The 121,896-nt window shown below is 40.5% G+C and overlaps 4 protein-coding genes across 17 annotated transcripts; 2 read left to right on the top strand and 2 right to left on the bottom strand.

Annotated features, from left to right (window-relative positions):
• Nucleotides 1-451: 451 nt before the first annotated feature.
• On the top strand, nucleotides 452-22,679 carry LOC122865700 (ceramide transfer protein-like). Of its 12 annotated transcripts, none has more exons than XM_044174498.1 (19): nucleotides 452-1,135; nucleotides 2,730-2,864; nucleotides 11,184-11,405; nucleotides 11,555-11,620; nucleotides 14,534-14,641; nucleotides 14,820-14,958; nucleotides 16,075-16,158; nucleotides 16,785-16,942; nucleotides 17,188-17,280; nucleotides 17,375-17,461; nucleotides 17,626-17,718; nucleotides 17,920-17,991; nucleotides 19,121-19,216; nucleotides 19,498-19,630; nucleotides 19,728-19,798; nucleotides 19,932-20,060; nucleotides 20,157-20,286; nucleotides 20,646-20,782; nucleotides 20,893-22,679. In XM_044174498.1, exons 1-18 carry the CDS (start codon nucleotides 1,025-1,027, stop codon nucleotides 20,771-20,773), a joined length of 2,055 nt encoding a protein of 684 aa, XP_044030433.1. In that variant the 5' UTR covers nucleotides 452-1,024; the 3' UTR covers nucleotides 20,774-20,782; nucleotides 20,893-22,679. The 12 variants fall into 12 exon arrangements, with proteins under 12 accessions (XP_044030433.1, XP_044030434.1, XP_044030441.1 ...); XM_044174499.1 differs by having other exon boundaries at nucleotides 20,876-22,679; XM_044174506.1 differs by lacking the exon at nucleotides 11,555-11,620 and having other exon boundaries at nucleotides 11,184-11,300.
• A 56-nt stretch (nucleotides 22,680-22,735) lies between these two features.
• Nucleotides 22,736-32,852, bottom strand: LOC122865699 (3-hydroxy-3-methylglutaryl-coenzyme A reductase-like). Its single transcript, XM_044174496.1, has 20 exons — nucleotides 32,705-32,852; nucleotides 32,042-32,245; nucleotides 31,816-31,927; nucleotides 31,196-31,283; nucleotides 30,586-30,670; nucleotides 30,354-30,459; nucleotides 30,139-30,245; nucleotides 29,901-30,020; nucleotides 29,574-29,707; nucleotides 29,182-29,468; nucleotides 28,900-29,054; nucleotides 28,592-28,786; nucleotides 26,728-26,886; nucleotides 26,483-26,640; nucleotides 26,269-26,374; nucleotides 25,944-26,114; nucleotides 25,590-25,730; nucleotides 24,738-24,896; nucleotides 23,987-24,141; nucleotides 22,736-23,898 (listed from the first exon to the last, which is right to left on the bottom strand). The coding sequence occupies exons 2-20, from the start codon at nucleotides 32,201-32,203 to the stop codon at nucleotides 23,844-23,846; spliced, it is 2,655 nt and encodes an 884-aa protein (XP_044030431.1). The 5' UTR covers nucleotides 32,204-32,245; nucleotides 32,705-32,852; the 3' UTR covers nucleotides 22,736-23,843.
• A 3,314-nt stretch (nucleotides 32,853-36,166) lies between these two features.
• On the top strand, nucleotides 36,167-42,453 carry LOC122865696 (beta-1,3-galactosyl-O-glycosyl-glycoprotein beta-1,6-N-acetylglucosaminyltransferase 4-like). 2 transcript variants are annotated; one of them, XM_044174493.1, is made up of 3 exons: nucleotides 36,211-36,373; nucleotides 36,496-36,558; nucleotides 37,864-42,453. In XM_044174493.1, the coding sequence occupies exon 3, from the start codon at nucleotides 37,865-37,867 to the stop codon at nucleotides 39,149-39,151; it is 1,287 nt and encodes a 428-aa protein (XP_044030428.1). In that variant the 5' UTR covers nucleotides 36,211-36,373; nucleotides 36,496-36,558; nucleotide 37,864; the 3' UTR covers nucleotides 39,152-42,453. The 2 variants fall into 2 exon arrangements, with proteins under 2 accessions (XP_044030427.1, XP_044030428.1); XM_044174492.1 differs by lacking the exon at nucleotides 36,496-36,558 and having other exon boundaries at nucleotides 36,167-36,373.
• A 5,965-nt stretch (nucleotides 42,454-48,418) lies between these two features.
• Nucleotides 48,419-70,053, bottom strand: lhx5 (LIM homeobox 5). Of its 2 annotated transcripts, XM_044174494.1 has the most exons (8): nucleotides 69,957-70,053; nucleotides 67,359-67,388; nucleotides 64,135-64,235; nucleotides 63,556-63,999; nucleotides 61,214-61,437; nucleotides 59,948-60,225; nucleotides 56,485-56,650; nucleotides 48,419-50,555 (listed from the first exon to the last, which is right to left on the bottom strand). In XM_044174494.1, the coding sequence occupies exons 4-8, from the start codon at nucleotides 63,726-63,728 to the stop codon at nucleotides 50,206-50,208; spliced, it is 1,191 nt and encodes a 396-aa protein (XP_044030429.1). In that variant the 5' UTR covers nucleotides 63,729-63,999; nucleotides 64,135-64,235; nucleotides 67,359-67,388; nucleotides 69,957-70,053; the 3' UTR covers nucleotides 48,419-50,205. The 2 variants fall into 2 exon arrangements, with proteins under 2 accessions (XP_044030429.1, XP_044030430.1); XM_044174495.1 differs by lacking the exons at nucleotides 67,359-67,388; nucleotides 69,957-70,053 and having other exon boundaries at nucleotides 64,135-64,319.
• Between the last annotated feature and the right edge of the window lie 51,843 nt (nucleotides 70,054-121,896).

The raw sequence follows: 121,896 nt of genomic DNA, 5'->3' as shown, positions 1-121,896 counted from the left end.
TATAACTGAGAGCTAAACCATGAAGTGCTTTAAAGGTAATCAGTAAAATCTTTAAATCAGTTCTAAAACTTACCGGTAACCAATGAAGATGGTAGGCCCGAAGCTAATTTTTGCCCTTGGGCCCACAGACTGGTTAAATAGGAATAAATACTTACCTGAATGTATAAATGATTGTTTGTTTTGGTAGGAAAAGCATTGTAAAGATAATTAATTCAGTCCAGAGTTCAGGGATTCCCTTCCAGTGTGTAAAAGCTAAATTAGGCTAATAGTTGCACCTTCAATAATCTGGAGCATCACACTTGATCCACTTTGGTCCTCCTGTTCTATTTCCTTGCACTCCTCGGTGTGTTTTCAGTGGAGGAGGAGCCTGGTTTAGGAGTGTGTTTGGTGACGTCACCCGAGCCAGCGCCCCTGCGCACCACACAAGTTGGAACACGCGCTCACCCAGCGAGAAGAAGCTCTAGACGTCAGTTGAACATGGCGTTGAGCTGGAGAGCTGTCATCAGTCTACAGAGGAAAACAACGGCTGCCACGGACACGGCGTTTATCTGAAAGTCAGCGACGGATTACTTGTGACTGCCGAAGCTTACCTGAGCACAACTGTCTGCGTTTCATCCTTTCCTGCCACTTCTGGGACTCAACGTACACCGAAGAAAAGGGGGCTGCAGTGCAGAGTTGACAGCTAACGTTACAGGCTTAGCTAGCTAACGTTTACCTGGACAATTTGACCACAAAATGTGTCCACCTCTTTAGCTATCTAAGGTCAACGTAAGCGGTGGACGCTAGCTATCGATCCTGTCAAGAGCGCAGCTATTTGGGTTAACTCCTCGTGCACTTAGAGCTATTAGCTAGTCGATAATAACGCAACATGAACTGTTGATCCTTATTTGCTTGTTACCACTAAGGTCCAGACAGCTCAGCTAATACTGTCAGCATAACCTTAACTAACCTGAGTACCATATGCTAAGTTTATTTTGTTTTTATACTCAGCTTGTAAAGCGTTAGCCAAAAAAGCGTAAAGAAAATGTCAGATAACCAGAGCTGGAACTCCTCCGGTTCCGAGGAAGATATAGAGCCTAAAGAGGAGTCTGGACATCTTGTTGGTATCGTCGACTTGAGCGGAGTCCTCAGCAAGGTAATTTAAGTCACGTTTTAGCTAAACTGAACAAGTTTACCAAGCTCGGTCAATGTCACTGCCAAGTGCCGAGGGCATAACTGCCAGGGAGGCGCCTGTTTACATATCGGGGTGAAATGAGGCAAACTGATAATGTGTGACAAATCAGGGCATGTCTATGTTGGGAGGGTTATCCAGAATCCTTTACCGTCCGTCAACATTTCCACATTGCTCCAAGACACTGGTAATCCCCATTGTAATATTGCAATGGGTGAAGGTAAAAGTGTATATTTCATTCCAGGTTTATATATGTGAAATTGTAAAACCTGTGTATTAATGTTATACCTGTACTGTGCACCAGTTGTACACAAGTATCTGGTGATCACAGTTAGCCATGGCAGCGTTTGCACAATGCTGTTACCAGTATAAATAATTAGGGCAACTATTATTTTTGCCTAGTGTACATTGTGCAAACATTAGCGGTTCCCTATCAAAAAGGGTAAAATGTCTTTGTGTTGATCTTATTATTAAATGACTACTGAAGGGCTAATTTCAAAGGTTAAAGCAGGCCTGCTGCACATTCCTATGCCATATCTACTGTGATAACAATGTGGAAAAAGCAAATGGTGTTAGTATTATGGGCAAATGTCCAGTGTTACTGTGAATATTGCTTTAACAACAGTATCCAAGAAGCAGGAAAACATTTTCTGGGATAGTGGTATAAGTAAACTTTGCTTGTTAACTGGGCGCACTGTGTAAATACCAACACTGCAAGCTGTTGTTGATCTGTTCTGTTTTTCTTGGGTAAACAGTTGTTTTACTGCTGCTAGTTGTTTAGTTGTCTAGCAGCAGTTAAGTCTGCTGCTAGACAACGTCTTGGTAACCTATTTGGCCATATGCTTCTGCTCACTTGTGCAACACTTTGTTTTGGGCAAGTTGACCACAGTTTTAATGACTTAAGCTGCTGACAAGCCAGTGCGGTATTAATCACACTGTACGCTGGTTGTCTCTGAACAGATTGCATGCTGACCCGCTAACCAAGCATATTTTGAGATTAAGCAGATCTGCATTCAGAAAAGCTCACCTGTTCAATCATACTAAGCCCTATACACGTCATAGGTCTTGTGAGGATTAATGAGTCTACACCTCACACCCACTTGTCCTAACTCAGGTTGTGCAAGCATCTCAGATTAGGTACATATGTTTTATGTTTGTAATATACACTGAGTTACTAGAAAAATGGAAACTACTCTCCAGTTTAACAATCCAATCCAATAGTCCTTTAATGAAGACTTAGTGTAATTTTGTTGATGTTGTGGTTTTCTTGTATTAGACTAAATTATATTGTAAGGTGTTTAATGTTTTTTCTATATACAATATCTTTTCTATAGACAGTTTCAATATAGCACCACCACAAAGTGCAGCCTCTAAACATACCATTTGAATCAACTTAAAAGAACCAAAGTAGTAGTCTCAATGACAACTGAACATTTTAAGTAAGGTGGTGTTTATTGCAAAGATATAATATTAAATTACATTGTAGATGATGATTTTTTTTTTTTTTTTTTTGTCCCTCTGCATACAAAGATATTGATAAAAGTGCTTTATTTTTCAGTGGACAAATTACATCCATGGATGGCAGGACCGTTGGGTGGTCCTGAAAAACAACACACTGAGCTACTACAAGTCTCAGGATGAGACGGAGTATGGCTGTCGGGGTTCCCTCTGCCTTAGCAAAGCTGTTATTACTGTGAGTACTATTGAGATACTTGACTCTAAAGCAGCACTCTTTCTGTCAACTGTGCTTCAGTGTGTCGCAATCGCTTAACTGTAAGCACGAGAATGTATTCAGCGTGAGTTCTGTGTTCTTGAATGCAGACTTTCGTTTGTGCAATATCGGCCCTTTCAAAATGTCTTACAAGAATGGACGCGTTTGTGTAAGAGGGCTACATCTGCTAAAAAAAAAAAGGAGGAACCATCACTCTCGCTATTTAAGCCACCAAACAGCAAAACTTACTATGTCACACATCCACTGCTATTCAAGACCTAGTTTGACCTTCCCAAACAGCCAGGAGGTGTGGTGTTCAGGCAATTTGGCTGCATGCCCATTATAACCACAACAAATGATGCACAACGTTGCTTATGATTGAACAGAAGTGACTGACAGATGAGCCATACTAAAAGGGATGCATTTTTATGGAGGCTTGACCTTCTCCTTATATTGATTGACTAGCTGTAAGAAGTAGGGGCTAATCGGTGTAGTCTGACTCAATTATTTTGGAGCTGACATAGCTTTGTAAACCTTTTAATAATCAGGTCAGCAGTTTGGGGAAATAAGATTAAATCAACAAAACAAATAAACTAAGGAATAACTGTTGCCATCAGCTGATGAACTCACTGGTAAATCTGTCTTGATAGTCTGTGTAGCCACTAACAATTTTATCTGCCTGAATGATGCTTAGGCAGTTTTTGTTGTTAATTGTGATCAAAAAGTAGGTGAAGGCTAGTACAAGAATTGTGCCATCAACTTTGTCTGTTTTGGCCAGAAAGACTAACTCTTGCATTGCAAATACACCACTGTATAAAATTTGCGGAATTTCACCTTTTGGCCATGCTTTTTCCCACATTACATGCTTTGTTCCAATTTCAAGCAATAACACAACATTTTTTCCTTCTCAAAGAAAATAAGTTTAAATTGCGTGTTGCACAGTGCACTTGGTTGGGCTTGCTTGTGGAAACAACTACGCTTGTGTGGTTGACATTTCTTCACACTGTGAAATCGCACAGGAACTCAGAAGAGATTTCAGCAAGAGTAGAAACGCTGTTTCAATGTTTCTTATCTTCTGTGTCCAGTTGTTGCAGTGCTGTCTTAACCTTGTAATATAAAATGCAGCTTCAATTTTACCTGACCAAAGCTTTTCAGTTTACATTTTATTAACACAAAGCCATGATTTTCTAATGCTGTAATTTACCGTTCAAATCAACATGAATGGGATAAGCGGATCACACGAGGAGCACATACAGTAAGGAGAAATCTAAAGAGCAAAGATAGATTTTTCAGTTTCTGCTTCCATGGACATTCTATCCACCTCCCTCTCTTTCTCATTTAGCCTCTCACATAGTTTTGAGAAGTTGGGCATATGATATACTAGATGTGATACAGATGTCAGGCATCCACCATATGTTTCTCTTAAATTCATGAAGGAACGACTGCTCTTTCCTGGATCCATGTGTAGGCCTAAGGCTTGACTCACTGTTGTCGATTATTATCAGATGAGGAACTTTACCCTGGAGTTTCTCAAACTTGTTCTTCAACTGCAGGTGATAACCTATTTTTACAAAAAACTCCTGATTATGTCCCAAGTTATGCTTTAGGGTAACTGGCCTGTCAGGTGACTGTTCTAGTTACAAAACAACATGCTATGTGGTAACACTTTACTGGAAACTTCATCATGAGACTAGTAATACTGTGTCACAGTATAGGATAAACCAAGAAATGCAGCTCTAAACAGTTTGTAGCTGTGATAGCATTAGCATACAGTAATTTGAAGCAGAGACTCCCATGCTTATCAGACTTTTAATAATATCCTCTCTCAAAGATACAAAGAGCTGCCACACTCTGTTAAGTACAGAGAAAATAAATCCAAATGTGTCAACAGTGTTTAATGTTTGATGTTCACACTGTTTCACCTTTCATCGCGTTTCAGTGGGAACCCAGGTCAGTCATTGACTGAAGCTCAGTCTGTGTCTCTCTCCAAACAGTAACAAGGGAAATGAATATGTTACTGTTCCCAGGCAGCATAAAGCAGGCTTTGCTATTAGCTGTATTTGTTCAGCTTCATCCTTTCCCAGCCTATGTAAATATTAATCTCCATGTGGTGCTCTACTGTAGTCATTTTTCATTCCAATGGAAATATGCCTCAGAAGTCTGGGGCATAAATAGTAAAGAGTTATAGCTAGTAATGGTCATACACAGACAGCTATTGCCTTTTTTGAACAGAATTTCTTTTTTCTTTTTCAACAGTATTTCTCTCTTTGATTTCTCCATCTTGTCATTTCCCCTCATGGCTCTCACATTAAGTCTCAGACACAAATGCACCATGATACAGTATGTTCTCAGACGTAAGACTTGTGTGTCCAGATGTATTTTTCTTTTTTAATTAGTTAAGAGTAAGAGGGAATAGCAACTTTCACATCTATTGTGACTTTTGCTTCTGCTTCCATGCATTGTTTCAGCTTGGTATAGACCATCTTTGCATTTACACCATACTAGCCTAAATGTTAACAGTTTTGAGGCTTCCTACTTTGCTGTTTCAATTTGGCCCAAAGTTAGGAACTTGGGTCAGAGGCTGTTGATACCGTAGGAATAGAAAAGATTAGAATTCTGAATAATAAATAATAAGAATAAAAGAGCTCCCAGATAATACTCAGCTCTCATCATACTTTATGCAACTAATGATTATTTTCATCATTGATTCATCTTCCAAGTATTTTCTCGATGAATTGTTAGTTAATAGTGAAAAATGCCTAGAGTTTCCTAGAGCCCAAGGTGCCGTCTTCAGATGTCTTGTTTTGGCCTATCAACAGTCCAAATCCCAAAGGTATTCAATTTACTATAATATGACAGATGAGCATTAAATTCTCACATTTGCGAAGCTGCAACCAGCAAATGTTTGGCATTTTCATCAAAATAGTTGCCGATAAATTTTCTGTTGATCGATTAATCGACTAATAGCTCTAGTGTGCATACAGTGTTCATATATGTATTAAGTTCAGAGGGAAGTCAGTGGTTGTAGGTTGCACTATAAATCATTCACAGATTTCAGTTGGGACACTAAAGTTGACAAACTTGGATAGGCCCGTAAGATAACGTGAGATTTCTTCATTGCAGAACAACCACAGCAAGTGCTCGGAAGCATTTCTCAATAGAGGAAATATCCACGCAGTCTAATAACCCAAGATTGGGATGAACTGAATCTGACTCCTGCAGCTTGTTGCTGGTGGCCCACTCTTCTCTCCTGTGTTATGTTTCTTATGGTTGGCCTTGTGTCCTGAAATTCCGTAGCTGGTTTCAATCAAACCCGGCGTACCCAACAAGAGCACTGTTAGAAGGTGGGACATTTTGGGACAGACAATATATTAGCCACAAGAACAGCTTACAATATAATACAATCAAATAGACCCCTCTAAACTACTGCCTCAAATTTCAACAGACAAACATCTGAAACTAAATCTGTTTGACAGTCTCAACTAAAAGGAAGTAGGCTATTCATTTCAGAGCTGCTGGATTGGATTGCATTGTACACTGTTCATTTCATTGTGTCCACCACCTGTCTACACAAAGGTATAGGTAATTCATAAGTACCCTCTTTATGTGTTCACAGCCACCTTCATTACTAGGTAACTTGATGACACTGTGCACAGAGAACTAATGTTACAGACACATAGCATTAGTACTAGTCATGTTTGAATAGTAAATTACCAATTAAGTAAACAGGTTATCCAGTAAGTCAACATTATCCTTGACTGGATTAAATAGAAACTTTAACTAGCTCACTTTGAAATACAGTTGTAGCATCGGCTAATGTTAACCAATTATATCCCTATGTTCTGTACATCAATGGCTTACCATGAGGTACAGGGTCATGCATGATGTACAGAACAGTTTCACATCTAACAATTGTATAACAGAACTACCCATAGTTTTCTCCTTGACAGTTGTTGGTTGTCTACAATTCTCAATTGTCATTAATGAAGCTTCTGCCTGTTTTGCATTTTGAAGAAAGAGAGGTCGGGAAAGGTTGTCTGTTGGTGCAAATGTGCCTCCACAACACTGCTTTTGCAACAGTACCTAAAAAAGGCTGCTAATCACCATTGCCATTTTTAGATTCATGGTCAGTTAATAAGAGCACACTGGCCTACTTGTAATTCATTCCCTCACTGGAAGTGGCATTCTGTCACAATGAACCACTCGAGGTGGATAAAGAGATAAGGAAAGAGAGAGGAAAAAAGGGTCAAGTGGAGGTTGAATAGACAGTTGCGGGTGACGTCAGGCTTTGTGGAAATTGTAAAGTGTCTTCAGCCAGGATCTGAGACTCTTCCTCATGTGACTTCCTCTACATTGGGGGTCATAAGAAGGTTCAAGAACAACATTCCCGTGTGTGTGTGTGTGCGCGCGCGTGTGTGTGTGTGTGTGTGTGTGTGTGTGTCAATGACAGAAAGTTGTTCTTACTGCCTTCCCTTTCCCTGTCTTTCACTCTGACCACTTGATGAGTCAGTGTTTCCTCCAAAGGGGCCATAGGGATCTCATTTTGGTGTCCAGAGTCTACAGAAAGATGTTCCTGGCACCAGGGCTTAGTACAAATATACTATATTTGTCTGAATCTCTTCTGCAGAGAGCATAATTATGTTTAAATTTGCACAAATGACTAATGAAATTCAGTTAGGTCTGGTACAGCTTTGTGGGGTTTCTCAGTGTTTGCATTGGTTCCAGTCCCTCTATTTATTTTTTTTTAGGTATTGAAAAGCACAAGCTTTTTTAAGGGGAGCTCCTATCCATTCAGTTCTGGAAACTGTGACTGCAAACACGTACACCAGCTCAAAACGTGTTGGAAGGGAGAGGACAGAAGGGGAGTCTTTTTGAAGCCGAGTAGGAAGTTTATGTTTGAAGAGAATAGAGACAGAATAAAGCTGTTTTTGTCTCATCATTTTGATTTCAGCATTAATTTTACTTGCTACACTGCGATACAAGAAAAAACAACAGTTGAAATCTTTAGCGGTATATGATTTCATAAACTTTTGTTTCTCCCCTCCCTTTCCCGTTCTTCCCCAACATGCTCCCTTACAAGACCATACAGAACAAACGAGACACACAGATATGAGTCCCTAGAATCAAAGACTGATGATCTGAATGTGGGATATAGTTATTGCTGGGCCCCACAGAAGGGGAGGACAGACTGCGCTGTTGTGTCTGCTCTGGTATCTCAGTGGGCAAGACTTACATTTGTGTTATCCGCACTTGATTGTGTAGTGGTCGTTTTGGTACACACACAATGGGCCCCTTAAGCATCACGTGGACACCACAGTGTACCTTAACGTTGTTGCCAACAAAGTGCATCTCCTCTTGATCACAGTCTACTTGCCTTTTATGTTTTATGTAAAGGACTTTGAATTGCCTTGTTGTTGAAATGTGCTATACAAATAAACTTGCCTTGCCTTGCCTTGCCTTGCCTTGCTTTTTGTCCCGGATAGTTCTAAAAATGTATTGTGAAGTTACATTGTGGGAACACAGCTTTCCAGGCACAATAAAGACTAACTGCCTCTTTGATTTGATTTTGTCCTTTTCACCCACCAAGATAATCGAAATTTGTTCAGGGATCTAAAGTGGTTTGCTGCAATCATTTTTAAAATATCCATCCATCCATCAAATTCTTTATACCTGCCTGTGCATGGTCACCGGAGGCTGGAAGGTATTCCAGCATGCACTGGGTAACAGGAATTCTCTAGCTCTTCACATTGACTTTGTACTATATTACCCTGAGTTTCTCTAGTTGTTTGTTCATTCATCAACCTACACACACATGCACACATAGACATAGACAGAGACACAAACTAAACACTCATTAGAGTTTGTGTTTTGTCTGCTTGCCTTTCACATATGGCCCAGGCTCAGATCATCGTCAGCATGTCATGTCATCTTCATCAAAGTGCAAGGCTGCTATGATGACCTTCCCGTGATGGATTATTGTTTATTGTAGCCTTGGATCCCAGTAACCTTCTTAGACCCAGTGCAGGCTTTCATTCCTCAACCCTGCTTACCAGTCAGTAATAACCATGACCCCATAGTCCAGAGGATCAAGAAGAACCCATTTTCTCAATGACACTAAAATCCCATCTACCAACCAAACACTTGCAAGTTGTGTGCAGGAACACTCCAGCATTCTCTGTAATTTCACATGGTTTTAGTGTAGAATAGTAATAGGTACGTGGGGGAATATATTAATTATGTTCTCAAATGTTGTGGTCAGTTCTTTCTGCTTGTATAGATTTAGATTCTTACCCATTTTTAATAGTTGTATTGAAAAAAATCAGCAGAAGAAATCTTTTAAGTTTTCTTTTTTGGATTTTAATTCACATGGCTTTTGCAGATTTGAGCTGGTAGTTGTAGTCCAGTCAGTGGGTTGTTGAGGCTGTATTTTTAAAATATTCAGTGTGATCCTGGGTTTAAGAGAAGAGGAGGCTGTTGAGGTTGTGCGCTGATCTTTTTTTCCTTCCTTTATAACACATGGAGGGTTAAAGATGCATCACCCTTGTTTCCTTCCTTGCTTGTGCTTCCTCTTCTCGTCCATCTCTGCCACTGGTGTTAATCTTGTGCTCATACTGAGTCATACTAACTTTTGAATGAGCATCTCATTTGGAAAGCTTTCAGTATTCAGCCTCATGTTGTGCATATTGACACTGAGCATCTGGTCTTGGCCTCATTGCCATCCAGGTGTCAGGCAACACAGCCAAGTCAGAGTCACAGCCAATGAAACCTCTTTAAAGACACCATAGTGGGCCATTTATTACTCTGCCAAAACACTGAAGTAATGCAGTCTTCAGTAATGGTTTGGGCTCAGGCTGTCTCTGGGCACTTGCATTCACTGGGTGATATTAGATTGCGAGCTTGCATTTGTTAATGATCATACTGTATGTGCCTGTTTTATTATACCTTGTCTCAGTGAATGTAAACTTTTGTGTGTTGTGTTAATCTTGTATAGATTAAATAGAGTAGGTAGACAGGAATAATCAATAAAGTATAATTATAATACTGTAACTCACAATACTTTATTTATTCACTAGCCCCAACGAATCAATAAATAGATTTATTAATCAAAGCACTACAGTTGTTAATTCTTTGACTAAAAGTGCTGATAAATGAAATCAGTGGCTGTGATGGTTTTTGCAACATTGCAGACTTTTGGCCCTCCATAGTAAATGATTGCACTTATTGTCCATTGCAAATATACTAAGACAGGGATCCCAGATGTGTTTATAGTATTGTGGCCAACATAGGAATGTAAAGGCCCCGTCTCCTCATGTGGTTCCTCTCTTGCTTACAGCTTAGCTGCAGTCTCTGGCATTTCTGCTCATTCTGTCATTTCCAGTTCTTAGTCCTTCTCAAGCTGTGTCCTCAGCTGCGCTTGAACAAGCCAGACACACATATATCAGCCTGTTCGTTCACTGTGATTAGACCTTGAGAGTGATTTAGCATTGGGACTCACTGTCCTTTCAGAACGCCTGATGCATTTGGTAAATACTACACAGGTAAATACCATTGCTGTACACACCAACCAACACACACATACAGTCCCAAGTTGCTGACCATGCAAGCGCAGCAGTTTTACGGCGCTGACAGTACACTGGTGAGCTATTAGGAATATGCTTCATCCTGCAAGTTGCCTTAAAAGGCCAGTTATCTGCCACTTCTCCTCCTATGGGACGGTGTCTGAAAATGGAGGCTGTTGTACCTCTGGTACACTCTTCTTTGTTTTCTTTGTTTTCTGTCTCTGTTAGATATATAGATAGGCCTACATTGAAGAAATTCAAGTCACATGACTGTGACTGTGGAGGATTGCCATGTTTCCAGTTGTTAAAGCCATCTCAGGAACAGATTGTCACCCACCCTGTAACGCACAGGAGAGAGATTAGCAGTTTGCTATTTCAGTGCCATTTTAATAGCTATTTACATGGATGGCCACCTCACATATGCCTCCCTCCGCTCTTCCTGAGCGGGAAAGGGATTTGCATTTCCTCTTGCTATGAAACATGTCATGAACATGACAGCAAGCTAAGAAATGTGTGACAACATTATCACAGAGCTCAAGCCAGCTGGGTTCCCATAACTGGCTTCGTTCCATAGAATCCTCCAGTATCTGATGCTCTCTCGGCGGCTATCTGATGTCCAGAGAGGTTTTGATAATAATGACAGATATTTAAGGGATCAACAGCGGTATATTTTCAATGCCCACTGACTAACCTAACTTTTTGTCCTGTGTCCTTTCCCTTTTTCTGTGTGTATATCTTTTAGCCTCATGAGTTTGATGAGTGCCGGCTGGACATCAGTGTAAACGACAGTGTGTGGTACCTAAGAGCACAAGACCCAGAGCACAGACACCAGTGGATCGACTCCATTGAGCTGCACAGGGTATGTCATTCGCACTCTAACACAGGTGACAATAAACTGCTGGTATCAAGAGCACAAGACCCAGAGCACAGACACCAGTGGACTGACTCCATTGAGCTGCACAGGGTATGTCATGCACACTCTAACACAGCTGACAATAAACTGCTTGTATCAAAAGAAACCAAGTCCTTGTCACATTTACAACAAATAAGTCTCATCAAATACAAGGTTGGATTTGTGAATGTGTGTGTTTATTGTGTGTGTGTTTCTATCAGAGTGTCAGAGAGGGAAGGAGAGAGAAGGGAGGATTCCAGGGAACAATAATCATCCCTCCACCACTGGTGCGTTTGTTGGCAAGTCTGTAGGACTCTAGGACTTACTGATTGCTTCACTTGTCTTTAGCACAGTACACTGTAGTAGCAAGTGTGTGTGTTTGTGTTAACCTGTGCGCCTGTGTTTTAGTCCATAAAAGATTTTTGTACAAGCATGTATGCTGCATGGATAGTTTTATCCTAGATGGTTTACTGTTGGTACATGATGCTTTTAACGGAGGGCCCACTTAGCTGAAAGTTATAATAACCTTGGACTAACAGTTGGCTCAGGGTTAGGATCATCTCTTTTCATACACAGACATTTAACACACGGGTAACTCTGAAAAGGGTTACAAGACTCGCTGAGAAAGCTCTGTGAAACACACAGCCAACAGATAACCTTGTTTTAATGATTTTACTGGGGACAACCTTGAAAAGTTGAGGTTAACCTGTCCTGGGGCAGAGTCAGTTAGCCCTGGACTATATCAGGGCATTCTTGCTTTGCTGTTTGCCTGATTATCAGTATTTTGTGAATTTACACAGGGCTGAAATACAAGTTCAGCCTTTAAGTGCTTTGTGAAAAAGCATTGTAGTGCAAGGAGAGCAAAAGTAGCACCCATTGTATTCAGTCAATGTGAAAGACAAAGGAAGCAGGTTGCATGCAATCCCTACTATTGACATTGTCTTTTACTCTGTTGAGAAGAAGACAATGGAGGCAGGGAAGACCTACAAAATGTTTATGGTTAAATACACACAGTAACCATCAAATATGTAAATTATATTCTGCATTGTTGATGAAACAAAGAATCCCATGTGACATGTGGTAATCAAGTGTTTATGGCTTTATTATTCAATCTAGCCACAGAGGAAAGAGAAACATGATTTCTGAGTGGACAACATCAACAAAAAGTTTTGGGGTTTTTGTACTGATTTGTATGTTTGAAAGTCTTAATGTGAGGCAGACATAAAGTAATCCAGAGGAGAGCCATAGTTGTGAGTCTGTCTGCCAAAACACATGCATGCTCACTCGTGGTCTTTACTTTGGGAAATCCCCCCTCTTCCCCCTCCTTTTCCCTCCTCACTCACTCAACCCAGCACCAGGGAGCCACCATGACGCAGACAGAGCAGGAGGGAGTCAGTCTTGTGCACATACATGCACATGCATTCACACCAGGCCACAATCCCACCCACAATGAGTCACCACTGAAAACTCCTCTTGCTAGAAGGCCCTGCTTCCTTTCCTAATCCACATTACTCACAGCACTCTGCAGCCCAGCGTCTCCATGGAGACACAACACACTACACCTAACACTGAAGTCTTGTTGTCTGACAATGAAACATCTAAATATGAAAACAACACTAGTTTCTAGGATACTTTCTCTATTAAAGTAAGCTGTGTTTGTTGTATATTTTAAATGTGCAGTGAGAGCCATATGATCTCAATTCTGGTAATGTATGATCATCTTTCAAAGGCAATTTGATTATTTTTTTTATCACTAAAAACAGCTTTGTGACTTGGAGAGGTCTGTTTCTGCCTTGGGCAGTTTTTATTTTTTTTATTTTTATCAGGACCAAGCTTTATATCTCCTATTGTCCAAAGTCAGTAGTGTGTGTGCACTGGGGCTTTAATCATCCGACACATAAACACACACTAACACTCACACAATTACTCAGTATTTGCCGATCTGCACACACCTTAAGAACATGTGCATGTGCATGTGCATGTGCGTAGGTATTACTGTACAGTTGAGATTGTTGACAGGAGGTCCAGCAGCTGAATAATTTTACTTTTACTCCTGTTTTATTTTGTTTTTTCAGAGTTTATCAAATGTTATAGTTGCAACAAAATCTTTTTTATTTTTTTCTGTCATCAAAAAGATTAAGCAGCCCTCATGCAAACAGTTAAATAGTGTTATCTGTGCTAATGAAGTCAGTGTGGTAGCAGTATGCTGGCTAAAGGGCAAGCGGCAGTGACTAAAATCCATGTGAACGCAGGCGGAGTTTCTTCTGGTCGTTGACCGACAGTTACCCCAGGCTCTGACAAATGCCAGTCACGTGCATTAACATTTCATGCCCCCTTGTGGTTGAAACAGAAAGTTTCTCTTAAAGGGAAACACATCTCTTCTCCCTGCCACAATCTGTCAGTGTCGTTAAACCGTTCCTCTCTCCTGTCACAGGCCATCTGTTTTGAGGGTCAGTCTGTTATGTAAGAGGAAAGGGGAACCAGTCAGGTTTACAGGAAGTCAGTTGATGTTTCAGTTGTGTTGCCATGTTTACTAAATCTGTGTCATGTTGCGCTGCTGTTGAGGTCACTGTATCCTGTCAAAATATTATGAAGCCTTTCTTGAAAGCTGTTTTTATAGTTTCTAATTGTGTACATATTTGGATGTAACACAAAAATCATTAAAAAAAAAAAAAAAAGGTAATTCATAATTTACATCTGCATACTGTATGTAGTACTTCAAGGAAAGAGAACAGATTGATGTGATGTTTAAAACACCAGAATAGATGGGATTCGACTGAAAGCTGCATCAAAGTAGCATATTGGAAACATGTTTGATACATACTTGCATGATGTGGAGTGATGGTTTGATTCTGCTAAAGATGTCAGATGAGGACACTTCAGATCAGAAGGACAGCTAGAACAGAGATTACTTTGATCAGTTCAAGTGAAGGATAAGTAGTTGTTGAGCTTTTTTTGTGTTACTGGGTTTGTTTAATAAGTCACTGCTGAATTGTGGCTGGGTTTTTTTTTTAGTTTAGTTAGTTTTTGAGTCTAGCTCTTTTTCTCATGCATGGTCTTTTGTTTTGATCAAATCTTTGGTTCAAATGACTACTTATTAATGTATTTTATTAAGTTAAGGCTCCTTTGTGACAACATCACTAACTTGTTTCCTCATTGCCCTGTCTGTTTTTCCCCCACACCTGTGCATTTCTTCATAGGCCGATTCTGGATATGGCTCAGAGTCCAGTCTGCGGAGACATGGCTCCATGCTGTCTCTCGCATCAGCCACCAGCGGCTACTCTGCCACTTCCACATCCTCCTTCAAGGTGAGTCTTCTGGTAAATTGTTTACTGTGGTTGAAGAAGTCATTTGCTTCAGTTTTGTATCTGCACACATGAGGGGTTTTTACTGCACATGTGTTAGCACATGCGTACTGGAAAGGTTGCATTGTGGTCCATGTAAATATATACAAAGGCCTAACCCCTCTGTTGCTTGTTTCTGTAGAAGGGTCACAGCCTGAGAGAGAAGCTGGCAGAGATGGAGACCTTCAGAGATATCTTGTGCAGGCAGGTGGACACGCTCCAGAAATACTTTGATGGCTGTGCAGACGCCGTGTCTAAGGATGAGCTGCAGAGGGATAAAAGTGAGACCCACAGACACCTACACTCCTATTAAACAGTTCTTTTGTTACTCTGTAGGAATCAGATTTTTGGATGGACGGGTGGATTTGGGGCAAAAAGTGAAGATTATTTAATTGTAAAAATACCACTTTCCAAAAGCATTCCAGGTTTATTTTAGAGCTCAAACGATTAGTTAATTAATCGATTAGTCCATCAATAAATGCCCAATATTTAATAGTTCCAGCTTCTCAAACATGAAAATTTGGTGCTTTTCTTCGTCATATATAGTAAACTGAATATCTTTTCGTTTTGGACTGTTGGTCTAATAAAACAATTTGAAGACGGCACATGCAAGAAATTATATTGTGCATTTTTCACTACTTTTAGGCATTTTATAGACAAAACAATTAATTGATAAATCAAAAAACTAACCAATAGATAGATAGTTGGATAATGAAAATAATTTTTAAAGGAATCCTGGTTTATTTTGTCAGATAGCTGTTGCATTAGGTCAAGCAATGTGTGGACATAATAGAAAGAAGTTGAATTAAACTTAAGTAAAATAGGTCAATTCTGGGAACCGAAAATGAGAATTGATTACAAAAATATATTTGTTTTTTTACAAGACACTGGTATGTCTAAGAGAATCTTTAGCTTCCATATTCCATATATAGATAGTGAAAATATTTGGAGTTTAGAAGAAACATTTACTGAATCTTATATGGAATGTGTTTGTGTGTGCGTTGTAACTCAGAAAGCAGTTATTCTACAAGCCCCCTCACCCTCACTCCATCTTGGCTGGCTGAACATTTGCTCATGGCAGCCTGCACTGGGCGCCTGTGGATGACCACAGTGAATGAAGCCCTGCTTTTGTTCTCCTCACCTCTCTCGCTCTCCGCTCCTCACTCTCTCTCTCTTTCTCTCTCTGTCCATTCTAAAGATGAAACCAGACCATTGTCATGTTGTCCAGCACAGCAGAGTTCTGTCAGTCTTATGGTTTGCTGTAGCTTAAGTTGCAAATGGGCCACAAGGCGCTACCCTGCCCTGGAGTCCTACAAGAAAAGGCTTGTGTGTAGCAACTACCTATTCTGTGTTTTTGTGTTTGCCTTTCCTCTGAAATTTCATTTCTCTTTTTTCAGTCGTGGAGGATGATGAAGATGACTTCCCCAACACCCGGACAGATGGAGAGTTTCTGCACAACAACAATGGCAGCAAAGAAAAACGTGAGTAATGCAGAATTCTTAAAGTCCCTGAAAACTTGCTTTCAGAGTATTTTTCTATAACCTTAAATATTCATTGCTAAAAGGGCAACAATCAAGCCTAAAGTCTGGGATGAACATGATGGGGTATTATTTATTAAGAGTTTAGCACTCAAAAGCTCTTCTAAACTGCATCATCAGAACTGGGTGGATGTGGTTTAATCAGATTTAATTTACAGCGGCCTGGCAACATAAGAAACAACCAGCATCACATTTTGATTAAAATATTGATAAATCCTGATTGGTGCCCACCCACTTTAAACCAGTGAGACGAGCAAACACAAAAACACAAAAGGCAAAAATCTCGCTATTGAAATAACCATAACTGTTGTTTTTTGTTTGGCAAAGAATTGTGTTCATGTAGGAACTCATTGTCATAGTAAGCACCTTAAAACTGTTGTGTTCCTCATAGTTAATATTATACTCTTAACTTTGTAAGGAGTAATCTTAGCTGGGATGCCCACTGACATGAAAATAATTGAGAACATTTGTTTAGGAATTGACCCAACACTTAAGTCATTGGTCTGTACAGATTTGATGTGTGTTACAAGTAGCATTTGTTTTAATCCACATGCTCCTCTTTTGTGCAGTGTTCCTGTCCTTGAGTCCCAAGGGAATCAATGGCATAGACTTTAAGGGTGAGGCCATCACATTCAAGGCCACCACAGCTGGGATCTTGGCCACTCTGTCCCACTGTATCGACCTCATGGTGAAGAGAGAAGACAGCTGGCAAAAGAGAGTGGATAAGGTATGTAACATTTGGATCTAATTAGCCATGTTTCATCTACTTGCTCGAAAGAAAGCCTGTATTACATACATTTTTATTGATCAGGCAATAGTGATAGTTTTTCTTCGTTTATCTACAGTAGAGAAGGGAAAAAAGAGAGATGCAGGAGAGAAAGTTATTGTGGGATATGATGCTAGGTCAGCATCTTTCCAACTTCCTCTCCACAATTGTGATTGTTTAATGATTCTGGATTCTTGTGTGTGTAGGAGATGGAGAAGAGGCGAAGAATAGAAGAAGGCTATAAATCAGCGCTCAATGAGTTGAAGAAAAAGTCTCACTTTGGGGGTCCAGATTATGAGGTAAAGTACTCGTGAAATTCACCATTAGTGCGACATGAATTTTGGGTCGTGTAAGAACTTTTGAAGTAACGTTCCCTCTCCACTTTATTGGCAGGAGGGTCCAAACAGCCTCATTAATGAGGATGAATTTTTCGATGCAGTTGAGGCTGCTCTCGACAGACAGGACAAAATAGAAGAACAGGTAAGCAAAAGATCAGATACAGCATTTACTTAAAGAATGTTAAAGTGCTAAGGTGATGTTAAATAAAAGCAATAAGATGCCTTGAAGGTAGTTATGTTAAAAAATAGTGAAATAAAATTATTTTTGCTTAACTTCTTGATTTAAATTCTGTGTTGTGTGTCCAGTCTCAAACTGAGAAGACAAGAATACAGAGATCCAGCCCAGTCCCCCCTGGAGACGTCTATTCCAGCGCTGGCACACACAGATTCTCTGACAAGGTTGTCCAACCCACTCCCTAAAACTGTACTTTCATCATTCCACCTGTTCCACCTCCATTTCTTCCTGTTCCTTATTTTTCTCATTTCACACTTCTTTCATTTTTACATCTCACATCCTTTTGTGTAACTTTGTATCTTCCTCTCCTCCATTTTTTTTTTTTTTTTTGTCCATCGTCCCCTCGGGTCTCATCTTCACTGTAGCCTCATAGTCAGTCCTCCCCTGCGCTGATAGTCATGGCCCCTCCTCACGATGTCCACAGATTCAGCGCAGAGGTAACTCACTGCCAAGGCTTAGCCAGTCACCCTCCCCTCTGTGTTTCACCTATTTAGACTAAACACCATGTTTGCATGGCTGTTGAATCCCCAGTAACTGCCTAAGCTTTATCATGAATACACAGGAGGACTCTTTAACTCACCGTAGCAGCTTGACGCATGAGCTCTCATTATATCTGTGTGTGAAATAATGATTGTTAATGTTTTAAAAAACAATGTTCCACTAGGTCTGTTGTGTAGCATAAAAGTTCAAATATAGAGTCTCACTTTGTTAATGTTTCAACCACACAGGGTCCAGAGTCACTCCCAAATTCTGGCTGTTTGAACAGAGCAGCTCACTCGCTGAAATTAAAGTTACCATGTTACATCCACGGCCCTTGATAACTTTATGTTAAAGTTAGCTTACCTTTTTTCTAAATGTCTTTGTGGTGGTCTGCATGTTTTAGTGGTTTGTCCCAGCTGCTTTGTTGACGCTTCTTGTCTAAATCCAGTGGAATTGTAGCTGCATGTACTGTTAATGTTACTTTTGCCGTCCAAGATATGGGGATGTTGTCATACGTTACTGGCAGAAACATGACATTACTGAAATACAAGATGCTGCTTATGAGTGCAGCAGGTCAAGCAGCTAATCAACTTCTGAAGAACAGATGTTTTTGGGCGACGGAGGAAACTCTTTTAACCAGTCGGGAGCATAATGTATGATTCCATACATGCATGCAAGACTGCTTTACATCAGTAATCAATTTATATGTCCATTCATCCATCTTTCACATTATCATTTAGTTTTTAGCATTGATAAAAATTGTAACACCCTTTGTCAGTTGTTTTCAAAGGTTACTTTTTATTCAGTTAGTCTCGTTTTCAGCGTGAAAAAGGTCGTCAGCAATATTTGTTGTCATAGTTTTTGTTGTTAAAATTAACACTGGTGTCCTCAGAGGACATGCACAGTATTGACTGTATAGAAAATTCATTAGGTGCAGCGTCTGAGACAGTGTTTCAGTTGTTGTCTCTGTCTGGTTCTCTGCACACATTGACTCCATTATGCCACGCTGATATCCGAGGACCTTTTTAAGTTGTCATCACATAATCTAATTCACGTCCTCTTTCTGTCCCTGGCCTTGTGTTATAGGTGGAGGAGATGGTGCATAGTCACATGACCTACTCCCTGCAGGATGTTGGTGGAGACGCCAACTGGCAGCTGGTTATAGAAGAGGGAGAAATGAAGGTATGAGGAGGATTTTTAAAAATGTCATTCAGATTTCTGTTACTGTAAATCACATAGTAGTGCAGATTTATATGTAATCCTTTGGCGGAGTCGCACAGTAAAGTATTAAAAAAAATGTTTTAAGTCAATTTTATTTGTTCTTAAAATAACATTTGTCTGGAATTTACCAGATAAATGGACCACTGTGTTTTCTTAAACATCAGTCAAAGACTAATACATGTATACACATTCTAAAATGTGATTATAAAATGATCTCATTTAAATTTGGCATGTGTGTGCAGGTGTACAGGAGAGAGGTGGAAGAAAATGGGATTGTTTTGGACCCGCTGAAGGCCACCCATTCGGTAAAGGGGGTGACTGGTCACGAGGTCTGCCACTACTTTTGGGACACTGCGTACCGCAACGACTGGGAGAGTAGGTCTTTTAACTCTCAATCAGTGCCAGCTTAAAACAAATTCTTATGATTAAGACAACTTCATTGTAATACTCCCATGTTCTCTGCTCCTTTTAGCCACCATTGAAAACTTCAGCGTTGTGGAGACATTGTCAGACAATGCAACGATTGTTTATCAAACGCATAAGGTAAGAGCTACAAGATCATAAACAAAATCGCCACACTTGATCGACAGTGGAATGGAACTGCTCGTTTTCATCACCTTTGCTACTGTATATGATCTGTTGAATCTGAAATGATAAAATATAATCTGTGTTGCAGCGGGTGTGGCCTGCCTCTCAGAGGGACGTGTTGTACCTGTCTGCCATGAGAAAGATCTTGACCAACAATGAGAATGACCCAGACACCTGGCTGGTCTGCAATTTCTCTGTGGATCATGACGATGCACAGGTGAGTGATCCAGTCCATTCAGATGCATTCATTGAGATTCTGAATGATAAACATGCTGCTGTTTTTCTTAATTCTCCGTCCTGTCGTCCCACACAGCCAACCAGCAAGTGTGTCCGTGCCAAAATCAACATTGGCATGATCTGTCAGACCCTGGTCAGCCCACCAGAGGGAGATAAAGAGATCAGCAGAGACAACATCCTGTGTAAAATCACCTACGTCGCCAATGGTGTGTGTCCGTCTATTCTTTTGGCTTCAGTTGACACTAATGATCAGGCTATCTGCAGGTCTTGGAAAGTCTTACCAAGCACTGAATTTAGTTTCTTCAAAAAAAAGTCTTAAATTTAATTTACGAAAGTCTTTTTTTCTCTCGCCTGAGGGCTTTTTGTTTTTAACTATCCACTTGAGTTCCTGGAATTCAACGTTTTTAATGTCAACACACTAACCATGGATGGGGGCATAATTTTTCCTCTTTAAAATTGATAGTATATATTGATTGTATATAAAAACTCATTTGACATATTACGATGTGCTCGTTAACTCAAACCTTCTTGCTCAGTAAAGTTGGTATCCTGTGTCTGTGTGCAGTGAATCCAGGAGGCTGGGCTCCCGCCTCCGTGCTCAGGGCCGTGGCTAAGAGGGAGTACCCCAAGTTCCTCAAGCGCTTCACCTCCTACGTCCAGGAAAAAACTGCTGGCAAACCCATTTTATTCTGAGGCTCACAGGTAACACAGATGAAAACGTAAAACCAGATTAGTAAGCTCCTTTCACCTCTGAATCTTTATTCAGTACATACACTGCAAAATGACAATGTGAAGCTTCTCCATCTTTCCAGTGTTGAGACATGAGGACAGAACTGCATGTGAGGTTTCGAGGATCTACCATCTGCTGGTCTGCTGCCGTGACGAGATTCAAAATGATCTTCTCCCTCCCAGTTTTAAGTTACATGTTAGTTCCAGTAAGGGAGGAAGGGTCATAATGCTACCTTCCCTCCCCATGAAAGCTCTTGCAGCAGCTCCTAATGCCACAGTTGATGCCATCATTCATGCTCGTGTAGAAGACTGACTTGTAAGAGTAGCCAACTTGTCAGGTCGCGTCTCTTTTCTTACAGATATATTAATATATAAATGTATGTATGTTCTATAAGAGGTTTGTAAAGAGAAACAAACAGATCTTTGCTAATAGACTGAAATATTTTATTCTTGCCATTTATAGTTCCTTTTGCTAGTAAAACATCATTGATTGACTTGAGATGAATATCATCTTATTTTTATTAAGTCCAGAGGGCTGTCATCAACTCATGACCCCTATGATATAAGACTTGACCTTTCTGACTCTGTCCCTCTCGTGAAAACACCCCTCGTTGGTGCTGATGGGGGGACAAGTCGAGAGGAGTGTGTCATATTTAGTGTACAAAATAGAGTTCATGTACATTATTTGCTTGGCTTTATATTTGTGTCATTGTACAATGTTGTAGTGGCATAGCACATATTTTGAATGTTTGGATTGTAAATAGTGTCACTAAAATTTCTCTGACAGTCTGAAAATAGTTTTTGTGACTACATTCGAGCCCAAATGCCTTAGTGTTACAGGAAAATATAGTTTCAGATGGGATAACGGGTGCTCTTAGTGCACCTATGAAATCACTAGTGAAGTGCCTCATGGCTAAAGTCCCCTTATTATTGTCTTTTCTCCTTTAGGAGTCAATTTAAAATTTGTCCTGCAATATATTTGCTGAATGAATGAACCAGGCCTCCCACAGAGGGCTAGCAGGACATTTTTTTCACAGGTTCTAGTATAATGAAGACTTAAGATTCATTTCAGTTTAATTTCAGTATAAGCATTGACACTTCAACCTTTCTGTCAGTGTACCTGGTATTTGTTACATGTGCTGAGTGCTGCCAGTTAGTGCTGAAACCATCCTGTTAATATAGTCAAGTTAGTCTCTGTATCATGTATTTTCTGTCTAAAAATGTGGCTAATACAAGTGCAGGGCTGCAAAGTCCAGCGTTTAGTAAGGATCTACTCTGTACTAAGTACTTGAGTTGATTTTTATAAGAATGATGTACTTGCAATTCCACATTAGATGTTTCATTTGCTCACCCTTATACATTTCCTAAAACCATAACCCTGGACTTTGCAGTTTAACAGTTGACGCAGGCTAAAATAGAACCATCGCAAATTCCTTTTAAAGAGTAAAGAAGCATACACAATTTAGTTTAAGAACTGATTACATTTTTAGTACTATTTCCTCCTGTGGACTACACAAAATGTTGGGGGGCTCATAGCAATGATAGATTTGTAGCTATTTTATCAGTCTCCACTCTTAAGCTTTTGATTTTAGAGCTTATAGCAGAATGATGTGGGTAAGAGTGAAGACAGATGATACTCAGCCTCTCAGCTAAGTGGAAAGAAGCTGGGCTGAAGCTCTCACCTAAAGCAGACATTTCTAAAACAAGTTTAGTTATTAGCAAGTTGTTAAAACTGAATGTAATTAGAAATACATTTTTTGTAAATAATTTGTTCATACTAATGCTGTGGGATCAACTTACAAATGTACTGTGACAGCGTCGCACTTCTTTTGCCCTGTTTTAAAAGTGAAATAAATAAGTTTATCCTCCAGTTTTTGACGTTTGGAGCAATTTGTTCATGTTACAGAAAGACAAATGAGACATCACTAAGAGGGAACGTAGTGTTATTTATTTTTTAAATAAAACAAACAATCTTGAAATTAATTATTCTATCTAGAGCATGCTATATCTCAACCTCTCCATGACATACTGTATGTAAGGCCACTTCTGAGCTTCACAGCTTTCCAAGGACTACAAGAACCTGCAGTATCTGTGGTCAGTGATACCTTAAACCCATTCTTTTTCCTCCCCTCATGCCAATAAATCCTCCAACCGTTCCGCACATACCATAGCATACCGTAAAAGTTTATTAAACGAGTTAATATGGCTTTGATTTTCCGGTTTTCCTATTAGCCTTAATACAAAGAAGCAACCTGCCTGTGACAAAAACCTCTGCTGGCAGGTGCTTTTTCCTTCCTGGAACCAGCAGCCAGTCATTCTACAGTATACAGTAGCACCTTCATTCAGGAAGGTTTGCCCAAGTGATATCCTACAACATTGATTTAGTACAACATACATTCAAAGTTGGCATTTTAAACTTGAGCAAATGTCACCTACAGCAGTAACAGCGCTGTCCCAAGCAAGCTTTTGGCAAGTGCAAAGATGAGCTTCTCAGAGAAAGACAGATGTTACACCTGTCTGAAGATCTCACGTCATGCAGTTTAGATGGAACCATACAAGCATTAATGTGGAAGTTGTCTTTCCATTGTATGACAGGGAAAGCTATTTGCTTTTGGCCTTACGACTCTTAAGAGGTACAGGATACTTGTTCAACACTGTGCAGCATGGTGGATTTTACCAATCCAAACCTCATCAATAAGTCAGTCTTAAAGATGATTGCCAACAACAACGACATCTTTCCAAAACACTACTGCAATGTTCAGTTGCAGACAAATGGCACAAATAAGTAACTGCAACATAACATTTCAACCCAAAATGTCATAATGCAATCAGTCAGGCGACACAAAACAAGCACACGTTGGCTGTGGTCTTCAGCCTGTGTTGGCTCTGGTTATTAGCCTATTAGTCTGGATGTCCACAACCCACAGATCTCCCTTCAGAACCACATCATCAGGAGACAATTCAGTCCTCTCAGTTTTCTTCTTTTAGCTGGAGAGCTCACCCAGTCTGGCTGACTGACCATCAACATTTGATGTCACGCGGCTGTCTCCGACTTTGACGAAGGTGTTTCTGACAGGTTTGTTTTAGATCTAAGAGCGAGAAACAGAACAAAGTCAGCAATCACGGGGAAAACTACAACGCTTACAAACCACAAACAACATGAGTAAAATATCTAACCTGTTGTGGGCCATGTGGCTCTTGACGAGGTGTCCAGCAGCTAGAGCAGCCATCAGGGAGAGCTCTCCTGCCAGCACGGTGGCACAAACCACACGGGCCAGCTGACGAGCATTCTCGCCCGGCTGGTTGGAACTGGCACCTTGGACACCAAGCATCTAAAGGCATAGATGGAAACAGCTATTTTGTAATACTTTTACATAAGCAAAACATCAGAGGACAGGGTTACCAACCAGACGAGACAGATCCTTTGCCTGTATAATATATTTGTTTGCCTTTCACATTATAATGGTTTGATTTAAGTTTAATTATTAAGTTCAATCAGCCCACTGGAATGATGCCTTACGTTCTCATGGAAAGCACATCTCATTACTCTATTCAAGTCCAGCAAGTTTATGTTTCTTTATCAGCCGTCAAAAAAAGCTCTTCTGGGTCATGCCCCTCCTCTGCCTCTCTACTTGCAGTGTCTCACTGCCACGCGACTGCAAATCACAGTGGTTGAAACTTCAGTCAAGGATTATTATTTACGTATGCATACTTTTTTTTCTTTGCCTTTGACTTTTTTGTCAGTTAAATTAATCCTTTATTTTTAGGCATTCCTCTGATGTACTTGCAATTAATTTATAAAATGAAGGACTTTAACACAAGAACGCAAAAACAGCTTGCTTACTCAGTTTCGCTATTTTTTGTGAACTAAAACTACCATGCAATGAACTTTTTTAGAGTTTAGAGACTTAAAACTGAAAAATATTACCTGCAGACAGGCCTGCTGTGGCGGCAGGTTAGTGCCTCCTCCCACAGTGCCCACCTCGATGGAGGGCATAGTGCAGCTGATGTACAGGTCCTCCCCTTCTGGACCAGCAGGCTCCATCTGAGTGATACAGTTGGAGCTCCCCACTGTCTGAGCTGGGTCCTGAAACAATACAGCAATGTCAGTCAGTAAGTGTGGTGATGCACCAATAAATGTTTTGGGCTACGCTGATGACCAACAAAGTGTCATAATGATGCAAATGTTTCTGGGATGTCATTTACAGATTCTGTCCAGGTTTAATGTTCTGTTAACCTGTTTTTTTTTTTACACCATATTATCTATTGCTGTTATCAACTGTGTCACATTTGCATTGACTTACCATACTACCTAAACACAATGAATCAGTCTGACTGGTGAGTTGCAGGATCATTGATTCCTATTCAGCCCTTAATACATATGGGCTGATATACAGACTTGTTAGGTTACTTGTGTTAAAATGTATTCCATAATATGTTTATTTTAATATTCAGAAATTCCATTTCAGGCTCTCATACTGACGCATTTCTGCTTCTCACACTTTGAAAAATACAACGTTTTTCCTTCCTTGAATCTTTCTAATGTCTCTTGACAAAATACAGTGTTTTGTGTAACAGCACGCAATCATCATATAGTCATTATATATCCCAAGTATTGTGTTAGTACCCAAAGTTACTAATGCGTTACACCAGGAATATGTGTTGTTTCACCATTTAAACATAGTTATTTTTATCCTCATTCTGAATCATCTGGAATTTATGCAAAATTGTATGTAAAATGCAGTAATTGAAGGCTTAAACATGTTGATCGATTCATTACCTGTCCACAGGCGATGTAGATGGCTGCTACAATGTTGGCAGCATGAGCATTAAAGCCCCCGATACTGCCAGCCATGGCCGAGCCCACCAAGTTCTTGTTGATGTTCAGCTCCACCAGAGCAGCTGTACTGCTTTTCAACACCTACAGATACATTAATGGATTGTTTTAGTAAGAAATGTCTGATTATACAAACGGAAATAACCAGCAGCAATTAAGAAAAACTGTAAAAAATTAAATAAGTAAATAAACTCAGATTTGATCCCTGACTGATACATTACTGCCTTACTGAGTAGGCTAATTCAACTGTTACAACTTAAAATACAAACAGAAGAGTTTGGTGTTAGTTGTCTTTACCTCCCTGACCACATCAGCAGGGATGGTGGCCTCACACACAGCAGACTTTCCCCTGCCCATGATCCAGTTTATGGCAGCAGACTTCTTGTCAGTGCAATAGTTGCCACTGACCGACAGCACCTCCATATCTGGATACTGCTGCTGGAGTCTGTAAAGAGCCTTCTCGGTCCCCTGGGAAAACGCAGCACACACAGACACTTTTCAATATTTACATTACTGGAGGTACAAGAAGACGTTGTACAGATAACAGAGTAAGACAGGAGTAGAGACAGGAACAAAAGTTGCATTCAAATTGCATTGACTGCTACACAAGATTTGGTCGTACCTTGGAAAGCATGTTCATGCCCATGGCGTCTCCTGTCTGAGACTGGAAACGAATGTACAAGTTCCTCCCAGCTAAGCCCACCAACAGCTTCTCCAGGCGCGCAAACCTACCAAGAGCAAATATTCATTTTTGATCTGTAGGTCCATTTTACACATGTGACCAACGTAAATACCATCAATCATTCTATTAGTGTTTTCTGTCACAGTGTACTGACCTGCTGGTCTGGTCGAAAGCCTCTTTGATCATGCTGAATCCGGCCGAGGTCTCGAGCCAGCCTTTGACCTCTGCTGCCCGGCACGCTGAGGGCAGCCTCACCACAGGACCCCTGGTCATACTGTCAGCTAGGATACTGCTGCGGCAACCCCTGCTCAGCTGGACAGGAAAGACAACAGAGTCAGCACACCACATTCACACACACACACAGTCAACAACAGCTAGAGCCAGATACCCCTCACTTACAGAAAGTGCCCTGCATCCTCTGTTAGTGCTGGCTACCAGACAGCCCTCTGTGGTTGCCATGGGAATGTAAAACTGCTTCTCATCCAACAGAAGAGGACCAGCCACTCCTACTGGCACTGGTATGTAGCCAATGACATTTTCACAGCATGTGTCCATCACCTACAGGGCAAGAACACAAAGTAATACAGACTATACTAGAATTAAGAGGTTGTATGCCTCCACCAGCCAGTCAAGTTGCAGTTTACATCCATGTCTGTCCAGACTCATAATATACGTAGTGAATACTTAGAAGGAATTGAATAAAAAGTGTATTTTTTTGGCTAAATGGAGGTTATCACTATATTAATGATACATATGTATGTTTCCAGTGAATATACATTGTTGAACTGATTAATGAAGGATTATCATAGATGTATTGGCTAAACACGTACACATGTACTTGATTACTATGTAAAGATGGATTCTTATATAGTATAGCAACACAGGATGTGGTGCTTTTGTTTTCTCCTGGCATTTTTAGATGCAAGGCCTCTCTATGAGCTGTAGGTGAAACTCACTCACTCACTCACAAGATGGCACTAGTGATGCGTCAGGGGGGTCAGGGTTTTTTTTTTTTTTTTAATACCTGCACCCACCCCACCCGTTATGAGAGCCAATGCGCACCGCCCAACCCACAAAAATATGCATTAATCGACCACCCAAACCCAACTCGCAAAGCGCCAACTTTATGCGTTATAGTAGCACCATTGTCAGGACTGAGCACCGTAGCGCTCAAAGTTGCTGATCCTGCTGCTGGTAGCAGCTAGGGAGCTGTCCAGAGCGCTCTCTTTCTCCCCCAGCCAACAGTAGTGGGAAGATCTAGGCTAAACAGACAAATTGTTCCAAACTATGTTCTTTATTGTTGAACTGCAGCAAAACAAGTAACCCTTCATTAAAGACATGAACTCTGTCTATTTCTCTCTCTCTCACACACACACACACACACACACACACGATGCATCCTTCACATCTTAAGAGTGAATGTAAAATAAATTAGTAGCCTATATGTGTAGATCTATACTGTCTTTTTTAACCTAGTGTTTGGCTGCACTGTGTAGAAAAAGAATGGAGTCCACAGTTCCAGTTCTATTTCGACGCACTTCAAGCACACGACCAGCTGAGCTGAAAGCGGGCGGACTGGATGTGCTTGTTGCTGGAATGTACAGCACCACTCTAACCAGCATGGAGACTGTATGTGTAACAGTGATCCCTCCAAAAGGGAGGTGTGTGTGTGTGTGTGTGTGTGTGTGTGTGTGTGTGTGTGTGTGTGTGTGTGTGTGTGTGTGTTTTAGAGAGAGAGAGAGTGACAGAGAGAGGGGAAGAGAAGGTGGAAGGTGGTTATTAATAACTTACTCAGAGCGCTGCTTTGTCACTTTTTGACCCACCCGCCCGAGCCCGTGATATTTTCTAGTAAGCTTACCCGAATCCACCTGAACCATGGGTCAACCCTTAAATTATGGCTAAAAATCTATTTTGAGGTCACAGTGACCTTGACCTTTGACCACCAAATTCTAATCAGTTCATCCTTGAGTCCAAGTGGATGTTTGTACCAAATTATAAGAAATTCCCTCAAGGTATTCCCGAGATATCGCGTTCACGAGAATGGGACAGACGGACAACCCGAAAACATAATGCCTCTGGCCACGGCTATCGCCGGCGCGGAGGCATTATAAAGCTTGAACACAGAAACATTTTATTTGTTAAAAAATGTAAGACAATTAATGTGCTTGTAGATTAGACAACATAGACACCATCAAAGGTGAAAGGTATAATATTTAACAATAAATAGGACTGCACATTTAATAGATACGCATGTTGCCAATACCTTAGAATAGTCGTAGTCCTTATAAGGCAGACAAGCCAAGGCAGAGTGAACAGGCAGTTTGGGTGATAGCATTTCCCTCCTGATGGCCACGCCCCTCTCTGGAGTCTCGAGGACAGCTTCCAGTTTATAGTTCAGGATGTTACGCGAGGTTACCAGGTTCATCACCTCTTTATCGCTAAGAAAACGGGCACCCCTCTGGAAAGCAATAAGACAAACCAGTGATTTCCTAAACCTTCAGACAAATACAGAACTAAAGATATCTTCTGCTTTGTACCCACAGAAGATTTCCATCTGCTTTGGCAGCTTACCTGAGGATCTGAGAGGATGGCCACACATTCCTCCAGGGTCCGGGGCTCTGAATCACAGCTACTTTGAGGAAGACAAGGTGTCTGAGCAAGAGACTCCCCAAAACATGAAACACAGGGGCTGTTATCCACTGAGACTGCTGGAGGCTGAGTCGCCTCTGTTGTAGAGGAATCAGGAGAGAGACAAACACACGTTAGGCAACAAAGCAGTTACATCAGAGTTTTAGTTTTTTTATCAGTGAGTACAGACATTATAATGCTAGCAGGACCAATTATAAGTCTCACCCTTCTCTCTGAACGCCGTGTCAGCCCCAGGGGAAAGTTTAGAGTCTGAGACAACAAGCGTGGTAGGGTTGGTTGCTAAGGTACCGTTCATGGTTTTCTGGGGTTTCGGGGCTGGTAAGTCCCTCCTGCAGCAGTCCCCTACCACCCTGGGCTTCTGAGTTGGAGCAGAGCTGATAATGGGACTCTTAATAGACAGGGAAGACTCTGTCTCGGTTTGCTCAAAGAAGACGTACTTCACAGCCAGGAGCAGGGCAAGACCGAGAGTTATCACCTGTTCCAGGTCCATACTGGTAGGAGGTGAAGAGAGACAAAGTCATGCATCAGTGGGCTACTGCAGAAGTCAATAACAGGCAAATGTATTTATGGAAAGAGCAGTCTTCCATGTTTAATACCTGGTGAGCTTCAGAGGCAACATAGTATCATCAGATTCCAGTCTCTTAGCTATGGGACCCTCCGCCGTGCGATTCGGACCTGGATGCTCAGCTGCTAGTCGAGTGTGAGCATGAACCAAGGCCAGGCCCAGAGACTGAGGAGGGTATCATGAAATAGATATCCCAGTTAGAGTGTTTACATGCTTACATGTATAATTCTTATTTTTAAAAGGTCACCTTTAGACTGATGTTTTAAAACAGTGTACACAGTTGACTTATAAACTTAGTACCATGTTTTCAAATGTATTGTTGACATCTGTGGTAACCTAGCTGAATACGGTTTCTCACCATGATGATTTTAACCCTCTGGGTCACAGGATTGGGCTTGTTGTCCTCTTCTTCAGCCAGCACACGGGCAAAGTGGCTCAGTTGCCAGATTGGACGGCCCTCACGACTTTCCCTGGACAGCTATACACACACACAAACATTAATGAGCACACACAGAAATTCATCGTGAGATGCAAGGAACTCATTTCCACATCCTGTCAAGACTATAATTCTCCCAAATGTTCCATATCATCCTTACCTCCAGGACCAAGGAGACACACGCAGGGAAGAAGGTCATGAAGACAAAGTAATTGGCCAGGACAGACATACAGCCAAAACAACACATGATCTCTAATTGAGGCACCCCTGGAAAACAATAGAAAATAGTACTGATTTAATTTTCCACTCCACAATTCAATATACAAAACACTGCTGTCACCATTTTGGAGGAAAAGAAATATTAGTATTCCTTACCTGACATGGTACCAACCCCAATGACAAGACACTCAACCAGAGCATCCAGGGTAAAGGTGGGGCCCAGGATGGCCATGCCCTGGGAGATGTTCTCCCTCACTTCCTCCTATACACAAGACACAGGGCCATAACACTAGTCAGTTGACACTTCAACTGCATTCTTCATCAGAATCAACAGATCTTATTTCAGTTACAGTTCACACATACACAAAAACAAGGTGTGCAATATTACCTGAGAGTTTGAGCTGAGGGCAAATTTGGCCAATGCGCATGCTTTGGACAGGTCAATGAGCAGGAGAAAGAACGGCAGGGCTTCACTGCAGGAAAAAGAGACAAATGTCAATCAGGGAACTGCAGCCCTCGTCTACATTGCTGTTCCACAAGTGACACCGAAAATGTTATCAGTGTTGAATCATATTACTCGTGATTAAACTGAAAGGGCTACACAGCTCTGATTTTGGCATAATGTGCCTCATAATGTCTCTTTGATATTCATATTGATGGATATGCAGTAAGTTTTAAACCGGAATCTGTCATTCTTATCCGCAGCTGTAAACCATTACAATGGCCAGAGTGCACACAACTGTATATCACGTGACTGACCACCGACTCGAATGCAAGTCATTTTAACATTTTCTCACCGCCATACTACTTGTCTTTTTTTCATCTATTTTATACACACTATGGTAACTGAGGTAAGGTGACAGAACGGTCTAGCACTAGCAACCTCAACCATAAGCTGAAAGACCCCAACAGCTATTATAAACTGGGGAATCATTTGTATTTGCCAGTGATCTGTCTGCTGAACAATAAGTATGTGTTAGTGCATGTGGAACACTTACTTAAGACCTGTCAGCTCTTTCCCAAAGAAGTGGATGACCACTGTACTGAAAACAAAGCTGGAAAATACTGTGAATAACCCTGCAATACCTGTAGGAAGAGAAAACAACCAGAATGTTGACATGTTGTCATAGTAAAGCTGGGAGATATTCAGACAGAGTACAAATTAAAGGATGAACGTGAATAAGAGAGTCGAAAAACATATCAAATGCAGATGCTTCTGTGCACCAGGGCTCCCTGAATGGTTTGGTGATTATGAAAATGATGTGAATAAAATGCTGCAGCCTTTACCGTCACCAGATCTCAACCCAGATGCTATATGTCCCTTTAGTTGTGTCTGGCTATGTTTGTTTGCTGCTGTCTCTCTTGCAAAAGACACCTTGATCTCAATGAGATTACCTGATTAAATATAAATGAGGGAATATCTTGTGGAGATAGAGTTCCACAGACTTGACAAGGAGCACTGAAGCGGTTCTGGAGGCACGTGGTGGCCTGACTCCATACTAAGACACTTCATGTCGGTTTTGTCTTTAATTTGTCACCCATCTGTGTGAAGCAGTGACATTACAGTTCAATGCTGAACAAGCCACAACTTTGTTCTATAACATCCTATCATACTAACCCAGTATATATTTGGATCCCAGTTGTCGTAGATTCTTGAACTGGAAATAGATGTAAACGATGGCCATGCAGCGTGTGACTGTTAGGATGATTATGTCACTGCTGTGAATTTTCTGTAAGAAAACAGGCACAGATATGTCTTCCTGTTAACACTACTTGAGCAATTCCTTTTCCTTGCGTATATCTGGGATTAACTCCCACACCAGCCTCCTCGCAGGTAGACTCACCTCCTCGACTTTGGGGCATTCATTCCAGCTGCACATCTGGCTGCTGGCTGCCAGACTGTTCATAGACATGAGGCAGATGTTGAGAGCGAGGGTGCCCACTATTACCTCCCACGGGTGGGAGGCCACCAGCAGGCCATGGAGCCTGAACAGACGAGCCAACATGGTCTCAGGATGCCTTCCTGCTACCGAAGGTAACACCCTCACCTGTATTAAAAAAGGATGAGAACATCATTCCATCATTCCCACTCAACGAAACAAGGTGTGATCCAGTTAATTTGGAAGATTATGAGATAGAAGATGCTGCTACAAATTGTTTATCTGACAGCTGCTAAGACCACAATATAGCTTCTTCGCGATGGCTAACTACAATGAAAGATAAGCTTTTAGTTCAAACTCTCCACACTCACTCAGATGTTCTCTTTAACATTTAAAAAGGTGATATTTGCGTTTAAGACGATGGGTGGGAGTCATAGCTCATGGATGTATGTTGACAGTTTCCGTTGGTTAGCAGTAGTTACATCTTTAGAGGATGCCGTTAGCTTTAGCTACATTAGCTGTCACACCCGGACTAACTTACACAGCCTGCCACCAAGGTCATTTCGTCCCTCCCCGTTACAAGACTTTTATAGTTACTGTCTAATAAAACATATTAAATCCACATACTTCCAAATGTAAGCTTCACCGTGGTCAGAGAGGCATTTCCATAATGATATTACGCCTTCCACAAATCGCTTAGCTAGCTACTTCATCCTGATTCCACGAAATTAACATGGCGATGCGGAAATCCCGACGTCATGGAACGTCACTTAAAAATACGTCACGGGGCGTGGTGAAAGTTGAAGCAGAGGTGAAGGCTGTGAAAGTCACAGAGGATACTATATTTTTTAAAAACATTACATTATTTTTTAAGCTTTTATTTACTTTGATATATTTTTATTATATGTTTGTTCTTATAGATTAGATTAGATTAGCTTCAATTTTATTGTCATTACACATGTACAAGTACAAGGCAACGAAATGCAGTTTAGGTCTAACCACAAGTGCAATAAGCAAGTGCAAGACATCAGGTATGTGCATAAATGCAGGATAGAGCAGTATTATGAAAATATTTTACAAGTGGTACTATGGGCATTATATACAGATGGCATTACTATAAACAGAAGTATACTGATGGTTATGTACAATAATGAATTGGACTGGGCAGAACAGCAGTGCAATGAATATAAAGTAGTGAAGTTTATGGAAATAGTTAACAGTGCAGTAGATGAGTTATTGCAGTATTCAGTACAGAGTACTGGAGTGCAAATGATGCAGTATATGTATAAATAAATAGTCCGGTAGTGCAAATGAACATGTGGTACACATAGCAAAAACAATATCAATATATCAGCATTTAAGTTAAGGTATATGAGGGGACAGTGGAATCAACGGGGGGCAGAGTTCAGTAGGAAGACAGTTCTGGGAAAAAAGCTGTTTCTCAGTCTGCTGGGCCTTGTCCGGAGGCACCTGAGGCGCCTGCTGGAAGGCAGGGGAGAAACCAGTCTCTGGGTGGGGTGAGAGGAGTCCTTAAGAATGACACAGACAGCGTTTTCTCTGGATGTCCTCAATGGCTGGAAGTGGAGTCCCTGTGATATATCCAAGTGATGCACTGTATATATGCATTATTACACATTAAAGTTGGACATTAAAATGAAATTCAAATTAAAAAACTTACAGTTCAAGTTTTCTGTCATCCATCCATCCATTTTCTACCGCTTGGTCCCCGTTAGGGGGTCGCGGGTGACTGGAGCCTATCCCAGTGACTTCGGGCCTTAGGCAGGGCACACCCTGGACAGTGGCCAACTCGTCGCAGGGCGAACACAGACACAGACAAGGACAGACAACCATTCACTCACACATTCATTCAATAAGGGTCATACAGGTCAATTAACCTACACATGCATGTCTTTGGACGGTGGGAGGAAGCCGGAGAACCCGGAGAGAACCCACGGTAACACGGGGAGGACATGCAGACTCCACCCAGAGAGATTGTGTGATGTTGGTCCGGTCCGGGAATCGAACCCACGAACCCACGATCTCCTTATTGGGAGGCAGTGCACCCCAGTTTTCTGTCATATGCAAGTCATATCAAGTGATAATGAATCATAATAACCTGGAATCAAATAAAGAGCATTTGATTCTCTAGGTGTCATTCTGATGTTGGTAATTCACTTACTGTAACTGCAAATTTGTTGCAAAAATAAAAAATTTTCACCACTAAAGTATTACTATGATGGGTCCTGCATTGTTACGTGATCTTGTGGTCCTGTGTTGTAGAGTCTTGTCTGGTAAAAATCTAGTTTCAAGACCTTAATTATTGTGGTTTATATTGTGCTCACGTGGTCCATATTCCTACATTAATCAAATTACCACCATGTGGCCCCAGAAAAACTGGCTGTAATTGTTAGGAATTTGGAGATTCCTATCAAGTACTGGCTGTACTTGATAGGAATCCCCAAATTCACAACACACAGAGGGTGGGACATGGTGGGTGGTTGATTAATAGTCCAACTGCAAAGTATGTCTGGCCGTTACAGTCACGCGCTAAGTCAACTTACGAGTAAGTAAAAAGTGGACTGAGTAGGCAAAACATACAGTAAATGAAAGAGAACCCCATACCATCAGAGGCATTTAAGAGTGATTCGATGCTAGGCTACTGTAAATTGCTACCATGTTATTTATGGGTTAATACAGTATTCACAAGTAAATTCTCCATCCAGAGGTTTCACTTTCAACAACAGTCTTCCCACCTTTTCACTCTTTAAAAATAATTTCTGAGCAACAAAGTTTGTAACACAGTTATTCAAATGTTATTCTATTAATCCTGTCTGTGCAGTTCCATCCATATGAAAGTCCACTGTGTGGTTAATTTCCCCAAACACTTGGTTTTATTGGACGAGTTATTCAGCGAGATTAAATAGGCGCTCTTTTATCTCAGTGAATAGCCTTCCTGCAGGTATCACGTTGTTCTTGTTCATCTCAGCAAAACACACAAAACTGCATATTTGGATTTCTGCATAAAACACACTTGACACATGAATTGTTCATGATTTCATTCACCCTCAGTGGTTCGAAATACATTATTTGAGGTTAAATCTCATTCTTAAATGCTCTTACAGTAAAAACATGTGTAGCCTCATATGGTGTATTGCTGGAAGTGCTTATCAAACATGACCTTGGGAGTTTGAGGCAGCTTAAAATGTTTGGCGAGGACATAACACAGGACATGACTCAGTAACAGGAATATTTGTTTTCCTGTAAGACATGCTCAGTGGTAGCAGCTACTGTCAAGTTAATTTATTTTGTTGAAAACAGGAACTTGGGACAAGAAAAAACAACCTGAACCTGAACAACCTGAACAACCTGAACAACCTGGCTTAGGGTGCCACAAAATGCACATGATTCTTCTGATTTTAACAGGGTGTTTCAGTCACATGGACTGCCATTTTACATAGGAGAAATAAAGTTAGATAATGTTATTCCTTTTCTGTCTTGGACAAATGATTGCCTCTACTAAGAAGTTGTTTTTTAACTGCATTTCAAAGCAACATTATCCGTTTGAGCATTAATGTAACCCATCTTGTACATGTTTCTAGTGCAGGTTCCAATGGTTTGGAGTAGATTTTGTTAATGTCAGGAAACACAGCATATGGCTTGTCCTTATTTTGTGTTATTAAGTGTTTAGCTACTAGATAGGAACAAAATGTAAAGCTATACATCTCAATTTCTTTTCTGTGCCCAACTCCAAAAGGAATTTGCCAAATTAAGACCAAACATTGTGTTCCACCCTTCAGAGGTTTGTCTGAGGAGACACTGCAGTATTTGCAATGTCTGTTTCTTTTAAAACACACCTGAAAGCTAATTTTCTAAACTCATAATTGGAGGATAAGCTTTTGTTGACTGGATGCAGTGGTAACAATCCACTGTGACTTTGAGTTGACCTACAAACAGAACATGACTGAAGCATTGAAGGCATTGTGATTACTAGAAAACCTTGAGTTTGTCCTGAGTGCCAATGTTTTCTGTAACATTTCCAATTGTCTCTCTCTCTTGTATTGGTGAGTTCAGATGCCCTCAGCCACGAAGTTTTCCCTGAGCCCCTCCCTCCTTCCGGGTTGTCCTCCGAGCGCAGGGCTGACTGCTGCAGTCTACTTATTGACCCTCTTTATGCTTTGGATATCCATATGTGGCAAATTAATGGAGAACCGGTTCAAGTTGATATCAATTGATGTCACACCAGTCGTGCGTAAAAAGTGGAGATACATGTCCACTCTTCTTATTTCTCCTAAGTCGGTAAGTTGTTTTTCCAAGTTTTTGCTCTGCGACACGATTCTTTATTATATGGCTTTAATGTCTGAGCATCAAAGAATCAGTTTTATGTAATATGAATTTATCCTCGTTTTCACAACTTTAAGGGTGTGACTTGGTGAGACTGGTTGCAAGGCGTTCGGCAGAACGGTACCCGCGTATGGACCAAGGTGAATGTTAATAATTGTACAGTAGCCTGTGTATTATCCTCAGTAAGGCTTTAGATTACGGACCGCAATTACAGCGTAATTCTTCCCAGTTAATTTACAGCGTAGGCCTGATTATTTGCACGAACGGTGGGCCAGTACAGTACCGACACATACATGTAGGTACAAGAGAACAAAATGAGAATTTAGCGCAGACGGGGCAAAGTTTGAACTACTGAGCAATAAAGCGGGAAGTTTGGGGGAGGGATAATGACTTCTGTGGCATTTTAGAAATCTACTGTGATTAATTTCAAAATTACCATATTCTAGTTCTACTTACTGGAGGGAAACAGGCGGCAACAAAATTAGGATAGGCAAATAACACAGTTCCTAAATAACTAAGGGGTACATTTGTGTTTTTACACCGGAACAAACAGAAGTCCAAAGAAAAGAGTATTGTCAGGAACATACTGTAGACATATATCCTGTATGTGTGGTAAAATAGGCCTACTTCACGGGGTATAAAATACTTACAGGGGACTTCAGAAGTCTACAGTATGGTTTAAGTCTATATTTTATGTCCTGTCACTGTGTAACTGTCATGAACAGACTGCAGTCACTGAAAAACTTTACTGAGTCACTGCCCATTATCACCTTCAAAAAATGATACCAGGAGCTATGAGTCATTTCATAACTTTCAAACTGAGCACATCTTTTCTGAACTGAGCAGACCTGATGCCTAAACCGCAGACAAACCTCAGAAAAATCTCTATACAAAACATCCCTATAGCAACCCTTAACAAATGCTGCCATTCACTTCACCAGCATGCATCGATGGTGGACGCTGTCCACGGATGGTCATGCTCGTATTAGAATGTGGAGCTGGTAGTAAAAAATACTGGTCGCACTTTTTTTTCGCTTACACTAATGAGATGTAATAAGCCGTACTTTGTATCAAATTAGACCGAAACTAGAAATAAAATGTTCTTTATTAGAGAGTGAACAAACACAGTTATACCCTAATTAGACACCATACACCAAAATTATTGCTCAGTAGGTAAAACTTTACCCTGTAATGACAGAATAGGTACCGTTAGTTAAAAAATACCTACAGTATAAATAATTTTTAAGTTCCCACATTGTAACCCCTTATTACCTAACATTACATATTGGTCTCTCAAATAATTCACTGTAAACTGGTTAGAAATACGTTGCGGGCTGTAAGTCACACATCTGGTTTTCAGTTCTCGTGTCATTTTCAGTTATGTTCATGAAACCCCACAGTTAGTTTTGGTCTCTGTTTCCTCTCATCATGTTTTCTCACCACAGAATGAATATGAGATGTTCATTACTGAGACGAAGAAAGAAGTTCATTCCTCTGCTGAGTCTATGTGTCCTGCTATTGGTCAGTGTGGAATACAGCTACATCGGTGAATCACCTCCCCCAGCTGCTTTAGATGACATCCAGACATTTCACAAATACAATATTAACTGTTTGGCTATATATGACATGGAACCAGTGGAGGTGGGTAAATCTCTGATCATCAGAAGGAACCAAGTTGTGGAGGACAAGGATGAAAGTCTGGTTAACCTCACCTCAAACTGTCCATTATTCATCAAGTCCAGAGGTTATGATGACGTCAAAGTCTCAGAGGAGGAGAAAGACTTTCCTCTTGCTTATTCACTGGTTGTGCATAAATATGCATGGATGGTAGAGAGAATCATCAAGGTGCTGTACACACCCAGTAATATCTACTGTATCCACTATGATCAAAAGTCTTCAGCTGAGTTCATCTCAGCCATGGAGGGTTTAGCCCGCTGTTTGCCCAACGTCTTCATCGTTTCCAAGCGAGAGTCTGTCTTCTATGCAAGCATCAGTCGACTGAAAGCTGATCTCAACTGTCTGTCCGAACTTTTGAGGTCAGAAGTCAAGTGGAAGTATGTCATCAACCTCTGTGGCCAAGATTTTCCCCTCAGGTCCAACATCGAGCTGGTGTCAGAACTGAAGAAGTTGAATGGAAGTAATATGCTGGAGTCAAGCCGGCCCTCTGAGCATAAAAAGCAGAGGTTCACCTTTCACCACGAGCTGAAAGATGCCAACTTTGAATATCAAAAACTGCCCGTGAAAACGGAGCAGAAAAAGGCCCCACCACCACATGGTATCGAGATGTTCTCTGGCAGTGCCTACTTTGTCTTGTCACGGGACTTTGTTGAGCACATGAACTCCTCAGCTGTGGTGAAAGATTTTCTGGCCTGGTCAGAGGACACCTACTCCCCAGATGAACACTTCTGGGCCACACTTGTGCGACTGCCAGATGTACCAGGGGCGGTGTCCAGATCCCAGCATGACATCACTGACCTGATGAGTAAGACTAGGCTGGTGAAGTGGCAATACCTGGAGGAGAAGCTCTACCCACCTTGCACAGGGGAACATGTTCGCAGCGTTTGTATTTTTGGTGCAGCGGAAATGCATTGGTTACTGAACTCTAGTCACTGGTTTGCCAATAAGTTTGACCCCAAAGTGGACCCCATTCTCATTCAGTGCCTTGAGGAGAAGCTGGAGGAAAAACAAAAGTTATTCCCATCAATGGTTTCTCATACTCAGCATAAGGGTTAACCAAAAGCTGCAGTGTACTGTAGGGCAGCAATGATTAGTCAATTAATCAATTAGTCAATCAACAAAAAGTTAATCGATAATCTATTAATTGTTTAAGTAATTTTTAAAGCAAAAATGGCACACTTTTGATGGTTCCAGCTTCTCAAACCTGAGAATTTGTTGCTTTCGTTGTCTTAGTTTATAGGAAATTGATTCTCTTTGAATTTTGGACAAAACAAGACATTTGATGTCATCATCTTGGGCTTTAAACAATCGTGAAGGACAGTTTTCAGACAGTTTTCTGTTGTTTACTTGTTGTTGTTTTCTTTATAAACCAAAAGATTAATGGATAATTCTTTGCAGCCCTACTACAATATTTCCAGAAACACTTTTGATCAGAACTACTTTCTACAAAAGAAATAGCGATAAGAAAAACATATTTTATATTTGACAGGTAATTGAAGGTAATGACAACGGTTATATTTAAGATCTAACATGCCCCAACCTGCTTATCTATTTGAACTACTGGACGCAAAATGTCGCCTTCACTGAAAATTGATTCTAAGTATATGTGTGCTGGAGGTTTCCACATCAGACTTATGTAAGGCTCCAAACTAGCTGTGATGTCACACAAGACACGCTCATACACACATGTCAACGCAGAGTTAAGGTGAGCACAGAGAAACATTCCTCCTTCAGCAGATGAATGTGAAAACAACCTTCTAGTGTCAAACCCTGCACATACCTCATTCTGCACAGTGAAGCTCAAACATCCAAGTGAAGCAACGATAAGCAAAAACACATTTCTGAGGGGAGGGGGGCTTTAAAATTCACAACATCAGATCATAAAACAATGTAGGTAACATCCACTGAACACAGCAAAATATACAGCAGAAAACAGCCTCTCAATACATCTTTATAATTTCTGAATGTGAAGTATTTCTTTCGGATAGAAGGTTTGTCAGTATTGTAATCTTTATCATTTTCATTGATAACATAACTGCAGTATGAAACATTTAATTGTCCCCACGGATCTCCTATTTTCTCATCTGTTAGTCTGATGTCTTGGCGTGCACTGTAGGTTGACAAAAAGCGTACTGCATACATTTTCTGTATGAGCGAGTGCATTAGCATGCATGTCTGCAAGTGTGTCCGTGCACAAGATGTACATAGAAGGAAATGAAGGGTCTGAGATATAACATTAATCATTTATTTGTAGTTTCACTATATATGTGTAAGCATCTTTTTTTCCTTCCTGGGATTTCAGCGTATCATCGTGGTGACATGAGCACCATGTGAACTTTTTTTGCAAATGTCAACAATGGAGAAGTAATGTATATTAAATTACAAAGCTATTACAACGCCTAATAGAAAAACAGATACTTGACATTACAGATTAGCAGTTGAACAGGAAGTACCCTGGAAATACTCAACAATGGTGAGGGAGAAAGGAACAATACACTGAGAGTAGTTTTGTCATTATGAATTGTAAAGTACAATTCAAATTCTCTCTCTGCATTGTGAAATTGTTGGCATTGAGAACAGAATAATTGCTGTGCTTGTATATAGAAATGTGGTTGAATTTTCTTGTAAATTAAGGTCACAGTTTGACAGGAAAATGGCTGGTGGTAAGTGCTGTACAGTACATTCACTGCACGACATTTACATGGTTTATCATTCAGTGGTAGTCAACACTGTAGGTTAGAAAAAAAGTGCAAACATTTTTTGAGACATTGAGAGGTGCAAGAGAAGAACGCATGATTAAGAGGTTGAGAAACTGAGGATGTTGATGATTTAAGTACTAAACAAAACAGACGTCAAATGTAGCTGTTGAGTATATATGCAGTACATTCTCCTCAGGAATGATAGATAGTGCCAGTGTATCTCCCCTGATTACCATACATTAGGAGAAAATCTATCCAACCTGCAACTATTAGCTTACACACAGGGGTGTTTGTTAACACTTCCGTATCACAGAATGTCATTAACTCCAGTTTGTGTATGTGTGTGTGAGTGAGCTAGATGACCTGGCTTGAGAACACTACACCTGTGTACCAGTAGGAATGTCAGGTGTTTGTCTGTCTCTTGTTTTTCTGCGGCCGTTTTGCGCTACAGCCGAGCTGGAGAGCAACTCAGTTGACAGTCTGTGAATTGACATCATTCGGCAAACCCTCATACTTTAGTAAATCCAAAATTTAAAGCCACTATGTGTGGGAATTGAAAAGACTTTTAGACTTCTGTGCTACCCACTGGTCTTTTGAATGTGTCCAACCCCAGGGACACTGAGAACAAGGGGATAAAAGCAACACATGCTGCACCAATTTTCACAGGGATTGAGTCATTTTTTCTACAAACAAAAACTTGTGCTGTCAGAATGCTTTCTAAAATAAAAAAAAACTAAAATCACATATTTTGCAAAGACACACAGATTCTGCTGTGCTACTTTCTGGTGTAACCACGCCTTTAAAAAAATAACACCAAAATATGTTTTTTTTACTTTGATTTTTGCTTATTTAGTCATTAATATTTAGTGCTATAGAGAAACACTAAAGATTTGGAGCCAAGTTTTCACGGGCTTTCCGGTATATTCACGATAATCAGTTAAAAATTATTATTTGCAAATTTGACCCAGGTTGGTTTCAGAGTGATGTGAACAAATATCAAGTTGCAAAAATAATTTAAACAAGTGAAGAATCACCTCTTAATTATGTTGCCAGTGAGATGCATCACAGAGTAATCTGATTTGTAAACCAACAGCAGTGTCTGATGCTTGAAGAAAGCCAATATGTTCAGAGTGGCAGTTAGATGCAGGTCAAGGGGAGAGCTGTTTCAAAATTGTTAAGACTGCTGTCAGACTGACAGACAAAGTGACAGTATAACAGATATATAGTGTGTGCAGGGGACCTGACTATAACCTGACTTTCCAAAGCAAAACCTGGCTCAGCTGAAGGGATTCGGGCTTTGTGGAAAAAGCGGCATCCTTAGAGCAGAAGATTTGGGTAAACTCTACAGCTTAAACACTCTTGGTCCTTGTTCTGTTTGAAATGAAACTTTACTGTAGGTGGCTTGCCAGCATTTTGTGCAAAGCTTCCAAAATCATCAGCTTTCCTTTTCTTAAAACCCAGGTCTGTTTTTTTACAACACAGACTGAGCAACATATCAGTCAGACTTCTGTGTAAAAGACACATTTTCCAACTCACATAATACAACATTTCCACTGTTCAAAAGAGAAAAAAAACAAATAAATGTATACATTTAATTTAATTCATGTCAGGATAATACACAATTGACCTCTGGGTTATTAAACCTGCACTTCCTCTCTACTTTGTGTTGCTCTTTACTTCAACATCAGTTGTTTTTAGAAAGCAATCAAATTTCTATTCTACCCAAGTGTTCATATTCATTTCTGCACGGTTATTAGGATTTTTTTTTCTCATTCTTCTCTGCTTATGGTGAGTAATGAGGCCTTGACACAGTTGCAATAAAAGCAATTTAAACATATACTATATGTCTGCTAAAAAGTATGACGTCTGGTAAGCTGTTTGTCAGTCAAGAGATGAACTCTGAAGACTCAAGCTACTGTGGTTCTTGCACAAACGATTGGTGGAGTAGAGAAAGACGAGTCATGCCAAAACCCATAAATAGGTCTTGGTGGCCCCTCACTAACCACATGTCTCAGTGTCAAGTTTCTATCTGAGTTGCATCGCTCTGCTCTGAGCACAAGAGTAATGCTAACATTCATTGAGAAGAACACACAGACACAGACAGCACATATAATACGACTGATAAAAGCTGTTGAGTTTGACTTCTGTGTCTCGAGCTACTGTACAGTGTCCTCTGATTGTCTTTCCAGAGTAATATAAATATAAATAATAATAATCATATTTGATATTCATGACTAAGATCAGGGGGGAAAAAAACACACTTAGCTATTATATGTTAAGAGTTTAACACTCAAAAACTCAGCTTCATCAGGACTGTGTGGCGGTGGTTTTAACACATTTGATTGAAAGCAGCCCGTCAACTGTCATCGCATTTTGATTCCAACACTACTAAATCCTGATTGGTGCTTGGAAGTACATGCCATCACCTGTTTCTTAACTTCAAATCGGTGAGAAAAGCTCAGACAAAACAAAATATACAGAAATCTCTCATGTGACCGAACCATAGCTGTTGTAAATTTGGCAGAGAATTTTCTGATCATGTAGGACCCCATCGCTCATAATAAGAAGCTGATTGAGAAAATGTGTGTTTGGGGGGCCTTTGAGAACTATTGCAGGAAGTACAGTGGTAGGAAAGCAGATTTTGCTTCACTATATTATTTTGATGTGATTCGAAAATGTATTATGAGACTAGTTTAAGCCTTTGTCAAATGTTTTGCAGAACTTGTTGAGGTTTTGAACCTGACTGTCTAAGTCTGCTGTTTGCTATAAAGACAGACCACATCAGAGGTGCCACAGTCTTTAAAATCCTGTGTAGAAATGAACAAACATAATAGTCCAAAATAAGGTGAGAAATGTTTGATCATGCAATCTCCAGCTACAGTTGCACAGTCAAGGCCACCACCTCAGAGTCATATAATGTGGGATCTCTGCAGCTGAGTAACACAATGAAAAGGCACAGGTGTTGAACAATATTGCACTCAGTGCTTCACGTTTAGCCTGAAGTTTACACAGTCCTACTCCAAAGGCACAGCAGCGCATATTTTCCCAGATTTGTGACAAAGAGAGCGATATGAAAGTGTCACTGGTTCTAGCAGAGAAGGATTTGAACATGATTTTAAAACTGTCATTTTAGTTGAACAATGTGTGTCTTCATGAGGTCCGGATTTCACTTCAACACGTTCATTAAGAGGTTAATGTATTGATATTAAGGGGATATGTGGTCAAGTCTTCCCCATATGCCTTACCTCATCACTGAAGGCAAGGTAGCTTTATTTACATAGCACATTTCAAACACAGGCAAATTCATAGTGCTTTATACATTAGAATGACATTTAACAACGATAAACAATAAAAATAAGGAAAAAATCTATTAAGATAGACTTAAATGAGATTTAAAAAAATAGATTAAAATGAAATTAAATACATGAATGACATAAAATACAAATAGAATAGGTTGGAAATGCAGTTAGAGATTGGAAAGCTGCTAGAGGCAGGCCGGAAACAAGAAAAGGGGAAGAGAGATAAAGGCCCACAATCACAAAAAGCAGATGTTGCTGTTTTAGCTTGTTTAGCTGTACTGTGTTATGTTGTGTTTTGGGCTATTGGGCATTGTGACTTCCTGGAGTTTCTGCTCCCCTTCAAAACCGTTGGTTTTTTTTTTTTTTTTTTGGCATCATGACTCTTTTGACTGAATGAAAAAAAACTTGTTTTTCTTTAGTACAGATCTTGGCCCTCATGATTGCCTGTTCAAATCAGGAGCTCCTTCTTGTTGCCACATTGGACTGACACAGACAGTACGTGAGGTGAGACCTGCTCAGTGTCTGTACAGTGGCAGTCCACTTGATGGCGCTGTGGCAGTGTGTTAGTGGGAGGCTTAGCGCATTCTTTTGAAACACTGCTTTCTCTTTTGTCTTATTTCAGACAAAAAGTGTCACATTCCCTGGTTACAGGTTCCCAGGATGTACAAGCTTGACTATGTTGACTCGTTATGAAGGAAAGTGGTGAAAGATGAAAAGAAAGTGATGTTATAGCAGAATAGTTTGATTTAGAACATAGAAAGACTTTTAAAAATGAAACTGGAATAGATTCTACCACTGACATGGATCATATCTATACATATAGCATTAACACTTGTTTTTTTTTAAAATCATGTTATGCTCATTTACAAATAGTCTATAATATTGTTTTATGTGTAATCTGAAATATAAGATATATTTCGTCTATTATCTGCATTTCCTATGGAACTATGAATCTACAATTCATAAATTCAAAAGATAGTTTTCAAAATAATGTAACAAACAAATATAAGCCAATTGTTTGATATCCCATCACACTCTGTGTACATGACAAATCACTTTTTATTTGGTTGATATGATGTTTTGATGCCACGTACTAGTATCCGTATGTAAGTCAACGTGTGTACGTGTGTGTATGTGTGTAGGCATGTGTGTATGTGCACGTGTATGCACATGTGTAGGCATGTGTATATAAACTGGATATGAATGGATGCATGTGAATTACTATTTAAATGCTTACCTACTTTTTTTGATTTCATGGACAGTGTAGCTTAAACAAATTAAAACAAGAAATGAGATAAGGGTAGGTATAATAAGATTAGGTATAGTACAGTCATTGCTCTGATCTGTTTTTGACATTTACCCATTATTTTGTAGATGTTTAAGCTAATTTAAAAACCGAAATAAAGATCAATTCAAATTTCCATATGCAATAAATGATGCAACTCATTGTTCAGGATCATCAAAGCCTGTATTGTAGAACATTTATGTCCCATCACTGAAGTGAAGCCAGTTATTCTATTTTTGCTTGCACAGCGATGACTTAATGTGTCCAAAAGGTGCCCACCTGGGTGCATAAACAGTCACTCTGACAGCCTGGCTATGCATGGCTTACTTCTCCTCCATTCATTTTATAGTGTGCATGTATCACTTTACGGCATCCATCTATCTAGTAAACCTTGAAAAGGCTGTTGAGGCTCCGGATAAATCTGAGGGTGACACTCTGACAGTCCCTGATCTGCCTGCCCATGTTGCCTGAAATCTCTCTCGGTGATCGTAACTTTGCTCTCTCGTGCATTCTGACATATTCCTTGCTGAAGCAGAGGTCTGTGTTTGTTTGTGTGTGTGTGTGTGTGTGTGTGTGCCATCAGATAAACCACCTCAGCTCTAATGTCACCTGTCAAGGAACCGCTGACAGAGAAATATACAAAAATATTGCAGCATGATACAGCTCAAAATAAGTGTTGTGTGAGAATGAGTTGTGATCTACTCTAAGTGAGTGCGTGCGTGTTGCAATTGAGCCTGGCATATAGACATGTTTGTGTGTGTAAAGGAGTATGTGAGTGTAATTAATGATGTGTTCCTCCTCTTCATAGGGTAATAGGATTTCCCCACCCCAGGCGGTAAAGAGAGTGGGAGGGGGAGAAAACAGCTCTGCACGCATGTATGTGTGTTTGAGTTAGTGAATGGGAGCCCCATGTAGTGATGCCAATAGAGGGCCTGTGTGTGTACTTGTGTGTGTGTGTGTATGTGTGTGTGTGTTAGGGGGGAGGGGGAACAAGCGAGTGATTTATAACAGCTACTCCAGGTCTCTCCTCTCTCCCACAGCAGCACCACAAACACATCCATTACAAAAGTACTGATGTTAATGGGGTTGTTGTGTGTGTGTGTGTGTGTGTGTGTGTGTGTGTGTGTGTGTGTGTGCATGATACAGAGGCTGCACAAGTGTGAATGTGCACCTTTATGTGTGTGTGAGAGTGATAACCAGATGCTACTGGGTGAAAGGAAGGTGAAGGTTACTGAGGGTGTTTCATGGAGGTTTACTGGTGCTCAAGTCCAAGCGCAAGTTTCCGTGCATGTGTGTGTGTGTGTGTGTGTGTGTGTGTGTGTGTCGCTCTGCTGGAGAAACCCAGTTGAGGAGATGGAGTAATAAAAACTAGAGATGAGGAAAATACTCTAGAGAGTAAACAGAGGGAGCAAAGAAGAAATAAATAAAGAGGATGTAGAGCTCCTTGGTAATGGACTGGTTGGTGCTGAGAACCACATCCGCCTCAGTGTGTGTGCGTGTGTGTGTGTGAATATATATATATATACACACACACACACACATAATGTCTGCCTGTCTTCTCTCACATTACCCTTTACATTAAACCCAGTCAGGGGGAAAATTACTGCAGACCTGGGCCACCGTCTGCCCACCTGGCCCCACAGCGAGAGGAGGGGATGTAGAGCCAGAGGAGGGGATAAAGAGGAGGATAAGGGGATGAGGAGGTGGAGGGGCAGAGGGACCCGGTGAGGATCAGGGCTGCCCAAAGGCACTGGTCTGAAATCAGTTTCATGCAAGGAAGGAATTTCTGGTCTGAGGTCTATGCCTGCAGGCCTCAGAAAAAGCCCTGACAAAGAAAGAAGAGTTTGTTTGTTTTTTGCTGATGCTACATTTTAGATGGGTACAGTAGCACATACAGATTTAGAATTTAACTTAAAGCTGCTATAATCAATACTTTTATATTAACATTGTATGAAATGAAATGTGTGTAATGTGAAAGTGGTGACTCCTAGTGACAAACCCAGAGGGAATTATCACCCCACTCTGCATTTCCCCTCATCTCTAGTGTTTTAGCTCTTTTAGCTCATTGTTTTGGTTTCTGGACCGCAACGTTACTGTTTTGGATCATTCGCATTGTTCTCATCAATCTCTTCAAGCAGCAGGCAGCTGGGGTTCTCATTTTTTTTGGCAAAAAAGCTATGATAAACCCTCTGTGCTAGTGCCCAGCATCAAACGGCAGACAGACAAAGTTAGCGGCTAGCTGGTGAACATAGTGGAGAATTTAACAGCTAAAGAGCCAGATATTTACCTGAGGGTTGGTGGGGAGCAAACCAGAACTAAAAGCGGAGTGAATATTGGACTTGCATTCGCCAACACTCCAAATGAATGTTGCTCTGTGTCTGCTGGAAGTGTAAATTGACAGCTGTTTGCTAGCATGAAGCCAAACCAACTTTATAAGCTGATAATATGTTGTTGACGTGGTGTTTTCAGCTTGTTGCGCTGCCAAAGTAGAATGGTAGTATGGCAACCCAAAAGTTGTCCCTAAATATATAAATGATTGGTCAACAATTAATCTATAAAGCCATAATAAGTGATTTAATAAATATTAATAAAGCCAGAACTTGGTTACAACTCATAAACTCTTTGATAAGGCACATAAAATATGCCTTATTATAGAGTGGAACTCAGCATTTAAATGTTGTAGCTGGTTGAGATGGAACTAATTAAATTCATATGTACTCTTGGGTTGTTTATTTTATAACAATGCATCATATTTGAACATTTTATGTTTTTTTAAAATAATAATCTGTAAAGTAAGCTATATAGTAAGTACATAACTATAGCTGTCAAATAAATGTAGTGGTGTAGAAAGTGCAATATTTTCCTCTAAAGTGTCGAGTGTAAGTATAAAGTAGCATAGAATGGAAATTTGAAGTACAACTTCCTCAAAATTGCACCTTAGCGCAGTACTTGTACTAGTAAATGTACTTAGTTATTTCCACCACTACAAACAGAAACAAATAGAAGATTGTGTGATGATGTTTAAGAAGAAAGCCAGTTCTTCAAGTTGTAAGAGAAGGTTTTATTACCAGTGCTATTTACATAGAAATAATACAGCCTTGCCCCTTTTCCCCCCTTAAATGCACATGCACGCACACACACACACACACCCCAAGCATTCAGGCACACACACACACACACACACACATACAAGCACACATACATACACATTCACTTTTGTATCCAAGAATATCCCAATACATCAGAAATAAGACACATTCTCTCTAGAGCTTATACAATGTTCAAAGAAAACACAAATTATCTCAAAACAATATTTCAAGTTAACTCATTGAGGACAAACAGCATTACAAGTGTTCAATGTGTTTTGTGTAAGACATGTTGTGTATGATGAAACAGAGCTGAAAGAGTAAAGACCGAACGGATTTGAAATGAAGAATTACGGGGAGGTTTGGTATGGAATAATATCAGCTAACTTGGGTTGTCTCCTTTCAGAAGCAGTATTATAAGGAGAGATGAAAATATTGTTTCCCTTAATGTAGTTCTACAAAGGCTGACTTTTCAAATAGAAGCCATGATGACACTTGGCCCTCAAACTGCATAATTATCTACTGGAATTATTTAGGGGGAAAAAAGAAAATAATTTGTCCTCTGCAGTACAAAGATGTTCATATACACACAGCCGGACTCTGCTGCTTTGAGTTGATTTTTAATTCTGTGTGTTTTAAGGCCACTAGATGGCAATGAGTGCTTCAGAGCAGACAGTGGTAATGTCACAGATGTTGTCCGCCCCATCTTTTGTTTTCTCTCTTTAGAGGAAGGAGACCTCAGCTGTTGAAGGAGATTCTCCATTATGGGTTCAATGTTCTTTTGAAAATCATTTCCATTAAAACATGTTTTTTAAAAGGGACAGTAACAAAAGGAAGGTCAGGTGAAGCAGTCTGCAGAGCAGAACTATCAGGGCCGGCTGGATGGGTGTGTGTGTGTGCTTGAGTGAGTACAAGTGTCTGTATAATTGTGTACGTGTTTTGAATAATGGTATAGACATCCTTCTTTTGAGCTATGATCAAGACGACTTTTCTTATTAGGGACTTATAGCTGAGATGTGTGCTAGAGAGTCAATGCCAGAGGTGTGTGTGTGTGTGTGTGTGTGTGCAGTTTCTATCAAGGAGCAGCTTTTGATTTGACATACTGTCTTATGGAGGAGAGTGTTTAAAGCAGCGTTTTTGACTAAACATATCGTGTCTTGATTGCCACATACGTGTTTGTATATGAACATTAAAGCATGTACTAAAACCTGGTCCTTTGTCTTTTTAATATTGAGGGTAGAGTGGCAACTTAGCAATGAAGACGTGTAGAGCAACAGAATGAAAAAACAAATATTGCTTTTAAGCAACATTTTTTTTTTAAATGTGGTGAGAAATTAAGAGAACTGAAGATGTCCCCTTTGGCATTTCTCCCTATTGTGTACCTAGAGCATTAGAAGATACCTTCGTTAACATCAAGGGGAAGGCGAGAAGCATTTTTGCTGGGTGGAATCGCAATTTTTTTTTAAAAATAATTCAAGTCCAGTAATCCAGGAAGGGATATGCTTTGGAGTGTCTACTGGGCAGCAAATAGTACTTTTTCCAGCAAGCTGTCCCATTCTTGATTCCTTTTCCATGTCCATCAGTTCGTCACTTGTGAAAATCAGTCAGTGATTTTAAAAAGTCCACCATAGAAATTTCAGCTGTACTTTACACTCCACAATGTGGGTTTTTTTATTTCAATTCATCTCCTGAATTAACTAGGCTGACATTCAGCCCTGGAATGATCCCTGTGGTTCATCCTTTACCAGGCTGTGGTTTCTCCCATCTCCTGGCCTTGGTGGGACATAGGAGCGCTGTAGCTGGAGTTACTAGCCAAGGAAAAAGGAGGACTGGGTCCACCCCCGTAAGCCTCCCCCGGGACAGGCTGCAGGGAGCTCGGTAAGCCCGGCTCCGGACTGGGGGTTTCTGCATGGGAGATCATGTCCGTGAACCTTTGGTCGTCTGAAGGGTGGTGGCCTGATCCCTCCATGGCTCCGGGTCCAGAGGCCAGGATGTAGGGGGACTCGGCTGGAGACTGAGCCTGCGAGGATGGAGGGCCATGGGGGAAGAAGTCGTAGTTACTTCCTGGTCCATAATAGTCACCTTGGTATTCTGTGGACAGGAGAATACATGAGGTTAGACTTTCTATCAAAGACTTTGAATATACATGAAAAACATTCACAGTTCCCCACAGCACTGTGCAATTTTACACACCTCCACCCCTACCTAAGTGGTGAAATTGATCATGTCCAATTTCCAACCAACCGGTCTCCAACAGCCTCATTTGAGTGTATAAACAACTCCACGCCTCTCCACCTCAGTTCTCTCGCCTTTTACACACTGCATTCATCTCCCTCACTCATTCAGCTCGCAGCCATGCGTGCGCCTCGATGGATTCCCCTGCTGAAACTTCTGGATTTGGATGAGAAACTCCAAAATGAGATTCCAGCCTCCCTGCAGCCCTGCCAGGTCCTGTCAGCTGCATCTCTCTCCGTCATGTCTGATGCAGCTTTCAGCAATATCCCTCTCTCCTCTACTTCACTGGGCTGTGGCTATTTTCTGAGCTACACAGCTCACGCTCCATTATTCCCAGCATGCAATCCAGCTAGGGCTGCAACTAACAATTATTTTCATTATCAATTAATCTGCCAATTGTTTTCCTGGTTAATCTATTAATCGGTTTGTCTATAAAATGTCAGAAAATAGTGCAAGATGCCCATCACAATTTCCTAAAGCCCAATGTGACATCTTTACATTACTTGTTTTGTCCGACCAACAGTTCAAAACCCAAAGATACTCAATTGACAGTAATACCAACCAGAGAAAAGCAGCAAATCCTCACATCTGCTGGAACCAGACAATGTAAAGCATTTTTGCTTGAGAAATGACTAAAAAGATTCGTCAGTTATCAAAACATTTGCCAATGGACCAATCAATTAATTGACTAATCATTTTAGGTCTAAATCCAGCATTGTTGCTTCTCTAGCCAGCTGAATTTTCCATCCCACTCATTTTCCCCCCTTTATCATTACATCTCACTCCTCAGTTTTATCCACTTCAGGCTGCATCCAGCATTGCACTAACTGCATCTCTTAGCTCATGGTTTCAGCTTGAGATTGTGTTGCTGCTGTGGTTTTTATCCACAATTGCAGTGTTGGATCATCAATAGCTTTCCACATAAGTCAAATTAGTCTTGGTAGTGACAGGTTTACCCCACTCTGTTTTCATCTTTACAGAGATATCAATTGTGCAGCAAGACAAAATAGTTCAGACATTATGCCTGGTTATATGTCGGCAAATCATTAAGAAAATCCCTGTTAAGGCCTTCATTCAATGATTTCATGCAAATATCAACAAACAAATATGCACCAAGCAGCCTCAGCGGCTTCTTCGGTCTGTTAATTATTCCGAACCTATATGGCACTTTGTACCTTCACTAAAAACCACAAATGTCAACCTCATGGTAGCGCTACAGGAAGATTCATAGCATCACCAGTCTGTAGCCTGTAGGATTCATGCCCTGGGTAACATGAATGTCTGTACAAAATGTAACTAATCTTACAGTTGTTGAGTTATTTCAATCAGTCTGACCGACCAACCAAAAGATTCTATTATTTATCTTGTGGGTAAAAATATATCTATTGTAACTCCAACTTCAGGTTTAAAACTCCCTTTCTCAGGAATATTTGAGCAAAGCTTGTTTCGTGACTGATGAGACTTTCTTGTCTAAAATGTTTCGACTTTCTCATGTCACTCACTTCAAAGCGCTGCAGCAAAAACTGGCATATTAATGGCAGAATACAGCTCAAATTCCTTGCTTTCACAAAAAATCTCCAGCACACACTCGGATTTACAAATATTCTCTGCCTAACCTCTAACATTGACTGACATGTTTATGCCTCTGAGAGGTTTGGGCCCCCAACTAATGTTTGATGTCTCTCATGTATATTCACATTTATACCTCTAATATGGGGACATTTTCATTCGTTATTTATGACTCAGTTCCAAAATGTATCTTGAATGTTGTCTTTTATAACCAGGATTCATGACAAAGGGTTAAAGTGTTGGTTAATAAAAATTATTTTAAAAAAAACCTGATTTTGTCACTTACGTATGGTAGTAGCCGTGCAGATAATTTTGTATTTATGTGGCCAGGTTTTAAGATATTTGTCTCTATGATTTCTGCCTCCACCGCAGTACAACAGAAGTAAATGGAATTTTGCTAACAGCATTGAAAAATTGGATTTTAAATATCGACAGTAAAATGTATCTCCACGAACAATGTCCCTGTTCTCTGGATAATTAATAAACCTCACTGCAAACAGTTTTCATGGGGTCTATTTCTTCAGTAGTTCCAATGACAGCTGCTCACAGAGGAGTCAGAGTAACAAGCAGTTGGATTTTTTTAAATAGAACATTCCAATGCTATGACCACCAAAAATGAAATTCCATTTATCTCCTTTATATTGGAGTGTAGGCAGAAATTGCAGAGACAAATATTTCAAAATCTGGACAAATAAAACCAAAACTACCTCTAGATAACGAGACAGGTAAGACACTTTTGTTTGTTTTTTTGTAATTTGGGTGAACCAACCCTTTATAGTTTCCAAGCAGTGCACACATGAATCCAATCATGAGATCTGTCCTGTACAAATTTGGACATAACCAACCAACCAGTAACCGAGCCTCTCCCTGTATGTATGTAGTACATATTTGACATTTTGGAGTGCCACATGGCTGGTCACCCAAACTTGTAAGAGCATTACTGAAAGGAGTAGTTCTGGAAATTCACTTATTCGTGTTCTTGCCCAGAGTCAGATGAGAAGATCACTCTCATATCTGTGTTAAAATGAAGCTAGTATGAAGCTAACCAGTAGCCGGTTATCTAAGCCTAGCGCAAAGATGCATTCTTATTTGTTTAGTCGGTACAAAACCAGAAGTGTAAAAATGGCAAGTTGTAGTTTTACCGGGAGGGTTATGCTGTGCCTGGCCAAGATATATTTGATATGTACAGAGGCAGGCTAGCTGTTTCCCCCTGTTTTCAGTCTTTGTGCTAAGCTAAGCTAACTGGCTTCTAGCTGTAGCTTCATATTCAACAGACTGATATAAAAGTGGTATAGAGCTTCTCATCAAACTCTGCAAGAAAGTGAATAAGTGTATTTACCAAAAATGTCGAAACGTTCCTTTAATCCTAAACATGGGACTAATATCTCCAAACAAGGCACTGCTATGCATTCAGTCTGACTGCACAGTGTTCCTTTCAACACAGCCACAGTCTCAAAGCAAGGGTCAATGACTCGGATGAGAATCAAACTTATGATGTAGTGCTGATATGGCAAAAGTTTGGGAGGACAGATTTTTGCATATTCATTTGACGTGCTATTCCCTAAAACTGTATTTCATGAGTTATCAGAAAAAATACTTCCATAAATAGTTTATAAAGGATTCATCCACTCCACATGTAGCCAGGTACTTCACACACTGTTTGCATCCATTAACAATTACAAACCTCCCCCTGCCTTCTGCTTCTCACCTCTTCCATATTCTCCTTTCACATTTACATCCCCCTCTGCTCCAAATTCCCTCAGTTACATTAAATCCATTCTGTTTCAACACCACCTTGAACTGAGATCGATGGCAGACTTTATTCGCTTGCCCCAGATGTTGCACTAGCATTTCCCTACTCCCACCATATGCTCTTCTCACTCCTATATCAGTCTGAACAGGCAGAATAAGGAACTAACAGGTTAGATATCAAGAAATATGTTGCCTAATTATAACAACTGCATTCATTCGCTGTCGCACACAGCTTTCGGAAATTACTAAGAGAAACAATAAGAGATGACATGACTTTCACAAACAAGCTAATTATTTGATATCACAAACAGGCCCCTGCTAGATCAGCCGACCTTGAGAATAAGCAACAAGCTTGTGTTGTGGACTGGGCTGTGTGTGTGTGTGTGTGTGTGTGTGTGTGTGTGTGTGTGTGTGTGTGTGTGTGTGTGAGATGGGGGTGGAGGTTGAAGGAGGGAGGCGTTGGCTCTGCAAACTATAATTACACTCACACATGCAGACGCACCATACCACACACATGCATTCCTCCCTCTAAGGAGCAGCAGAGGAACATAGGGGAGCAGTGAGCGCAGATAAAGGCGAGCAGACTGGCCTGTGCTGCTGCGGTGCAAAAGGGTGTGAAAAGCAGCGTGCGAAGAAAGTAAGAGAGATGAGAGCGAGGGATGATGGTTTTGTCCTCTGTTTTCCCCTCCCACTCCCTGCGTTGCAGCCTTGACGGCATCAGTTTATTGTATGATCAAAGCCCAGGACCTTCGGGTAGATGTGCAGGAGATGTACAGACACCATGACTCTCAGACTGTACATGAAAAACAAGCTGCCGATATACGTAACGGGTGCATCTGGTTTATTCCTTCAGTTCGATGTGGGGCTGTTGTTGCGTTAGCGCAATGTTGTTATTTGCTGCCCACCTGCTGTTGTCTCAAAATTATTTTTTCTTGATCCAGGCGACCAATAGAGGCTTAAATAGAGGCTACCCTACAATCCAGATTTTTTTTTCAAGTGGTCTTGATAAGTGTTTTTTCTGAAAGAATATTGATTTGAAGGTGTCCACACCAACTGGAGATCAAATTGTATTCTAGCACACGTGATTAGAAGAGAAAACTACTGTGTAAAGACAATAGCTTATCATTTTATCAGCAATTCATTTTCATTTCATACAATGTTCCACGAAGTGTTGACCATAAAGGTTATACTGTAGTATAGAAAATATATTTTGATATGAAACTGTATGTCAGTCTTTTATTGACTGGAGTTACAATCTTCTTCAGAATACTTATCATTTCAAACTTAAGATATTTGCTATTCATTATTGCAAAGCCTTTTATCTTTAACACTTAAAAAATCATCTATTCTAATGCGTTACTTTCCTTGAAAAGGAAGTCTTATTTCTTAGTCTTATTTTTATCTTAATAATTTGTTGAAGTCATAGCAGCTTTATTTCTATGGAGGAAATTAGCAACTTCTCAGAAAGTCAATGACACTGTGAGCATACTGTGAGTTTTTATCAAATGCTGTAACCTGTTATGGGTTATAAGGCACGGCTTCATCTTGAATAAAACTTAGAGACACTAGAAGGGTGACACCTTTCTATTACAGAATGGCACCGGAAGCAAATCACACAAATACTGGTGTTGGCCTTTATTTTTCCAGAGTTTACACTTGCTGTTCTTGAAGTTCTCCATTCAGAGTGTAGATAAATCAATATAAATTGCATCTTTTGAGATTAAATGCATGACTGAAGTATGCCACCCCTGCTGCAACACTTTCACTGTCAGCTGTGTTTGTAAAGTGTCTGATTGGAAAACATCTGTTCCCCTCAAACATTTATCCTCCCAGCTATATAACAAGTGGTAGCATGCAACAGTTATGCAGGTTTTATGCTTATTTTGAACATTCAAAATCTTTACTTACATTCCTCTGTGAACACTGAGATGAACCAAACTAGACTTTTGTGTTTTGATCAGTTAACAAAAAGTTTCTTAAAGTGTATTTTCCAACATACACACTAACTGAATAGCGTCCAAGGTTAGAGTCAAATTAAGGACGAATCATACGTTGTATCTTTGCACAAAAGATGAATAGATTGAAGAAAATCATGTGACCTCAATGTCCATATGAACTACACAGAGGTTACAGTAAATCTGTAGTGTACAGTAAAGAGCAATCTTTATGTAATCTTCTTGCAGCCTGATAATGCGACTACCAGCCTTGTTGGTGCTGCTGAAGGTTGCAATTAAGTTACACAATATCACAAGTGAGGGTGAAACCAGAATACAGATTTTTTTTTGCCATTACATTTGCTAAACAAAATAGCGCCCAAAATTTTACATTAATATTACAAGAAGTGAAGAACCTACAGTCATGGTGATATAGTATATTTAAAGATAGAGGGAATACATGGCCGTGCACTAAACTTGTATTAGTTGACCCTGCATGTACTGTCACAAGCTAATACTTTATTTCTTACCTCCATAGTAACCGTAGGCCCCAGGTCCTAAAATGTCTGGATCCTCCAGCCTGCCTCCCAGGGGCCTCATCCTCCTCGGTCCCCTGAAGAAGGCGTGCCGCCGGGCCCCCAGGGCACTCAGCTGCTTCATTCGTCGCTCTTTGGATCTTCTGTTCTGGAACCAAACCTGCATTGAACCAGAGAGACCGGGTCACAGTTATCAGCTGATCTCATCGTTTTAAAAGGGTTTTAGCTTGAACTGCAGCCTCTTACTTCAGATTTCAGATTGCATGTCACTATTCCTCAACCACTGGTTTCACTCAGACTTGATGTTGAACTGTCATGCCAAGAGTACAAATCATGTCAAGATTCAGACTCTAATCACAGTCTCTACAAGCTTCAGTCTGTTGCATCGTGCACAAACATGCATGAAGCACAACTGACAGAAATGAAAACAAATTAATATGTATCAACTTAATCTGAATCCTGATCATTTCAGGTAATTTCACTAGTCGATTCAATTTCATGCTCCCTGTTACAGAGTTTGCGTTTGGAACCATAATTCAAACGGAACTTGGAGTTCTGTTTTGTTAAGTCAAGTTTGTTTTCTTTTTTGACAGATTTAAACCTGAAAATTCCTTTAAAGGGCTCTTATTCAAAAACTACAAACGACGAATAAAACTAAATAAAACAAATGACAAAACATATTTGCTTCTGGCTTATAATTGTCCCAATTCTCTGACACCTCTGTAACCATTGTGAACTGTATTTACTGTATAGCAATTAGTTGTGGCCTCTTTTCATTTGTATTAATTGAGGTTTAAATTCTTGGATGTCAGCATTAAAATGGCAAAAAAAAAAAATGTGTTAAAGTTAAACTAAACGTGTTAAACCATTAAAAATGCACTTACTAACCAAGATACATTTTTCAGTGCAATATCAGAATTACAGAGGTCTGATCAATCTAGTAATACCATAGGCATTTTGGGCCTGCAATTCAGGTGGGAAAGGATTTTTACATATATATAATAGAAACGTTACAATAGACCTATATCTCTGAAAAGCACAAAGTATCAAAGACCAAGACAGAAAAGAGGAAAAGCATAAAGATGCTCTGTTTGAAATTAAGCGTCTCATCAATGACAGAGTATAAAAAGACACTTGTAAACCGGAACCAGAAAAAAATACACTTTCAGCTACACTTTTCAGTCATGAAGACATTTTTTGTTGTAAAATTAAGATGAATAGCAAAGTAATATAAATGTACCCAAATACATGACCTAATGCACCTCAGTACAAGTTCAAATAAACAGTCGAAGAGTATAAAAGGGCTTATCGCTAACGTTAAATAAACTAGTCTTTGATGAGGAACAAAGGAGGATTTAAAAATTGGAAAACTACACACCATATGGAAGAATGTCTGCATTTTAAGCACATAACACATCTTGTTTCGCCTTTGCATCAGAGCTGCATAATGATGTATGTTCACCCCAGCTAGGCTACACCAGAGGCAGAATCCCACTGTGCTGCAGATTAACAAAAACACACACACAAAAACACCTAAAACCACTTAGGCTCTGTTCTATGTGCTCCAGTGGCAAAGGCGACACCTGCTTATTGAGAACAATCGTCTAACTGTAGGGTACATTTTTATGGAAATGCTCTCGCTCCCCTCGAGAGAGCGTTGCTTAGGGATTACATACACATGCTGGAGAAACAGCGTGGCTCACAGGACTCCCCGTGTTGAGAGCAATGGTATTTAACACACAGTGAACGAGGAGGAAGATGACGAAACAGAGCCTCCATTTTGGCTCCAAGCAGCACACATGGGTGGGGGATCACGTACAGAGGGATGGACTGCCTGACTGCCTGACTGCCTGATTGATTGATTGATTTATTGATTGATTGAGCTCTGTTGGTGCAGCTCTCTCTCTCACACACACACACACACACACACACACACACACACACATCAGCCTGCAGTATATGATATAGATGAGGCGATGGCGAGGCCCCAGTCTGCTCTAATAAGCAATGGGAACAGGCTGTAAGTGAGTAAGAGCAGAGAGGTGGGAAAGGGGAGGGTGGTATGTAAATCTGTGAAATCAGTGATAATTACAGTGAGTGCACAAAAAGCCGCATCACAGTTGGCAGAGATGGTGCTAATCATCCTGACACAGTCTGCACCCAGACACAGAGTGTGTGTGTGTGTGTGTGTTTCAGACAGAGATAGGTCCAAAACAGTGTACGTTTGTGTTATACTGCAAAACATGTTTGTATGTGGTGTTCCTCTTGCCTTTGGCAGAAACGAGACTAACCTTTCACTAATTTCATGGCTGTGCGACACGTCTGATTACTGAAATAAACCGCTCTCAGCACAAAATAAATATATTTAACATATATATATATATATATATATATATATATATATAACATATATTTTTTAAACATAGTATTTATTATATCCATGCATTCATAAATTGTATTACTAGATCTTAATTTCAGAGCATAAATAAACGCCTGGAGGTATGGATATAAAAACGTGGAAATTGGAGGCAAATAGGAATGCAATTATTATAGAAAGAAATAGTGGCGTGAGCACCATTCAATTTGATCATTTAAAAAAAAGTAATGCATTAAATTAAAGTGTCAAACAGTGTAAGAGCTGATTTCAAAACATTGAAAATGAAATAAAATAAATATTGTTTTAAATAATCATATAAAAACACGGTATTGCTGCAATATGGAATTCCATTGTTAAGTGCGAATATAAAACTCTCACTTTATAAAGTGGCAACACACTGATTCCTCATGTTTTGTATGTTGTTGGTCATTGTTGCTTTTTATATATATTTATATGTACACCTATTTTCCCCTACATTAGGTGTACATAATATTTTTACCAATCTTTGTTCAGCTTTGTTGTCCTTGTTTTCAGCTGTATGTCCATTTCTATCTTCCTGTAAATTGTTCTGCGTGTAACACTGAGAGCAACTCAAAAACCAGAGGCAAATTCCTTGTATGTGTTTCATACTTGACCAGTAAAGCTGATTCTGATTCTGATGTGTGTGGTTTAATATTAAACTATGTTTTTTTGGTGTTTTTTTTAGCTATATAAGATAAAATGCTAATTAAAATGCAAACTAACAAATGCCTGTCTTTGTCACGCGTAAAAAAGCAATTATTAGCTTTTGAGAAGTCTTTTTCTGTCATTGTTATTTGAGAAAATTCCATAAAATAAACCCAAAAACAGAATGCGTGTGGGGGACAATTTAAATTTGAATATATCCTGCTAATAGAGCACATTATGTTTTGACATTTCTCTAACAGATAATAATAATCTCTGCGCAAATTAGTAAAATTAAGAAGTAATTTCACTGATAATCCGTCATTTCGCTCTAATTTGTCTTTGTCTCTGCAGATCTTCCCTCATGGCCGCACACTGTCCTCGGGCTGTTTCAGCATCACAGACAGCTGATCTTACCTGGATGACTCGCATGTTTAGTCCCGTTTCCTGGGCCAGCTGTTCTCGGATGTGCCGGGTCGGTTTCGGCGTGGCGACAAACGCGGCCTTTAACGTTTCCAGCTGCTTGGCCTTGATGGTGGTTCGGGGCCCCCGCCTTTTGGTCCCCGAGTTCTGCTCCTCATTCTCAATATTGTTCGTTTCCTTATCTGAGGACGTTGAATTGTCCGTCTCTTTTATGTCGTCCTGTATTGGGTCCTGCAGATCCGGCGATAAACTCCTATCCGTACACGACGACACTGGGGAACGGGAGGGAAAACAAACAAGAGGAAGGTCAAGATCCGAAATGTCAGGGAGGGGGTGGGGTGGGGGGGGGGGTGGGGGCTGCTTTAATTAGGCCTTGAGATGCACAGCGGCAATACAGACCACACTGGAAAATATGTCTCCAAAATGAAAATATGTCACCAAAATTAAAATATGTCACCAAAATGAAAATATGTCTCCAAAATGGAAATATGTCTCCAAAACCTCTTATATTTGCCTGAAATCTGTCCAAAAAAAGGCACTTGGATGAGATGTTTGCTCTTGTTTTCCAAGCAAATATTTTTCTTTTAATTGTGTCTTTTTTTAAATGTGCTTTTTGTTGTTTGCAGATTTGGTACTCAAAGGACACCTGACAACAGAATAGTTCTCATTAAAGGCCGAGAATAAATTGCAGATATATGTGAACACGTAAATGAACACCAACACGTGAATGTATACGGAACAAGAGAGCGTGACACTCCGGGTGTGGAGTGTGGTTTCTGTCCTCATGAGCTTTCTGTAAGGATGAATAGACAGGAGAAAGAGGAGCAGCACGCACGGCCAGACTAACACACTCATCCCCAGTGGATCGTGGCGAACAATAACAGAAAGCCGTTGTCCTGTGGAGGTAAATATTGAAACCATTCATCTGACAAGGTTGTTGTGAAATGCTCTCCACGGACTACTGGAAATGTTCAACAAAAACACAATCTTTTCAAAGTGTTTTGAAAAGGTTGTGACTGACTGTGGACAAGACTGTGTTTTGTCCCCTGAAAGGCCGGTTGGCATTTTATTTATCAGATATGCATTTGTATAATATTTATCCACACAGGTCAGCCTTATTAAACATACAACATGGCCACACATATGAGATTTCTTTTTTTTTCTTTTTTTGAGATCGAATAGACAAAAACAGCCCAAACACACACACACACACACACACACACACACACACACATCACGGCTTATTATGGCGTTGATTACCTGAGTTCAAGTTGACTTCCTTAATGGCCCCGGAGGTCAAATAATCTTCTTTGCACACAAACTTGTTTTCGTCTATCACGTAGAGTTCCTCTCCCGTGGACAGCTGCTTGTTGCACACCATGCACGTGAAGCAGTTCAGATGAAACACCTTGCTGCGGGCTTTGCGGACCAAGTCGCTCGGCGAGATTCCCTGCAGACAGCCCGCGCATTTTGTGCCAAACCGCCTGGATAAAACGACAAATTCACGTGAAATTGAAAGCGAGATTACGCTCTGTTCAGGCCCACACGCAACGACAAACACAGCAGCGCACAAAGGGCCTGTTAGAAACGACACGAGCCCTTGTTTGGCCAACACAACATCATGTAATTGTTATTATCCAGAAAATATTCATTCGGCTTTTATGTCTAATATGTGTGCATATCAGTGATAATAAAAGGCATTATTAATATCATAATACTTTGGTAGGAATAAATACTTATATCACTAATGCATATAATTGGGCCAATGTTAACAGAAGTCAAATTATAATAAGGGTATAAATATGCTTACTTCTAAGTTAATAATATACCAACAAATACCATCACTAAATAATAATGATAATAATAATAATAATAATAATAATAATAATAATAATAATAATAATAATAATAATAATAATAGAATGCTTCTTATTTCTCACCATTCCAGTAAAATCCCGTTTAAGTATTCCTATTTAGTATTTCGGTAAAGTATTGAATAATTAGTTACTCACAATAAACTAAACAATGAAGAGGAGCATGTCTGCCTTTCTCTACACAACTGAGTGAGAGTATGAATAGTGGCGCGCGGAGCCCGTAAAAAACGCACACACACACACACACAAAAAAAAAAATCCAAGTCTTTGCTTTTAAAACCTGGAGCCGGAAAACCCGCCTGCTCATTATTTTGATGGAGGTGCTCTGACAATAACCCCACGCAAAACGTATTAGTGACAATCAACGCATTGTGGGTTAAGGATATATTATAGGATTAAGCAGAGTGGGAGCATTTAGCGTGAAAATCTTCTCTTAATCCATATTCACCCGCTTAAATACTGGGTGGGAAGACTCATCAATTTGATACACAAACAGCCAAAAATAAATTCAGCCAGAATCCCCCTCCTGACTTGACAGGATGAAGCAGTGTGAGCTGAAGAAGAGATGCTGACTGTTTTTGGTCATTTTCATCATGAATGGAGGTGAAAGAAAACATATCTGATTGATATTCACAGTCATTCGGGAGCGTTTGTCACCTGCACTGCTGCTTTTCTTAACATAAAGAGCTTTAGCAGATGTTTGAGGCTCACACTGAGTCCACTGTACCTGGGGTTTCAGCCGGTCCGGGGTGCTTAAGCCTTTGGGTGAAAGCAAGCACTCCTTTTGTGGAGCATTGTTTTAACACTAATGTAGGCTTGTCTCTCCATTTGCAATGGTATCGCTTCACTGTCCCTCTTTCACATGCATGGCCAAGCCTCCCCCAGCGAAAGGGCACAACACAACAAATGGACATATTAGGGTGATTACTGTTTCGCCTGGCTAATGGCTGGCCATTTAAATCCACCGCTTGATGGGACCTGCGGTAATATGATGGCCAAGGCCGTCCGAGGCCAATAACAGCCCGTCCCGACAAAGGCTAATGCGTCTTACATGTCATTAGACAATTTGGGGGAAAATAACTGACGCATACAAATGAAAATGATGCTAAGAGAGTGCGATGGAACAAACAAGGGCTTCACTTATCACTCAATTACCTGAACCACTTTTTAGGAATTGTGAACTGGTTAATAGCCTAATGGGTGTTTGGGAAAGTGTTGTCTGGATCTGGAAAATAGATTTAAAAAAAAATACTGAGCACAGAATCCACGTGGCTACACTTTTCCATGTCCTTTCTTTTTATTGTAGAGGCCCTATTATTATCATTATTATTATTATTATTATCACACGCTCCATAATGTGACAAATATTTAATTTTAGAGATGAATTAAAAATCTACATTTGAACATAAATGAGTAATCAGTACTTTTATTCTACGTGGAAACCTGTTTTATTGTATCCGCATGCAAGTTAATAAACTGTTTTAACCTATGACTTGATATTTTGACCCCTGTGCAGAAAGAATTTAAGCTTGGCGGGACTTTGAAGGCCACATTATTATTGCTGATATTTTTCTTTTATTTCTCTCTTTTTATATATATATATATATTTGTATCATTCTTGCAGAAATATTGACCTAATCTTAAATTGAGGCATTATGGCGCATATTGTTGTGAAGACTGGAATCAGACCACAATTTTAAAGAACTCTGAGTCCAGACTCTCTGTTACCTGAAAAAGTCCATTTTGCAATAGAGCTTCCCGTCCCTGGAGAAGCACTTCTCGGTGAGGTTGCAGTTGCACTCACAGCACTGGACGCACTTTGCGTGCCAGGCTCTGTCCAGCACGTTGAGGAGGAACCGGTCCAGGATGGGCCGTTCGCACCCGGCACAGTGGACCATCATGTCTCCGGCCTGCAGGACGCCGAGTGCCGACCTTCCCACACGGACTGCGCTGCTCGGACTGGGGCAACCCGGGTCTACGCGGAACAACGTCTTGGCTCCGGGAGGTGTGCTGTCAGGCGAAAACTGGAGGAACCTCCTGTTCAAAGGCAGCGGAGTGTCAATCCCCTGGAATTGTTGTAGTCCTGGTCCTATTTGGTCGCTGTCCTGGCACTTGTCACAAGCCACAATCCAGAGGAGAGGAGGAGAGATTTCAGCCGCGCCAGCTGATGGACTGCGTAATGGACAAACCAGACATGTTTTCTCACGAACACACAGTTAAAACATCATTATTCAAGCGTGTTTATTTCTGATATTTTATCCCTCGCTCGTGCTTTGTTTTGGGTCCAGTCATTTCCTTCGGGCTCACCTCACGTCGCCACTTTCGCATCACTGTGCCTGGGTTATCACGAGGTTTTACCAGCGCGACGCGCATCCTGCGCTCAGATTGGATGACGCCCCTGCTAATTCCTGTGCCAGGAGAGCCAATCAGAACACAGTTGTTATGGTTACAAGTTCATAGCTGTAGCCTCCGAAGCAAGCCTGAATCACACGCCTTACAGAAATACCAGGGCCGTGGATGTTGGGTGTTTCTAGTTTTTAGAGGCCAGCTTGCATGTGGAAGGTTTCATGGTGGGTCATGGAGACATCTCTGACTTTGTATGGGGAAAAGCATCAGCTGCTGGTTAGATACCAACCCAAGAACCTCCCTGCAACATTTTGATCGGGCCTTAAACTTGAAAGTCCACAAAAAAAACGTTGAAGGTTGGGAGATACCTGTATAGCAGGCAAGGGAGGGCGTTTTTAAATGGCACGGCGCTGCCACTGGAATGAATGTGAATAGATGCAATGGGAGTGGGAGTAGCCGAACAAGGGCTAATGCTACACAACCTTATAATGGCCTTGTGACAAAACGCTCCTGCATTACACTGTGGCTGTGTCGGGTGAAGAGGAGGGGCCGCGGGCCTTTTCTCATGCAGAGAGCTATTTACAGGGAAATGCGATGGATTAGCTGGAGCTCATCAATAGGGAGAGCCTGGTCACCCGGTGCTTTAACAGAGTAGTCACCAATCGAAGGGAATTTCAATATTTACCAACAGCCCCGTTTTGTTAGTCGCAGTTAAGCAAACATGCAATACGCCAATTCATGTAAGTGGTGGGGTGAGACTTGTTTAAGCATTTTCTTTCCACGGTAATGAATCATTTGAATGACATTAGGTTAGGTGTGAATTTTGACAAATTTTACACAATTATAGGCCGTTCAAAACAACATTTAGAGAGGAACAGATAAACAAGGGCTTAGTTTTAAGAAGCATTAGGCTAAATAGACACATTTTGTCAATATTATTTATTTTTAGTCATATCTATCTATCTATCTATCTATCTATAGGATTAGATCTCTAAACAAGCTACATAATCAAACAGAATCTTTAAATTGTTATTAATGACAAGACGATTTAATAATCAGTGTGCCAAATAAAAGGGATCTGAATATAAATGCATAACCTTTTTATAAATTTTACATTAATATGGCTGATGTTTTTGTCCGACTTATATGTTTTACCATACACACACACGGGAGCAGTTTGTTCAGTGTCAAAGCACCAAAGTCAAAGTGTCCTTGTCTTGCTTAAGGGCATGTTGACAGGTGGACAGGAGAAGCCAGGTATCAAACCACCAACCTTACAACTAATGGCCAACCCACGCTAACACCTGAGCTTCATGCATGTCCCTTTCTTTCTTCTCCATAATCTTCCAAATGAACTGCCTTTGCTCTATTTACTTCCCTTACTGTAATGGCTCCTGTTTTTTGACATCCTAAAATTTTGTTTTGAGAACCATTACAAGAAGTCTCAACTTCTCAGCTGTGGCACTATAGGTATAATTTGTGTTTTCCTATCAAAATTACGCCCAATATACCAATATCCTCCAGGTAGCAGTGGTAAACCGGGGTATTTCAGGTCTTTGCAGAGACGAGGCTGAATGAGTTTCCCCAATTATCCGAGCTCCTAACATAGTGGCCTTTACCCTGTAAAACGAGGGAGGGAGCAAGGGGGGGGTTCAAGAGGGCAGACAAAAAGCCCACGGTGGGAAAAAGAGCATGTGAGGCAAATGTGTCCAAACACCTCTTGTTTGAATGTAGCCACATCACATTGTACAAAAGAATAAAAAAGCCCTGTTTGCTTTGCTCTGCTGTGCTGTGCACACTGAACGGCACCCAAACGGCGAGCCGCTCACCTGTGGAGAGAAACGAGGGAGCTGTCCGTGGTACTGAAGCCAGGGAGCACCAAGGACAGCAACAGGCTGTTCTCTTTTCAATGGGATTCACTGAATCATTGTACATTACATGAACACTTACAGTATATCACACGCTATACTGTAGACACCATTACAGTAGGCTACATGTTAAATGGATTCTAACTTGATGAAACTGGTTAAACTCTGACCTTAAGCCAGTGATCATAATAACATGACATGACATTATATCCTCCTACAACAACAAAACACATTTTTCACTTTTACAAAACACTTTTGACACTTTGTCTTCAATGCCTTTATATCTCTACTTCACTTTGATGCTTCCAATTATGTTTTTAAGATGTTTTTAAAGATTTATGCCAGACTGCAGAGGTTTGTAAACCTGAAGACTTAAAGATGGGTTACCTGGGTCTAGTTTAGTCGTGATAGATTTTTCATAAGGCGACAGTTTCTCAGGTGGAGCAAAACATGACACATCACGGTATGAGCTGATTGGACAATGTCATGGTATTTTATTAAAATAGCATCAAAGATATAGAAGTAATAACACAAAATATATTGAAAACAGTTTCATTAAGGAACAGGGGTTTGCTCATAAGATTTAGGATGCATTCGTTTGATTCTTTCTTCATGCTTATTTCACCATTTCATACAAGGAAAAGACATGTCACTTCACTTAACTAATGGCGAAATACAGACTCGAAATACAGAGTCATTCCATCAACACTACAGTAAAACATTTCTCAATAAAACATTAGAAATCTTTTGAATTTTATAAAGTAAAGCAAAGCTCAAATACCTATGAACTGGAATTCATTTGAAGTTTCAACATATTCAAATCTCAGTGGTAAAAATCCTGTCTCTTTCGCCTCTTCACAAAACATATAGAGAAGCCTTCGCAGGTTGGAGAAATGAAGGATGGATTGTTGTTATTCAGCACATGAAATAAGGAGCAGAAAGCGTTCGAGCCCAGTAAAAGTTACGGAAGAGGATTAACAAAAGATTCCAAATCATACAAGAATAATTTTGATGAACCATTTTATGAATTGCTTAAAGCACTTTTTTAACTATTTATTTTGAAGGATAGAAGTTTTGTTAGTACACCACAGCTGTTTACGCGTGCCTACAGACCATCACAACACATATTTTTCAAGGACCAACATCTGAAGTGAGCATCAGTCCCCTTTCTTTGCTATGAGGCCTTCATGAAATATCTCTGAAGTTGCGCATCGCTCTCTCACTCTCTCTCTCTCAGTCTTTTTTTTGTTTGTAATGCACAGGGAGTAAAAGGAGAAATTTAAACACTGCAGTAATTTCCACAAACCCTGAACGTACCCTTTCAGTACGAGCTCCTATGTGTGGAATCTAAGGATGACAGAAAGAAAGGTTAGTGTTTGCAATAACTGAATTTCAGAAAATACTTTTTAAAAAACAAGCAAAAATAACTTCCTCCTGGTGAAGTAGCTTGGTAATTTGTGGTTGTTGCTGTGCGCTGTGAGCTGAAATGAAGCCATAAAGGGAAAAAAGAAGGCATAGATAGGAATATAAACCAAAAAAAAAAAAAAAAGTGGAGAAAAAAATGTCTACCCCCACACCCCCAAATTCACCCCCAACCTTCACTGCTCCACTCCCCTCCACTCTGCACCGTGACAGCCCGGACACCTGAGCAGACCGGTTCCTCCCCTCTCCTCCTCCCTCCCCTGCAGCCGCCATTCCATGCATGCAGTGTCACCCCAACCCCAAAGACGCATACACACGCATACACGCTCACACACATGCACGCTCATGACCACCTCCAGGGCCCCTCTTTGGCAGGGCGAGTCCCAAGGGAGAGGTTAGTATGATGGATGTCTGATTGGTAGCCCTCCCTTAGGGCCTCCCTCTCCGTCACCTCTCTGCGCTCTGAATTAAAAGGCCGTTTGTCTCCTCTGAGTCCTCAGCTGTAGAGAGCCGGCCTGCAATTTCACAGCACTCAGAGAGAGAGGGAGACCATTACAGAGGAGGTTGTCAGGGGAGCCATCAGAGCCCGGACACGCCTGAGGGACTCTCTCTTTCCCCTCTATCTTTCTCTGCTCCCGTCTCCTCCTGCTCAGCCCACCAACACCTCTGTCCCAGTGGAGGCAGCCAACCCTACGCTCACAAATATGTAAATATCCAAGGCCTCTGTTACATTCAAGCATGTTTGCACCTATATGCATATAAGCATGCACACTCAGGCATGCACCAATGCATGCACACATGTCATTTGGGACATCTTTATATCCATCTTTCTCTGTTGGTGCTTAAATAAATTAATGAATCTAATTATATAACGTTACAGGAAGTCTATAGAGCTTTTGAAAGAAGAAATAACATTCTTACTCTTGGAAATTAAAACTTGAATTCATAAGCAATAAAACACTCTTAATTAATACAATTCACATTTATTTTGCTGCTACAGCCTTACTTGGTAACTGACATTACTGAGTCAGTTTGATGCTTTAACATTTACTGTTTTCCCAATTTTGTCACTTGTGGCCACAGTGGCAGCTGTTAAAGGTTACATAGGCCTGTTATATTGACAACATTTTTATGCAGATGAATATAAAAAATAAAAAAAACATCCACAGAACTTTTAGAAAGGTGCAGAATAAAAGTATAATTTTTCCTAAAAAAAATTATTATGATTGTGAATTAATCATCTTAAAAATGTTGATGGGTCCAAAATTAATGTTTTGTTTATCTCTGTGTGAGATGTCTGAAGTTTGGTTCCTGTTTCTAAGAAGGCTTGTGAGCCAATAGTATAACACATTGGTATCATGTGGTATAGTTGCCAGTTAGAATGGAAAAAACGGACCCTGACATTAGCACATATTAGCTAACTTAGCTTAATTGTACAAACAACAATAACCCATAAGATTACAGTTCTGCATATTTAAACTAAATAAACAACAACTACCAGCAGTCGTGGTCCTTAAAACCTTAACTAATGTGTTGTCACCGGTTAGATTGTCAAAATTAGAAAAATAACAGCTTCAGTCCCTGAGGACCTACGTTAGCATCAGAGATGGTTGCATCTAGTTTCCTAACGTTATAGTTCCCTCAAACAATGTAACCTTATAACGAAAATGCCTATCGGAGGGGATTTAGAAGTACGACATAACCAACGGCCCAGGGCCAGTACAAGTTTATGCAGGGCAACTTGATTGACCAGTCACTGGTCCATCCAGGCAGGTGGCGGACTGGTCCGCTTATGAAAAGACGGTCGATCTTCTTTAAGAACGGAGTGGACGTGGGATCCCAATATATTACCGATGCGTCATGTCAAAGCGAAATTGAAGTTCCAAACTACTGTAAATCTGCTCAATATACTGTTTAGACCCAAAACGTGCAAGGGTGTCATCTCATTTAGCAGTCTAACGTTAGTCTGAAAATACAGACATGATCATACAGTCGTCCTTTCCGCCTTTACTCTTTGATTGGATTAATGTTATCAGTGTTATCAATAGCACCTTTAAACAAAAAACTGGCGTAATTCTCTATTTTTCTCATTAACAAATTCCATGGGGAGACCAAAACCAATAATGCAGTACTGCAGTGCTTTATAGAATGAGTTCGTACGACCTGTCATCCAACCACGTCCATGTCTTTATATTTGTTCCAAATGGCCACACTTGAAGGTGGGGCGAAAAGCCTGCTGTCATTGCCTCCTCCTGGCTGTATCCCACTGCCTCCTTGATTTCTCCACAGCAACTCCTTTTGTGGGTCTTTGTAGTCTCGAGGCAATGAATCATACAAATGGGGATAACAGCACATACGTTTTTGACAGTCTCTCCTGGAAGGCATTCATGGTGTTGCACTCGGTTGTACACATAAAAAGTTATAGAAGTAGTTGTGTGAAGAATCAAAAGACAGAGCTTGACAGAGAAGTTCAAATCCTGCGTATTTTCTCACCTGCGCGCACCTGATTTGATTAAAGTGGCTGTGCTTGTCGGATTGTCACGTCGGAAAGGTGCGAAGGGGAGAAGGTTTCAGAGGTTGTGCGACAATCCTGACCCCTCTCTCAGTACTTTCCTACCCTGTCCGTGGCACTCAGCCCACACCTGTTCATTCCTACTCAAGACGTAAATCTTTAAAAACAGGTCATATATATATATATATATATATATATATATATATGTAGTTTCTTTTATTTAAAGGCTCAATCGTTTCTTAAAACAGCTGGGCATTGTACTTTTTGACAAACTTTACTCAAACAGGAGTAAATAGTTTCTGTTTTTGTAAATTTTTGTTGAGGACTATTTTCAGCTGCGGATTAACACACATTTGGTGTTCTAGTGAATATTTGGGGCAGCAGGACAGTGTATGTGGGATTGAGTCAAAATAAACTACAGTGTGTGTGTTCATAGTAATGAAGGAATATGTCACCCAGTGCAACAGTGTGGCTATAAGTTTAGTTAGGAATAAGCTGTATCAGGATATATCAGGACACAATACTTGTTTGTAGAATCAATTCATCGTTAGTTTTGGTATTTTCACGGGATTTTTTGACAATAAGAAAAATATTGAATACTGCCACCTGTGTCCTTTAAAACAACAAAATAGCAATAACAACATGAAGCCAATCTGTATAAACATCATGTTGTTTAGAATTCATACACCTGTGTATAAAGAAACCTTTCCCCCTGCATATGTGAAGAGTATTTTACATGATTTATCTCAGTAATTTCTTTGTATTTTGAAAATTAGTAGTTTGCTGTTTTAAAGCGACAAAAAATAGTATTGTTTCTTTTTTTTGTCACACTTTCAGCTTCTCCCTTCCAAATTTGTCTTGAATTAAAAACCACAAGGAATTTATTTTGAAACATGTTCTTTTGCTCAAAAGGAATCTGGACTCCTATGAATAAATGTGTTCTGATTACAAGGACACGCAGAATGGGAAGCTATCAACAAAGAAAACAAACATGGCAGGAATCTCAACTCACAAATATAACCTTCTCAATTACCAGGAATAAAGAACTAATTCAAACAACCAGATTCAGCTTTCACCCTGTGAGCGCCAAATCGCACACGATGCTGAGCACAAACACATGCAGACAAATACACACAGAGGCTTGATGATGTAATTGGAGCATTATTCAGCTCCAGGTGAGCAGGAGTCACAAGCAGCTATGCATAACTGTTAATCAGGTTGAATTTCCTTGCTGCAGTCAACCGCTAGTTAAAGTGGTGTGACTTTATGTGAAACAGTGTAAAAAGACAGGTGGATGGGATCTGGGTAGTGGTAGAGAGTAAAAGCCTGACTGGATGGCACACACTGTGTTGAGTTCAGCCCCTGTCATTGAGATATAATGAGGGAGATCACCTTTCACTGTGGGCCATCCTAATGAGGTAATGAATGGGGGTGTGCATTGCACCTTTGCCCTCACCTACTCTATTAATCAGAGTAGGGTCACACACAGCCACCAGGACCCAACCTTCTCCATCTGGCAGCACTAATGGACCAAGCAATGGATTGAAGGTGCTTTTAGTTAAAGAGCTCTGGTTAGTAACCAGGAGAGCAGAGGAGAGCAGAGGAGAGCAGAGGAGAGGAGAGGAGAGAGGGATGGCATCGTTTTCTGGGAAGAAAAAACAGAGGAAATACAGGGACTGTGGGAGCAGCTGACTGGGAGAATGTTTTACACCTCAGAGGTAGTAGGAGTGAGAAGTGTGTGTGACGTCGACCTTTGACATCTTCTCAGCCACCTTCAGGGAGGATCAGGAGGGTCAGCCAGCTATCTGGACTGCCCATGGCGGGATCAGCAACTGACAGACATTAACTGTATGAACCACAATGAAGGACAGTATCACTGTGTTATATCTCATGGCAAGAAATTGCTTGAGTCGTTGCATTGGGTACATTTGTCAGGGAAAAATCCTAGCAAAATCATTCTTCTCTGCCCTACAAAGCCAAAAAACATGGCTACATATTTGGGCAAAATTAACTTGTTTAGCGTTTTAGTGTTTATACAAATTTGTATGCAAAAGAAATGTATAATTTCTGTGAAAACAACATGTAAAATGTGGTAATCTGTGGACTGTAGGTTGTTCCCTTCAGCTGAAAGCCAAAAATATTCAAGGTTATGTCTTTTCAATGAAAATACTATAACTGAGAAAAGAATTCAGTAACTTCCATTACTGGAGATATTTGTGAAAACTATTTAGAAATGGGTTTACTATGTAGTCCTTTAAGGCTCACTGGGCAAAACACCAGCTGAATTACCATTGGTTACATGGACAAAATGATGATTACATAATTCCTACTGCAAGATGTAAACAAACATGATAAAAATGATTTTATGATTCTAATCAAATTATCAGATGCATTTGTATTTTTCACCGTATATATATATATATATACAACCTCCTCCATTGGTCAGCTGCGTGCAGACGAAGAGGATCTGTTGGTGAATTGGACGGGACTCAGCACGACAAAGTGGGAAGGCTGGGCAGAAAAAAAGGGATAGAGTGGGGGGCGGAAATAATCTCGGCTATGTATGTGTTCTCAGCATCCCGTCCTCCCCTGGCTAACCGCACCGGCGGCCACTTGAATTAGCAGCAGAGGATTATGGGCAGAGAGCCTCATTAATCTGGGCAACAAACAGTGGCCAGTGTGAATATTTGCACCCAGAAATTGAAAAGATTAAGTCCTATTTGACAATGACTGGCAGGCTCTGTGCTGCAAGAGGCTACTGTTAAATATTCATATCCTGGACTCCTTCTCTTTCTCTGTCTGTCTGTCTCGCGTGTGTGTGTGTGTGTGTGTGTGTGTGTGTGTGTGTGTGTTTGTGTGCTGACGTTTAAATGGAAGTAATGTGCAAAGACAATAAGTGTAGATCTGGGATTTTTGTTGTTCATTATGCGCAATCAAGACTACAAGTTGAATATTTTTAAATACCAAATTGGCACAACAAGAAAATAGAATCAGAAGAAATTAACTGTTATTTAAACCAACAATTTCGTATTTTTGACCAGCAGAAGAAAAAATGGCAAAAAATTAAATGCAGTGGTCATTTATGGATCTAGTTGCAGCGATATACAGACAAAGTCCCCCTTCTTAAAAACACACTTACACACACACACACAAATTAATGACCAGAAAAGGGGTGGGGGTCTTCTGTGACATCCCATCATTCTGCCTGCCTTGTCAGCCTGGCAGGAGATTCCCTCCTGCAAACGTTTAGCAAATACACCTGCTATTCATTTCCTACAAGGCAGAGAAGGCTCGCCAGACCTGACAAAGCTATTTACCCACCTCCAGCCCAGCCTGTGCAGACGCTATCTCTAATGTTTTCCCTTCTGTAGGAGATCAATATGTTTGGAAGCAGACAAACAACCCTGCTCTGCCAGGCAGGCTCTTCCCGTTTAGCAGGCCACCACTGGGGGCCCTGACAGCAGATGTACACAACCGAATCAACAAGCAGCACTTCTCCAGAGTCAACACTGGACACAATCAACAGCGCAGGATCTACAGTGCTAAGAATTAACACCACAGCCCATATGTGCCATACCAAGGATCAACACTCATCCTCACTCACGTGCCAAGTTATGTCTGCTTCCAGAAAACAAACCGCAGAAGGAATATTGATTTAGACACGAGCAGGGAGAATTATCACTGAAATTTAAAGCTGCTGGAATAAACATAAAGCTTTATTCTGATAGTAAGCTGGAGAGCTGCACAGTATGACATCCTGGAAATGCTTAAGACAGGCGAAGCGAAACGATTCAGATTCAGAGCAGCAGACAACCTTTCACCAGATAAAATAGTGATATAAGCTCGAGTAAACAACAGCAACCAAACCAGACAATACATACAGCGAGTGCCAGACAATACAACATCCAGGTCCCCTCTTCTCCTCTGGATAAGCCCTCATGCTCTATAGGGCCTCGTCTCCTCTCCTCTTGCTTTCTTTCCTCTCCTCTAGTTTCCTCTCCTCTCATTTACTCTTCTCTCCTCTTGTTTCCTCTCCTACAATCTTGTTTCCTCTCCTCTTGCTTCCTTTCCTCTCCTCTCATTTCCTCTCCTCTCGTTTCCTCTCCTCTCCTCACTTTTATTCTCACCTTTATTCTCCTCTCATTTCCTTTCCTATCCTCTTGTTTCCTGCCCTCTTATCTCCTCTCCTCTCCTATCTTCTCCTATCATTTTCTCTCCAAACTTCTCTTCTCACTTTTCTTTTCCTTTCATTTCCTTTCCTCTCCTCTTATTTCCTCCCCTCTTACATCTCCTCTCATATTCTCCCCTCTCCTTTCCTGTTGTTTCCTCTCCTCTTCTCTTGTTTAATCATTTCCTCTCATCTCCTCGTTTCTTGTCCTCTTGTTTCCCCTCCTCTCCTCTCTTCTTGTTTTGTCATTTCCTCTCCTCTCTTCTTGTTTCCTCTCCCCTTGTTTCCTCTCTTCTCGTTTCCTCTCCTCTTGTTTCCTCTCATTTCCTTTCCTCTCCTCTTACATCTCCTCTCATATTCTCCCCTCTCCTTTCCTGTTGTTTTCTCTCCTCTTATCTTGTTTTGTCATTTCCTCTCTTCTCGTTTCCTCTCCTCTTGTTTCCTCTCTTCTAATTTCTCCTCCTCTCGTTTCCTCTGCTCTCATATCCATTCCTCTAGTTTACTCGCCTCTCATTTCCTCACCTCGTTTCCTCTCCTCTTGTTTCCTCTCCTCTCAATTTCTCTCCTCTTGTTTCCTCTCATTTCCTCTCCTCTCTTCATTCACTCACATAAAATCCACAGAGAAATTTGATTATTTGACGCATCTTCCACTTTCTTGTGTTTTTATTTTCAACATAATGCAGGACATAGAACATACTAGAAAGACATTATCACCAGAATTTGCTATTACATCTACAGGAAAATCATGCCTCTGTTTGATTGTCATTTGAGGTATTTTACTGGTTTTATTATTTTTATTATTATTGGTGAATCTGAGGCAAGAGGGTGCACAAGGAGAAGAGGGTCAGAGGAAGCAACTCATTTGTGTGCACGTGTGTGTGTGTGTGCTGTAGCTCTGCAGCGATCTAGAGAAAGAAACATGGAGTGAACGAGAGAGTCAATGTATCTACATTTGAATATTCCTTTTGACATGAAGCAGCTGTGTGCAAATGCTGAAGATGGTCATGGGGTTGATTTCTGGTTTTACATGCGTGCGTGGGGGTGTGTGTGTATGTGCGTGTGTGGGAGCAGCAGCGTGAGTGTGTTAAATTGTTCTGTGTTGTGGAGATAACACCGGATCCCTATCAGCTGCATCAGGGGGCTTAAGACCCCGATGGGCGTGAGGGGAGAATGAATTTTCCTCACTACTCTGCATATTACAGGATTACACTGCACCTTTAGATATGCTTGGGCTGAGCCTATCTCTGCCTTATGGCTATATGGATGTAGATTATTGAAATAGACTGTCACACAGTGAATGAAGTGAAGCAACACCACAGGGACTGCACCGGGTCCTGAAATGAAATACGCTGAAGTGAGATAACCGTGATAGGATTTGGGTTTTTGACATTGTTCGGACAGAATAGTGCTTTATAATCCGAGCATGGAACTTTTTTTTATTTTTACAAAAAACTAACCACAAATATGTGCCCGCTCTGCTTTTCTTTATTTATGAAGAAATTGAACAGCAGCCAGGGCCGCTGCAGAATATTCTTGGGCCCCTGAAACTATAAATATCTATAATCTCTGGCATGTTCCGGTGTCCTGTCCAGCTCCGGGCCCCCTCAGTCATGAAGACCCCCGCATCAAGCTCACATCAGGTGCGACTGAGCCTTTCATCCATTACAAACTTGCCCACTATTGCCATATGCAGAGGATGTGTAGGTAGAGGATGTGGAGGAACAGACTGGCCTCTGGGTTTGATGGCAAACAAGGGGCGAACACAGAGAGCAAGGAGGGGCCATCTTCTTCTTCTCTTTTCCCCTCAACGCCTTCTTTGCTCAGCCCCGTCTCCCCCTCCTCTCAGCCTCTGGCTAATTACTCCTTTTTTCAAATGCAAAGCAGCGGCAGAAAGTGAGATGATTTCTCGGCGGCCGCTTTAGGGAAGAAGCGAAGAGAGAGGAGAGAAAGAAAGCCACGACAAGAAAAGAGGAGCGAGAAGAGACGAGAGAGGCTGAATGGAAGAAAGAGGTGACTTTCTTTCCTTGGCTGGCAGGGACCTTTGAAGTTGGGCAAGATGGAGAGGGGAGGGGGTCTTTCTGTGAGGGGACGGAGGTAAGAAAAAAGCGAGGGAAGATCGTGTTAACGAGATGGCCTCTAAAGACGAATTAAATGGTGGGAGAAAAGAAACACGATCAGGCCTGGCCCTACTTATAGACTCCTCACAGACTCACTCTTTTCAGTGCCGCAGAGGTGTTCCAAAGCCTGAATTCCTTAGCTCAGCTCTTTAAAAGGCTTGGAGTGTGGGGTGTGTGAGTGAGGGGCTGCGGTGGGGGCAATAGGGTGTGTGTATGAGTGCAAATGTGTGTGCGGGAGGGTCACCCGTCCTTTAGTCACACATCCCAGCCCCTCAATGGGGAGGTCAGGGACTTACACACCGATGGAGGGTCAGAAGTGGCAGGGATTACACGTCTGCTCTAAGCCCCCTAGATCCTAGTGTTTTCACTCCCTCTCGCTGTTTGTTGTTTTGTGGCGGAGCAGACGAAGGAAAGAAAAGGAGACGGTCGGGGGAATTAGTGTAAAGCTCGGGAGATGAATGGGCATCTTATTCGCACCTCTTGTTGGCTGTTTTTCAGCCCCCCCAAAACAGCCCTCCCATTCCTTGTCGCAGTGAAAGCACGTTAGGGTTGCCTTTGTGCGGACAAAAGCAGACTCCCCTCCTGGCTTTCATGCTCCTGGTGGAGCAACAAGAGGATTTGGCCCGCCGTGCAGCACCCAGAGCTGCTCCAGCTTTGATTGGACATCGGCAGGAGAGAGCTCTGTCTCTCTTTCTTGATTAATCAAGTGATTCCAGTGCTCTCAATAACACCTTCTTTTTTTTTACACACTCTTTCTGTGTCTCAATAATCCTATCCTCCCCCCCTAACACCCCACCCCGACAACCCACGTCTGTCTTTTTCCCCTGACTGAAGAACATTTTTTCATCAGATTTCTTCATGTGACTTTGTGCTAATCTGATGTGTGGGTGTTTTTATATCTACGTGCTTATCACCACTGACACATGAAAACATTAGCGGAAATAATTTAGAGGATTTTTACAAGAGTTGACCAAGAGTTTACCCAAAGTGTCATTCAAAATACAAGTGCCTTCAACTGTCTGATTTTAGATTATATTATAAATAGGCCTGTGTTTTTTTCTGTGAACAGGAATCCAGATTATGAGATTATTATTTGAGCATTTTAAATACAAACCTCTTCAGCTCATGCATTATTCTGCTCTTGTATATGATTTATATGCATTGAAATGTAGTCACACTCCAAAGATTATTCTTTCATTATTTCTGATGCGGCATCGGACTATCGAGCACATCGAGTTCAATTCAATTAAATTCACTTTATTTCAGTTCAGTTCAATTCAAAGGCTAACACACACTGTCAGCTATCATTTGCTTGTGCGAATGGTGTGAAGAATAAAACAGGGAGGACTGAGCACTTGAAGTTGCAAATTATTATTATTATTATTAAGTGGGTGACTGGCCATTGTGCTTGAGCCACTTGACTTACAGCTCTGGCAGTGCACAGAATATATGAGAATATATATAAAGACTGTCAAAGGTACTGTATTCTGCATAAAATAGTGTGATGTTATTATGTGACAAACTATTCTTCTCACATTTATGAAGCAGGGAAGTTGCATTTGAGAGTATTTACAGAGGATGAACTGATACACTGTAGAAGGTTTTCACACATTTTAAATGTGAGTTTATTTCCTGTTGCAGTTTTTGCTAATATCAACAGATGAAGGAAATATACTTGGACCCAAGCTGTTTCCTAGCAACACAATTTCAATGAAATGGTATATTACCACTCTGTATGCTACTGAGCTGCTGCAGCCATGCTGCTGGAGGTACTAAAGGGTCTGTTCACCCAACTTAAAACTACTTTTTACTGAAGAAATAGTCCACATAAATACTGCTGACACCATGTTCCGCTGGCTACCACGACCCACAAGCTAACGGCCGGGTGCAGTTTTATATGAAGGGCAGGGTTAGCTAGTCGTCCAAAATTACATTGGATTAAATAAATGTACATACATGCTTCAAAATGAGTCATAATCAATTGTCAAAATACTGAAATGTTTTACAGGAAGAGACGAATTGTGATATAAAAATACTCAAAGCTGATTGACACATATTTGGAATAACAAGCGATAACTGAACAATTGACGCAACGACGAAGGAATGAAACTGTCTTTCACAGCACCCAACAGCACTGTCTTTCATTGCACCCAAATAATATCCGAGTCAAGTCTGCAAGGTTTGATTGCCATGTGTGCAAAGTGGGCAACTGCCCAGGAAAGCTCCAAGCTTACAGGCCCAGTATCCCAAGAATGATTTCCATACTGGATGATTCCACACCTCAAGACACACGTCATGTCCGATGCCAATGTTCAGTGCCAACGCAGGAGGTAGTGTGCCCTTTATGTAGTAGAGGTCTGGGTGGTAGCGAGTCTGACTTTCACATAGGAGACCAGATTATCTGTCCCATCACAGATCTACAATTGATGTTTGTTATGATCTCTCCAGAAGCTTAACCAAGTGTTTAAGTTGCCTAACCCTTAAGCCCATACTGTACCTTAAGCATAACAAAGTTGCCATGCACGGATATTATAGAAAACAATTTCTTTTTAAATGTTGTCATTGAACGTAATCCAGCATTTTGCAGAATCTGTGTTTGTCGGGTGATCGGGTTGGATTTACTGTATGCTAATTTATCTGGAAATTTGTTTGCCAATGTGCACTGCTAAAGCACAGGATCAGCTGACATGATAAGGGCCATGGGGTGGGTTCTGCTTTATTGCCTGATCTTGAGATCCTGTCTTGTTGTTTTAAGACCTTCATTATTTCACTTTTGTGCTTACATGTTGCATATTTCTAAATTAATGTGTTGAACTAAATTACCACACAGCACACCTTGGGCCATGCAGTATTCTAACATAGAAACCCTGTGCACAATGTACAGAAAGTGGAAGGAACAGAGGGTTAATAGGGGCCCAGCAGCTCATTTTTGCCCTGGGGCCCCCTTAATCTAGCCCTGCCTCTTTGTCAGAAAAGAGCTGTCTGTGCTGAATTTTTACAAAAAATACATATTACAAATATAATCAGGCTCAGATTCAGACAGGTTTGTCTCGTGGCATACTTTCTTTGCAGAAGCTCTGTTCAAAAACAAACCAGATAAGATGAGCTCAGATAGGTAGAAGTTACACATTAGTAACACATTGTTATTCAGCTGCCTTGTTAACACAGAGAACAGTTTCTCCATATGTCATCTTACCTGTGCTTCTGTATCCCTTACAGTGTATAAACTGAACACCTGTTCTGCTAGATATCACTTTCTTCTCCGCTCAACATTGTTGATTCCAAATTTATTTGACTTATCAGCTCAGCAGCTTTGTATTTATTTGGGGGATTTTCTGTGAGTAGGTGGGTGGCTGTTATAGATGCTACAAAGACAAGAGAAAAACACACAGAGAGAGAGAAGGGGGTGGGAGGTGGTGATAAACAGAGTTGGGTGGGGGGTGCCTTGCAACGATAAATCAAGTTCCAGACTAATCTATTTAGCATGCTCTCACCATTATCCTGTCAGTGAAACAGCTAATTAATTAACTGATTCTACAATGAAGAGGTTTTGAATGAGCCCATTTAGATAATTACTACAAGGAGCCGATCGGGCCAGGCATTTACAACTGTCACACAGGTTCCAGCATTGGCAGTTGCCCTTCACTCTGGCCCTGGCCTTCACTGTCACACACACTCTCCATAGAGCACGACGACGCCGACCACGACTCTGAAGTTTATAGGTCTGAGCAGAGCAATGTTTGATTATTGGATGTGTCTAAACAAGCTAAAACCACAATAACACTTTTTTATTCACACGTTTTAATATGAGTATCAGTGAGTGTTTTTTCAAACATTATACACACCTCAGGTCTTTAGCGCGTACCTGGCACGTATAACGCAGATTAAGTCATGTATTAAAATCATATTGCTTGTAAACTTTTGAGAATGTATTATTAACAATAAATCTTTTAAATTTGATGACATTTTTACAATCATTTATAGATGTCAGAAATGTTTTTTAATTTAATCATATTTCAGTGTAGCCTGTAATATTTCTGACACATAGGCTACTGTAACTTCTTATAGATTGACACCTACAAAAGCCAAATTAGTCAGCTCAGTAATCACTCATCACAGTCACTTGCTTGTCATTGAAAATGACAACAGCATTGTACTATCTTATCTTCTTAACGTTTACCTAAGTTTACCTAAAGCAGCGCTTAACTAAAAAGAATAAATATGATACAGTAGATAGAAATGTTGCTGAAGTCGACGGCTGCGTTGGCTGCAGTCTGTGTGACTGTGGGACAATAGGCCTCTGTGAGTGTGACAGGCCGGCTTGCTAGCTAGCTACCCCCCGCAGGCGCTTGTGGAGCTTCTCAACTCCGAAAACGTTGGAGCACATTTTCGAGTCGCCATCCATTTTCGTCAAACTGCCAATATTTGAAATCTACACAGTTGATTTCTGGTGTCAAAAATTCTCAGGTGAATTTAGTGATGAAATAGCATACGGAAATTATATTAAAAAAAAAACCTACAGCGTGGTGTTAGAACCGTCTGCCTCACAGTTCGCCATTGGACAGTCTGGAGAGACGCAATGCATTTTGGGGCGGTTGAGTATGTGCAGTAAGCTCACGCCGCGTACTCAGAAATTCTAGCTAATTTAGTTTACATCCGGGCATTTCTCGCACACACAAAATCCACATACTATGCAGTTGGGACGCACTACATACTCAATTTGACATCATAATTAGTATGAATAGTATGTTAGTATGCGATTCTGAACACAGCCCAAAAGTCAACGTTGACTTATTTTAACTTATGTACGTAACTTAACCGATGCAATTGATGTACTTACCTGCCGGCCGGTTAAGAGGAGTGAGGAGTCAGCAGTCAATGGCAGTATAAAACAGAGCAGTCAATAAAATAGGTTTTTCAAAAATTGTGAATCACCACAACCATGAAAGGTAATAATTGATAAGAATCTCTAAATAAATATACAGTATTTCCCCTAATATAAAGTGGAAGATTACTGAGCTACAAAAACTGATTTAGTGAAGTTTTAAAATAATCTCTGGACCCCCATGCCCCCTGTTCTAATTGTGCCCTCACAGAATTATGGCTTGCATGACGCCCCTGCATCCAGCAAACCACAAATACAAAATGTAACACATATCTCGGGTCTCTAGTGACCCAATAAACTTTATTAAAAACATTCGAAAAACAATGCTTTTGACATTTTGACACCAGAACATTGTTAAAAACAAATAGTTTGAGGAAAGCCAGGGAGTTGAGTGCTCAATTGAATGAAATTAATGAATCAGACACAGTGTAATAAAGTCCTGGGTCACTAAAGACCCGAGGTGTGCATTTAAGGGTTAAAAGAGAAGAAAGAAGAGACAGAAGAGATGACATACAACAAAAGCCATAAGCCAGAGTCCAGTTCATGCTGTCTGTAGGGGGCATATCAATATAAAAACAGGTAAAAACCCGTGTGGCCCTGATCAGTTACGCCTTTGCTGTTTCTTTGAACTTATTTTGCCAGAAATGTTGCAGTTTAATAAATTGACAATTGTACATTCTGTCTGCAGACAACAGGCCCAGGGAATGTACTGTGCACACACCAACACTTTTATTTATTAGTGATGAGCAAAGATAATGAGCAAAAACACAAAAGACCCATAATGAGATTTCCTTCCACAAACGATGGCTGCGACAATTATCAGCATCATTGGCTGCAAAGTTAAGAAAAGCTGTTTAAATCTTGTTTTAGGTAAAATTTCATTTCACATCGTAATGGTTGGAACCTCATGTGGATTGCCTGATTTGAACATGGAATAAATAGAAATAATTCCTTGTTCAACTTAAAGGTTAAGTGTGCAAGATTTAGGGGTCTCTATCCGCAGAATATGGCGATAACATCCCGAAGTATGTTTTAATTTGTGTATAATCACAGCCCGTCCTCACCAGAAAAACGGCCGTATATGTCGATTGTGAAAGCAGCTCATTACAACCCATATTTACGTTAACTGTTAGGCCGCGACCTGTAGTGGCCGTAGTAATGGGTTTTGATTTTGTTTAATGACGCGACAGTCAGCCAAAGCAGTCCATAGTCTAACCCAACAACAACTCTCAACATACCAGTAAAACAACCTTTGGACCACCCGAACCATCAAACACTGCGTTCGCATTGATCATGTCTAACGTTATGGCATCTGTGGGCGGCTACTTCGAACCTGCTCCCATTCAGCTTAGAAGCTGCAATAGTAGTGTTTGACCTAACATTTTCCACATGCTGACATTTGGTTAGCCAACATACAGTCCACACCTTTGTAGTGTAAAAATAAAAAAACACAGAGCAAGAGAACAGTACTTGATGTAAGAGGCTCCATGATAAAAAAACAACTCTTCTAATCCAAGAGGGTCAAATCTGAAGTACTTTGACAAAAATAATCAGCCATCGTAGAAGGAGGTTAATTAGCTTTGCAACCAAGGATACCAATACTTGAGCTACTATCTTTTCAAATAAACAAGAAATCAATTCTGTTTGATTAAAGGAAAATGATTTTCATTGGGGTATTTTTTCCGAGTGTAAAGCAGCTCATTACGACTGTGGATTATATTTAGAGACTTTTCAGTTCATCTTCAAACATAGTTGGTGTAGTGGTAGGTGGCATTTGACCTCATTAAGATCGACAAAATCTGAATAACACTTAAGGATTACTTTATTTACCTGAGACAAATTGGCCACTGAAAACAAGGCAAGAAAATATCTTTTAAACAAGTTAACTTAACAACTATTTAAATAATCAAAACAAGAATTAAAAGTGTTATTTCTGTTACTTGTTTCATTCAATCTTGCATCATTGCATTTATATATTGCTACTTTTAATCACGTTTACCATGCATTTTAATATTTTACTGAATTATCAAACTATGTCAGCTGTGTTATTGCTTCATTGAACCTGCTTTGTGTGACTAAATGAACCATCAGCCTGCTGTGATCCTGTGAGGGGATGAGGGGCACCACAGCTCTACGCCCGCAGGGTCACTGTGGTCACATCACCCCTCATACACACACACACTGTCCGGTCCTGTTCAAAGTGTGGGAAAGCCCAAGTTAAATCCAGACCACCACTCAGAGCACAATGCCCCAAAAGGTGGTTATCTCATTGCCTGAGTCACTGATCAGGGTTTTGTCTTGTCACCTTTTTTCACTCGAACAGCAGCAGACAGCTCAATCCACTCCATCAGATCAGAGCTCTTCTCTCCATATCTCCCCTTTTCTTTTCCTTTCTCTCAATAATGGTCAATCCCACATCAATACGCAAGGCTCCTTTCACTGTGTCTATTCCTAGAGGTGGCCTCATTACCCCAGGGTGTTTTATTTGTTTGTTCCTCGGTTAAAGAAGCTGAATTGAGCAGCCAGCAGGGGTGGACTTCAGGGAGAGGGGTCCAAAAGGGGGGAGATGTGGTTTTGGGGGGGGGGGTCCTTGTGGCTCTGAAGGGGACAGATCGGCAATCACAGGCTGGGAGGTCACGAGAGGTTGGAGCTGATGACTGCATCAGGAATGATTTAAATGATGACACTGAAGAGGACGGTGGCAATGATGATGATGATGATATATGTTGTGTGTCACAACACATTATGGCAGCAGAGTTATTCATTCACAATCGTGATCACCATTTTGACTGACACAAATGACTCAGCTGAGCAGGTTTATTGGTATGTTAAATCAAGCGCTCCCTTTTCACAGGTAAACTGTCTGACCAATTATAGGTGTTTGTTTCAGTCATGCTGTGATTACCCCTCTCTGCTGTGCAGCCTGCAGGTCAGAACATTTTATCTCCACATACAACCTGCAAATATAATGGAACTGCATGTTCTATGTAGGGATATATAATTTCTGTTTTGTTGCATGCTGTGATGACATTATTACTAAGTCCCGTTTCTAAAAAAAAATTCTGTTTTAAAGGAATAGTATGACATTTTGGGAAATACACTTATTTGCTTTCTTGCCGAGAGTTGAATGAGATGATCGATACCACTCTCATTTGTGTTGAATATAAAGCAACAACCAGGAGTCGGTTAGCTTAGCATAAAGACTGGAAACATGGCTAAACAGCTAGCCTGTCTCTGTCTAAAGGATAACATCCTGCCTACCAGCACCTCTAAAGCTCACTAATGGACATGTTACAGCTTCTTTTGTGTAAACACAATAACTTAATATTTATCGGACAAATATGAGAGCGGTATTGATCTCATTCATGAGAAGAAAGACTTATTTTGAATCCAAGATTTGTATATTTGAAGCAAGTTGTATTTATAGGTTTAAGAGGTCCACTGTGCAACGTGAAGGTAGTTTTCTGTCAATTTAAAAGGTGTGCAACAAAACTCTTCGTTCCCAAAGACAGATGAATAATCATGGTCATGATCTCAAAATTCAGAAAATTAATCATGACTATCACTTTATCCATAATTATGCAACCCTACACATGGAGACACATATGTAGTATGCAAATTAGTGTGTGTTAACAGTATTGTGTCTCTCAACCAGTTCATTCTCTCAAGTTTGGACCCAAAAGCACGACTCAGAAACCAGGCAGGTAAAGTTAAAAGTTCAGTTTTACTCATGGTCAGAAACAGGTAAAGGTCAATGACAGGCAAGAAAGAGACAGCAAATATGTCCAGTTAGGGATCAGGCAAAGGGGCAGACATCCAAAAGGCAGGCAGGGATCAGGCAGGCAGAGATGGAGGCTGGACCACTAAGCAGCAAGCACATTAGACAATCTGGTGGAGAATGAAAAGGAATGGGCTGGTATATATACTGCAAGGCTGATGGGGAAGTGGGAACAGGTGTGGGCAGGAGAGGTCAGGTGATTGAGAATGGCAGGAACACAGGGGTTACTACTGGATCTGTAATGACAGGAGAGTTAGTATATGGCAAAGGCAGAGAGCAGATAGGAAATGTTGCACTAGAATCAGGTTGACGTTGTAACAGTGAGGTTTGTACTGAACACCTGAACACCCAGTCTACATCATAGAGATCATCCAAGACTTCCCTCTCATTTTTCTGCAGGTTACTTACCTGCCAGGGGCAATGGGCTTCCAAAACATGAGAGCTTAAAATCTCTGGCTTTGACGTAGAAGTGGTGGAGTAGAAGAGGGGAGGGAGGAGACTAATGGGAGAGTTGATGTGAACTTTAAGAATAGAAATTGCAGTGTGTTTGTAAACCAAAATAACATGATTGAGAAGTCCATATTCATGCCTCCTTGAAACAAACGTTCGAAATAAAAATGTCTCTCTTTGATGAGAATTAGCCATCTACGCCAACTCAAGCTCATTTTAGGGCGGCATCTAATTATTATTTTTTCAATTAATGGATTAATCCTTTTGTCTATGAAATGTTAAAAAAAAAAAGTAGTGAAAAACATTCATCACAACTTCCCAGAGCCCAAAGTACCATCCTTAAACAACTTGTTTTGTTCGAAACTGAACAGTCCCAAACTGAAACATATTTCACTTACCATCATACATATTTGGCATTTTGCATAAAACATGACTGAAATGATTAATTGATTATCAGAATAATTGCAGATGAATTTTCTTTCGATTGACTAATCGTTGTAGCTCATTTACAATTCTTGTTTTTCTGATGTTCTGTAAGAATTGTCCCTGTCAGATAAACGTATGCAATTAGAAATAATAGATATACTGGAAAAAACTCTTTACATTAAGAAAAAAAAAGACATTGTCTGCCAATCCTGAAGTATTGTTTTCAAGATTCACGATGAAATTTTGATGCACAAGCACATTTTGCTAATTATATTTGTGTACTTTTACTCAACTCAATTTTAATGCACGGTTTTTACTTGGAATGGAGTATTCTTACATTGCTGTATTGCTACTTTCCATGTTGCTTCATCATTGGGAACAATTATACGTGTACCTTTACGTTGTGAAATGTTTTAGAAGTCTCTCTGACCACAAAAATAATCTGTACCTCATATTTTAGGAGCTGATTCCTTCTTATTCTTGTGATTCTGAATAGAGAATGACACATTCACACACACCTACACACACACACTTTGCACCTTGTGAAGGACACGCAGGCCGATTAATTACTAGGAGCACGTCGTTTTAAATCTGGTGGAAGGACAGCCTGTTGTTCCTGCAGAATGGGTTGTAATTAAAGGAAGCGGAGCTGCGGCGGTGGAAAAGGCCACACATCAGCCCCTCGTGGGCCTGGACGCCGCTGATGGGAATTTATGGTTCCCCCTCACAAGTGTACGTGCGCAGTGTGCAGTTAACTTCAAAATCACCTGCGGCAGCTCACACCATGGAGTTAACTGTTAACTGTATAGATACAAAGAAATTCGAGGGTTCAATGAGCCCACTTTATGACAAAGTGAAATCGCTCTTATGTATACAAAATGTCAGCTACACATGGCATGCTAATTAATATTTATTCACTTTACTGAGAGATAATAAGCAGCTACAGTCAATTGGATGTAGTCAACAGAGAATAGGAAATCAAAGCTCACATACAACAAGAAGTACAATTTAGCATAGACAAATTTGAGCATGCTCTCTTCCCAAACAAAAAGGGAATTGATTTTATATGACTCCTCTTCAGCAGAGGGATTTATTTGAACCAGCCAAAAGTGTCACTTCACTAGGCAATGAAAACTGGATACCCCCCTGCCCATATTAAGCTCCCCTTCTCTCTTTTCCTCTCACTCTCTTTCCATAAAAATTTTTTCTATGATAAATGATAAATTTAAATTTTAAATGATAAATTATTTCTATTTCATCTGTCTTTCCTTTTTCTCATTTTCCACTTTTCTTTCATGTTCTTCGTCATCACATCCTCTCTTTTTATTCCCCTCCTCTCTTTCCTCCCATATCTCATGGCCTGTGTATATGTCTGCCTGTTTTTACCTCTCTGTGCATTTTTACACCTCTATCCCTCTCTTTTGACGTTCGGTTCTTTCCCTATTGCTCCATAAAACACTCCTTCTACCCGCTGCTTTCTGACGTCTCTCCTTCCACCTCCATCCATCTCCTCCTCACTCTCTCCCTCCCTTTCACTCTCTATCCCCTCCCGACCCCCCCAAACCACCACCACCTCACTCGCTCTCACAGCCGTTCACTCCATTTTTCTGCACATGAGATTTGCCTAACAATAAGTGGCTCTGCCCAAGGTCAGATAAGAGAAGCACAGCCCAGGAAGCCACAGCCACTGTTTCTTTCATCCTTTTTTTCTCCTCTCTCTCCTCACAGCTTTCGAATTATCTCTGCAGCACATAATAATAATTACTGAGGACGGCAACATAGAGATAAGAATGCAGGAGCTGAAATGGCGAGAGAGAGAGAGGGAGAGGGAGAGAGAAGGGGGACAGGTTAGAAAAACTATAGAAGCAAGAAGGAGCGTCGTAAAGGTACATTAGAGAGAAACTGTGAGGAATGAGAGAATAGGGATGGAAGGTAGAAGTTAGATGACAATGTAGAGAAGAAGAAAGAGAAGAAATCAAGACAAAAACAAGAAAGAGGAAATTAAAGGATAAGGCTGGTGTTCTATATTTTTCTTATTGTCAACAAATTCCATGAAAAGACCAAATATGTGTTAGTCCATCTCTCAATACTGTCTCACTCAGACCCATTGGTTCCTACTGAAGACGTACATTTATAATCATCTCACAAATACACGGTCTAAAGCATTTAAACAGCCTCAGTTATTTCCTAAAACAGCGGGGCACTATAGTTTTTAGCAAACGTTACTCAAACAGAAGAAAGTGCATTTGGACTATTTTCAGCAGCAGATTAATTCACATTTAGCACTCTAGTGAGTATTTACCAGTCCAGTGTCCGTAGGATTTATGTTCATACTGCACGATTCTGCACGTCATGATTTACGTCCAGTACCAATGTTATATGCCAACACAGGTAGAAGTGTGCTCTTTGTGTAACGAGGTAACTTTCTCATAGGAGACCAGAGTTCACCTACTTTCACCGACATGCAATTAACATTCATCTTTTTATTAACCCAAACCATGATCCTTGCTTAACAAAGTGTTTTAGTTGCCTAACCCTAACCATACCTTAGTTTATGTGCCATAACCACAATCTTTCCTGAACTTTAACCATGCCGTGGTTGCCATGCACAGGTATTGTAGAAGCCGAGAATTAAAAAAAAAAACATTGGCACTAGACACAAGATTTATATAAAATGTTATTAAAAGTAATCCAGGGTTTTGTAGAATCGTCCAATATTCTTTCCTGATTGAGTCAAAATAGTGTGTGTGTTCGTGGTAATGAAGGAACATGTCACCCAGTGCAACAGTGTGGCTCACTGAGTTTTTGGACAACAATGGAGCTCTATGGCACAGAGGAATAAGATGTATCAGTCTTTGGCTACACAGATCCTTGTTAGTTGGATCAATTTGTTGTTGGTTTTGGTCTTTTCACAGGATCTGTAGACAATAACAAAAATATATAACATGGCCAGCCTTATCCTTTAAAAGGAGACTGTCCTCTCAAGAAAAACAACAATTAGTCGTTTTAGCAAGTGCCCAAAAATTGTTGCATATGCATATGTTTATGTTCACATGACAAAGAACCCTAGCGGCTGTAGGCACTATGAGTCTTGTCCATCAGGAGCAAAGGAGGAAACAGTAAGAAACATAGCTATACAGCCACAGAGTCCGCATAGGTGGAAGGTTGGGTTGGATGGATAGATGGTTCAACAAAATGTCCAACCGACAGTCAACGTTGGTTTCTTTTAACCACGACTGCCATCATTCGTTCCCCAACCTTAACCAAGTAGTTATTTTAACCAAACCATAATCTTTCCCTAACCTTCACCGAGTTGTTTTTAACCCTAAATCTAACCAAACCTTAATCATAGTGGTGTCAGATCAGAGTTATATTTCTGCAGCTGTGATTTGTAATGGTTTGGAAGGCACTGACAAATGATATCATCCTGCTGATAGGGCCGTCAGATCAGAAAACGCTTATAAAAGTGTTGTTCTGGATGGCAGTTACAAACTATGTGTTTTGTCGCTGAATTTGGAGAAAGTGAAACAGCAGAAAGAATGACAACAAATTAGGTAATAGGGAGTAATCTTTGTCTCAGAGCCTCATATACCCAGAAGAAGAATCGCAAGACAAATCTTCATTAATTTTTGGCAAACTTCAGCCAAGTGTCGTCAAACCCCAGCGAGAGGAAAGAGCTATCGGACACCAAACAAAGGATATTGCTTTCTGTCTTTTTAATGCTGGCATGTGGTTCAGTAGCATTTCTGCACCTGTGACAATACACCACTCATTGTCACATCAGACCTGCTCTCTGCAGGGGTCAAATTGCCATTTTGCTACAAGATGAAGTGTCCCCTGAATTGATTATATTTCCACAATCACTCTGGGAAAAAGAAGAAAAGAGGACAATTTCTCTTTATGAGTTGTTCCACCTGCGCACACACTCGTCTGCTGAGCTAACCGCTGTGCACTTGCTAAAGCTGTAACCATGTACGACCTGCAGAGTGTCAATCAGAACATACATATTAAGATTTTCAGAAGTTATGATTATCTTAGGATACAGGACACATCTGAAAAAAAGAGTCCGGCAGACAGAAATACACACATACACCTACGCAGACACACAAACACACCAGACGTGTAGCACACTGGCCGGCCTGCCTCTCCTAACCCCTGACCTCCATATCTGAGGGAGCAGGGTAAGCCTCCTAGTCCCTGAGCTGCTGCTTCCAAACCCACACACACACACGCACACTCACAGCCACCGCCCCCACCTCCACCCACCCATGTCTCACCCCTCAGCACTCCACCGCCAACCCCCAGAGGACCTGCTATCAGCTGGGCTGAGCCCTTCTGCACCGGCCTGATATCCACACAGGATTGGAGGGAGGGGCAGCGGCTGGGTGGAAGTACAGAGAGCTGTGATTTACAGTGAGAGACAGAGAGAGAATAAAAATCAGGGTCTTTCTGTATTTCTGTTTGTTGTTCCTGTCTGTTTGTCTCTGTCTTTGTGTGCAACACCCATATGTGTATGTGTGTGTCCTTCTCTCTCTGCATGTAGTGATGATTATCACTAATGTATTATTACTTCAAACGATGGCAGATTAGCCCCCACCTTCCCGTTCAATTCCCCTCCCTGTTTTATCCCATCTCTGCATCCAGGCATCGCCCCAGCATCACCCCTCAGAGTGTCGGGGTGTAGTAATGCCATTCTGTTTTCTTCTTATCTCTCAACTCAGGCCCTGTCACCCGGGTGACCCATGAACTAACCATCAAGAGGGGAAGAGGAGGAGGAGGAGGGGCTCAGGGATGTTGAATGGGTGACTGGAGAGCAGACGAGGGATGCTAAAAAGTAGAGAGAGAAGAGTTCGAAAGGCAGAGTGGGTGGTGTGGAGGGAGGAGGGCTTCTCTGGGAAAGCTGTGTGGTCTGGGATCAGTTCAAATCCACCTGACTGACCTGAATGTAGTCCAAGAACTAGTTAAAGTCAGACTGGAATTTGAATTCTCCTCACTTTTTGTGTACAGAAATATAAACTATATTGATACTCCAGCTGTTGTGCATATTTTTCCATTTTTCAAAAGAGGATGAAACCATTTGGGTTGGGTGTAGCTACGAATGTTGATACAAGATCCCCCCCTTCTCATCCAGTCCTCATTACATTGGTCATGTACCGTTAGCAATTTAAGTCATTTGTCCTTTTACAACATACAAATTTGGACCTATTGTACAGTTAAGTTTGTATTCTACTCAGAAAGTGGAAGCTAGCAAGCTAGGCTAACTAGCTTCCACTCGGAAAGTGGAAGCCAAGATTGCTAACATTAGCACTGATTCCCACGAGACGGTACTTTTCGTTAATGTTATTGACCTTATACACTTCAGCAACAGCAAAGTGCTACGAGTGCTTCGACTGTGCTGAATTGATTGACATCTGCTGCTTGTGATTACCTTGCGCCTGCATTTTAGCAACTATCTGACCAGTTTTACAATATAACATACAGCACATAGGACTGACATAATTGAAAGAAACTGAGAGACGTTCTTCCACAGCAGTCTGTCATCAACCACTTTTTACCTAGCGGCGCTACTTAGATCAGTTTTCCCACACAGCACTGTAAATAAATAAATACGAACATATTACAGTTGGTAAAAATGTCAAAAGGAAGCTGGTTTAGTGATCTTTTTTGGCACCTGCAAATAATGTTAATAACTTCAGTTATTAACAATAACCTGCATCATCAGTTTACTATAGCCAGCAATAGCAACCGGTAGTTAAAAGACAAAACCGGAAATAGAACAAATGAAAAATCCACTGATATCGGCCGCTCTCACACACTCAGTGCTGTGTTCATTATACAACGGAAGAGCTCGAGCTAGCGTTAGCTGTCTCTCCATGGCTAGACTGTTAAAACTCCCAGCAACGGGTAGACCTGTAACCTCAGCACCTCTGTGCGGTGATTCAAATCATGACATGGAGTAACGTACAGAATCAGGCAGTAACATACGGAGTGCTGAAATCACAGTAAGTAACGGCTAACAACGTCGACTCTCCTTGGAATCAATGATGTATTATAGGAACTGGATAGCAGACTCGAAGATGGCGCCCACTCTTGAATGAAAATTGCTTGCCGAGCTCATAAGCCAAAAAAGTTTTCCAACTTCCGGGTTTGCTCCCCACTGCACATGTGTGTTAGTGTTATCCCTCACTGGCTCCACTTATATGTTCCCGCTCAGCCCATAGACTTAGACATAGACATTGGGATGACGTCACAAATGTAAAAACCTCCATGGATTAAAAACTCCTAATACAAAGAGTAATGACGGACCTTGTTTGCAGTTGGAAGTGTTTGAAGGATTGTAGTTTTTTAAAAAAACAATCTAACATTTATGTTTTTAATTACTGTTAAGGAACACCATTCCCCATTATCCCAAGACTCAAAAATGCAAAAATTTATTTTAATTTCAGTTTGACTTTGAATTTATCCTCAGTCTAATCTTTTCATGATTGTGTGATTAAATCTGTATTTGATATGTCAGCTCTGGAGCTATCAGTGATCCAGTCAAATATGGATTACTGTGAGGTGCTTAAAATGCCTGATTTTACCAATTTCCCATTTAAAAATAGCGTATTTTAAAGATGTTTTTAAAGGCTTGCAAATATGTTTTGCAGTTTGACAAATTTACTTGAAAAAAATATATTTTTTTCAAATGAAGCTGTAGCTATGTGTCAAAGATCTATGATTTTAATCTTGGACTGGGGAATGAATATGTTGTCTTAAACAGAGATTAAACGGAGGATACATTCAGATCTGTCAACAATATCACAAGAACTACTTCATGAGAGATTTAAGACAAAGCAGTTAATAGAAAATGTCAGTGGATCAGTGGATATGTTCAGAAAATGCTGAGACAGAGACAGTGCTCCTGAGGTCTGCTAAGAATTTGACAGCAATTGTACGTACATCTGATTTGCATATATGTCTGTGCAAAATCCAACACTCTCCTGTCTGATTTGGAGGCAGACCTTATCTCTGTGTTTTTAGCTCGAAAACCTGCCAATGAATGACTGTTAACCCTTCAGAAATTCATCATTTGGCCGCATTGATTAAAAGATGAGTGAACTTATTATGCATTAAAGCGTCATGTCAAAGCCCTGGCACGGTGAGATAGCGGCCTTATCTCGCCTCTACCTGATAAGAGACAACATGGGAGAGAGACGGGGCAGCGGTGGCGGAGGGGTGGTGGGGGGGGGTGGTTGAGGGGGGGGGGGTGATGGAGAGGTAGGGGAAGAAGCAGAGCGGGAGGAGAGATACAAGATGGGAGGAAGGGGTAAAGGGTGGTGGGAGGTGGAGAGGTGGCTGCTGTGCAGTTGTAATAAGGAGGGAGGGAGGGGAAAGGGAGCATACAGTACATTTAGAGCAAAGGGGAGGGAAAGAAGAAATTGAGAGGGATGGCAGAAGAGATGGGAGACAGTTCTGGGGCATCTAATGTTCCCTCTGTCATGGCATCAGCCTCTCTCCATTCACTCCTCTTCCTTACATTGCTTCTTTTTTTGCCTCCATTTGCATTTTTCGCTATTTCCTTCTCCACTGTCCAATGGTCTGTCTCACTTTTCCCTTTTTTTTATTCTCTCCCTCCCGCTCCTCCCTCTCTCTCTATCTCTCTCTCTCTCTCTCGCTCCTGCTCTCTCTCTCTCTCTCTTCGGTAGGTCTTTGAAGGGAGGTCATGAGGGAGACAATGCAAACACAGGCCCTCTGAATAGAGAATGGGAAGAGGACAGCTGTTGGAGATGACAGCAATGGCTGTTAAAACGCAATCTGTCTCTCTTCCCACCGGCCTGTTGCAGAACACACACACACACACACACACACAGACACACGCATATACGCATACACTGCAGCTCACGTCTTTTCACAGAGGCCACAATGTCACGGCGACACTCCCAACTGTCAAACACAAGTGTGAGAGCACACACTTACGGGCATGTGTCATCACGCATACATATGTAAATGCACACACTCCGCATAATGCGCTGTGGCTGGTACATGAACAATGAGCACATCTATGCATAACACTTGTGTACAGAATATGGAGTAACATGTTATAAGCAAGTGCAGTTACAGCTGTGGGGGAGGAAGTATAGATCCTTTAATTAAGTTAGTAGTAATGCACTGTGAAAATACTCCATTACAAGTAAAAGACCTGCACTGAAAATGTTAAGTAAAAGAATGTATTATTAGCAAAATGTACTTAAAGTATCAAAAGAAAAATTATTCATAGTGCAGAAAAAAGTTAGTGTTATACTATTATATATAATATTATTGAATATGAAGATATCAAGATAATCCACAGACTTTATTGTTAACAGTTTCATGTAGGAACTGTCGGTAGAAAGAAAATAGTTCCTACATGAAACAACTCACATCAAATCTGTGGATTATCTTGAGTAACCAGGTCATGATTTCGGGAGACATTGATGAGTTTTTGGCACCACAAGCCGAGTGCCATCTAGTTCCATTATATTAAAAAAAAAAAGGCAGCCGATGTCTATCTCGGCAACTCACACCAAAACAATCTAGATGGATAAATAGCTCTACAGGTAAGAGGGAAAAAATATATTTTTGATTTTTGATTCCCATTAAGTACTTTTCTGGCACTTGTTTCAGTAGCATTGCACATCTAAAAATATGATCAGTGTTTAGAACCAAATCTGTATAAGATTAATAGGATCAGTTATCATTCTCCTCTGCAGAAAGAGTAGCATTCAGTATTACTATCTGAATTCATTATTCACAAACGATTTCAATCAATCGGCATTAGACTAGAATTTACACATTTTCCTGCTGGGATCTTTAAATTTAATCTATTACATTAGAACACCAAGAAAAAAACGTGCTTTGGGGCCACCGAATGTCATGAATTTCAAAGGCGTCATGAGATTTTCTGAGAGAGAATCTGTCCACTGACTGTGACTACACAGTGTAAAATTTTCCACCTAAAACATTTATCTCCATCATTATAGACATATTTTCTAACACAGAGCAGTGTGTGCAGAAACAACATGACCTTTGTTTGATATAACAGAATCATAGAAACACAATCCTGAACACCTGTGATAGCTATTATCATGTTTTCATCCAATTTCAAACTACAAACTTATATATTTTCATAAAAAGCATGCAAAGTTGTATTGTTTTTCAACACGAGTATACAATGCATTTTAAAACAGGACTTTCAAAGCACAAACAAAATGCAAAGCAATACATCAAATTTACATGCTCATACATACTCAAAGCTCGTACAGAAAAATATGATAATTTTTCTTGTTTATGCATGGAAGGAATTATATTTGATTAGAAATGTTATTAACTACAGAAAGGGGAAAAAGCGAAAGGGAGAAAGAGGGAGAGACTAGTTTAAAGTCTAGTAGTCAACCAGTAATCAGCACAAACAGCTGACTGATGGGATTCGGGGGCTTGCTCTATCTCTGGCCTCCACATCCCCCCTGATGGAGGAGGAAAGGGGGCTAGGGAGGGAGATGGAGGGAAGAGGAAAAGCAAGAAATCTCAGGTAACAACAGTCCTCCCTCGCCCTTGTTGATGTGTGTGTACGTTTGAATGTGTGTTTGAATGTGTGCGCGGTATCTCAGGCCCCATACTCCACTGACAGCAGGAGATAAACATAGGCCTGTGCTACTGACCACATGATTTATCAACATGAATTTCACCCCCCATCCACTATCTCTTTCTCTCCCCCGCTCTTCTGTCTCCCTCCTTCACTTATTCTCAGACGGAGCTCACACGAAAACACACACACATACACACACACACACACACACACACTAGTCCACTCATTAACTGTCAAAACGCACTAATGAGAAATAAAGAGATTGTCTGTGTATATTGGATAGAGGTGAAAGGGAAGCATACCAGCAGACACAAAAGAAGGGAATAAAGCAAAGACAAAGGAAGAAGGGGGGAGGCAGACAAAGAATAAAATGTAAGAAACTTATTTTAGCAAGACGAGATGAAAAACCCCAGAGCACCACACTAAGCAGGAAAATGTACGGCTGAAAAGTGTAGCAAAGGATATAAAATGTAGTGTTTGAGTCTAAACTGCTAGCTAGCTGCAATATAGTAAAAGGTCTAATACCATAAAGAAACGCTTGCATTAAATCTGCTTTGCCTTGCAGTGAAAGAAATATTCACAGCTAGAGAGAAAGCCTTAACACACACTATTATGCACATGCATCTATGCACACACACACACAAGCACACACACACACACACCTTACAATTAGACGGCTCCCTCTGCTTGGTTTGTGCGACGGGGCTCTGGTGTTGAAAAGGGTGTTAACACGTTGTCTTCCTGCCTCCTCGCTCCCTCCTTCCTTCCTTTATTTCTTTTGCATTACCCCCTCGACTCAGCCCCCACTTGGAGCCAGATTTGGGCAAAAGGTGCCAGACACTCAGATCCAGACCAGGGACTCACTCTGCTGGAGATGGAGATGGAGAGGAAGAAAGAAATAATGATGTAAGGAGGGTTGGAGGTGTGTGTGCGTATATGTGTGTGTGTGTGTAGGAGTGGTCTTCTATGTGTCTTGCTTATACAAGTGTTAGCTTGTTTACTTACTGTTTGAACTGTGATGATTGTCCCCCTCCAACCTTGCTTTGCTTGATGAGTTTGACTTTGCAGAAGTGCTAACTAGGACCCAGATGCTTTGGTATATAGACAGCATTTCCTCCACCGTTCGCTATATCTCTTGCTAGTGATGAACCAATCAGAGGGACTCTGAACAATAAGTCAAAATATTTGAAGACTGATTTGCACCATCAAGAAAAAAACGCTCAACTGGTATTCTTTTGCAGCCTTTCTTCTCATTTCTGGTCTAAAATTTCATTTCTAGAATCCAGATTTGATATTTATGATTTCCTTTCCCTTATGCGCTCCCATGTTTCAGTCATCCTGATTTTCCAGTGGCTATTATGACTCTAGTTTTCCCTGCAGCCCTATCAGCTTCACATGCATCCACATAACAGGAAGAGAAAAATCTTGTCTTCCATGTCTTTGAACCAAGCTTGTGGTGAGCTCCCTATAATAAACTGTCTGTGAGTGTGACTGCCAGGACAGGTGTTTGGCCAGTGTTGACAGGTGTGTGATGTAGATGCACTTACTTGAGTAAATTTAATTCTTAGCATATCATATGTGTCTTTGTTGTCATAATGCATAACAAACAAGTGTGTAGTGCAGACTCAGGCCTGATTAGATGGCAGATGTTTTCAGTCTTCACCTTCTGTAATTATTTCCACCTAGTAGTCACTAAAATTGACTTAACTCATCACTTGTAAAAAAATAAAAAAAAAAAAGTCCAGTCGCTCTATTTTTGGACCTTATCCCTTTCTGCACACACTGTGTATTGATCAGGATTGTTTTTAACAGACTGCTGTGAGGTCCATTAACCTGTGGTGATGACAAAGCATTAAGAGACTAATGTGTCCCGGGGGACTGTAGGGCCAAAGAAGGATGAGTAGGACAGTTCAGCAGACAACACTGCTCTGATTCCTTTATTCAAGCACAATGAGTTTAAAGTGGTGATGGCTGATGGCTTAAAGGCTGTGAAGATGATGCATTTGTAATAAGTTTGAGATTTCTGTGCATAACATTAATGTACATTTTTATGTCCATGTTTTTGTGTATTCCCTCTGTGTTCTATGGCAATGCACATGCTCTGACCATCATACAACAACATGCAATCTAAAGCAAAATCTACAAAATATCTTTATTTGTACTAGCCTACTCTCTACTCTACAACCACACTGACATGACACTGGACATAATTAGCAAATTTGACCCAGCTATTAATTAACCAATCAGGACACAATATGTTCAACTGCTTCACACCGTATGATTGCATTAATCTGAAGACGTTCATGTTGAGTTTCATGTCTGGTTGCATTTGAAAATGACTGTAATTGATAATTCCTCATTAATCACATTCATGAGTTGGTGTCAACTCAAGGATTAAGCTGGTGTTATACTATATTTTTCTTATTCTCAACAAATCCAGTGTAAAGGCCTAAATCAACAACATGTTAGTCCATTCCTCAATACTTTCTGAATTCCTTACCCTGTCTGTGGCACTCAGCCCCAAGCCCATTGGTTCCTAAACAACATCATATCAACATTTCATGATGGTAAAAAGGACCACAAACAATAACAAAGAAACAAACGCAGAGCTCAAATGATACAACAGATATTATTGTCCATCTCTATCATTCTATACAGTATTTTGTAAAACAGTACATGTATCACAGGAATCTGTAACTGTACTAAGTTTACTGTTCAACCATATAATATCCTGCTTCCAGTACATATCTTTGTCGCAACTCTTAACTATTTTTTTTTTGGAGGATTCTTGACAAATACGAACTTTATGTTGATATCTTTTTTGTTTGTTTTTGTTTTTATCTCAAATATCACCACCAGCATTGGCCCCAAAAGTCCAGTATTGGCCAGGCGCAATAACAGTAAAATGTATGTTAACTAAATGTTGGCTCTATTGTAATAAAGTTATAAAGGTTACTTTGATGCACTTAAAGGATAATTATGGTTTATTGCCACTTGTGTTTTATATTCATAGTTTTGACCATAATTCATATCTGTTTAGATGAAAATGCATTCGCTTAAGTAAATGCTGAGATTTGGGAACACAGCGACATTGCTACGGCAAGAACTGCACGCAGTCAGACAATCAGACATGTTGTAAACAGTTTAACCCCAATATCTAATCCACTTTATTCAGCGGTCAAAGTGAAAGTGAGGGCACAAGAAATGCCGGTAATAATCCCTAATTGTACAGGAAAATTGTGGGTGTACAGCTACAGTAAATACGTTAGATCAAAGGTAAACAGGAAGTCGATCTGTAAACTTTGATGGATGTTTACAATAATAATAATAATTTTACAGTTCGCCTCGGTTATCTCTTCCAAAAAAGTTGGTTAACAGGGGGTTTGCTAACAACCTCTTTTCAGCAATGTAATCTCTCTAAAAACAAAATAGCCAAAATGACAAGACCCAAGTTGAAATAAACCGGAATACTCGAAGAACTAACTTCACGGCTGGTGGAAAAAAGCAGAAAGAAAAGAAAGAAAGAGGTTTATGAAAAGAGTTACAGCAGGTATCTACAAAGTATTCAATGAGTTGACTGTGCTGGGTGAAGAATAAGAAGTCATTTATTGTTAATTTGTTTGTTGTCCTTTCTGACATTTATTCTGTGCCTGTGGCAAGCTTTAGACAAATGAAACAATGTATCTGCGCTCCTGTCATCCACCCACTTTTCTTATTTCATGCTCAGCTGGGAAGCCATGTTGTCTCTGTGACTGTAATAACAGGCAGTCAGTCACAACATCTGTGGGATGAAGCTGTCAAATTACTTCATTCCATGTTTTGTTGATGATTTTGTATTTTTAAGACATATGAAAACTGGTACAGTGATTCCTCAGAGTAGCATAATTCTTTCAGTCCATTCACACTTTTGTTCTTTTGATTTCGGTCTTTTTTTTCCCTAGCAGTGCATTCCTTTTTCAGCCTCCCCTATTTCCTCATCAGATTCCCTCCCTCCATAATTACCACTTATTAATCTTAAATGCGAGCCCTAACACGTTGCATGGTTTTAATACAGCCTGTTAATATGAGAGGTAATTTATGGGGTGTAGGTGGGATGGAGGGATGATGGAATGAGTGTCGTCCATCACAGAAATCATTAGAGACTGGAAGCTCTCTTTCTCTCTCAGTCTATCAAAGCAAGAGACACTCACTGACTCCTTCTGAACATGAGCTGATGACACACAGGTGAGTGTCAACTAACCCTCAAACAAATACTAAACCTGGTGCATAAGTATATTAGAAGGAAAAGATACACATTTTAAACTTTTGTAACTATATACAGTAGGAGCATGTTCAAGTACAAATAGGAAACCGAAGCAAATATATTCCTCCGTCTCCACTTACACTCTTTCTCTCCTTCGCTTCCCCAATTTCCTTTCTTCTCCTCTCCACTCCTGTCTTTGTGTTGTGTGCCCCATTTCAGAGGCTTTTCAGGGGCTGAAGTGGCGCTTGGCTATGCTGAAGTGTCTGCACTGCTGTGCCTGAGCCTGCAATTCACTGACTGTATATGTGTGTGTGTGGGTATATGTGTGGGTGTGTGTGTGTGTGTGTGTGTGTGTGTGTGTGTGTGTGTGTGTGTGTGTGTGCCCGAGCCTGCAATTCACCAATTTCACCGCTAATTAGCCCACAAAGGCTACCGGCAGGGAGGAGCAGAGGAGAAGGAGGGAGAAGAGGGTGGAGAGGGGTGGCATACGCGGGAGGTCCAGGCCTGGGGGGGGGAGTTGATGCTGGCACAGCTGAGACACATATCACGGGACCAGGCAGACGCCTTTGTGTGTGTGTGTGTGTGTGTGTGTGTGTGTAGGGGTGTGATGGTGGAGAGCGTATGTCTGTGTCGGAGCATGTATCCTATGGCTGCTCTCTCTTGCTCTGGCGATGGCTGGGTTGGTTGCAGCTGTAGTTCAGCGAGTCTTAACTCCTGAGGCTGGTCCCAGCATGCCCAGTCCCACTACGCCTACTGGCATAGACTGCTGGTCTTCTGCCATACCTCTCTGTGTGAGAGAGAGAGAGAGAGCGACAGAGAGAGGAAGAGAGAGAGAGAGATTCACATCCCTCTTGCCAATTGTTTTACTACGTATCAGACAGGGCCTTTCCAGGGAGGCAGGCTGCCTGGCAAACAGCCACCAGAGAGCTATGGAGTTTGTCCAATGTTTTGTTTTTGTTATTTATTTGTTTGTTTGTATCAGTGTGGTCTGTTTGTTCTGTTTATTTACACACATATACATGTATATGCATGTCAAGATGTGTACAGTGGCTATGTGTATGTGTATATTTACATATATACATACTATATACACATACACACCTTCACATGCACATACATACATATACATTTACACACACACAGCATATGTACATAAACACACATGCGTTTATGTATTCACATATATGTATAGAAAATATAATTGCATATACGTGTACTTACTTCAACATGTTTTACATGTGGAAAATTTCATAAGAAAAACATAAATAAATACAAAAAAGTGACATATACTGTGCATATATACATATACAGCATATAGACACATACAGTGTATATACACATAAAATAATAGACAGCAATAATATTACAGGATAAACAATATGATCCATATAATGGAGGATGTTTAAACCTGCAACAAGCTCAGCTGCTGCTGACTTGGTCAAATCTGCAAAACTGAAAAGAAAAAAACATCTTAAACATACTGAACACGTACAGGCGGATTACCACTTACTGTGTGGTGTTTTCTTCAACGTGTTATTAATGATCATCATGTTTCAGATACTGTAGATGTCCATCCTGTCTGTCCTCAGAGTCAGCAGCTTTACTTTCTCTGCACAGCGTTTGTTTTTAATCAATTTACCTCCACACGTCGATAGTGGTTTAGTCGCTGCTCTGTGCGCATAAGAGGACACGGAGGGCTCTGTTTTCGTGAACCCAGCGGCGCGGCCAGATGCAGTCAAACGCGCCCTGCCAAGTGCGTCCGGAGTGTGCCAAACGCACTTTGCGTGGCCAGGCTCCCTTGGCGCACCTGTGGCGCACTTGGGCACAGGGTGGGATCAGAAGGAATACATTTTCATACATAATAGGTGGGTGAGTTAGAGGCTGTGACAATCATGGCCAATCACTTTCACTACTTTCACCCCCCTGTAAACACAGGGCTCTCCCCGTCCTGACGCACTGAGTTTGGGAATCCTGTGGAGGGTTTTCCTCAGAGGGAACTTATTGTTGTCTAGGACCTGCAGAGTTTCAGATATAAATACAGCAGCTCGAATACTGCCAAGACTAGATTCAATTCGGTGGACACGTTGAAGATCAGATGGTCACCTTGATTTCTGTGCGTAATAGTGCGCGATTTTATCTGTCATCACAATGATCCATACAATAATCATCTGAAGTTAAATACCACCGTAGTGTCATAAATAAACCATAAATAAAATAAAAGTAGAATTTAATATGTGGTCTAGTTTTTTTGTTCATTTTCTGAAATTAGTTAGATTTGACTGTTTTACTTGCAAAAATAATTGCTCACAATCTGGAAACGTAATTGCTGCCTCTTTAATCTTCATATTGCCACATAAACCCGATCCTGGTAATGATCCACAAATAATGGGATTCTAAAAATAACTTTAAAACTTTATAATCTTTTGTTTCTGGGAACACCGAACAATTTTTATCACATCATGTTACTTATTACATCACGTCTACCTGTATTACAGTCAAAAATGTGGAGCTCCAGGTTATACCAATCTGGCCAGACTCGTTTAAAAAAGATGACTCGAGCAGCCCTTATCCCGGATGCCCGTGTTTGGATATGGCGCCGGGTGAAGACTGTCCCGAGGGAGTTATTAACGGAGAGAGAAGTTTTAAATCCACATTTTTTTCTAGGACTGTCTGTGGCAATGTGTCCGTCTTCAGCACGGCTGTTGATTTGCAGTAGAAACTGCGTAGAATAATTATTCAAACCAACAAGCACGGAGGTTTCCTTGGTTATTTCACAAGTCTGATATTATCCAAGATTCAACAAAATAAGAAAATCAGATTTAAAAAATCCCATAGAGCCTATTTTTTAGTTGGTTTTGAAATATTTTACGTGAAGAACTATGCTATTTTATGTTATTTTCTATGCCATTTTTTTTTTGCTAGGACAGTTATGTTGAGCAGTTCCTCTAAACTTAGCTGAGCTGAAGGCAGGAAGTCAGAAAACCATATATATGTTTATCCTTCACATTTACCTTTTTATACTTGAACCACAACAGAACAATGCATCCACAAGAATTTGCACAGAAACTGTTGAAATAGTTTTTTATCAAATTGTTTTGGGTGGGTGCAGCCTCTACAGCGCCAGCTATAGATATTGTCTATAATTGTTTTACATATGTATTTACATATATCGTCGGCATAGTCTCAGAAGACCATAGATTTCCTGTGCCTGGGAGTTTTAGCGCACCGTCTGTTGTAGCTGTGAAGTCCAATCCGTGAGAGGCAGACCCGGCCACAGATGTTACATGTGTAGGCCGGCCCGATGATGTTGGGGATGTGGTGGTGTCCTGTTGTTGTTGCTTCCTCTTCGTTCTCTTTGCTTCTCGGTGTTGAGCCAAGGTGGTTTCGTATGTCAGCAGCCCACTGCGGAGTCCATGCTGCCATTGAAGACGGTACTGAGCGGTATCTTCCCAGGTGACAGGCTTGATGTTGAAGGACTTGAGGTCTTGCTCTCAGACATCCTTATAGCATAGCTGTGGGTGGCTAGTTTGCCTCTTGCCAGATGACAGTTCCGCGTAGAGAATGTCCTTTGTGATTTGTCCGTCGTCCATCCGCCAGACATGATCCAGCCAGCGGAGACGTCGCTGCTTAAGGAGAGAGTACATACTGGGAAACTCTCCAGGACTGCTGTGTGTGTGATCCTGTCCGTCCAGGTGATGCCCAGTATGCGCTTCAGGTAGCGCAGGTGGAAGCTGTTTAGCCCCCGTTCATGGTTGAAGGTTGAACAGACTGTCATCTGTCCTTGTGTGTAGGTAGAAACTCTCAGTTGATGTTGAGAAGGCTTGCCGCACATACCTGCTTGACACCACAACAGATTTTGAAGGGGTCGGAGGTGGACCCATCAAACTGGATGGTGTCTTGCATGTTGGCGTGGAAGGACTGGAGGATGCAGAGGAGTTTTGGGGGGCAACCTAGCCGTTCAACCATCTGGAAGAGGCCACTCCTGCTCACAAGGTAGAAAGCTTTCGTAAGGTCAATGAAGGCCATGTAGAGTGGTTTTCTCTGCTCTCTGCACTTCTCCTGCAGTAGATCCGTGGAGAAGATCATATTCATAGATCTTCCTGCTCTGAACCCTGCCTGTGACTCTGGGTAAAGCTTCTCTTCGAGGACCTGGAGACTGTTCAGTGCAACTCTAGCAACCTGAGAAAGGGCTTAAAACATCCCGTGTTGTGCCTCCACTGCACAGTGAAGCTGGAGTTTCCTGTTCAGGGCACAAGAAGCCTGGGCAAGGTGTGTGGAGGCTCTGTGTTGCCCAGGCAGCAGGGCTCCCCTCTCTGCCTCCTTGGCGCGATAGATAGATATATACATACATACAAAACAACAGCAGGACCTATTTAAAGATTTTAAAGTGAGTATAATTTATCACGTTGTAGATTACAGTTGTTATTGCTATTATAACAATTAACTAAAAAATAACACATATTACCAAAATAATTCATGTTTTGGTTCATGCAGATATACTTCATTTCATCAAATAGAAACGGTCTAATAGAAATGATAGAAAAGCTCCATAAACCACCGAACAGAATTCAGCGAGTTAGCATACAGACACATGCGACTGAAAAAAAAGGAACTTTGCTGATTGGCAATATTCTCCAGATGCCCATTTAGCAGGCTGAAGTGGAAAGAAGCTCGGCTCTGCGTGTGAGTGATGGCTTCCTTGCCCTGTCTCTTCTCCCGGCTCACCACTGATGGATTAAAGCTCTGGACAGGTTTCAGCCCTATTGATCTCACCTGCCATGGCTGCTCACATCAGTTGGTGTGAGGGGGAATAAGATGGTATAGAGAGCATATCGGGGTGGGGTGGGGTGTGGGTGGGGTGGGGGGGTTGTGTGTTTTCCCACTTGGCCAGTTTCAACTTTTTAAGTGAACTCAGGGTGATTAATCAGCATGTATTGTCATTAACTGTCCAACTCAGAACCCTGACCTCTGAAAACAATAAAAATCTGAATTATATTGGAAACGAGAACTTGATGCTAATTACTACGAGGTTTGTAGAGGGAGTGGGTGTAGGCTATTTACTAATAAATTGAACCAAGCTATTTCTACACTAACTGAAAAACATCTTGTTTGCTAGTGTTTTAAACAAGCATTGGAGGACTACATTTAAACTTAATGAGACTGTTTAGCATGATTACTGTTTTAATTTTAATAAAAAAAATCTACCTCTTATCCAAATAAAGACACAAAAAGAAACAAGACTTAATCAGTGGTGCTTTGAGCTAAATACTCACATCACTCACAATGACAATGCTAACATGCTGAGTTTTACATGGTATGATGTTTACCATGTAAAAATAAGTTAGTTCAATGCATTAGCATGCTAACATTTGCGTATTAGAATGCTAACACTTGCTAATTAACAATAAACACAGAGGCTGAGGCTGATGTAATTAGTTTTGCAGGTTTTTTTGTTATAAACCAAAGCATTGAACAATTTATAAAGTTAAGGGATTACCAAAGTGAAAGACCATTAATATCTGTACCAAATTTCATGACAATCAAACCAATAGTTGTTAAGATCTTGCAGTCTCGACAAAAGTGGTGGACCAACCGACCAACTGACAGACCGACATTGCCACCCCTAGATCCACGCCGCTAAAAACATAAAAGAAAAACAGAGATGTCATTAGAGTTGAGGTGAATTGAAAAATATTTTCAGTCCTCCTCAAAGACAACTCTTTTTTTCTTGCTTCACGTTTTTTGGCGCACTCAACGATAACTGAGTTTAGTGAGTACATGTGAAAACACCCTGGGGCTGTGTTTGTCACTGTAGATTCACTATCGAGACTCATTTTCATGTGGTAGACTATCACCATCCTCCATGCTGGCTTATCTAACTAACTGATAAATAACACAGTCTGTCACAATGATAACAAGGTCAATTCAATAGGCTGACCAACAGCAATGTTTTGCCTAAAGCGTTGAGCAGTCACATCTGATGCCTGCACTGACCTCCATGCTAATGAACAAAACACAGAGAGAGGGAGACAGAGAGAAAGAGAGAGCAAATGAATATGAATGAAAGGCAAATCTATCAGAAACACGCCTCCTTTAAATAACCCCCTCCCTCATTCCCCTCCTCCACTCCTTTCCTCACGCTCCCCCCCCCCGTTATATTTTATTCTCCAACGCGTGGTGAATTTAATAAATATATGCAAATGTGTGCTGTGGAACATGACGAGTGTAAATCAGGCGAGGATGTTCTTTGAGCGCTGCCGAGATTGAGGCTGAGAGCTGACCCCGGGTTAATCATTTTTCACTTCCCTATCGCATTCAATTCTGCTGCCTCTGTGCGTGTGTGTGTCCATGTGTTTGTGTACATATGTGTACTACAATGTGGCACGCATGTGTGTGCATCTATGCTGTGCTGGTGGAGGCAATACACAATTCATTACAAACTTTGTACACATGATTAGGGTAATATTTACTTTCAAATTTATGCAAAATGTGATGTCAGTACTTAAAAAAAATGTTAAATCTTAATTTTGGTATTTCACAAGTTTGTTTTAGATTTACTTCTTTAGTGGTTTATTTGCACATTTTAATTGAAGTGACAGCAGGTCTCCTTTAACTGCACTTTGATTGTGATTTTAAAAAGGTTTCAATGCAGCGATCAAAGGTTAGGAGATCTAACAGTGTTATGTGTGCTCTCTTCCAAAGGCTAAAAAAGAAGAGCGCTGTCATTGCCTCTGAACTGCATGTCCTTGCTACAGGAAATGATCTCACCCGAAAATAGGTAGAGTCAGATTCAGTAACATGTTGCAGAGACTTGAATTGTCATGCAGCTCATAATGTTTAGTTCAGTCTTTTGTTTTGTCCTTCTTTGGTTCCCCTGTTGTTAGATTGTTGATTGTGAAGTAAACAACACAATGCTAGCACGCTGTCAGCGCTCTAAATGGACCAGGTGCATAATGATGGCGGCCTCCTGGACTGGTGCATAATTACTTTTCTTCCAGTTCAAGCCTGCAAAATGTTCACACATCGCTTGCCATGTTGAGATGCATTTCACACTATTGTTGGTTCCAACTGTATATGTAGATCAGTACTTTAATAACATCAATAGCATCAGTCCACGAGTAGATGGCTAATCATTTGTCTTTCTAAATGTAACAATGCAGGATCTAAGCAGAGCTGCAGCTGGAATGACATGACTGTGAACTTTCAGGAGACATATTTAATTCTGACTGTTGCTGTGGAGGTCAGATATCACATTTTAGCTCTGGTACAGTATAGCATGCTTTAGCTGCAGTGTGTCACACTGTACCATGCTGATCAGTGTTTAGGACCCGCTTGTGAAGAGGGCCAAAACTCTCAACTGGGGAAGTAAGGAACTATTTAACTTCTTCAACCCTTAAACCTGCATTAACTGAGTCTTTTGGCTATCTGTTGTAAACACAACACACATGGACATACTGTATAATCACTTTATAAAATTTATATTGTGAACGTGTTAGCAAACAGTAGCTTATTTACACATCAGCTAGTTGCTAATTTGTCTGCCGTTTGGTGCTGACAGGAAATGTATAGTGGGTTTTTTGAGCTTTTTCGCTGAAAACACCTTCCTGTTGCGGCCAATAGGACGCTATTAGAGCAGTGAGACTGAATCAAAACACTACAAGAGACACCTTTCACATACACAAAGTCATTTGATCCAGTGTCAATATAACAATATTGGTTATAGCAGCTTTAAATTTCCCCTTATGTAGCTATAAAGTAGGAGATACTACCAATGCTAAGTCATGTACTGATGCTGGTGTCATTGAACACTTTGCTTCTCTGCTGCTATTGTTTGCAATCACCTCGTCAAACATCTGTTTTTTATCATAAAACTGTCTCGTGTTTAACATGCATGCAATAAAGTAAATAACACAGTAGTAAAAAGAACTTCTTAATGTTTGGCAAATCATTTGGTTGTAATGAAAATGGTTCAGAAGGAGCCTATAGGATGCATTCACCTCATAAAACATGACACATTAGCCACTTTTAATTATAGAAAGAATCAGTATCATATCAATATTAATCTTGGTGATTCGGGCCCTGGTTGTACTTGTTATCAGATCAAAAACAAATTTTGTGATTTTGCTAGCTACTGTTTAACCTTTGGTTTTGGCCTGAACCACTACGACCAAAGGAAAATCTTTATTAAATCAACTAAAATAGAAAGAAAGAGTCTAGATGCCTTGTGAATCATTTTATACAGATTTTCAAGTAATTCAGCTTCACATATTCAGTATCTTTAAAACTTAAAAAAGGTTGTGATTGAAATAAAAAGTCAAACATAGCTCATGTGTTTGTAATAATAAACACTCAGTTTAAAGACACGTTGCGTTTAGGTGTCAGTAGTTTCAGTTTCTGCTGAGTGCAGAGGTCACTGTCATTTGGAGTTTTGCTGCTAACAATTCTTGTTCTGACTTTTCAGCTCAGATGAATACATCATGTAATATCTAACAGATAGAAGCCTCTGTTTTCTGATCTCTGCCTCTTTGCAGTGCTTTTTTAGAGATGTCCACTCAAGCAGGCTTCACGGGTTTTTGAGAAAGTTTTGAGTCAGAGCTTACACCAAGTCAATACTTACACCAACTTTTATTTAGCTACAAGTTATCTTTTGGTAGGTAATCTCAACACTTCTTGCAGCTGCTTCATGTATCACAGACCCAAGTGATGTTACAATCATCTATCGTCTGATCTGTATTATAACCTTGATTTTTAATTGTTGTTTTATAATATTAGTAGTGTCTTCTGCTATATGATATCTTTGATCAACTTTATTTTACAAAATAGTATACAGTCCAGACAAATGTTCAACTGTAAATCCTTATTTTGCACTGAAGGCAACTAACATGACAGGACAGTAAAGAACACTAAAGCTGTTTCTATTAATCTTTTATGAAAGATTAGAGAACTAAATCGACTGGCTGCTCATTTTAGCTGACTTGTGTTGCATAAAGCTGAAAAACGATGACAACAGCATCATTGTGGTGCTTCAAAAGTAGCACATTACTGTCTAAATTAAAAATGTCCTACTCTCACCACATATCATATGTGCAGCACTGTGTGGTTGTTTAACATGAAGATTGTGCAAGACCATTACTAGTTGAAGAAATGAGTCTGTGGCCTCACAACAACTGCAGCACGATCATTCAGTAACATTTCACTGTAGTCCCTCGTTTATGGTTTGCAACTAAACTATAACTTTCCTCAACATTTCATCACACCACTGTACCACAACTGGAATTGTTGAAGGACCAAAGAGGACCCAGTTTAGATGAGATTCTATATATCTCTCACTGTCAACAAACCAAATGAAAAGTCCAAAACCCACAATGAACTGATCCTTCTAACAAATAGCCAAAGCCTGATCTTCTTCCTCTGTGCCATAAAGCTCCATTGTTGTCCAAAAACTATTAAAACACACCAATGTGCCACACTGTTGCACTGGGTGACATGCTCCTTCATTTTGATGAACATGGGCACTGTTTACTTACTTACTGAGTCAATCCCACATACACCGTACCTGCTGCCATAAATACTCAGTGCATCAAATCCATGGCTGAAAATAGCACCCAACAAAAGCACTAATGACTCCTGTTTGATTAACGTTTGTTTTAGGAAAGCACTGAGTCTTTTTTTTTTTTAAACTGAAACTATATATCTGTGAGGTGTTTTTAAAGATTTACATCTTCAGTAGGAACCAATGGGCTTGGAGCTGAGTGCCACAGACAGGGTACAGTTATAAATTTAAACATTGTAGGTTTTGGGATTACTTGACATTAACAAAAATATAAAACATCAGTAGCCTTATCCTTAAATAAACTTTGGGTAACATGTTTCCTTAACTTATTCCTTCCTTATTACCTTTAGTAAGCAGTATATAAACATTTAATAAATGGGTTATAACATTCTATAAGGTAGTTGTAACTAGACATAAGTGTGTATTAATGTGTGTGTAAACAACTATAGCTCCGCTTGTGGTCACCCATAAGTGGAGGCTGGTGGTGACAATTCCTTCCTTACAATGTCCTTCTAGCTACGTACAACTACATAATAGTGCAGTTACATACTCTATGCATGATATTTGTTTGTGTGTGTGTGTTGCATTATGTACAGTATGTGAGAGAGAGGGGAAATTCAAGTGCATGGCACTGAAAAAATATATCAAGGATAAAGTGCAGGGCGGCAGAGAAGAAAGGGAGACACAGTGTATAATACGAGATAGAGGGAAAGAGAGAGAGAAAGGGGGGGGGCTATGTATGAGTATTTGTCTGTATTTGTGAGGGAGGGACAGACACACAGACCAGAGACAGACAGAGGGAAAGAGAAAGATAGAGAGAGAGAGAGAGAGAGGAGAGGTTATTGCTGGAAAGCGTGAAAACAATAATGCAAACTGACACTTCAGAAATGAGATGCCGGTTGCCTTGGCAACAGGCCCTGGGCTAGGGGCTACTGGGAAGGGGTGAGGATGGGTGAGGGTGTGCGAGTGCGGGTGAGAAGGGCTGCAAAGAGGGCTGAGATAGTGAGTAAATTATGTTTGATTAGAAGCACAATCATTTGAAAAGAGCAGAGAAAAGCCTGCGGTGATGCATCCAGCAGTCAGTGAAAGGACATGAATGTGCTGCATGTGGAGATGGCAGGAATGCTCTATAGGAAGCAGCTCCAAATGGACAGACAACGTGCCTCTTCAGGGTTTTCACTGGTGATGTTTACCTTAAGAAGCACTAGAGCTTTTTTCAGGCCTCAGAAAACAAAGTCTTTAATTGTGCTCTGTGTAGCAAAGTGTTAGCAGCGTGCGTCTGCTGAGGACAGAACATACTGAACATTTGGATGTTTTCAAAACAATTACTTCTTTGTGCCATAATTCACATTTAATCAGTTACCAAAGCAATGACACAGTAGGTAACTGAACAGTAGTTAAAAACAACAACTATTCTATTCTAGTCATTTTTCTTGTGAGTGTATGTTTAAACATGTCCATGGTATATGCTAAACTGTTAGCATAACTTCAAATGACCAGATTTCTTTTGATTTGATAAAATGGAAGGACAAGAGGCCTTGGAAGATGGTCAAAGATACCTGAAATAGCAGATATTAAAGAGTTCAATATACTGTATATTGGAGTTCTACAATACATGACCATTAAATACATTTCTAAACCAATTCTGAAACGTGCTAGGAGCCAAAACACCAAAACAGTAGTAACATAAGTGTACTATCCTGCATTAATTCGTTATTGCATTCATATTTTAAATAAGATGAAGATGATCTAAAGAGGATCAACTTACATATGTAAGGTGTGCCTGAGCTATAGGACAAAGCATGAAACAATAGAGTGCAATACAAAACAACAAAAGCAATAGCAAAGAATCTACATCTGTTAACTAAAGCTGTAATTTGGTGTGATAGCTTGAGAGACCTGTCAATCAACACAAATACAGGACAAAATACAACATACTTCTCTTCAATGTAGCTGTAATCAATATTTTTTATATTTTATGGATGAAATGACTATGTGCAATGTAAAATGGGTCGCTCATAGTGACAAACCCACAGAGAATCATCAACTGACACTGCAGTTCCCCTTAGCTCTACAGAGCGTTTTGGTGTCTTTCAGCTCATTGTTTTGGTTTTACATTTACTGTTTTGGTTCACTCTCACCGCTCTCATCAGTGTCACAAAAAAGCCATGATAAACCCACTGTATGCTACCTGCCCGGCACCAAACGGCAGACAAAGTTAGCGACTAGTTGGTGAACATAGTGGAGCATTTAGCAACTAAAGAGCCAGATATTTCCCTCAGGAGCTGGTAGAGACCAAAAACAGAGCTAAAAGGAGACTGAATATTGGACTTACATTCATCAGGTGGACAGACACACAACTACAAATGAATGATAATGTTTCTCCGTATCTGCTTGATGTCTAAATAAGCAATATATAAGTGAGCAATAAAGTGGCTAAAAAACATTTAATGTTGGTTTAAGCCACTGACCTCAGTACTGTGTGTCTGTGGTCAGTGTTTTTGGAGCCAGCATCTTGTGAGGAACCCTGGGAACTTCACTACTCAGATCAATGGTATTCACTATTTGATGCATTAGAAATAGAGCGGAAACCATGACTATAGTTTCATAAAGGTTTTGTACAAGTTTCAAATTGGTCACAGACAAAACATGCCAGTTTTTCACTTGGTTGAAATGCTGTCATAAAGTTGTGTATATTTTCTCATCACAAGTTTCTCATAAAGACCAGTTCATTCCTCTCATTAAATATTTAGTAAATTGTGATTTTATCTCCCATGATGGAGATCTTAATCGTAATCCTGCATAATTCATGGTGGAAATTATTTGCTGTGGGCTTATTACAGTGAGTTTGTTTCTTCAGCTGCATTTTCCCAAAATTCTAGCTCACAACCAATTAAATGTAAACTACACACACAAACATTTGCTTTATTCAAAGCTACTCCATTTAACGTATAGAGGCTTACTGACGGTAGGTCACTCCTTGCTGGCCTTCTTTAAAACAATTTTTTTGGGGGAGTTTTTCCTGAACTGAATCTAAGGATAGAGGGTGTATGCTTGTAAAGCCACTTGAGGCAAATTTGTGATATTGGGCTATATAAATGAAATTGACTTGACCTGACTTACTCATCCTGAATGTTGCAGATCTTCAGCTTCCCTAAATTCTCTCATGTAGCCCCTGAACTCCCATGTGCTGCTCACATCCAACTGAAAACAATCAGGACACAGCTCCCCTCCAGACAGCTCCAGCCGTGCGCTCACCTTCACCTCCAGCCACCAATTTGTGTATACAGAAAAGAGAGTCTGATTAGACTGCTAACAACAGGAGGTTTTTTTATAGCACTCTGAATCAGCTAGTTAACTTTTCATATTATTTTATTTCAGCTGTTTTCTTTTTTTATTTTACTTTTGGGTAAAACTGCTTTAAGCTGCAATAACTGATTTCTTGGCTACTTGGGGGCAGCAGAAACAAGCTGTGAAAACAACCCTGACGTTTTAGCCCCCTTTAAAGGGTAACTACACCCTCACATTTGGCTAGAACCCTTCCTCCCAGCATATGTAAAAAGTGCAACAGAGGAGTGAGGGAGTAATGACTGTAGGAGGCGTGGCCTTGTGGCTACGTAGCGTATGACGGGAGGGTCAGGGGGCACGGAGGAGAGCATGGACAGCGACGTAGAGTTGGTAGTCAGTCATGAGAAGCTACTGTCAAGACTCCTTGTGTCCTCTGGAAAGACAGGGAGTCTGCTGGAGCTTCGATAATCACAAGAAGCACATTTATGGCCCTTTGAGAGAGTTACTGTGTGGGTACCTGAAGCTGAGCTAGTGGCTCTTAGTGATGTTACGTTCGCGAACGATCTGATTCTGTTCAATGACTCTTTAATACAAACAACTATTGTTGTGCCCAAATTTCATTAACCTGACACGCCAGATGGTTTGTTACACAGAACCAGCTAAGACGTCATCTTTGGAAACTGTTTGGAAAAGGGCAGGCAGTTTACCTGGCAGGTGATTGGATGAAACATCTGTCTATCATCATCTGTCACGGGCTAAGATCAACGAATCATATGACACGGTAGGAGAGCGGAGCAATTTGGTAGCCAGACGGGAGAAGAGCAAAAACATCCTTTCCATTGAGAAAAGCCTTCAGTTAAGTGTTGCATGAATTGCATTCAAGGCAAGGCAGCTTTATTTACATAACACATTTCATACAGAGGGTAAATTCAAAGTAGTAAAATCACTGACAAAGCAGAGGGATATGGCGTCACCTTCTGTAACGTTTACAGTGCAGATCATTGACATTAGGTCTGGCAATACGAGTAATTTAGTGCTGCTAAACCTAGTCCACACATACGAAATAAAATGAGATTGGTGGGATGTCTAAGTTGAATCTGATCCAAATCTTACCCTATCATTATCCTAGTGATTATTTCACAGATAAACCTCGAAAACCACCGCCCCCTATAAAAAGAGAAAAAAAGAACAATGAGTCTCAGAAAGGAACGGTGCCATAAGATCCGACTCCCTTCAAAAAGCCGTGATTCCCATCACTAGTGGCTCTACTACGAGAGGCTCTCCGGTGTGTGTTTTTGTGGGGGAGAGGCAGTACATAGCTGTAGCCATGCTGTTAACGCAGTTAACGTTACTGTTCGTCAGCCCTAAATATCTCGTTAAGCTCTGAATACAGCACAGTTATCGACGGGCTTAATGTTGTGTTTACTGCCAGTGCAGAGAAATAAAACGTGCTCATGTAACATGGAAAACTCACCTGTATTAACATCATATGCCAACAAAAATCTATGTGATTATGTATACAGTGCTAAAAAAAATTTAATTAATTAAAAATAAATAAATAAATTAATTAAATTTTTTTAGCACTGTATACATAATCACATAGATTTTTGTTAGGTTGGTATGGTGAGCTTGTAAGCAAACATATGCCTGTTTACACATCCAGCAGATATGGAGCAATATTATCATTAATTTGGAGTCGTGTTTCTATCCACCTGGCAAATGTAAGACCAATATTCACTCTCCTTTTAGCTTTGTTTTATTCTCCACCAACTCCTGAGGGAAATATCTGGCTCTTTAGCTGTTTAGTGCTCCACTATGTTCACCATTTAGTCTCTAATTATGTCTGCTGTTTTGTGCTGGGCAGGTAACGTGCAGTGGGTTTTTCAAGCTTTTTTTACTGAAACACTAAACAGTTATGTAAAGTGGAGTGTTTTTGAAGGTCTTAAGTGAGCATTACCTGTGATCTCATTCTCATTAGAAACTGAGAACAATGTGAAATATTGATAGTCCCTGCAGTCTGAAGATGTGTGTGAATATGTGAGAACGTGTCTGCTGTCAGAGAAGAAACCCGTTCCTCCGCTTGATGTCAGTTCCAAACATCAGCTGAAGGGAGGCAGACAGGAGACGAAGCATGCAGGAACAGAGGAACGCTGATTTATATTGGATGCGTGAACCGTGTAGCCACAAGTGAGAACACAGAGGAGATGTTTGTTGGATACCACACTGTGACATCTCACATGTTTATAAAGAGTTGGGGAAATTTGGTATATTTACACATTTAGAATTGTCTGAGTGATCTTTATATTGTTTGAGTATTCATCAGCTGACTCGTTTAAAGCTGAAGCGGCAGGTAACCATCTAAATATATTAGTTGAAGACATACAGTATACTGTAATTGTTGACCTTGTGGTGGAAGAAAAATATGACCACATAAAGTTGCATTACTTAGTGACACAGCACAGAGAGAAATTAACGACACAACTTTGCACTTGATATTATTTGGCACTTATTTTCTTTGGAGGAAAGTAACTGAGTACATTTATTTAAGTACTTCCATTTTATGCTGCTTAATACTTCTACTTTACTACATTTCAGAGGGAAACTGTCACTTTACTCCACTATATTAATCTGATTCATAGTTACTAGTGCAGAATTTCAGTAATGTCTGTTTATTTGTCACGAAGAGTGCTACTTACAGTTGTAAAATATTTTCTGTGGCTCTGAAAGGGGGCTTTACAAATGATGTCATAGTGATGTAATCAGGGTTTTCTCAGCTCGAGCTCGGAGACTTTTTAAATTAATAACGGAAAGACTGTGTTACAAACTGGAGATATGGAGAGGACAAACATGGGCATTAACAAAAAGATGCCATTAGTTGCATTATGGGAAATGTAGGATCCAGTGTTTTTGGAGCTTTAACCAAACTAAGGAGTAAAAGTAAGGATGTTTCGGCCTCTGCTGCTTCAATTTTGACCGTTCTTTTTTTTTTTTTTATCTGTCTCTTGTTAGTTCCCAACTTTATGGAAATGCATTACCAAATTGCTGGTGAACCCCTTTAAGTCATTTATCAAACAACAATGTCAAACATTCTCTTGTTCCATCTTCTAAAATGAAAGGCTTTATTACTTTTCTCTGTTTTTCTGTTTGTATCTTTGGGTTTTCGACTGTTGATCCGACGATCACACATCACTTTGGGTTCAGGGAACTGGATGGGCATTCTTCACTATTTTCTGCCACTTATACACCAAACAAATAATCAGTGGATTGGAGAAATAATCAATACATTAACCAATAAAAGCATTGTTAGTTGCAGCCTTAGTTATTATACTTTGCGATTAAGACATACATATATATACATTTACATATAAAACATTTGATCCTTGTATAAAAATATGAGGCAATGTTATTGACTTAGCTACCCAACTGTACATTAATTAAAATTAGCTCCGCCTCGACCAGCTACAACAATAAAATTCTATATACATGTTAATGCATTAGTATTAATAATCCAATAATATATATGTATATATATATAGAATAATATAACACTCTGAAAGGGGGCATTCTGCATGAGTACTAAATTTTGATATTTCAAGTATAATTTGCTGATAAAATTTCTGTAGTAAATTTTGAATACAGGACTTTTACTTGTAAAGGAGTATTTTTATATTGTGGTATTGCTACTTTTACTTACTGTAAGTAAAGGATCTGAGTACTTCTTCCTCTGCTCTCTGAGACTAATCTGCTCGTATACACACACCTTCTTTTTTTGTCTTTTTTGTGACAAATAATTGATGCACATGTAAGGGTAATGATGTTGTTGGGTAAGGAAATCGGGTACTGGTAGTATGGTGATGTCTTGATGTGAATGGCATGCTGTATTTCCTCTATGAGCTCAGCTCTGTCCCGTTCAAGCCATCCAGCCCACAGTGCAGGGCTGAGTCGTCTGAAGCCTCCCAGGATCTGGAAGGTTAATATTTGAAGGAAGGATGGCCCATAAATATGAGCAAAGGGACTTTTAATTAAATAAGCACTTCTTAAATATTCTCCTGGGTCTGCTGCTTTTGTTTAAAGATGATTGATTGACTTCTACCTCTCCAGGCAGGACCATTAGTTTCGCCACTCCCCGCCATACTCCTTCCCTCCCCATTTTCCCTCTATTTCTCCAGCTCTGCCAACATTTCTCTTCCCTTTCTCTCTCAATTACCCTCCTTCTCTCACTTCTTTTTCCTCCCTTCTTTTTTCTCATTCATCCCACCTCCTCCCTCTGATTTTTTGCGTTCTCCATGCGTCTGCTGTCAGCTCCCCTTCCTTTTCTCTTTTCATCAGTCCACATCCCTGAGCCTCTCTCAGGAGGCCCATATTTCTCCAAACTCATGACAAGGTAATGAGGCCATGCTAAATCCTACCACGCCCTGGAGCAACATCAGAAGGTGGAGGGGCAGGTCAGCCCCTGCCTGGCCTGGCTGCCTCCACGTCTGTTTCAGCCACACTGTGAGGCATCTGTCGTCACCTGTACTCGAAATAAAACTTTCTGATCTGCAGAACTATGCAACCAAAGACAAAAAAACACTCAAAATGAATTCTGCCTCTTCGACCATCCTGCTTCTCTCTTTCTATTTGTTTTTACCTCCTTCAGCTCTTTCTGTTGCTCTCTTCCCTCCTTCCTCTGGAGCAGTGCTGTAGCAGCAGTCTGCCATGCTCTGCTGATTTCTAGCTGGAAGATGGGGATCGGCAGGGGAGCTCAGTCTGGCTGTGGGCAGCTGAGCCATGGACGACGACGACGACGACAACGACACACACAGGCACAGGATAAAACACACACACACACACACACACACACACACACATACACACACACACACACAGAGAGAGAAACAGGTAGAAACTCTATGTTGCTCTATGCCCAGGTATGAGAGGAATTGTGAGTGTTATGTGTTTGTGGACATTTGCACTTTGTCATACTGCACTCATTACAACTTACAGTGCAGGTTCTCCTTGTGTTTGCTGAGTATACATGGAAAAAAATCTATGCCTATAGGTGACACTGCATGCATGTGGGAGGAAATACAGTACATCACAGCATTGAATGCATAGCATTTTCTCAATAAAGAGATACCATGCTGTCTTTAAATTTGTCACCTTGAGGTAAAGGCTTACTTTGGTTTTCTGTACATTTTTCTGTAACAGAATTTCACATTTATTATATATTGTTATGAAAAGAAGACACAATCATTAGCACTGTAAACAGACATTAATTATGCCCAAACAGAAAGTGAACATTGTACTGAAATTAATTAGGATGAAATACAGTACTTTCAGTAATTTCTTACTATAGTTGCATTTACAAAGAAAGCATACAGAACAGTAATTCAATTCAATTGTATTTATATAGCTCCAGTTCATAACAGAAGATATCTCATTGGACTTTTCCTATAGAGCAGGTCTAGACCGTACTCTTTATAATATTAGTTTATTAATATCCGTAGAGAAACATTGTTTGAGATGTTTTGCGTCGCACATGCAAATAATGAACTACAATTCACAAAAAAATATACACAAGCAACTCAATGTAGTGAAAACATTTAAATATAATAATTGTGAGTTGAAACCATGTCAGGCAGGAAGGTAAAATCTTCAAATGTGCCATCTTGTAACAGCTTATAAACCATGGTGCATTCATTAGCGTGTATTGATCACGTGAACTGAACAACATGTTTACCAAACACTAATGATACTACTGAAAACTGAAATGCAAACAGAGAGATTGACATGGATTGGTCTGTGTGTGGGATGGAGTGACACTCCACAGAGAGGAGGAGAGCGGAGAGAGGAGGCAGGAGAGGTGATGGTGCGATAATGGAGGCGGTGGAGAGAAAACACTCGGAGGGTGCACGGGAGGATATAGAGACGATGGTTGCACTCCAAGTATTGGACAGAGAAGCAGGTAAAGTAGGCTGCAGGTGAATGGAAGAGGGGGATAGTGTGTGAGAGAGAGAGAGAGAGAGAGAGAGAGAGAGAGAGAGAAGGGGGTAGGCAGGCATATTAAAAATGCAGCAGTGGGGAGCAGGCCGGGGATTCACAGTAATTAGATGACAAAACGGCGGCGGGCTGGAGATGAGAGAGAGGGGTCACACACAATGCCACTGCCGCCGGGTAATTTGTAAGTGTCAATCACTAGCCTGCCAGGGGAAAAGCGAGAGGGAGAGAGGGAGTGGGAGGGTGAGGAGAAGGGGAGGTGGTGGGGTTAGTGTATAGAGGGAGGAGGGAGGGGGCAGAGCTAGAGGGAGTGAGACAGAATATGAGGGTGCTAGCAGGCTGCAAGGGACGGGAGCGAAGGAGGTTTTTTTTTAAAAAAAAAAAAAAGGAAAGTCAGAGGAGACAGGAAGAGAAAGCGAAAATTTAAAGATAGAGAGAACAGCATGAGAGCTGAGGAGACAAAGAGAAGAAGTGACATCCGGTTTTTAATATCTAAGATTCGGCTTTAAAAAATAAAAAGGGGGAAAGTCTTGAAACATGGTCTGTTATTTCTGTCCATACAGATCATTTTCAAAATCAGATATACACTTTTGCAAAAACAGTGTTACACCGTGTATACTATCGACCTGAGCTGCATATTATTCTACAGACTGATACACCGCATACATATACACAAACACAATCAAACAAAGTGTATACACCTGCAGATAGTTCTGGTTTTATTTATTCAGTTTTCAAGGTTTCTACCTCCACTCCAATACAATGGAGGAGAATGGAATTATATTTGTGGTGATCACAGCATTGGAAAGTGTTGGTAAAATTTAACATGTCTTTCCAGAAACAGTGTCACATTTAGTCAGATAATCCACTATCAACAATTTTCATACAGGGACTAGTTTTTTGGTTGAAAGTAGTTCCAATGGAATTATTGAGTTCTGTGGATTATCCAGACCTGGACATTGTTTCTGGAAAGAAACATTTATTTGTTTGTTTTGTTTTTTTACATTTTAGGATCCCCCCCCATTTCATTTTTTTTTACCACTTTGACCAGCAAAAACAAAATTCCTTTCACCTCTTAGAAGCAGAAATCTCTAAGAAATCTATCTCAAAACATGGGAAAATTATCTAGTAATCAGTTTAATGTTTTAATGAAAAGCAGGTAGAGCCAGGAGAGATGAGAGGATGACTTACATTGTTCATCACAACCTACTGAGACACTAGGATGCCCCTACCTTCATTAAAAAAACTGTCAAGTCTCAAATTAATTGCGAACTTCTAAATTCAGGTGCAACGGCATGGACACATTCAGATCACTGAGGCGCAAAAGGAGCTGAATGAAAATGGCATTAACCTTAACAGGATCAGCACTGTATGTAAATATTCATCATGTTATAGGGTATTTGTATAGCTTTTGCCATGCGGTTTGACAGACAGGTGAATGTGCATGTGTGTCTGAGAGAGAGCTCTTTCATTCTTTTCAGAGTGGGTACAATGGGGGTAGTTGTTGGCATTATTCCTGCGAACCAGTGTGAGGAGCCAACACAATGGGCAAGCAGCACAGCAGTCTGTTGGGGTGCACGGCCAACACATGCACAGGACACTTTACAGTATAACCCTGTTCTTGTGCATACACACGTGCACGCACACGCATGCACGCATAGACAAACCAGGGTAAAAGCATGTGGTAAATACATAATCTGCCTTTACATATGTAAAATACTCATGCTGGTATTTTGTCAGCGAGTCAGGGCAGTGACATGACATGACATAACACCACTGACATATAATGGTTTTCTCAGGGGGATGCTGTCCTGCACGACCACTGGTTTCTTTAACAGCAGCCATGCAGTTCTCCAGCTGGTGAAGCATTTACATGCATACATTCATACACACACCAGTGCAAGCTCACACCATCGGATGAATACACACACAGAGTTAAAATATAGTACCAAAAAAACAAAAACAAAGAACAAATCTTTCAGAGATAGTTCTCAGTCAACAAACAATTAAAATGAACATAAAAGAGAACTAATATATAAAAAAGAAAACTTAAACATAGCTCTTAATTGCTTGTTTATTCTTCTGCTCCTAATGATTTGCATCCCACAAGCAAACAAATGTACTACAAAAAAGAAAGTCTAATTCGAAAACTATTCAAACAGGTTTAAAAGTTCCTAAAATGTAAATTGAAGGTGTATTAATTAAATACGCATAATTAAAGGCAATTAAAATCTTCACAGTTGAAATACACAGAATAGAAAATTCATGAAATAAAACTGAGACAAAGATAGACTAGTAACCTCTGTCTCTACCTTAATTATAGGAATGTGGAGCACTGTAACACACACATGCACACAAAACACCTTTGGAAGTGTCTTAATTGGGAAATGATTAAACTCTCTTTTCTTCCCTGTTTATTCTTTAGTCAACAATTAGCAGCTCATAATCCACAGCACAGTGATTGTTACTTATCCTTCTTTTAACAGCTCTGACACTTATTCTTCCTGGAGCAACTATACACTTCAAATGGACTTCATCAAGTATGTAGCAAACTCCTAAACAGCATGTCAGGACCAGGGTCGTAGCCAGGATTTTAGAAATACTGAGGTCATGAGACTGTCGACACTCACACAAGAAATCAATAAAAGGTCTCTAATTTTTAAAATAGCCTTCTTATATATAAAAATTATATATAAGAAGGCAATTTTAAAAATTTTAAAGCTGTGCAAATGACCTCAATGGAGGTGTTCAGAACGGTGTCCTCAATGGTAGCTACGCCTACAAGTAATGTGACAATTACCTTTTCAATTAATTGATTAATTGTTTAGTCTAGAAAATGTCAGAAAACAGTGAAAAACAATCAGATCATTCAGATCCTTTACTTTAGTATATTCAGTTCAATTTTATTTATATAGCGCCAATTCATAATAGAAGTTTTCTCATTGCACTTTTCCTATAGAGTCTAGACTGTACTCATAATATTATTTACAGAGACCAAACAAATCCCACCATGAGCAAGCATTTGGCGACAGTGTTGAGTTAGTAACATGCAGTAATGGGATACAAATGCATTCAGATGGAGAGGGAGAGGAGGAGAGAGGAAAGAGGAAAGAGGTGCATTGTGGGAAGTCTCCCGGCAGTCTAGGCCTATAGCAGCATAACTAAGGGATGGTTCAGGACTCACCTGAGCCAGTCCTAATTATAAGCTTTATCAAAGAGTGCAGTGTTCTAGTCGGGTAATACGGTATTATGAGATCTTTAAGATACGATGGTGCCTGACCATTAAGAGCTTTGTAGGTGAGGAGAAGGATTTTAAATTCTATTCAGGATTTTACAGGGAGCCAATGCAGAGAAGCTAATATTGGAGAAATATGATCTCTTTTCTTAGTTCTTGTCAGTACACGTGCCGCAGCATTCTGGATCAACT

The sequence above is a fragment of the Siniperca chuatsi genome, linkage group LG18 (assembly GCF_020085105.1).
Source record: "Siniperca chuatsi isolate FFG_IHB_CAS linkage group LG18, ASM2008510v1, whole genome shotgun sequence".
Classification (NCBI taxonomy): domain Eukaryota; kingdom Metazoa; phylum Chordata; class Actinopteri; order Centrarchiformes; family Sinipercidae; genus Siniperca; species Siniperca chuatsi.
Note: the sequence above shows the minus strand (reverse complement) of the source record. Positions and strands in the feature narration are given on the sequence as shown.

Coding starts and splice junctions, on each gene's coding strand:
- LOC122865700 (XM_044174497.1), top strand. CDS start 1,025: ATGTCAGATAACCAGAGCTGGAACTCCTCCGGTTCCGAGGAAGATATA. Junction 11,406..11,554: donor ACTCCATTGAGCTGCACAGG/GTATGTCATGCA, acceptor TGTTTCTATCAG/AGTGTCAGAGAGGGAAGGAG. Junction 16,159..16,784: donor CAATGGCAGCAAAGAAAAAC/GTGAGTAATGCA, acceptor TCTTTTGTGCAG/TGTTCCTGTCCTTGAGTCCC.
- LOC122865696 (XM_044174492.1), top strand. CDS start 36,309: ATGTCACACCAGTCGTGCGTAAAAAGTGGAGATACATGTCCACTCTTC. Junction 36,374..37,863: donor TTCTTATTTCTCCTAAGTCG/GTAAGTTGTTTT, acceptor TTCTCACCACAG/AATGAATATGAGATGTTCAT.
- lhx5 (XM_044174494.1), bottom strand. CDS start 63,728: ATGATGGTCCACTGTGCCGGGTGCGAACGGCCCATCCTGGACCGGTTC. Junction 61,438..63,555: donor TGCAAAATGGACTTTTTCAG/GTAACAGAGAGT, acceptor CGTTTTATCCAG/GCGGTTTGGCACAAAATGCG. Junction 60,226..61,213: donor GGAAGTCAACTTGAACTCAG/GTAATCAACGCC, acceptor CCCGTTCCCCAG/TGTCGTCGTGTACGGATAGG.
- LOC122865699 (XM_044174496.1), bottom strand. CDS start 32,203: ATGTTGGCTCGTCTGTTCAGGCTCCATGGCCTGCTGGTGGCCTCCCAC. Junction 29,469..29,573: donor TTGCCTCTGAAGCTCACCAG/GTATTAAACATG, acceptor ACCTCCTACCAG/TATGGACCTGGAACAGGTGA. Junction 26,887..28,591: donor AGGACTACGACTATTCTAAG/GTATTGGCAACA, acceptor CTTGCCCTGTAG/GTGATGGACACATGCTGTGA.